General features: G+C 37.3%; 1 protein-coding gene across 3 annotated transcripts; it reads right to left on the reverse strand.

Moving 5' to 3' along the window:
- Positions 1–1,587: 1,587 nt before the first annotated feature.
- LOC306853717 (transcription factor COE3-like) lies at positions 1,588–105,624 on the reverse strand (the record flags this gene model as incomplete). Of its 3 annotated transcripts, none has more annotated exons than XM_079391342.1 (16): positions 1,588–2,652; positions 3,950–4,039; positions 5,906–6,088; positions 9,069–9,243; positions 9,730–9,795; positions 20,894–20,982; positions 32,923–33,049; positions 33,589–33,719; positions 35,339–35,456; positions 35,539–35,620; positions 80,910–80,978; positions 86,331–86,404; positions 89,015–89,070; positions 90,086–90,149; positions 92,562–92,718; positions 105,053–105,624. In XM_079391342.1, the coding sequence occupies 16 exons, from the start codon at positions 105,184–105,186 to the stop codon at positions 2,621–2,623; spliced, it is 1,647 nt and encodes a 548-aa protein (XP_079247468.1). In that variant the 3' UTR covers positions 1,588–2,620. The 3 variants fall into 3 exon arrangements, with proteins under 3 accessions (XP_079247468.1, XP_079247467.1, XP_079247469.1); XM_079391341.1 differs by having other exon boundaries at positions 33,589–33,722; positions 105,053–105,619; XM_079391343.1 differs by lacking the exon at positions 3,950–4,039 and having other exon boundaries at positions 1,589–2,652; positions 33,589–33,722; positions 105,053–105,186.
- Positions 105,625–118,600: the final 12,976 nt, after the last annotated feature.

Consider the following 118,600-nt stretch of genomic DNA (forward strand, 5'->3'; position numbering starts at 1 on the left):
AAAAAAAACAACTGAAATAAAAACAAAGGAAAAACATGCAATTATTTACAGCATGGTCAAAGAGAAAAAAGGAAAGTAGAATACATTTCCCTATCTGAATTCTAAAGACATTAATTAAACATTGTGCTTTGATATATTTTGATATAATATTTAATATTTCACAAAGATGCAGTACCTTTCTCCATTTCAACTCGAGTTTAACATTTCTAAAGAAAACAGGTTTTGAAAAAGAAAGCAGAAGCCAGCTCTCTACATCTATGACAAAAAAACCTTTCACAAGCTATTAGGAAACTGAATGCATGGGTGAAATGGATAGACGTTTGTGTGTGTGTGTGTGTGTGTGTGTGTGTGTGTGTGTGTGTGTGTTTCCAGCCAAGCTGGATCTCTGAGATGTTTTCAAGTGAACTTTGAGATTGAATTCAGCTCTTTTAATATAATAGGGCACTGTCAAATTGTATTTTCTTTACCCCATTTATGTCTAAACCCCAAAAGGACGAATGTGAAGTAATTAGGTCACCTGTGAAATTAAAAGAGGTCTTCAGAAACCACAATTTCTTTCACATTTCATCTTAGCAAACACACCTTCACTTCAAAATAGAGAAAAATCATGACTGGAATATTAAAATTACATTGTTTCCAAGTGGTCAGTCTGTGATATTTAATCACAAACAGAAATAAAACCAAACATGACTAAGAAACCTCCTTCATGAAGATGCCAACCTGCAATACGATTACCAAAGTCATATTTCCACAATAATTTTCTACCTTTTCCCTACTAAGACCTAAAACATTACCGTTTCATAAGTATTTAAATGCATCGTATCACAGGTTGTTTTTTTTATTTGTGATTGAGATACACTGTCCTGGAGCACATCCTATTTTAAGGCATCATTATATCTCCTTCCGTTAATTAATTTCACAGCTAATCCACCTAAATGTGGATTGCGAGTTGCATTTAAATACAAATTGCATAACTTGTGCATGTGTGTGCAACAGCTAACAATATCACCAGCAAGACTGACGTCGATGAATGGTTCCACGTCAAAATGTGCTCCGTTTCAACAGGTTTGGACTTCTCTGATGTGATCCTTTTCTGGACATGTGATACATTAAACACGTGGCATATTTATCAGCACATTAGATAGAAATTTTGACTTTTTACCAGTCGAATCAATGCATATCTAATGCAAAATAAACCTCAACAAAGACAGAGAAGTATTATGGAAACATTTTAGAAACATTAACAAAATCACATGATGAACGATTAGCCATTTCAGTTATCATGACCAAAGCAAAGAGTAATCGATTCAAAAAATCGTCTGAAAACATACTGGTGCATATTTGTATAGCTTTTCAATTTTTTTGTTCTTTTTTATTATTATTATTATCATCTGCTTGCTAACATACATAGCTTTTGTAAGTGCCCCAACAAAAATAGTGCATTAGGAAATAACTATGATCATACACGTTTCACGAGAACACACGAGACAAGAGGAGGGAACAAGAACACAAATGCTTTTTTGCAAAAAGAAAATATTAAATATACGATTGAAAAAATGTTTTTTTTTTTTTTTTTTTTTTTTTCTTACAAAAGTGGTGGAGCTTCGCACCCTGCTTTCAAAAAACAGGTGTCCTGGTCATGTCCAGACCTTTTTTTTTTTTTTTTTTTTTGTCATTGTCATTTTTGTTTTTACAAAAAAGTGTAATCCCTTTTATTTTTCACTCTTTTTACAATATCTAAAAGGTATTAAGACATCAAATGTGTTGACATAGATATTTGATACTATTATTCAGGCCTAACTCACCAAAGAAATCCCGAAACGAAGTTTATAAATACATACAAAAAAGCACAATAAGAAGTTCAACAATAAGTCTGGTACCTAAATGTGATTAAAACTGTAGAAAGCATTCCTGGCTTAAATCTACCTATCCACACACCTGGAACTATACTGGAACTACAGAAACAGTATGAGTAAAAATGACTGACATCCATCATCATCATCCTGATGATTACTAAATATCACGCTCTTCAGTCTGGGATCATTTTGTGTTTGTTTGTGTTCTCATTTGATGGTTTAAAACAAAAGCGAAAGGAAATAAAATCAGCTTGATGTTGAAAACCAAAGACACTGCATTTCGTAATTAGGAATGAATGGTTTCCGAGCCATGGCAGTCCCATCTGCATGAGTGGCGTCTCTCTTCTCACAGTGGAAACAGGACAGACATACAGTATGAAACGGACAGTCTACAGACAACATCAGCCATGCAAAGAAGCCCCTACGGCCGTGGACATATCAAAACCTCGGCTTCTCATTCACATTGCGATAATATCCAACTTTTATGCTTCCTGTTCGAAATGCCATCCGCTATGGCGAGTCTCCAAGGATGAAGTCATAGAGGGCAAAACAAACACATCTATTGACATTTCAGGACATGGGACATTTTCAGGCCAGGTACACTTTTCATTTTTTTTTCTTTTAGCGATCCAGGTGTAGATGTTCTTTTCGGGCAGCTCCTCGTAGGACTGGTGATGTTCGATAAAAGAGTGTCAGACAGATTTGGTGAGCCAGTGAGTTTGTTGTGGGCTCAATGAAGCCTTAGAGGAAGATCAGGTTCCTCTTCACATGGGAGGGACAATCAGACCAGCCATAGCTGCAAGAGACAATAAGAGGTCAGTCGACAATAAACGAGGAGGTTCAAATAACACATGTTCTATTTGAACCATAAAATGACTGGTTTATGGTTATTAAAGGTCAATACTGCAGCTCATTCCACAGTCGGTCTGGATGGAGGAATATTTTTAGCAAATAGCTGTTGTTAAGCAAACGCTTCTACAGTTTAATGCTTTAAAGTTTATAGAAATAAATCTGCAGTCAGAAATAAAACAGATTTTGGGTTCATAACATGCAAGTAACATGGGAAATTATCATCTTTTACGAATAAGTTTTTGACTCCATGCAAATCGGGACAATTTACTATTTTACACTAATTTGCCAGACATCACCACCTGCATGCATATCAAAAGCATTTTTATTCATTATTTATTTATTGAAATTTAATTTTCTTTGTTGTAAAAGCAACCAATTTATGGATCAAATTTATGGATCAACTTCAACCTCAAAAATGTACTATAATGGCAGTGTCACATGATCCTTCAGAAATCATTTTAATATATTGATTTGCTGTTCAATAAACATTTCTTATTACTATCGATGTTGAAAACAGCTGTGGTGCTTAGTATTTTTGGTCCCATTTTATATTAGGTGGCCTTAACTACTATGTACTTACATTTAAATTAATAATTTGGTACAGCGCACTTATTGTGTGTACATACATGCTTTTACATTGTACTTATATTTAAAAAAATACCTGTATGTAATTATATCTGTAATTAATTTCTGTAATTACATTTATAATTACACTGTTGACCCATCCCTTACACCTTAACCCACCCTTAAACCTACCCATACCACCAAACCTGTCCCTAACCTTACGCGTATCCCACCTCAATAGCAGCAAAAGTGTTTTTCAATACAGTATGAACACAACAAGTACATTGTACTTATTTTTTGATGTAAGTACATAGTAGTTAAGGCCACCTAATATAAAGTGTGACCGTATTTTTTGTTAAAACTGTCATACATCTTTTTTTTTTTTTCAAGTTTTTGACTCCATGCAAATCTGAGGTAATTCTGATACTATTTTACACTAATTTGCCCCAACAGACCACCACCAGTATGATAAAAAACAAAAACAGCATTTTCACTATTTATTTATATATATTGTATTCTATTTTTTTTTTTTGCTGTAAAAGCAACCAATCTTGTAAGTAAAAAGTTATGGATCAACTTTGTCCTCAAAAATGTAGTGCCCTTTTTTTGTGAATCGTTCTAAAATAGGGTCTTGTTTCCTGATTGTCTCAGAGGCAGGAGAGGGGTGGGGTGCTCACCCTGTAGACTGCTCCCATTGGTGCTGGTGCAGGTGGGGGGCGGGGAGGTCTGTGGCCGGACGACAGGCGCGAAGGCGCTCTTCTGTTTGACTGCAGAGATCATATGGACAGGAGAGAATGAGAAAGGGCCCGCAGACAGAGAGATGGAAGTAGGGATGCATGAAGAAGAGGAGGAAGAGGAGGCATGAGGCTCCAATAGAGGACTGGAGGGGGTGACTGAAACAGACACACACACAGAGAAACACACACCCGCACACACACAAAGATGAGAGTTATGAGGTGGGTCATGCCGATTGTTAGAGGGTTATTTGAAGGGGAAGGGCTATGGCAGAGTGAGGTATTATGGGTATGAAACCGTGTGCTACCTGCATGGCAAAGTTGATCCATAACTTAGAACTCCTGAGGTGGATTTATGTCAATATAGTCCACGTTTGACTGCCAAATCACACTTTTGTAGAAGCATCAACATAAAAACCGCTCTTGTATTGACACACGTATACGTAAAGCATGCCAGAAGATGATATTATCAGGACATCTAATATGCGGTCATCTGCATGCTTTGAGAGAAAGACAGGTAATAAAAACCACCGTACGCTAGCCAACAATCTTGGTGCTGAATCTTGAGAAGAAAGCTTGAGCTTTCTCACCAAATTGGAGCAAAACCCACAATGAATTTTCTTCAATGAAATTCCAATTGAAAACTCTTGCCAACTTGTTTCCCATTTTTATAATGAATGGAAAGCAAACCTGCCATGAAACAACTTTGCACAAAGCTCGGCCTGCCAAACAAGTGCCAATCACACAAAATACAGCTGCTATATATCGTATATATGAACAGTATTGAGTATATAAACCTCATTTGTAATTGTCAGGCCTCCAGCATTGTGATTTTTTTCCCAATAACAGAAGCAGCAGACGTATCTACAGGAAACTGCTGACAGAAAGCTCACTATCCTGACCGCAGCGAGAAAGCGAGCATGTGACGGAGTGAGATGCATGGAGGAGTTGTTAAAATGTTAGTCATGAAAGGAGATGAAAACATATATGAGTGTTTGTGGAGTTAGTTCGGATGGAGACGTTCACAGTGCATGGAACAGCAGACAGACAACAACCTTTCCCTCAAAGAACACGAACAGACAAACAAACAACCTTAATATTTCAGATTAGCATTAAGGAGACTGAGTTGCGACCAAATATGCCTGTTGTGATCACCAAAATCACAAAATGCAAGCTTTTTAGATTCACAATAGTCAAATATAGCTGGTTAAATCCAACAAATCAGAAACCAAAACATGCAGTGAAGAGTTAACAACCTTTCTGGAATGACTACCATGTAGTATCTAATATTTCCAGCCTGGTGAATCGGACTACACTCTTTAAAAGGTTCTTATTGGCATTGATGGTTCCACGAAAATGTTCTTTATAGTGGGAAAATGTTCTTCAGCTTATTCAAATGTTCTTCACACTAAGAAAATAACTGTTCAACCCAAAATAGTAGTTCTACACTCTAAAAAAAGTGATGCCATAGAAGAACCATTTTTGGTTTCCCAACAGACCTTTCAGTGAACATTTCTAAAAAGAACCATGTTTTCCTTAGTGTGAAGAACAATTTTATCTAAAGAACCCATTTGCAGCACTACAAGAAACACTATAAAGTGCAAGTTTCCATGGATGTTAAAGGTTCTTCATGGAACCATTGTCAACGAAGAACCTTTATTTCTAAGAGTACGGAGAAACCAATTCTGGTTCTCCAAAGAAACTTTCAGTGAACAGTTCTTAAAAGACCATTTCTTTAAGAGTATATATGGCATTGCTGTAAAAACTCCCTTAGCTGATAAAGGCTTGAGACTAGCTGAAAGTAAAAGGTATTGCTGGTTAAACTAGCCAAGAAGGCCAATATGCTGGTCTTTACAGCCGAAATGTCAAGATCTGTTAGCTGATCAACAGAACACTTACTTGCGTAAGGAGAGTTGGCGGCAGATCCGTTGAGGAAACTCGGGGATCCAGGCACGCCCAGGTTGGTCATCCCGGCTCCGTATCCGTTCATGGTGGAGGTGATGGTGTTGTAGTTGGACTGCTGGGGTGTGGAGCTCGGCACGTACCCGCGAGGAGACACGCTGTTCGAGTTACGAGAGTAACCTGGAATGTAAGAGATAGCGACAGGTTAAGGAGGACGCTCTTGTAGACTGAAGTTCAATATAAACCATGTCAGCGCTGGGATTTATTATGAGTTTGCTTATTAAGACGCTTGATGTGATTTGTAGATGTTGCGGTTGGACTAATGTGTGTCTGTGACATGCTGGGTTTGTGTTTCTAGTGGGTGGGATCCCTCGGTATGTGTGAGAACATTTTAAAGATGTCCGGATGCTGTTAAGAAAGCACTCAGTACAGCAGTCAAACAAAACTTTGTCTATGTTCCCATAAGCAGTGTGTGTGTGTGTATTGGGTGTTTTGGACTCTTTTCGCCTGGCAAAAGACAGACAGAACCCAAGCCATACTGAGAAACATGGATACCACAGAGACTTGAGAGTTGACTTAAGACAGTAACAACCCTAGCAACCACCAAAAACACCCCAGCAATAACCCTGCATAGTCATCACAACATACCTGCAAGCATGCTGGTAAGTTTTAAAGAGACATTTCTTAAGGAAACATATTCTTGTTTTTTCTTTCTTTTTTTCTCCTGTACAATTCACAGTCAGCCAAAACTAAACAGGAAGCGAAGAGAGAGAGCTTTGAGTACCACTTGGCATCCATCCACTCTCTGGGCCTTAAGCCTAATTCTCATATCGAACAGTTGAGAAAGAAAGGCAGAGAGAGTAATTAACTATTATTACAATTTAAAGTAATTTTAAAATAATATTTTTATGCAATTTATTCTTGTGATGGCAAAGCTTATTTTGTTTTTAAAATTTCATGACCATTTATCAGTAGAAACTTCAAAAGAACAGCAATTATTGTAATATCATATTTTTGTAACAATGCAAAGGTCTTTACTGTCATTTTTACTGTCATTCTTTTTTACTGTTTAATATTTTTTAATGTATAAAGCTCACTAGTAAAAAAAAATAAAAAAATAATCTTGTTTTAAATGTTTTACTAAGCAATTCAGACTATGGAAAAAATATATTTTTACTAACTGACAAAATCAACATCCTTTTACCATGTCAGAGTCACGTGAGCGGCAACATGACTGCCATTATAAGCTACAAATATCACTCATCAGCAGAGTCGATGCTGGTTAATCCGAGACCTTCCCTAAATAAACTGTGCTCCTATGTGGTTTGATAAGCTGCAGGAAAGAGGTACTGTTTTCTGTAAATCAGTTTGCAACTTAATTAGAACTTGAAACAATAATTAGTTTGATGGATGAATGAGTGGAGCAGCAGGCTAACCGAATTAAATCCTGCTGAAGTTTCACTGCATACAAGCATGAAGTATGAAATGCAATATTTTTATAATGGCTAACGGCCCTTTCCCATGACCTCATGGATTCCTGTAGGTGTTCCTTTCCTGCGTGAATGAGGAAAACAGACGAGAGGAAAATGGGATTAGTGCAAGCAGGAGAGAAAGCAGAGGGTGTCAAGGGAGAGAGAGTTCCTCTGTCTTCCTGTGTGTCTCACTCTCTCTCTCTCTCTCTCTCTCTCTCTCTGATATAAGGATCTGTTCATCTCACATCCATTCCCACTTCCTGTCTGTGAGTGTCAGAGTTGGTGGGTGAAGAGAAACATGGCCCGACTCTGTGATATTGAAAACACACTTGTGCATGGAAATGCTCACACACAGGGCATGAGATACATATATGCAAATCCCACAGAAATGGCATTTCTATTTCGTGACGCTAACGGTGTGGAAATTACATAAGACATTTTAAGTGCAGAGTTTAGCTGCATTTTAAGCAACTTTTAATGCATTTTAATTCAAGATGTACATTTTATCCCTCTATGTAGAATCAATCAGCTTTAGCAGTCAGCTCATGTTACAATATTATTACAATTTAAAGTAACGTTTTCAATTTGAGTATATTTTAAAATGTAAGTTATTCCTGTGATGCAAAGCTGAATTTTCAACAACATTACTCTAGTCTTCAGTGTCACGTGATACTTTTGAAATAATCCTAATATGCTGATTTGGTTCTCAATAAATATTTTTTGTTATAATCCATATTGAAAAAAGTTGTGCCACTTCATATTTTTGTGGAAAATATTTTCAGTATTCTTTGATGAATAGAAAAGAACAACATTTATTTGAGATATTTTTGTACCATTGTTGCTTAAATGCTTTATGATGTTTCTTGTATCCTGCTTTAGAAGTCAGCTAATGAATGCTAAATGTTTGCCAACTCTCAGAGTAAACCCAGAGTTTGCCAACTCTCAGAGTCTCATTGTAAACCCACGATTGCATCTTGATTTTAATACACCGATATTCCAAAATGCGTGCATGCTGTGCTCATAAACTGCGTTTGCATTTGCAAATAACGTGTTTCATTCTTGTAGCCTGAGTCTCTCAGCTCGTTCACAGCCCTGTGCCGCTCACACTTCTCTCAGGAGTGACAGGGAGTGTGTACACACAGACACACTCTGATGAACGTGTCGTTTCTATGGGCAGGTGAGTGTGAGTGGCAGTTTTGAGCGCTGTGGGTGACAGGCCTGCCAAAACACAGCCATGCGGTCGTCATGTGAAGTGCTGCTGGTCCAGGGCTGGGTGGGTGTGAAGCTCACAAACGACAGATGAACAAATCCAGACAAGGACTGACAGACCGTGGTGTGACTGAATTTAAGTGTTGAGGTTGTCGAGTAGCTTTGAGTTTCGTGAAGTCATGTCTCAATCAAACCCAGTCAAACACTTTGTATGGCTGTCAACGCAACACATTAGTCTGATTAGTTCGAAAGAAAATAGTGTGATAAAAATATTAACACAATTAATGGTGCCCCTTGATCTGTATGTAAATGAAGTACTGCTTTTAATTCGAGTCTTGATTGCAAAATTGTTTGCAGTGATAGGCTTTGTGTTCAGCGATATAAAACAAACAATATACTGACTTCAAAATATTGATATATGCAATACATTTTTTAAATTGCTTTGAATGTGTGATTTGGGATTCACAACACACACTGACCTTGGTCTCCCTGTGAGGCCTCAGAGATGTTGACGGCGAGCTGGCTGCTGAAAGAGTTAACTCCCATCATGCCCGAGTGAGCGCCGGAGCCTGTCAGCGAAGGCAACTGGTTATGGCTCCGCGGCACACTGTACAGCGCCTCCGTCAGGTCTGCTGCACGCTTTAAAATGATCTCCTGGCCAATCCAGAGAGAGAAATGTGTTAAAATGATACACAGTGCTTCTCATTGGGTTCTGCTTCAAGACATTACATTACATGAAAGAAAACAATAATGCCCTGAAATAAATTAAATGAATAATATAATTAATTATTACTTATTAATCCAAGAATATTTTAACACTGTAAGGAATTTAAGGATTATTTTTGATCATTATTATAATCTTATTTAAATTATAATAATTATAAAATTATTTTATTTATCTTATATAAATATAAAATTATTAAAAAATATAGGTTGTTAAATAAACATCATGCCCTTATTATGTTACATTATTATCATTTTATTTACATTATAATTTTTAAATATTATATTACTGACTGTGTGTGTACATATATATATATATATATATATATATATATATATATATATAAAATGAAAGAAATGTTATAAATCAGCTGGCTGCATATAAAACCATCAGCTTCATTGTAGTGATTTTCATACCTGATTGTTATGAGGCATTCCATACAGCGCCTCCACCAAGTCTGCGGCTCTTTTCAGAAGAACCTCCTAATAACACACACACACACACACACACACAGTTTAGTCCAATACTCCAGCTCTGGTACTGTAAATCAGCATGGTTTGCATCCATAAAAAGCTCAGTAAATCCATAAACAGCAAAGTGGAGCACCATAAAAAAGTATAATTATAATAAATAAATAAATAAATAATCTTTATGATATAAATTTAACTAGTTATTTACTATATATAAGCAAATTGTGTTCAAAAATGAGAAACCAAACGTGATGAGGCGGACAGAAAAAGAAGCTGTCGGAATCTCATTTACACCAACCTGTCACACACACACACACACAGACACACACACACACAAATACACACAGGACACACACTCAACCTGTGCCAAATCACACAAGCAGTGATCCAGGGCTGCGATCCTTTCAGACTGTACACATATGCTCCACTGTCATTCTTCACACGGCGTGTGTGACTGTGTGTGTTTGTGCGTGTTATCCTGTAGTGTTCCTGTGTAAGTCACACATCTCCTCTGGCCCACAGACTCATTCTGGTCTCACTAAGAGTAGCAAAACCAAGACAGGACATGAGCATCTTACAACGACTTCTTATGCATAATCATTTTCCATCTGCTACATCTGCACTGAATTAAAGTCTAATTTCATCATTTTATCTCCTGTCTTCACCTCCAGGGCATCACCTTTCCACTTCATAGGCAGAAGCATCAAATCATCACTCTTGCCCAGTACATTGTTTCTATCTATTTAACTTTTTTCGCAATAATTTTGTAAGTTTTTTTTAGCTCATCAATACACGTTATTGCAAATAAATAACTGATATATATATATATATATATATATATATATATATATATATTCCTAATCATGGGATCTTTAATACTATATGTTGTCCCGCAGAAAAATGTTTGGTGCTCAGAAATACACAACTATTAAAAAAATCTTGTTCACCGAGGCTGCATTTATTTTTATATAACATACAGTTTAAACAGTAACATGTGAATTTTATTTCAATTTAACATAGTTGTTTTCTATGAAAAATTATTTTAAAATGCTATTTATTCATATGACGACTAAGCAAAATTTTCAGCACTTCTTTTTAATCACAGCTGCTTAGTATATTTGTGAAAACGTTTTTTGGGGGGAATTTTTTGATTTATAGAAATTTTTAAATAAGATAATTATTTGAATTTATAATAAAGATAATAAATACTTATTGTTGCAAATGATGTCTGTCACTCTTGTAATCATTAAAAATAACCTTGCTGACTCTAATTCAATCAAAATAAAATAAAATTAAAATTTGAAATGAAAAGTGACCACAGCTATTAATGCAAGGTTGTTCTGTGAATAATGAGTTTATTTACAAAGTGTTTCTTTTACAAAGGAACAATTGTCCAAACTATTTTTTTTTATAAAAAACATATAGACCATGCTTTGTGTTTTTCAGCTTTTGAAGCTACTTCTACTTCTACTGAAAAGAAGAGAGCTGCTCATACATTCTGCGAAACATCTCTTTTTGTGTCCCACAGAAGAAAGTAAGCCATAAATGTTTATAATGACAAGGCTAGTATATAGATAAATTTAGATTTGAGCCTGAAGAGATAATCAGGCTTAAGAGGTGGTTCACTCTCTCTCTCTTTCTGTCATACACACAGTGTTCAGAGACAGACAGAGAGGTGTGGAGGTGATACAGAGGAAGCCAGAGCTGGTATTATGGCAACCTCTACTGGAGCTCCCTGGGGTATTACATTGAAACCTACCACACACACACACATATACACACACGCACACACTTCACATGACTGTATGAGGAGAGAACAGAAAACAAAGAGAGAGACAGATGAAAGTATAGAGTAAACACAGACAAAGAGAGAAAAGATTGACCCAAAGAACTACAGATGCCGTTCATGAAATCAGGATAAAACGGCAGAAAAAAAAACCCAGGTTGGCTACAGAGAGCAGGACAAAGAGAGGAAATGGCAGAGTAATTGTAAATCTCATGACGAGAGGTGAAAGAGAGGGATGCAGACAGAAAACAGCGCTGAAAGATGAGCAAAGGGGGAAAGGGTTGGAAGAAAACAAAGGAAAAAAGACTCGAGGGACGGAGAGAAGACAGAAGAAGACAAAGTGAGGGAAATGTGCACAAATAAAGTGGAAACGAGTGAGTGAGTATGTTAGGAGGAGAGAGAGAAAGAGGGAGAGATGAAGAGGGGAAGTTCTAGTTGTTTTTCTCCCTCAAGAGTTGCCAGGTAAGAGGCAGCTGGGGCTGCTGGCAAACGTATCATTACTGTACTGTGAGAACAACAGCCTGTGTCTGTACACACACTCACGCACACACATTGCAAATATTGCACTAATTCCACATTCTGCATGTTGAAATACAAGCTCTAATTCAGGTAAATTTGTTTGTTATATTTACAATCCTCAAGTACTGTATCAATCCCAAAGAAAACCCTGCTAATATTTATTGACAAATCAGTATATTATTTCAGTATATATTTATATAAGGTATACAATCTAGTAAAATACACTTAGCTTTACAATGCTGGTGTTCCCAGCATGCACCGGGACATGAATAATTAATGAGGTTGTGTATTTTCATTGCTTACCAGTTTTATTTACACCAGTGCTATTGTTGACGTAGTATATTTAAAAAGTCATTTTAAAATAAATAATAAACGCTTTAAATAAATTATAAATAATTTTATGAAAATAAATAAAATCTTAAAGTAAATCTCACTTTTCAGTGTATTGTTTTTAAATTAAGCTACAGACTTCCCAAAGTGTGAAAAAATTAATATTAAACTAAATACAACATACTTTAAATAATAAGTAAATCAATTTAAGTAAAAAGTAAGTAAATCTTATTTTTTGTGCACTGTTGTTATCTCTATTCATAACTTTAAAATAAATCTGAAGATGAATAAAGAACATTAGCTCTCAAATAAGTAATACGTAAATACTTTTAAGTAAAAAAAATATTTTTTATATAAATTTCAAAATAATTTTATAATATAACTACTATTTTATTAATAATATAAACTATAATTTACACTAACCTTAAAATTAAGCTTTTATTTTAGAGCTTTATTTTAAAAGTTTTTTATTTCAAAATTTTAGAACTGAATAAAGACATTATTTAATTTCTTTACAAACATTTCACCATCTGAAGATAAAAAAAAAAAAAAAAAAAAAGTTTTTTCATGGACACACACACACATGTTGGTTTTTGTGGTTTATGGGGACTCTCCATAGGCGTAATGGTTTTTATACTAAACAAGCTGTGTGTGCTATTGCCCTACACCGACCCTACACCTAAACTTAGCCCTCACAGGAGACTTTGTGCATTTTTAGATTTTCAAAAAAACACCATTTAGTATGTTTTTTAAGCCTTTTGAATTACGGTCCTCATAAACCACCTTCATATTGTAATACCTCTGTCATACCCATGTCATTATACAAATTTGTGTCCTCATAAACCACATAAACATGCACACACACACACACACATACACACACACACACACACACACACAAATGGATCTAAAATACACAAATATACCTTAATACATGCATAAATACAGAGCTCATGCTTGAACGTTAGCTCTCGGGTTGCCTACATCTATGTCATGCAAACATTAGCAGGGCCTGCATCTGTGAAGTGCAGCTCTTAGTGACTGCTTTATGCCGGGCCACGAGGCCTTGAAACTGAACACTTTCTGGCTGAGTTTCTAAACATACTGTGTGGAAACTGTTACATTTACGAGGAAGAACAACAGTGGCCTTCAGATCAGGCAGAGAGGCAGAAACAGGCTCAGGAAACCACCGAATATTGTGATATTCCTTTGGAGTTTAAGTTTAAGAGATCATCTGGGACTGTGTCTGCGTGATAGTGCACAACATGCACGCAAGAGAGGATTGGGGGGCATATGGAGATGGGGGCACTAAGCTTCCTCCTCGTCATCCTCATTTCCTTGCATTTCCCACGACAAAATATGACCTTAGAACTAACAGTCCTCCCCCAGCCAATCAACAACGAGCAGTAACGATCCTCACAGATGGCTCAAGTCAATGACAAACATGGGGCGAGAGAGAGAGAGAGAGAGAGTCCGTTACAGCTTGTGCTCTGTTGTTCTTGCATTATTTAGTCTAATGTATTTATTCAACCTTTACATTTATTACAGTGCGATGAGTAGGGACTCATTTTGTAAAAAAAAAGAAAAAAAAGAAGAAATGATTAGAATAGAACAAAAACAAGAGAGCACCTTGAAACACAAATAAAGCAAGACTCGTCATTACTGTACCATTGCCTATAATAAAAACACATCATGTGAAGCATTTACTCACTTTAATCCAGGGTTATTATTGTTAACTAAAGCAAATACAGTAAAAAAAACAAAAAAACAACAACAATAGAAAGGAAAAAAATGTTACTTGAAATAAAATAAAGGTCAACTGAAATCAAATAACATATAGAACAATACAAGAACTAAATAGATCAAACTTTAAAATTACTTGAAAATGGAAAAAAATTAAAATAAAAACTGATTAAAAATATTAATAAGCACTATAACAGTATCTCAATAACACTAAAATAACACTGCTATAATAAAATCTATTATCACACTAAATCATTAAAAAAGGAATTATTATTATTATAACAATTTCCCCAATGTTTCACCACATCTTCTTAGCTTAAATCGTAACATTTTAAAAAGTCACTTTGCATTAAAGCATCTTCCAAATTGATAAATGAAAATATTTTAATAATTAAATAATATAATAAAAATAAGAAATAATTATAAAATAAGAGCTATGTGTAATTTTTGTATAAATTATTGTTAGTTTTTTTTATTGCACTGTAAAAAACAAACAAAAAAACCCCATTAAACTAAAAAATAAGACAAAATCAACCTGTTTATATTAGGTTATAGAAAAAACAGTATTAATGCTTTTTATTATATATTAATTTTTTTGTATGACTGTTATTGCACCCAGTTTTATGCATCAATCAGTGTACAGTGTGTATTTATGAGTGCTTTGTTTTAAGTGTGTGTGTATGTGTGCACCTGTTCATAAAGTATTTCTTGTTTTACTGTACGTCTGGTCGTCTCTCTCTCTTATGGTGTTCCTGTGGGTATTTCTTTATTATACTCGCCAGTACTCCCTCCCTCTCTCTGCCCATCTGTACGTGTCTCCGTGGTTTGGTTCTCCCCTGCTCTCGTGCCTGATGCTGTCCAGGTATGGGGCTCTTGTTCCAGGCTGCCTCCCCGCTGCAGTTCCCTGTGTCCGGCCCCAGTCGCCCAACCTGTCCCTGGTTCAACAGCACTCTGCCATCCACACCCAGTGGGCAATCTGTCACCAACACAGCCTTGGCACTGGCAGCACACCACTCTCTCTCTCTCTTTCTTTTTCATACCCTCTTTCTCCTTTGCTCTCCTCTCCTGTCCTGTCTTCCCCCTGGCCACGGCTCAGTTCATTAATCTCCATTATAAAACAGAAGTTAGTTAATGTCTCTGATGCTCGCTGGCTACGACACCCTGCCACGGACCCTTTGGCACAACATGAACGCACACACAAGCACTTGCGTAAAAACACACACACATTTACTCGTGCTTAGCTATTCACATCTTCACACACGCTGACAAATACAACATAGTTGGTAGTCTGTATGTTCTGAGTTTGCAATATTGACTTCATTTTGATAAAGAAATTATTAAAGGTCACATATGATTTATTGGTTTGGTGAAAAAAATTATTTCTTATACTTCAGGTTAGAGATCTGATCAAATCACTAACCCTAAGTATAAACTTAAGTCATTTTGAGGCTTGCAAGTGACCAGATTTAACAATATTTGCCTGGTAGACAATAAAAGTAAAAAAAAAGTCCCATAGACTTGAGCAACAACCCAGAACACTCTCCATTGCACACATTTCTATGAGTATTTTTATGTAGTTTATTGTTGATTTTATTATACCGCAGCAGCTAAAATTAATATTAATTGCTTAGTATTGCTTTGAAAATGGCTTTGAAAATGTTTTTATTTGAATTAAAATCAATAAAATGAAATAATACTAATAGTAACAAAATCTATTTAATTCAGTTTCACAATCTGTGTATATTTCATTTAAAAGTCACTTTGGATAAAAATAAATAAATAAATGAATAAATATAAGTGTATAAGTGTAAAATATAAAAAGAAATGCATTATTTGAGAAATAAAGTGAGGTATGTAGAAAAACTAAAAAACGAGTGAGAGAGGTATAAAATGACTTCAAACAGCCACGAGGTAAATAAACTGCACAGTTCTGCTCAGTGGACTTAGCTTTACTTCATTATTTATGTGACGTCTACAAAACGACCTGCGGCTACTATACACACGCACCCCTCACACATCTCTACAAACTACTTCACATCACACTTTCTCGGCCCAAACAAAAAGTCCAGAACATTCCCTCTCAAATTAAGTCTGCCAGCACAAATCAGCGCTGCGTTCCCTGTAGTCAACTATAACCTCAATATCACTTCGAGGCTCAATACTCACTCTGTTGAAAGCCTAATGAAATGCAATCAATGATTGATAAGGTGGCAGTTGCCCTGAAGTAGACCCGCTGATGATTACAGCCGGTCGGCCCGAGCACCTGACCCCACTCTGGGATCCAGAGGTGTGCCACCTGGCCCTGGGAGAGACAGGCGCTGGGCCTTTTGTCTTATTAGCTGACTGTCGAGGTGCCAGGCATACAATTAGTCATCCTGTGATCTTTATTACTCTAGGGTGGCGGTCTTTCTTAGCAAAGCCCCAATTGGACACCCTCTCTTGCTCACCCAGGAGCCCCAGGCAATGCTGGGGATCAGGTGATGGGACCTTGCAGAGCGTCCCTTGCATCACAGGTTAAGGACGAGGCACCAAGAGGACCGTGAACAATCCTCTGCAGGGTCAGCGACTGGAGGAATCTGCCCACTTTGTTATCTCTGATTCCTCCATATACTCTTCTTTGCAGCTTCTCTGCCGCAAGACCCTCTTGATATGAGAAATCATTTTTCAAGGTATCTTGAGTTGTCTATTTAGCTCTTGGGACACTAAATACAGTATTAACAATTAATAAATATTATTTTAATTAATAATGTTTTTCAGATCAGGATGCAAATTTAATGACTTTCAGTGGGGTCAGCAAAATAAAATATATATATATTGGTAATTTCACATTTACACAGCAAAGGTAATTTCACATGTACACAACTTTCTTTGGTCTTGCAACTCAAATAACCTCTGGACAGTTAGTCAAACATTAACACGTAGGACATCTTGCAAAATTTTTCAATGGAAAACTTGCAATGCAAAATTCATAAACGACAGCAGAAATATGACTAAAACTTTTTTGTTAACTGAAACAAAGCTAAAATAAAATAATACTTTAAAACTAATTGAAAATTACAAATGCCTTGGAATCTAATGGAAATATGTTTATGTTGAAGCACTAAAATCAATAACTGGAAGTAAACTAAAATTAAACTAAAACGAAACTGAAATAAAAATATCCCTAGTTAGTCATATTCACAAAATAGAAATGACAAAAACAAAAAGCTAATTAAATATTTTAATAAAACTATAATAGTACATAGATAATATTAAAATAACACTGGAACAAACAGTTGGGCAAATATTGTATTACTATTGGCCATATTACCAACTGATGTGTAAAATTTGCACTAAAGTACCATAAAGTTTGTTTCGATGCATTCCTAATGTCAGATATAGATAACGAAAGATATCTCCCTCACTTTTAAAAAAAAAGGCCTTTTTTAAATCATCCTAACTATGTGCAATTATATGCGCAGTTGCATTTTATTATTTGCATTTTTTATTTGCATTATTTGCATGTTTTTAGCATTAGCATCATCTGACAACTATGAAATATAAAAAAGTTCTTTGTGGAACACCGTCCAGTAAAACTCTTCAGTTCTAATTGGAACCTTTATTTTTAAGAGACAGGCCGGAAAAGGTTTGGACTCTGCGAGAGATTCGCTCAGGGAGGCATGTGAGCGGCCCCCTCCCCTGAGAGGTGTTCTGGATGAGCTGGATTCATGTCTGCATGTTAATCTCTTCACTCTACCTGCCAAAAGGCAGAGAGCACGTGTTACGGTGCATCGAGATGCTGTGTTCCTCTCCTTTTCCTTTTCACAGACCTCCACAGCACAGCTTCACAGCATGAAACCATTTCAGCACTCCCGGCCCCCCGCTGTCTGTGTGTGTGTGAAGTGTATGTGGGTGAATGGGTCACGAGGAGTCGCTCAGACGCTCTACAGTTCATTCAGCACAGGTAACAAGGTGAGTCTGTTTAACTCTAGATTGGCCCGGCTCTCGGCTCTCTAGCCCTGAAGGCTGTCTCCCGACAAGCCTGTTTCTATCTTCCTCCTATCTTTTCTTCCTCCTGTTTTCCCCTTGCTTTCTTTCCAGGGGCTCAATTATGGGAGGATGGTTCTCAAGCGCCCGGCGAGAGCAGATCAGCTGACCCGGGAGAGCAAGCCATCCGACAGGTCCCCTAACAATGATAAATCACATACACACACTAAGCCTGGTGAACAGAGGTCCACCACACACACACATACATACATATACAACATTACAAGAGCAACCTGCCACTTGCACACACACATATAAGCTTATCGTGCTAATAAAGAGCAACTGATAAAGCAAAATGTGCCAACATGACAAGGCAGAGGAAGTCAATAATCTACTTCCTCCTTAAAGAGGGCACATAGTAGTATGAACAGGATGGGGCTAGTTGTCACAAGGATGATATCTGAATAATTTCTGTATAAGGTTTTGAGTGAAAAAAACAACTGCACAAATGTATATTTTATCAGTAGCTTTTTATGTTGGTTTCATATGTAAAACACTCTTTAATTTGAATTAGAATTAGAAGTTAGAATTTTTTTCCATAAACTAAAATGAAAATGATCAAGTCACAACATTTATTGTTGTAATTTAATGAAATGCATTCATTTAAATATCTGTTTATTAACAAAAAAACAGTGGCTTTATATTTTTGTTACATTTTTTTATTTTTGTTTCTGAATTAATTTGCTGTTTATTTTTACCTAATATAGTTTAATGGCTGTTAATCAAATTCTTTTAACTGACCCCATATAGTGTAACAATATGCCTTTCCATTGGGGCATGTTGTCACAAAATATCAGCATGTCTAAAACAGTGTGTAAAGTTTAATTTCGTTTTAGGATCAAGATTTGCATTGATAGAGAAACTGACTAAACCCACTCTGAGAAAAATTCACTCACGTACAACTAGCCCCAGTCTCCCCTATCTGCTTTGTCCAGGGCTTCTGGGAGCCGCCACATGTACATAAAGTGCATATTCTCTCTGACTGAGCAGAAAGCCCATTTATAAATATTTCAGAATGCAAACAAGACTTTTTCGGTTCATTTAATGTTAATTCATTTTTCTTGTGTTGGAAACAGTTGCTAAGAGACCCCCCCCCCCCCTTCTGAGTTTATAAAACACGCCATAATCCAGGTGTCCGTTAAGAGTGGATCTCACAGGTCGTTAACCTTACGCTAACCTGGGACTGCCTGTAAACGTGTGTCCCAAATGCCAGCGAGAAACACAGCTGCCTGCGGGACAGAGCAGCGTCCTGAATCACATCCATATTTCTGATCTATCTGGACAGAAAGGTGTGTGCTCACGGCCAAACCCGGGACTGGAAATGAAATTATAGATAAACCTGATACACGCCTGGCCCCAGCAAAGGTCGTCAGACAAACACAGCTGGGTTTCTAAATGCTGGGGCCATCACTGGCACACACACTGCAGATCTGATCAAGGATTTGGAAGGAGTCAAGTATATGCTAAAACAAAGTCAAACGCATCTGTTATGCAAAAAGAAATACGTGTGTATATATATCATAATACATTTTGCACATATCATTAATATTACATATGTACACATCTGATACACAAAGCCATAACAGTGATAAACGGACAAACGAGGTTGTTCATGCACAGCTTGGAATAGTTATTTACCAAACTTTATTTGTTTATTTATTTACTTATTTGCATGCTCAATTACTTATTCATTCACTTAGTTATTTATTTACCTACTTAGTGCTTTATGTATTTACTTGGTTATTTATTTATTTATAGGACTGTGTCAAAAAACCGAGGCACCAAGAACAGAAAAAAGACAGCGTGGAAAAAAAATCTGTCTACATTCTTATTGAGTTTTCCTCTTGAATGTATAAGTATATGAGAGGTGATAGCTGGCGGTCTCCCCTTGCCACGTATCGCAGCATCAAAGCGGCCAGACAATGTATGCTCACTATTAGTATCAATTTACAAATAAACTGCTTTTTTGGTGACTGGATCTCAGATGTCAGATTTTGATAAATGGTTTCAATTTGGCAGCTGTTTTAAAGTGTCAGTCCGCATCAGATCTGATCCCCTCCTACACCAGCGCCCTGCCCAAAAGAATCTCTCTCACTTAGCTTCCTGCCTTTTTAGGGGAAAATAATCTTTTCATACTAACCAGGCGACAAACCGCCCAGGGCACCTGACGGCACATTGAGTGTTTGCGCTTGACTCGATGTGTGTGCGCACAACACGTGTGTTTTGTATATATGTATATATACACACATTCTGCACCCGTTGCCTATCAGCTTTGTTCTTTGATTTGTTGCTTGATGCTGCCCCAAAGCTGCAATGTGCCACCAGCATGCATAACAGTGCCGATCTAACCTCCATCTTACCCTCTCAAAGCCAGAATCACACAAACAGTTGTTTTTTCATTCACAAGCCAGTACGAGCTGCTCTTCTACGCTATCAAACAGAAGACCCTCAGGCTTTCAGAATCAAGGTTTGCTTCACAGACATAAGAAAACACACGTCCTTTTCAGTAAGAACGGAGATGTAACGCCAAATCTGAGGCTGAAATATTCAACTCCCATCTAGTGAATGCTTTACACCTATTTTCAAATTTATGTCAAGCGTTGCTTTCAAATTCAGGAGAGCCTGTGTAAATCCAAAGCACGACCAGGGAAAACAAAATGGATGATTTTGAAAGCAGCGAAAGCATTTTCTGGTGACCGCACTTACCTTAGGTAACCTCTCCGGGTCTCCAGGGTGACGAGGGATGACCTTTTGTAGCCTCTGGAAGCCGTAGTCTATGGTGGGTTCGTTCAGAGCTGCGGGAGAAACCGAAAATAAGATGTTTATTTGATTTTATTGCCTGCAGTTCTCTCAGAAACAGGCCGTTATGTCATCTTGTCCATTTCCCAGAGTTCTCTGACAAGGGGTAAAATATCAGCATGTGTCTGTGTAGGTTTCTCCCTGTATATTTGTTTACGTTCGTCCTTGTGGCATCAATCCAGGCCTCCCCCTGTGTGAATTTGTTTTATGAAGTGTTTAGTGAGGCCCTATGGCCTTCCTGTCCCTCTTTACACTTCTTTATTCACAAACTCTAACCTTTCCTGCCTAATTCAATTCTTTTCTTCTCACTCAACCCTGCTCACGTTTATTTCATTCTCTCGCCGCAAACAGCACCTCCGCTTAGCCCCGCTTTCCCATCTCTGTCACGATACGACGGTAGAAAGAAACACCCGGAAAGCAGTTAGGGAGATATTTCTCCATAATCAAGCCCATTAATCATAAAAGGCTGTCAAATTTGACTTTGGGGACAATTTGTCAGCCTTCTTGCCCGGTCCGCTTTTGTCACCGTTGCCTCTTGTATTCAGTAAGGATGATTGACAGTCCAAATGCTAGCGAGTAGAATACCTAGTTTGCACTAATATGCATAAGCGGTGCTTTCATGAATAAGAATAAGGTGGCTGTGCAGGAGCAGGGGCCTCTTTTCAAAGGGCCCGGTGCCATTTGTCGTGCGCGACAAATAGATGTTATTACCATTATAACAATATTTGTTTTCTTTCCTCGGGAATGGGTCTCGGCGAGCTGCTAAATCAAATTTGTTTGAGCCGGTTTCACGGCGAGGAAGAGAAAAGAGCTTGCAGAGTGACAGCGGTAGCTGAGGAGGGGGTGTGTGGGGGTCTTTGTGACTCAATGCCCACGTGAAAGTGAGGGAACATTCTCTCTGGATGCTCTGAGAAAGGCTCTGTGGAAACGATCACGTTCCTTCTACAAGTCGGGAGAACTGCAGTTTGATCAAACGGCAGTGTGATTAGACTCAGTAAGCGATCTACGTGCCGTTGTTTTGTTGTGTCGTTTTTGGACAGTCTGCTATGCGCTAATCACCACCATCTGAATATAAGGTGTCAGGAAAAAAGAGAGTAAGACAGAAGGAGAAAGAAAGAAAGAAAGAAAGAAAGAAAGAAAGAAAGAAAGAAAGAAAGAAAGAAATGGGAGAAAAATGGAACCAAAAGAAGTAAGGAAGGAGTAAACAAACACATGAACGAATTAATGAACAAGTAAACAAAAAAAAAAACAAGCAAAACAGAAAGAAAGACAGAAAAAAATAATTGAAGGAAGGAGTGAACGAACAAATTAACAAACATGAATGAATAATAAATGATAAACGAAGACATGAACAAACAAATGAACATAAATGAATAAGCAAAAAAAAAAAAACTTGAAAAAACAAAAGATGAGGGAGGAAAGAAAGAAAAAATGTGATGAGAGAAAACGAACGAGATGCAGGAACATCGGAAGAAGAGCATCCATGAGAGCAATTTCACAAAGCAATCCCATAAAACTTGCACTTTAATGAACCGTCGGACAGGGGACATGAGAGGGAGGGCTTTGTCTCTCTATCACACCCCCAAGAAATTAAGCCCATTACTTCTCTTATTAAAATCCCCCTGACCTTTGACCCCAGCGCCCCATTGGTTGCCTGCAGGGCCTCTGTCCTCTCAGCCAATCGATACGGCTGCCTCCCGCGGAGAAGTGGGAGTAATTGGAGAGTGTGTGTGCGCGGGCCGAACCCTGACCCCGCCTGCATTACACAGCCTATATGAAGATAGATTGCCTGATTTAGTGTAAACATATGCTGCAATTCTAGCCATCAGTGCCACTTTCTCCGTCGTAATTTGTATTGATTTTTTTCTCCCTTCCTCTCAGCCATCCACGCGCCTTTGCTGTGCCTGACGTGCGATTGCGAAAAGGGAAAGATAATGCAGTTCGCTGAAGAGGTGGCGAGTGTATGTGTGTGTGTTGGAGGAGACGAATAGAGGGATGTATATTTATTATTAATTTAATCATCTCCTTATTGCAGGCGCTGTGGGGATGCACATCTTTTTCTCTCTCTCTCGTTCTCGTTTGAAGGTTATCACACTCTCCGCTGAGATCTACTGATGCTAAATAGAAGATTGCTTTAGAGTGTGAGGTAACAGCAAAAGATTAATATGATTTCCTCTTTCAGCTGTCCAGCGGGAAGGGACAACACAATGAGTCGCCATATAAGAGACACAAAAAAAAGCATTTCCTCATATGCTTGCATAACTACATCTATTACTGTCAAGATTTTGATCATCAGCACTGCAGGGTCGAGTCTGAATCGTGTCACCCATCATCATCGACACACATCAGCAAAACCGTTGAGCGTTTGACCTCTGACATGCAGTTAACCTGCACAGCACACCTGCGTTTTTCCTCACATATGAGCTCGCCGGAGCGCTATCTATCTAGCAAATTAGAGGTAGTGCGTGAAACTCTAAAATCAATCCCAGCATACCTCTCTGTTCTTATTACACGCTCTGCAGAAGTCAGAGGTCAAATAGGGCTGACTGGGAACCCACTCAACACACACCAACTCATGATAGCCAGATCTAATGAGGGCAATGCTTGCTAATAAAAGAAGGAGGGAAATAAAAGAGGAGAGGAAAAGACATACAACCAGAATGAAAGAAAAAGTAGAGAATGTAAATGAATAAATGGCTCCACACACAACACACATGGATTTGAAGTGGAGTGACAAGAAAAGGAACTGCAATTCAAAATAATTCAGCATGTAATCCCTTGTCCACAATTGTTAATTTATTCAGTTAAATTCATTGTTTATTATAAATATATTAATTTATTATGTTTGTTCCATGCATCCATCATTCTATCTACAGTATGTATCTACATATCTTCTCAGTCCATCCATCCATCCATCCATATGCTGTACTTCTTTTGGATGGATATCTATTTATGTCTATCTAGATATCTCTGTCTGTCTATTTTTGTTCCATCCATCCAGCCATTCTTTGTTCATTAATTTGTTTATCCATCCATCCATCCATCCATCCATCCATCCATCATATTTAAAGCTTCAAAAATTTTTAAACATCTTTCTAAACTGTTCATTCATTTGCTCATTCCATCCATCCATCTATGTTCTATCTTTTGTTTTGTTCCATCCATCCATCCATTGTTTGTTCATTCGTTTGTCCATCCATCTGTCCATCCATCCATCTATGTTCTATCTTTTGTTTTGTTCCATCCATCCATCCATTGTTTGTTCATTCGTTTGTCCATCCATCTGTCCATCCATCCATCTATGTTCTATCTTTTGTTTTGTTCCATCCATCCATCCATTGTTTGTTCATTCGTTTGTCCATCCATCTGTCCATCCATCCATCTATGTTCTATCTTTTGTTTTGTTCCATCCATCCATCCATTGTTTGTTCATTCGTTTGTCCATCCATCTGTCCATCCATCCATCTATGTTCTATCTTTTGTTTTGTTCCATCCATCCATCCATTGTTTGTTCATTCGTTTGTCCATCCATCTGTCCATCCATCCATCTATGTTCTATCTTTTGTTTTGTTCCATCCATCCATCCATTGTTTGTTCATTCGTTTGTCCATCCATCTGTCCATCCATCCATCCATCCATCCATCCATCCATCCATGTTCTATCTTTTGTTCCATCCATCCATTATATTTAAAGCTTCATTGCTTTTTAAACATCTTTCTAAACTTTAAAATCAGTCTTTGTCAAACAACATTTTAAAGTTAGTCTCAAGCTTTGCTTTTATACTTAAAATTTTCAGTTTTTTTTCTTTTCTTTGAATTTCCTTATTTAATTTCACTGCCTTACATTCAAATTCAAATTGCAGTGCTGTATCCTGTTTGCTACTAAAATTCAAATTCAGGAATGTAATTGGAATTTAAAAACTATTCTGAGTTCAAATTCAATTCCAATTCAGGACTGTAATTGGGACTTAAAAATTATTCTGAATGGCACACAACCCTGCTCCACAAGCTATCACAGCGCCTAATTTCCCAGCCCAGCCCCAATAACTTGTATCCTGCCAACTGTATATACGTTCAGTCTCTGCTTGTTTACATCCATGCTCTCCAATGGGCTTACATCTATTTACCCTCCTCTGTTTTTCTATTTACATTCTCTTGTTCCCACTTTCCAACCGGCCCCCGGCTGATCATGTTTCCCCTCTCCCTGATGGCGTCTGTCTTTACAACACGGGGCTTTTTAGGTGTCATATCCATTCCTGTTCTCTCCTCCTTAGCCCCTGTGATGCAGCGATCGTAAGCGTAGTCATGCCCCCCTAGGCCACAATTGCAACTGCGTGGCTATTTCAGCGGTCTCCCTCTAACGCAGACTGAACGATTTCAGATGGAGCCCTCGGCCCATCTAAAACACTTGATCAAGCCCTGCTCTGTCCGTGGGAGGCGCATTGATGGAATGGGGAATTTGATGCGGGCTCGGATTCCGACGCAACATGCCTCAATTTCTAATTTTCATGTGCTACATGATTGATATGGGAGAGAATGGCTCCGAGCGGCTCTTTCACCTGCAGATGGGTATCTCGCACTTAGATTGCCCTGCTACTCTTTAGGGGGAAGACATTTACAGACGCGCAACGGGGCGACGTGAGAGGAAGCGATTTGTTTTCTTGTTCTACTCTGTCGCCGCGAGGTCGCCATTCTGGCTTGTTGACAAACGTCTGAAGACCCCCTGTTGCGTGCCATTGATTTCAACCCATCCATCTCCTCTTTGTCCTCACGTCAAAAAGGTTGCGGCACGTGGAAGCGCATTGCTCCGCAACTGACGGAAAAATCAGAATGCGCTTCTTCGCACCACTCTGAAGGAATAAAACAAGAAGTGAGATTCAAAGTGCAAGTTCTGATCAATCATTACGGCCCGACTCCCCCATCCCTAACCCCTGCAACCCCCAAACACTCCTACCTCCTCCTCCTCCCTGGATCGATCCTCATAGAAATTTCATGAACTTTAAACTGTGATTGACAGTAGAGGCAGGGCACGCAGGCTGCTTTAAAGTGGAGAGCCACCAGGGAAGATGAAGAGAAACCCACCCCAGCCTCTTCAAACACGCAGACAACACAGACTTGCTCGCACTAAAAAAACCACACACTTTTAATTATGGCTTGAACGTGCTTTGCTGTTATGGCAGCAATTAGGAAAGCTGAGCTAACCTTGGTTTACCCCTGTGTGACACCGCACTATGAAAAAACTGTCTGGCTTTTTAGGGAAAGATAATGATCAACAAATGATTCTCACTTTTGGTCAGACGTCACATTAAGGGAGCAAGATGTTCGGAAAGCGTGCATGCTATGTCACTTCATGGGTGTCTGTCATTTTGTATGCGGGAAGTAAGATCAGTGGAATAAAAGAGGAGGTTGAGTATTTGATGAGCTGCTGTGGGCTTTTCTCCACCAGGGGAATGTGTCGTTCCTCTACAGAGCCGAGAATCATATCATTATCAAAGGAGTCACTTTTCTCTTAAAGAGGAGACCTGTGGAACCAATGTTGGATAATTAGTCGTTTCATGGGGGGACACTTTAGGCTGTGACTCCAAAATAATAACAGAATCCTCAGGTGGAGGAAGTATGGCTTTGAGGCACACTTCCTTGACGTGTCACTCAACTTAATCAAGGAACTACAGAGGCAATTACCCAGCAGATGATTAACATATCTAGCCGGTAAGGCAAACGGATGCAAGTGGTAATCAGCATGGCTGTGTCACTGCTCGGTCTCCGAGGAGAGAGAAAGAGAGAGAGAAGGAGTAACGGAAGGAGCTCTGTGTGTTAATGTCACTTCCACTTCAGTCTTTCCACACTGGAAATGTTCGCTACATTCAAGTCACTGCACACATTTCCATATATCAGAGAGTTGGTGCTGTGTAGTTATTATAGGGCTGGAATCGCCAACTACCTCACGATATAATTGGAATACATACATCATTATTCAATGCATCAATATGGTTTTAATATCTCTTGGGCCTTATAGAGCCTCATAGACAGATGAAGAAAAATTTTGGCCAGCGAAAATTCCATGAAATACCATCTTTAGTTTTTGACCAAAAGAAAAAAAGTGGACAAACAGAAGTGGAAATTTTGATCTGAAACGGTATAATTTAAAATTCAGAAAAGCATTTATAAAATAATATATATTTTACAAATAAAAACTATTATTTAAAATTATTTAAAGTATTTGAAATTATTATTATTATTATTTTTAAATAATTAAATATATATTTTTTAAGATTATTATTAAGAATTATAATTTTAAATAATAATTTTGCTGTTCTGGCCAAGAATTTTTATTTTGGTGCCAAGCCAACAAATATAGTCACCCACACACATACTGTGTATATATATATGTATTATTATGTGATTGTTTCAGCACACCCCTAAGACTTATGCAAATACAAAAACATAAATTAGTAAATACTCTTGACAAACTCTTGGCTTGCAGGAAAGAGAAAAGTTTTGATGTCTGCTTCTCTAACCTTTGAAATTTGACATTATATGAGCAGACAGGTTATGGATTCCACTAAAAAGCTGTCCTGGATCTACTGTGAAAGTATCTCACCAATATACGCCACAGACAGGATACTGCTGACAGACAACCTCCTAGTGCGAGACTCTCGAACACATCGGCGTCCAAGCTGTGAAACAACTGAACGAAATGATGACATCATGCCGGGTCCTGTTCTACGTGCTCAGCCCCACAGAGCTCATACAGTGGAATGTTCCGCTAATGTGTTCCATCTGCCTGCGCTGAGGATGAAAAGGTAACAAAGTGGCCCATTGTTCCATGGCCTGGGCAACAAGTGCACTGCTCCTGGTCCCTCTCCGAGCTCCGACTATGGGAACGGTCTTTGAGAAACATCAGCCACCGCGTCCACAGAGCCTGTGCCATTAAGCTTTAGTGCCAGTTTTAAAGAGCTTATGTAGTGGATGGTGCCAGAACCTCTGGCTGATGTGAGATCACAGCGAGCAGATTCCAAGACCAGCCCATGATTTTAAGTTGCATACCAGCTGGGTGCTCCATGGTTTTCCAATCAATTCCCCGGGCCTCAGGCTGCAGCAATTACATAGCTAGATTGAGAAAATCTTTGTTGTATGGCTTTGACATCCAATCCCACCCTAACAATGATTCCCAACATCTGTTCCAGCCCTATGTTCCCGCATTTCCAGAAGTCTCTTAGTCCCTTCCTCACATTGTTATGAGCCTAACAATATTCTGAAGAATGTTTCAACTGTTTTTGTCTGTACATGAAAATCAATGGGGTCAAAAACTACAACACTGGATACTATTGACTTGCATTGGTAGGGATAAAAAAACATGGACATGGTAGGAATGCAAAGATAAACACAAATATTAGGGATGAACCAAAATTTTGGCCACCGGAAATGACACAAAATACCATTTTCAGTTTTTTGACCAAAAGAAAAGAAATAAAATTTTATCAGAAACTGTTACTTTGAAAGTCATTAAAATCATTAATATATTATCATGTATATATTTAAGAAAAATGTTTATATATTAAATATATTTATATATAATATATAAATATATATATATATATATATATATATATATATATATATATATATATATATATATAATATAACATATAATATAAATTATATGAATACAAATATATATGGAAGCCTGTTTCCGCCAATGAATAAAAAATAAAACAAGGTAATTGCGACTTTTTATCTCACAATTCAGATATTTAAATCATATTGGGACGCAGCATTCATCTAGTTCAATATATAGTTCATCTATAGCAAATCGAACAAAACACTGCAAAGCCTTACACGGAGAGTGGTTTAATGGTGCGAGAAAGTCAGAGTTGTGAGATATAAACTCGCAATCGAGAGAAAAAAAAGTCAGAATTCTGAGAAAAAAAGTCAGAATTGCGAGTTTATATCTCAGAATTGCGAGAAAAAAAGTCTGAATTGTGAGATAAAAAGTCGTAATTACCTATTTTTTATTCATTGGCGGAAACAGGCTTCCATAAATATATACATGTAAATAAATGTAAATATTTTAAAAATATATACTCTATGTGTGTGTGTGTTCATATATACATAATAAATATACACAATACACACACATATATTATATAAACAAAAACTTTTATTTTGGATGTGATTAATCGAGATTAATCGTTTGACAGCACTAATAAAAATGTGTTTATATTATCCAAAATTCTGTTTTTGTGCCTACAGAGTTATACAGTAATATTTAAGAACATTATACAATACTTTAACTTATTATATTATTAAAAATAATAAAAAAATTCATTAAATTAGTTGTTTTGTTTTTTACAAATAATTCTAATTTAAAATAATAATTTTAATTTTCCAAGAATTCCAGTTACACAGTAAATTCGGTTCTGGCAATTGTATAATCCATATACTTGTGTGCTTAGAGCGGCCAAAAACATACACACCCTACCTTCCTAACCCTTTGGGACTGTGCCAGCCTACTCTACAACCCCATGACAGCCATTAGCATCACAAAACAACCCCTTTTCTACAATTTAAACCCAAATAAAGTACTGGAAATGGGTTGAGCAGGTGGTCAGGGAGGAAGTTCACCCTGCCCCTGCCCATTTTGTAACCCAACACCCTTTAAGCAACCCTGAGCCTTTTAAACAAAAGGTCTCACCCAGCAAAGATGCTACAGCACTTGTTTGCAATGCCAAAGGCTGTCAGCCTGAAAGGCATCAGGCATGTTCTGACAGGCACATTGGTCCCCAGGAGAACAGTGCTCTTCATATTAACAGTCCCGCACCTCCAGTATCCTCTCAGCTTCTGTTTCTAGGATATTGTGCAATTGCTTGGAATGCATGCAGCACCGCTACGGGAATATAAGCCCTCCCCTTTCAGGAAGTGAAGAGGATGTTTCAGATACAAGTTTTATTTCTGCTAGATCTTCTTGACTGAGGCAATCAAATAAAACGCTATACCCAAAAGGCCAAGTCAAATGCTGACTTTTTGATGCCCCAAATACAGCTCGAATTCTTGCAAACCAGAGGCACAGTTTGCTGTCGTTTAGCTGTATCGTACTGAATACATTACTTCTGGTCACATGTATTATTATTATGATTATAATGACAGAGGCAGTAAGTTACAGGTGATTGGGAGGGTTGTGTTAGCTTAGGCTGGATCCATGCCGCCAGTCTCAGAGCTTGTAATGTATAGATCAATGTTGCCGTAGGGGAAAGAGGATCAATGGCTGTTGAGTTATTGCAGTATTTGGCTACTGATTTTAGAGAGCTGTGTTTTCCCAGGAAAGTCAATACCCTTAGGCTCTTCACACTCATCTCGCCCTCCTTCCTCTAACCCAACACCTGGGGAGTCTAAACCCCCTGAGAGATAGAGAGAGACAAGAGCTGGTGAACTGAAGGACTTAATGATGCATGCAGGCAGAAGGGAGAACTAACAAAATAAGAGTGAAGATCTCTCCGAAGGGAGAGTGGCAGAGAACAGAGTAAATGTGAGAAAGCAACAGAGCCGTAATAGTTATCAGGTACCAGCTGCAACACTGAAAGTGAGAATGGACTTAACATTCTGCTAATCGAACAAGATGTCCTAACTAGCCCATGCCACACGTGAAATGCTTTCAGGGAATTTGGACAGAGCCAGTCTTTGACATTTCCTTGTAGTGCTATGGTAAAAGCCACAGCCAGGAAGTGCAGAGCAGACTTGTGTGATATTTAGACTTTCAATTTACAATTCAATAACAGAATTTCAGTTGAAATATGACATTATAAAGCTCTATTTTATATATATATATATATATATTTTTTTTTTTTATTTTTTTTTTTATTTTATTTTAATATAATCAATATACTGTATAAATAATAGTAAATATTTAATTTATTTTTTTCATAAAAAAATGAATGTAATTTTTTTAATTAAAATTGTATGGATTTTTTTGAATGGTCAAAAATAATGAATTTAAATAAAAATAATAATAAATAAAAAAAAAAGAATAAATCCTTCACACACTATCCGCACTTGCAAATGTATCAAAATATAAATGTATTCACTCGCAATGTTTCAATCCATGATCTTCATCAGACCTTCATGTCATGGACCAAAACGCAACTATTGATTACCTACAGGTGTGCAAGGGTAATTGTTGTTAAATAAATATTCCAACAAAATTTTTACTGAAAAATTTAATTGAATTCAGAATTTTACTAAGTCGTGGTGGAATATCTTTCTAGCCCCAGATGCTTCAGTTTGAAGACTGTGAGATTACTTCCTGTGATGGCAGTGTTAACGGCAGTGATATCGGAGAAGACATGCTTTGAACACTGCTGCTCTGGCTTTCCACTCCAGCACAGATAAGAAAGTCAACCTATAATCAGTGGAATGGGCACATTGACCGTCTTTGATGCATTTCTGGGGTCCATTACTGCTAATGAAAGGCAGATAAAAGGAATATGATAAAAATAATTTGTGTCTGCACAGAGATGCCAGTTTCCTTCGCCAATGTACATATCCCCCTCCCATTCCCTACGGCCTGAACGCTTAATTTCTGATGACCTAAATGTATCTCTTTCAAAATATTCAAACTGGCTTGTGTTCATCTGGAAGTGTCTGACGATAAGGAGTGAGCTTTTTTTTTCCGAGCTGGAATGCAGTGTAAAGTTGAGCTCACTGTGGCTTATTGGAAGTCTCTGGTGGGAAAGACATCACTGAGGTTAGATGCACTCTCATTCCACTTCAATTATGCACAGTCTGCCTATTCAGTATTTAAAAGCCCGCTTCTTTTCACATTCATGATTATCACACATCTCTGGCACAGTAAATAAGTTGCTGGATGTACGTCGGTGAATCCACAAACTAAAATATGAATGCGTGAATCTAATTTGCAGCTTACAATGAAAATGATTTTGAGAAACAAAAAGAATAGGCATACAGTCTCCAAACTGTATTCTTATAGGAACTGATATATTTTAAAAAAAATACATATATTCATTTTATATTACATATTTAATAATACAGATTAAGTAAATATATTTTATAAAATATAAACAATTTTGTACGAATATATTCTCTTTGTCCTCTATCTTCTATGACCTTACGTTCACTTTTGTCTCTGCGTTCTGATTCAGAGATATTCTACAGGTCCTGTTTCATTCATCCTTACAATTTGCAACACGCTTCCTTCGCGCTGAGAATATTCTTTTGAACTTTAAGAAAAATTCAAGCTATTCACAATGCAGGATTCATAAAAACAACGCGCCGTACAGCTGTCAGTCAAATCATCTTGTCGGTCCGAGCAGACATTAGCATTGCAAAGGAACGGTCGAAGGTAAGACAGGGCCGTCCTGTCCATTGTAAAGGTGTCTCTTTTTGCTGCTTACACGGCAAATGCATCTGAATAAGAGATGCTTTGAACAAAGAACGTGGGAAATACACTGAGATAAAGCTGATGTATAACAGAAAGCCTGAACACAGGCCTCTTTTTCTTTCTCTTTTATGACCATCACTGTGACATTTTCTTATCACACCAAACAGTCCTAGATCTGACCTTTCGCCTACTTTGACTGGCATCTGGATTATTCTGATGGAATAATGGGTGTATGAAAAGCATCGATTTGACTAAATGATACTCGTCCTGCCCGTTGGACACAAGAGAACAGACATCAGCCAAAAGTAAAGACACGACCGCTAGCGTGGAGTCAGAAATGACCCGCTAACAGTATGCCATCTTGGGAAAGCGTCTTTATGGACTGCAAATAATATTTTAAGCTAACAAAGGCAGGCACTTAAAAATGGATAAAATGGACAAAGACGACATGCAAAGATCGACCTCTGAGAAATATGACAGAAATGTATTCTGATGATGGAGATGGTGGCAAGGGCTCCAGGCAGTTGCAGAGTGTTGTATACCTGTGTAGACGAAACGTCCCGGAGCTCCTTTGCAGAACTGCTTGGATTTGTAGGAGAGTGTGACCTCCACGACCCCAGGGATGTGTCTAGGGGGCGTCTGCACCCGGATAGCGTGAGGTGTGATGAGCTAGAAGCCATCAGAGCACACGTTCAGTGGTCAGCACTCAACACACAAGCACTGTCTCCAATGTAAACACAGTTAATGCTGAAGCTAAAGAGTGATTCATTACTCAAAGGACACAGTTATAGATTTTAGCCATATATTGTAATAGGATCTGTTATGTTATAATGTCTTGTTTGTCTGATTTTTTTTTTTTTTTTTGGTAACATTAAACTTTCAAGTTATTTGAACTCATTAGATTTATCCAAAGCAAAGAGATGGCACTATATTCATTTGAAGAAATATTTTAAAATAATAAATATTTAAACAATAATTATTTGTAACAATTTTATTAGTAAAATAATTTGCCTCTTTTAAAATAAAGAAAATAAAATAAAAGTATGAAAATAATTATTTTAATATTACTACTTTAATTTATATTAGTAAAATAAATTGGCTCTTTTAAAAAATAATAATATAATAAAAATAAGATTAATAATATATAATTATATATAAAAAAAAAAATAATAATAATAATAATATCAAATATTCTTAAAAAAACCTACTTCACTCCAAACTAGCATTGTCCCGAAGACCACTTGTAAACCGTCAAAGAAGTTGTCCCCAATGATGATGACGGTGGCCCCCCCAGTCGTCCATCCTTCACTGGGACTGATGGCCTTAATGCATGGAGTGGCTGCTTCGGAAAACAAGATCACAACACAAGCACTAAGTTAGAGCGGGTCAGTGTCAACGTTCACACAACTTTTGGGAAATGTTATCATTAAACTAATTAGCATTTACCAGTGTTTTACTCTACTCTCCACATACCCCAAATGCAAATGAAAAAAACCCTGAAAAACAGGAAGTCTAATGACTGTAAAAGCGCATTTGATTTTTTTTCTTTGGTGTCTGTGCATCACTCAGCTCAATAAAACCATTAAGTTTTTTTTTTTTTTTTGGTCTTTTATCGTAAATCCGTCTTTGAGCAGGCGGTATGGAGACAGACAGGCTGACTGAAAAACTGGCCCAGTCTCCACTGGCTGTGGACGGGAATTGATTGGTCGCAGCTTGGTGAGCTAACAGGCAAACAGAGGGGCACTTGGTGCAACTTCAGACCACATTATAGTGCTGTACACCAGTGGCCACTTTCCTCCAACATCAACACGGAATGCAAAGTTCCCAAACTTTTGACTTGAAATCACTGCTGATTACTTTTGAATGTTCTCTTTGTTGCATAAATGAACATCTCTGGAAATTTTGATACCAGTGAAAATGAATAGATGAAAGTAAACAACCGTCGGGCGTGATTTGCATTCACCTGTTAGGGTGTAATGGAACAGCTGTTCTCTTTTACAATATCTGCATGGGTATTCTAGTGTGTTCAAGATGAAAGCCTGCCCATCTCCCACAATGCACTGCCATCAGTGACTTCCCCTTCATGTGTTGGTCTTTGGAGAATTACAGAAGAGTCTTACTAAAAGTAGAGCAGCGACTTTCCTTTTCCTCGATTGGGACACAGGAGTGCCGGTGATTCCACAGTGACGGTTTTCACACAAAACACAGAGCTAATCACACAATTTCCCTGTTCTGAGTTCAGCTGGGAGGTGAATCTCTACACACACTTTCGATATTTCATATCAAAGCGACATTACCCAGTGCAGCCCCTTCAGATAGTCAGATGTGAGGTTACCTGTACTCTAAGAACTAGGTGAGGAAGTAGCAAGTAGCACTTATACTCGCGTTCAAACGTCTGGGGTCGGTACAATTTTCTGATGTATTCAAAACAAGTAAGGATGCTCACCAAGATGCTTTGTATTTAATCAAAAACACACATAAAAACATTATTACAATTCAAAATAACCATTTTCTATTTTAAAATTTTTAAATGAATTTTTTTCTGTTAGCAAAGCTGAATTTTCAGCATCATTACTCCTGTCTTCAGTGTCACATGATCCTTCAAAAATCATTCTAATATGCTGATTTGCAGATCAAAAAACATCTTCCGTTAAAAAGAGCTGTGCTGCTTAATTTTTTTGGAGAAACCATTATACATTGTGGAATCTTTGATAAGCAAAGTTTAAAAGACTGGCATTTATTTGAAATAGAAATCACTATAATGTTTTTACTGTTACTTTTGATCATTTTAATGCATCCTTGCTGAATAAAAGTATTAATTTCTTTCAAAAAATCTTACTGACCCCAAACTTTTAAACAGAAGTGTATATAAGGCACAGTAATATTATTTGATGGCTTTAACATAAATAACATCACAGGAAACTAAATGTGCATATTTTGGTGAAGTTCACGTCTTACCTTCAGAAGGGTCCAGGCGTCTCGCCCTCCGCCCATGTTTGGAGTTGTTGTGGACGAACATGTTATCTGACACGGCCAGGACATGGCCGTCCACATTCACTGTGGTGGACACCACCACCTATGGAAACACCAAAGCGTCTTTACAACCTGTTTGTGTGCATGTAAAACCACATTTTTTGTCTGTTCATGTGCATTCTCACCTGAAATCGCCTCATGTCTCTGGGATTACCTGCATTTTTCAAACAGTTCTGATTACACTTGAGAAAGAATTTCAGGAAAAATCTGCAAAAGAAAGACAGAAACACTTTTAAGCGACTCGAACACAACGAAAACATTCAAGGACAACAGCGTCCATATGTAAACAGCCGCCAATGAGTGATTTAGCCCACTTTTGAAGACATTCTGTGTAGACGTATGATATGCAATTAGAGCTGAAGTTAGATTTTTCTTCCTTTATATCGAAGACCAACTCTAGCTTTGTTGATTTACTCGTATTTTTACCTCAGCCTGGCGCTATTGATCGGGAATGGATATCAATGAAGATGAGCCGTAATAGCCTCCGCTGCTGGAGGTGGGCTACAGTATGAAATGGATTGCAGTCTTAATGCATTTCCCCTGGCTGGTAATCTCTATGCATTCATCTCCAGGACCATAAGCCCCACTATTTTGATGGAGTGCTTTCCTTTTAATTGCCACATTATCACAATAATAATCCGGGCAGTTAACAACCAGCAAGGTCGCAGACAGCCATGTCACATTAACCACAGGATAACCTCCGCCGCTGCCGCCCCACGGAGCGCACGGAGAGAAGGATGCTGGGAGAAAAAGCAGCGAGAGAAGCCCTGTCTGCCATATAAATGGCCGGCATCTGCAGACGCCATTGATTTCTCCCTAATAAGACAGTAACAATATCTTTAAAAACACACGGTGCTAACTCAAGCGATTTGTTAGAACCACACTTTACCGCATGACATAATCATCATATATACTTTAACCCCATCAGCGCTCTTATGGAGAGATAGATAGGAAAGAGAGAAATCCGGCAAGAAAGACGGAGAGAAAGGGAGAAAGCCTGCTCTCTTTAGCTGGTATCGACTGATACTTGATCTGGGTTGCTCTGTTGGCTGCTAATGCCCTTTATGGCCATGGAATACAATAATATGGGGAACCCATCCCTGAGCTCCATTCATATGATATTGGAGTCCTTGGAAGGAGAGATATGGATCAATAAGGATTGAATTAAAACACAGCAGGAGACAAGGGCTGTAAGTGAAGCTCTTCTCAGATATTAGAGGAGTACTGTGTGTATACACCGCCCCAGTCACCATCTGAAAGTAGAGAATCCTGCCTGAATCGTGGGCTGAAACCCGTCCCGCTTTGGCGGTTCTGGAAAAGAGTGGCAAAACACAGAAGAGAAGAGGGGGAGAGAGAGAGATGAGGGCGTGGAGGGGGAGAGAGAAGCACGTGACTGGAGAGAGTCTCGTAGGTCTAGACTTCTCCATCTGCCACTGGGCAGGAGTTGACAGGGAATGTGAGATTCCAGGTCTCATCCTGGAAAAGCGGCAACACTTCAAAGCAGGTCGGCTCCCTTCGGATCGTGGCAGGACTAGCCCAGTGTTTGGAAGTGTGCGGGATGAGGGGGGAAGAGCTGCTTTTAGATGACAAGGCTCGGGGTGGAATGGAGATCTCAGACAGGAAAACGGGGGCGAGTGGAAAGACAAGAGCAGGGCAGATTCTGAAAGAGTCCAGTGTAACCAGCAGACTTTAAAGGAATATTCTGGGTTAAATTCAATTTAAGCTGTATCACCAGCAAGTTTGACCTGCTGTTCATAACCATATAAAATATTTAGACTAAAATCAAGAAATGCGCAGAAATCATTTTATGGGGCAATTTTTCTATGCTCACCCTGGAGATGTTGCAATTCTCAAATATATTGCAACGATAAAAATAAATGTCAATGTACTGTGTAATTAACAAAAAAGTAAATATTACAATTATATACAAAATTTCTATGGTATATTTTTGTTTATGTATATTTATAACTACATTTGAGAAATTCTATCATATATACAGGTATAAGACATATCAGCATTATAGCAGCCATTGGACTATTGAAAATAAATAATTAAAATACATTATCCTTGCTAATTAGCACAGAATGACAGAATAAAAGCAAAAAGAATCGGATATACAATAATCGCATCACTTTCAGAAATACAGAGCGTTTTCATTTCCAAGTGTGGATACATGTCATCCTGAAGTCCCCTCAAGGCCTTTGCAATGACTGATATTGTACCTGTGATACAAAGACCCCAGTATGAAATGGACAGACGGCTATAGGAAAAGACAGAATGACAGAACAGGTGAAATTGAGGTGTGGACAGAGAAAGACAGAGAGAGAAGGGAAAGACTAACTCTCATGCAGAACCTCTCCCTCCCCATCTAAAACTTATTAAAACAACATAAATAATTAATGACCTTCTAGAGGCAGCGCTCGGTTATTAGTCTCAGCGTTTCTTTTTCTCCATCCTTCTCTCTGTCTCTCTTTCTGTCTTTTGCTGTCTCTCTCTCTTTCTGCTCTTAAAAAAGTGGGTAAAGATAATGAGGGAGTTGGCGTCTCTGTTGTAAGCCGTCACCTCATTACGCTGGCCTGCAATCAATTACAGGGGGATGTGTGGCCCTGTCAGTCCCTAATGTGCCTCCAACTCCGAGTCAGGAATTACTGCTGGTCTACAGCACCCTCTCCACTTCTCTCTCTCCATCCCTCTGTCTCTAACTCGAGGGACTGGCAAGGAAGGGGCTCTGGGGCAGAAAAGAGACCAGAAGGGCTGGTCGAGTAGGCATCAGGCTGTGAAGGCCAGAGTTTCTCAGCTGTAGCTCTGAGAAAAGCCCACCCTCTAGACTTGACCTTAGCTGTATGAGAACACCTGACTCAAGTCTTCAATACATACAGAAAGGGAGTTTGGGTTGTTTTATGGGTGATGCTAGTGAGCAAATTTTGTGTTTGGTGGTATGTTTTAGTCACTCTGATGGACAAAACCTAAGAGCTTGTGAATAAAAAAGAGCAAAGTGTAAAATCTGAGCAAAATTATTATGGATTTAGGAGTCCCAGAGGAAAACTGTTACTCTTTCAAAGCTCTGGACACCTAATGGGGTTTGCATTTGTGTTTCACTGAAGTCTCAACTTTGCATCTTCTAAAACTCCATAAGAGAAATAAAAAATACAAAGAAATGAGGCACAGTATGAGTATAGCGGTATGAAAATATTGTGGGTAGTACAGCTCAGATAATTTGGTGTCTCAAGAATTTGATGAGTTCATATGGAGATTTCAAACTTTTTACTGCAGACTTTGGTGTCTTAGCAAATCTGAACACAGTTTGTAACACATGAAATTAAACATGAAATATTGAAGTAGAAAGGCTGAAATTGAGCTTTCTTGTAAAACATACTCCAATAATCAATTTTATTTATAACTTCAAAAAAAAAAAAAAACATTTTACAATGCAGAGACATTTTCCAAGAGTAAGTGACTATAATTATAGTTCAGAATACATCTTGTTGAAACAGTCTTACACACATACGCACACAAAAATCCTCACGTGATGTGTGAAAAAGAGCATCTCTGTCTGCTCACCCATCATCTCACACACACATAAGGCACATCCCTGGAGTCTCTCACTTATTACGTTAGGCAAGAAGAAGAAGAAGAAGAAAAAAAAAATCAATATTTCAGCAGAGGTATTTTTAAAAGCTGCCATGGCTCCAATTCTCGGCCACCGTTTGCTGTGAGCACTCGTTGCTTTCCATGAAAAGATGCTCTTTCTTTGGGACGCTTAAGACGGGAGGCGATCGCTCTCGTAGTCTCTGCATTTCATTAGCATTCTGCTTTTTGTCCCATTCACAATGTTCGGTTCTCACAACACACTGACTGATATCCATTTAACTCACTGTATCGGAAAAGGTGGAATCAAAGCACAACCATTTGATTGCGCTTGCTCTGTCTAGCCCTCTGAATGGCCTGGTTGTAGCTAACGGTGTGTGCAATTATTTTAAAGCCATGTAATAGAATTTCTGGCAATAATTTAGTGCAGTCCAAGAATTTATTTTGTATAATAGCAAAGAGAAAGTTCCGGAAGTGAAACAGAGCTTATAATATCATTTTACCGACTTTGTCCTGAATTCGGAATTGTTTTAGTTAATGAGGACAGGATTATATTAACAATAAAGGTGTACAAAAAAGGCAAGGTGTGGATATGTGCGTAAGAGAGAGAGAGAGTGAGAGAGACTGGGGCACTCCTTTGCTCTCCTACACATCATCAATTATTCACTAGCCAAGATGGCAATTACAGGACCGTGTACAATCAGACTAAATATTTAATAAGGCACTCAAACAGTCTCTAGAACGGATCTTTGTCTCTCTCTCCTCAGTCTCATCCTTTACACTGCATCTACCGTCCGCTCCCCTGGCCTCTTACCTTTGTTATGAGTACAAAAACAGTTTATACAGCTCACAGACTGCTGCACGTGTTAGAGATGAGCTCTGCATTTCATTTGAATTAATAGGAAATATATATATATATATATATATATTGTATGCATCTGGGGAGTTTGTAAAACATGAAGGGAACATTAGGGAATTTATGTGGATTTTTAAGAATAGGAAAATCATCTGTCTGTTAAAAGGCAGATTAAAGAGATAATTCACCTAGCATAAAAAAAAATCTGTCATCATTTACTCACTCTTATTCCATTTTTTCCCCCTGTGTAACACAAAGACATTCTGAAGAACTGGTTTTGTATATTTAATGAAGGTCAATGGGATCAGCACATTTACTTTGAACCTCACTGACTTTCATTGTATGGACAAAACCAAACAAACATCGAAAAATAAAAATAAAAATAATATTTTGTGTTCCACAGAAGAAAGTCATTTGATCACAAGTAAAAAAACAAACAAACAAAAAAACATAAAAAAAAGTTAAATAAATGCTGTTCTTTTGAACTTTGTATTCATTAAAGACTACTAAAAAAACTTGCATCACCATTTCCCTAAAAAATATTAAGTATGTAGCACAACTGTCTCATAATTGTCTCATAATCTGAATTGCTAGAGACAAGGATATGAAAATGAATCCATGATTCACCATCTGCACTCTGGGAAAATTGGAAAGAAGGAGGTACAGACAGAGAGATAAGAAATGAGAAGATCCTGCAAAAACCCTGATGGTGGGATGTTTGTTTGGATCAGTGAACAGTATCCTTGTGTCTGTTTGTACTTAACGGCAGAGACAGAAGATGAAGCAACTCAAATCACACTCACACAATTGCTCCTCCTTTGCGATCGGATTTCCTCAGTACCCTCCTAAGCATTATTTTGGCCTCTGTTGCTATGGCAAAGTACAAATTTGGACCTCCTATCGAAATCAATCCATGACATAATGCAGTAAAGAGAGAGCGCGTAAAACACGTGAGTGCAGCTGACCTCACAACGGAGGAATGGATCAGAAATTACTGCAAGCTGCACTTCCTGAACAGAGCACAGTCACTTATTACGCCCATAAACGAAACCCCAGAAACCTGCCACACTTTCACACGGCCCATTATGTGAACAGAAACCACATTTCCTTGAAGTCTGAATCATACTCAGCCCAATAAATATATATTTTATGAAACAACATACTCCTTAATTGACTGTCAAATGTCAAACGTGACTTTGTACAGACTGCAGGGAACCAGAAGATTACAGATGATTTGGTCACCATCTGATGCCCCAGTCAGCCTTGTGGGAAGGACTGGGTGAATGTGTTACAATAATATTTTGCTCTACATCAAACCGTTAGACTTGACAGTAGATCAGCAGGGGAGACGAAACAGTGTGTTGTGCTCTGAACAATGTGTCATGTGTGGGAGTGTGGGAGATTTACCCTGAGAAATCAAGTAACTAATGGGTTAAAGACATTCTCTAAGCTCTAATTTTGGGTATAATGCTTTTTACAATTTGTAAACACTTTTTAAAATAGCAATTGAAGAGGAAAAAGGAAAAATTATTGGTGAGAAAGGGGATCCAACCTGTGTTTTCCAAAAAAGCACTTATAATGAAAACTTGACCACCAGGTAAACATCATTCATCGGGTCTGATCTCCTATAAAATAATAATAATATTTTGTATATATATATATATATATATATATATATATATATATATATATATATAATATTAAATAATAATAAAAATATATATATATTTTTTCTAATTATTTAATAATAATGATATATATATATATAGTATAATGATATATAGTGCTATAGTGCTGTCAAAATATTAATCGCAATTAATCACATCCAAAATAAAAGTTTTTGTTTACATAATATATGTATGTGTACTGTGTATATTTATTATGTATATGTAAAGATACATACTTACAGTATATATTTAGAAAATATTTACATGTATATACATTTATATATTTATATTCTTATATTTTATATTATATATTAATATATATATATATTTTTTTAAATTCATTATTTATTTTTTTATGAGGAGGTTATTATTTTTATTTTTATTTTATAAATAAATGTAAACAATATAACTATATAAACATGTGATGTATAAAATATTTATATTAATATAATAATGGATTTAATACTAATGGACTTTATTAATTTATTGTATTATATAAGCATATCTTCTCATGAACGGTGTGTGTGTGTGTGTGTAATACGTGCATTATATTTATGTTTTATATGTATTTTATATTTTATATTTATATCAAAATGTAATTATTAATTAATATTAATATCTGTAACATATAATTTAAAAAAAATTAAACTTGCAAATCAGGCAAATATACTGTAAGTTAATAAGGTAAATCAGATTTCATAAATATAGTGTTTCATTCATACACACACACACACACAAACACACACACACAAACACACACACACACACACACACACACGTAAAATGACTATGAAAACAGAATCTCCTTCACTGATCCAATTGACCATCTCCTCATCCTTCTCCGGGTCAAGAACTGAAGTGGAAGGCCTGTAAGCAGTACATCTACTTCCTGAATCCCGTTACAACACTGTCTTCCATCTCAACCATCACAGTTAACAGCCTGTCCAGTCAATCAAGCCGAAGAAGGAAGAGACGATGGTGAAAAAGAAAAGAAAACAAAGAAAATCCCTCCTTGATGTGTATAGGCTGACAGCTCTATCCAAGCCCCCCAGTGTTGAAATCAAGCTGTCACTCTTCCACCATGGAAATAGAGGAATTGTGCGCTCAGATTTAAATACCGCCTATAATAGCTTCCCATCTATCAGGCCTGCTGGCCGGTTATTCTTAGACACATACATTAGCCCTTGGCCCAGATAGGAATGTCACCAGATTAAACATCCAATTTGTTAACCGGGCCAGGCCAGGGGTGCTGCTTCTTGACAGAACTTACAAACAAGCCCAAATGGCCCCATTTTTCACCCACAGGCCTGCTGGATTTTTCTACTCAGACAGAGGGAACCACTACGGATGGGGAAGGAGAGAGGGAGGAAGCGTGGAAGGATTTTTTGTGGGTGGAAAGACGAGGAGAAATGGTAGGTGTTTTCTGAGGCCACTTAATCTCAGGAAGAGCCATAAAGACTAAAAAAGAGTTTTTGTCATGCAGTATTAATTTCGGGAATATTCCCTCATTAAAGCACAGCAGAAACAGATATTCCGTGGAAGCCTACAGTAAGTCTCTCTCTCACTGCCAAAACACCAGCGTACAGCATGCTGAGCGGTTTCTTAGTGGCATTCTTTCCCATGAATCATTACAACTGAGGGAAAATAAACAGTATAATGTAAAAAGATTGTTCTAAAACATTAGCTCACCCAAAATTCTGTCATTATTTACTCACCCACGTCTTTCCATTTTTTTTTGTCAGTGGGCCATTAACCACTGTGTCTGAATCATTGAGTCAGCGAGTTGAACATGAGCACTACGTCGGATTCATGAATGAACCATTGAGAAAAGTTTTGTGAACTGGATCAAACAATTCACTGAAAGCAAGAATGATTTGTTAAGCAACTTCTTTAATGAAGGCACAAAACTTTTTTAACTTCAGAAATTGCTAGTAAATTTGATAAACTATTACAAAGGAACAGCAAATAACACATTAAATTAAACATGAAATTTTGAAGCAGTAAAACATGCTCCAGCAGTCTTTATTTACTATTTCTTTTCTTTTTTTTTTTGTAGGCCAATTTTATACAATTTTTACTGTTTGTTTTGGTCATTTTGGAGCTTCCTCATGCACCTTTATTATATTGAAAAGCATTATATTATGTTATATTATTCAAAAACATAAAGAAATTCATACAGATCATATGTAAACAATGGCAGAATTTTCATTTTGGGATAAACTACTCCTTTAAAGTCCATGGGATCCGGAACATCCCGCGCTGTCAGACAGCACTAATCCTCGGCAGCGGCCCTGTCAAAGCCTAGCGAGCGAACAGATATATTCACTGAAGATGAAGTTGTAGATTAGAGTGCGTGAAGGCCCTGTGGACAGATTGGGAGCATATTGGGGAACAGAGGGAGAAACAGTGAACCAGATGCCACCAGTTAAAACCCTCCGAATGGGAGAAAGAGTGAGAAATATGGGCGTCCAACACCGCTCGGCTGGTGGAAGCCATCCGTGGGGAAATATCTTACTCAGGGGAGGGAGTGAATGAAGCTGTGAGGTCACTGCACACTACAACGACTGTCAGTGCTTTAACTGCTAGCTGTTAGATCAAATGCTCAGTGTTTGCTGAAAAAAAATCATTAATTAAAGGCCATAAGTGATCAAATGCAGAGAGTATTGAAGTATTTCTTTATATAATTTAGATTAAATATTACTGAACAAAACAAAATCAAGGACAAAGAATATAAAAAAGTAGGAATATAAAAAAATAGAGAAACAAGAACCTTTTGCAATTTGCGGTTTTTAAAGCATAACACATTTTTTATTATTTGGGTCACACTTTATTTCAAGGTCCAATTCTCACTATTAACACTAAATTAACTACAACTCTTGCTCAATAAACTCCTAATGTGCTGCTTATTAATAGTTAGTAAAGTAGTTGTTAAAGATATAGTTCACCCAAAAATGAAAAATTGATGTTTATCAGCTTACCCCAAGTGCATCCAAGATGCAGGTGACTTTGTTTGTTCAGGAGAACACACACAAAGATTTTTAACTCAAACCGCAGTTTGCACTCTGTCAGTCATATAATGTCAGTTAATAGGACTCACGGCTTTGAGAGAAAAAAAACATACACAGACAAAACCAAATTAAACCCTGCGGCTCGTGATGATACATTGAGGTCTAAAGACACAAAATGATCGGTCTGTCCAAGAAACTGAACAGTATTTATATTGTTTTTTACCTCTGATCCGCCGCACTGTCCAACTGTCCTGAGCGGAGTCACAACAGCCGGCGCGTGACACGTCTTCTTCTTCTTCTTGCTTTACAGCGGATTTGCTTGCTTTATAAGTGCATTACCTCCACCTATCTCTCAAATGGATTATTGACACTCTATCTACAATCTCAATTAGGAGTGTCAATGGTCCATGGTAATGCACTTATAAGTCTGTGATCCGCCGTAAAGCAAGAAGAAGAAGAAGAAGATGTGTCACGCGCCGGCTGTTGTAACCGCGCTCAGGACAGTTGGACAGTGCGATATAAATACTATTCAGTTTCTTGCACAGACCGATCGTTTCATGTCTTTAGACCTCAATGTATCGTCACGAGCCGCAGGGTTTAATTTGGTTTTGTCTGTGTATGTTTTTTCTCTCTCAAAGCTGTAAGTCCCATTGACTGATATTATATTACTGACAGACGGTTTGCAACGGTTTGAGTTAAAAATCTTTGTTTGTGTTCTCCTGAACAAACAAAGTCACCTACATCTTGGATGCCCTTGGGGTAAGCAGATAAACATCAAATTTTCATTTTTGGGTGAACTACCCCTTTAAGTTTAGGTATCGGGTAGGATTAGGGATGTAGAATATGGTCATGCAGAATATATGCTTTATAAGTACTAATAAACAGCCAATATTTTAATAATAGGCATGCTACTAAGCAGCTAGTTATTAGTGACAATTTCTCCCTATACTAAAGAGTTACCATTATTTCTTAAAACAAAGTTATAGGGCACACTGCTTTGGTGCCTTTTTATCATTTTTATCTAGATTCTAGACAGCCTCTGTCTCCAGTCACTCTTTTTGAAAATAAAATAAAATAAAATAAAAAATATTTAAAAATAATAAATAAAATAAAATACTATTTATGTATTTCGTAACTGCATGCATGTTAAAAAAAGTGTATATGTCGATGTCAATAGCCTTGAGGGCAGTGCGCCGATATACAGTACTGTTGTGCTATGGGAGTTCCGAGTTGGAATCCTGACTCAAGGGCCTTTCCCAATCCTGCCCTCCTCTCTCTCCCACTTCACTTCCTGTCAGCTTTGATCATAATAAAGGCAAAAAAAATCTTAAAAAGGTTTATATGTCTATAATGCTTTTGCAGAAATCATCCATTCACATTCAAATTTGGCCAGTCCAATTCATTCCCAATATCTTTTTCTCAAAATTTTCATACAATGAGGGTAAATGATAATAATTCACTGTCAAAATTAACCACAAAAAGAAAAACAGGATTTCAAATACAGCAAGTAAATAAATAGGCTAAATTCAAAGAAGTATAAAGCCCCTACATCTCCTTATGTAATCCACAAAAGAACTAAATTCACGCGGGTTTGGACAACATGAAAAAGCCAGTGTTGACAGTATATTCACCCCGTGTAAAAATCTTAACACTCAGCAAAAACGTAAATATGCTGGATTGAAATTCAGTTCCACAGTCAGATGTTCCAGCGTTTGAAACGAAGCCAAACGCGAGGTAAATCAGAGGGCTAAGTGAGTGTACCACAATACATGTGAGAGTCCTTTAAGACCGGGAGAATAAAAGAGTCAGCCAGTGAAATAGCCTCTGCCTCTTTAAGTAGAAACTAATATAATTTCTCTCACGCCAGCAAACAGGAGTATTTTATTATTCCAAAATCGTTCTTAGGGGGAAAAGTGATTTATACCTCACTTTATCTGTCAGACAAATGTTTCTCTTTATGGCTATTACCATTCCGAACCGGCGGCAGGCAACACAAAACTAATATAGTGTGTGAAGTATTTAATTAAGTATCTGGGTAGGGATGGCTGAACGTCTTGCTTTATTGAACCAAAATTAAAAATAACTCCTCCATTTGAATAACGCCTAGGGCTTGCCTCTCATCCGCCTCATTTTAATATCACTCATGCCACTTTAACCTTTTCAGGCACAGCGTCCGTCGTTTGTTTGTCAATCGAGAAAAATCCGTACAAACACATACGCACGTGCAACTTGAGCCGTTCTCAAACAGCTTTACAAAACCGTGTGTATTCGCAACCTCGTAAAAAAGGAACACAAACACCTCCAGGTTAGTCGGGCTGTTTTTTCGACTGTGTTTTGCTTTGTTTTTGAAGTGGGGCAGAAGAAAAGCCAAAGTCAAAACAAAGATGAGCCGACGTATCAGCCCTAGATACAGTATGTTGATTTGAAATGCACACATGATGCAATACTTACATAGTAAATGTAATTTGCACGAGCTTTGAAGTGTTTAGAGAGCAGCAGCCATTTTGGGGAGCATCAGACACTGGGTTTAATTAAACACGACGGGAACACAAATAATGGAGGGAGAGAACTTATTCTGAACGCGAACACCATCGAAAACAAAATCAAATTACCACGAATGGGGCCGGGCTGCCAGAAAAGATGAAAGTTCGCTCTTCATTCAGGGTGAATAGAGAGTGAGTGAGAAAGAGATAAAGAGAGAAAAAAATCCAGATGCAGGTTTTAAAATCACAGAGCAGATATTATCCATCTGTTTGGCACACCTCATTCTCTGCTGCATTGAGGAGACGGTCATGGACAAGGTGAACCCAGCATCACCATCTGGCTGTGTGCTGGCCTGGACAGAACTGAGGATAGTTACACACTCTAGAGAAACACACACACACTCAGTCGCCAACATCTTCTCTGAATCTTTTCACAAGTCTTAAACAAGTTTCGTCTTTTCTTCCTGATGGGGCTTTGTGTGGAGGAACACATTGTACCAGGGTACGGCTTGCCAATCAGAAATAGGTTGTTGGTTCCGGTCCCCGGAGAGGGTTCGAAAGCACGTGTGCGATTGGAAAGTTGGGGTTCTTGTTCGCTCAGGCGGACTATGAGTGTACACAGCTGGGGTGAGTTTGACTTAATGAGAATCTGTTCAACAGTGCCGCTCGGAATCCAGGCCTGCAGGTGAAGACTTTATGTTTTGATTTACATTCCGCGGAAATTTGATGAATGCTGCTCTTTTTTCCCCATGTTCTCAAATCAGCATCTCGTCTGGTGAGGCTCAAAGTTGCCAGAAAAGCCCTGAGTGATGAGTGAGCTCAGACGTGAATGAGTAACAGTATGACAATGATAGAAAGCTGCCAATGCTGGGAAAGAGAGAGGTCAAGCGTTTATCCACGACTGCCTCCAGATTGCAAACCTACACCTGCTGAACACAAATGCTCTTGTTTGTTAAACAGCAGAATGGATTTACTCTATGTACTTGGCCAGGCGGTTACGCTCAGATAGCGTATTGATTTATCGGAGGCCGGTCACTTGGGATCGTAGATTTAAACTGTAGCGCGCTGTGGGGTTCGGGGTCATGTGATTTGTACGCCATTAAATCCAGCATGACTGAAGTAGACTGTTTGGTCTGTGCTGGCATACGGGTGCAGTGTGCTTATTAGTGGTTATAGAAGAAAACATGCTTTCAGTGGGTGAAGCCACTATATGTACAGTAAGAAATATCAGGAAAACTCCCCTTTTCAGGAAAATTTCTGTCAGTCTAAATTAGATGTTTATTTTAGGATATCACGCATTCACTGTGTTAATAAATCATTGTGCATATAAAAATAAAATCAGTTAAATTTAGCAAAGGACACCAAGGAGAACTGTGTTAACTCTTTAATTTGTTGTGTGATTATTGTTATTTAATAAAATGTAATTCTTTTGAAAGATCTTAACCATCATATTCTTATCAGAAGCAAAATATAATTTTTAAAAACAATAATTTGCATTTAATAAACATTATTATTATCATTATTAAATATTTAATAATATTTATATAATATTTTATCAATTAATCTACAATCCCAAGTAACCGGTCTCCAATAAATCAATGCAATCTGCAAACTAACAAGCTATGTAACTAAATAAATATAATAATAAATAAAAATAAAAAAAATCTAAATCTATATGATATAGAATAAATGAAAGAATGAATGAAACAATAATAGACAATATATGTTATTTTATAATGAAATATACTGAGAATGCATAGGATTTAAGCATGAATTGCCCTCAGATGTGTCAGGAGTACATACTCTCAACACTGTGGCACAAACAAAACTTTTTCTTTTTTCTGGTGTGATAAAAGTGGCCAGAGTAATTTAGAGAGGAAGTAGAAAATAAAAAGATCTCAGAGAATGAATTTGATCAGACCGTTATTGCCACGAGTCAACATATTGATCCTGGTGCGGCACTGGATTCAGGTTGTAGCGTATTTCATTTGTGCGGATGTGTTGATAAGTTCAGGAAGATCTGATAAGTGATGTTAGCGGTGTCCTGTGAGATTTACACTCTCTTATATAATCTATTAGACTTTCGTCCCGTCATGCATGATGTATTGCTTTATTAAGAGGACAACGGCTGGGATCTCCTTTTCAGGACTGTTCCACACAAGTTCCCATATCACAAAAGAGCAGCATGGGGACGGTGCCACTTTCCAAGGAGGACAAACAGAACAGCTCCTGTCACGTCCCGTCAGAATGTGTGAGATTAAAAAAAGCTGCCACTCAATTAATAAATCACCTCCTCCCTTACAGCTGTGGGAGCAGCTGGTCTCTCTGGCACTAATAACACAGAGTGAGGGGCTGAGGAAAATGACGAGGAGGCCTGAGGTCCTATGGTGTGACAGCACCTCCTCAGCAGTCTGAGAGGAGCTAACAGAGCCCACATGCCTGTGGAGGACTTCATCACCCAGAGGAAAAATTGTACTGCTCTGACGTTGCTCTTACAAAGCTCAAGAGACATATTGTAGATCTCATTAATGTTTCCTTAAAACTTTGTATCTCCAAAAATAAAATAATAATTAAAAGAGACAAAAAAATAAAAAATAACACAGTGGTCGACATACAAGTTAAAAAAAGCAATTAAATAACTATTTAAATGAAAGCAATTTAAATTAAATTAAATTAAATTACAAAATAATTATAGAAAGTTAAAATTAAATTGTGTATATAATCATTTTTTGATGTGACCAAGTGTTTGACACATGGTAAGAAAGCTAAAGAATAATTATAATCGTCTTAATTAAATGAAAAATATAACAAATATAAATAAAAATATATAAATGAATTAAAATTTGTATAATTTAAAATGTTTTTTTTGTGAATTAAATGTAAAGAATAATAATGATTAAAATATATACAATTGTGTCTCAAATTAAGATAATATTTAAAACCGTAAAAGACAAATGTATTCATTACATTAATTTAAAAAGTACAATTAAATGAATTTAAATTAGTTTTATTGTTTTTTAAATTAAATTAAAAATAAATAATAGTAAAAAAAAATTAATTAATTGTGAATTGCATTGCTAATTTGATGAAAAAGCTCCATACTCAAATTGATGAAAGACCTGCAACTCACTCTAGAAAAGATTTTTGTTCACAGGAGAAAAATCTGAGAAGCAGGACACTACAAAGTTTCTCTCCTGACTGTTGTCTATGAGAAACTATTGAGATATTAAGTTCTCATTTGTGATTTTCCTTTCCTAAAAGAACAGCTGAGGAGGAAAAACGCCATGCATTTCAATATTCAAATAATCAATGAAACTCTAAGGAGGGAAAAGTTCTGTGTAAGTGTAACCAAACTGCTATAAAAACAGCCGATATTTCAGCGTGGCAGCGTGCCGAGGGACAGAGAAGGATGGAGAGTGAAAAAGAACAGGAAGAAGGGGCCCAAAGAGAGCGGTGCAGGTGCGAAGCTTGGACGCGTCCCAGCCCCACACACTCCATTCGCGCATACGCACTCAATCACGCAGGTCACAAACCAACACTCCCTCCACCGCACTGATCTCGCCAAATACCTCTCATGACAAAGGAATTATCTCAGCATCAGCTGCTGGGCGTGCTCACTCGCATTCTCTCATTCTCTCATTCTCAAGATCTTCAGCCAGTCCGGTGTCATCTTAGCAACTGAGTTTGTGTATGTATAATATGGATACTGTATTGCACTGTATACAGTGCAAAACAAACAGAGCAGTAACAAATAGCAACAGGAGGCTGAGTCGAGATCAAAATGGTCAGCACAAACAAACACGCGCACGCTCGCACGCACAACACCAGAATTCCCTGGGAACGGGCTTATCGCCCCGATCTGATTGGCTGAATTTTGGATACTGGATGAATGTGATGGTTGAAAAGCAGTAGAGCGCATGAGAAATTATACATCTCAGAATTCTGGAGCCTTTCAGAGAGTAAATGTCATTTTACTGTCATGGCATTATAAAAGCGTTTTGTTTGTTTTTAATATTTCTTGGTCTTCGGAATGGAATAAGTGACTCATCAAGGACTGCTGGCTATGGAAGCTTCCGACATGGAATAAAAAAAAAAAAAAAAAAAAGGAATTGCGACTTATCTTACAATTCTGACTTTTTTCTTGCAATTCGGAGTTCTGATTTTTGAAAAAGAAAAATTGTAAATTCTAAGATATAAACTTAGAATTGTGAGACATAAACACAAATTTGCAAGATATAAAATTGTGAGGTCACAACTAACAAGCTTGTTTTTGCCAGAAAAAAAAAAAAAAAAAAGAATTGCATATTTTATCTCACAATTTCGTCTTATCTCTCGCAAATCAGAATTGTGTGATATAAGCAGATTTGTGACATATACATAAACAATTTTCAATTATATTTTAGGAACATTGTGGAATGCTTTTCAAAGTTGCGATTTGTGCTTACTGTGAATAAAAACTAAAGTAGAAAGCTAAAGTTTTAGCTGCACCCCTCATTCTGTTGTAAACACATCACCAGGCCTTTTTCAGAGCAGAGTTGCTGTTGTTCAAGTCACCTGTTTCTCCTTATCGCATCGTTTTCTGATGTCACTATGTTCTCGCAGAGAAGGGAAACATGGGAAGTGAGCAGAAAGAGAGAGAGGGAAGTGCACGCACACACTTACACAGCCCTGATTTGTAGGGGAAGCCATGGCGCAATTGAAGCAATTTGTTCTTTGCCATCTACGACACATGGCCAGACGAAACGCAGCCCTACTAATTGCTCTGCCTGTAACCCCCACCCTTTTCCAAAGCCACCTCACACACATAAACAAACACACATGCAAATGCATGCACATTCGAGTCAGGCAGCCAGGTCAGAAAGGTCACGGGGGAACTGGACCGATTCTGGATTTCTCTCTCCTCCGCTTTAGTCCGGTTTCAGTCTCCATTCAGACGGCCTGCTAAATGCCTCATCAACATGTTTAATCAAATTAGTAAGCAGCCAAAAATTGACGCTTTTCATTAATTATACAGGATAATTCTAATTGCAAATTCAAATGTATTCGCTCTGAACAGAAGGTGTTCAGTAATATTTCAGGGAATTTGCATATTAAATGGGGGTCGTTCTGCATTATGTATGATAATATATGCGCATTGTCTTTATTTTTAACTCGCGGGCCATATGTGCTGCTGCTTGCCAGAGCAGGTGAAAAAAGTCCGGAGTGTTTAATTTTGCTGAACAAACGCGTCGAGGCGGCTTGTCAAGGGCTGTATGGTCGGTGTCAATCTTTGGTTTTTTTCTGTTTTCCCGACCCTTCTTTTGATTACAGCCGGCAGCGCGGCCACCGGTAAACAAACTCCGACGTGCGCCCGTACAGGAAACAGGAAGTCCCATGCGTCCGACTCTTCTCGTGTCATTCGGCTTTTGTTGTCGCTGGATCCGATTCATCTCCTCTAGGCTGTATCAGAGCCACTCCGTCAGCAGTTCTGCCCTGCCAGGGGTGGACGTCTCCTGCCATGTGGCCATCGTGGCAGTCTGCATTATCCCAGACAGTGAGCAGCGTCCGCAAAATCTGAGCCAAACACAAACCACGCGCTCAGAGAATATTGCATTACCCACTATAACAGCTTAGAGTTCTTCAGATCATGTCTAGCCGTAATGAGCTACACTTCAAAACTAAATTCTAACAGTAACAGGCGTTACGTTCTCAAATAAATAACACTGTTTAATAAAAATACAATTGGAAACCTCATGCTGGGTCATATTTAACACTGCAACTCTATGTTATTTAATATATAACCTACATACAATAGCGTTCAAATGTTTCGGGGTTGGTACAATCCTTTTTTTAAACAAAGTCTCTTATGTTTACCAAGTCTGCATTTATTTGAGCAAAGCTACAGCAAAAAAAATAATATTATTTTTTTTTAATATTATGACAATTTAATATAAGTGACGTGACATACGGCCAAGTATGGTGACCCATACTCGGAATTCGTGCTCTGCATTTAACCCATCCAAAGTGCACACCACAGCAGTGAACACACACGCACACACACCGCGAACACACACCCGGAGCAGTGGGCAGCCATGCTGCGGCGCCCGGGGAGCAGTTGGGGGTTCGGTGCCTTGCTCAAGGGCACCTCAGTCGTGGTATTGAGGGTGGAGAGAGCGCTGGACATTCACTCCCCCCACCTACAATCCCTGCCGGACCGAGACTCAAACCCGCAACCTTTGGATTACGAGTCCAACTCTCTAACCATTATGCCACGACTTCCCCACTGTTAACTGTTTATACATAACTGTTACACATAACTGTTTTCTATTTTAACACATTAATGCAATTTTTATAATACACTGATTTTGTGCTCAAGAAACATTTCCTATTATTGTCAATGATAATAGCATTAATATGGAAACCTTGATACATTTTTATTTTTTACGTTTTTTTTATTAATAGAAAGATCAAAAGAACAGCATTTATTTCTTTATTTATTCATTCATTCATTGAGTGTAAAGGTCTTTACTATCAGTTTTGGTCAATTTAATGCACCGTTGTGGAATAAAAGTATGAATTTATTTTTTTAAAATCATAGTGACCCTAATTGTTTTCCAGTAAAAATCTATATAAAAAGGCATATAAAGACATAAAATACAATACAATACATTTACATGGGAAATATACTAACTTTACTTGAGAAGCAACATGGCATAAGATATTAAGAGTTGTTTAGATAGATTGTTTCTTGAATATATGTGTTTTGGCTTAAATTTTAATTTTTAATTTTTTTTTTTTTGTGAAAAAAGTGAAAAATCTGCCAGTGCAGTAAAAAAAATAAAATAAAATAAAAATACTGGTAATAAAAATGCATACTCTGAAATCAAGTCTTAAAATCTAATGTAGCTTCTCAAGTAAATTTTTCTTGGTGATATGGACAATACACTATTAACTCTAGCATGGTTAACAGCCTATGTTATACTCTTCCAATTTTTGAAAAAATATCACTTTCAGTGTAAAAAAATAGGCCGTGATGAGGAAGAAGTACTACTAAAGTTACTGGTATTTTAATTACAGTTATAATGGGTAATGCAACATTGTAACATGTTACTTTAAAAAAACAGCATTCCCCTCCACTGCTAACCGCAGTGTGTAACTGATTCAGGTGGGGGATCCAGGTACAGGCAGGAGTGAAAACTGATGCTCCAGTTGAACTGGAATACAAAGACTCCAGGAGCCCAGGCTGCATCTCAACTGTCATTAAATTTACAAGCTCTTTTATTGGAATCAGTTTAAAACAAGATAGACGTGTAAATGGGTATCAGTTTCTGTGTTACCGCCTGGCCGGGTCCCAAGTCAGTTTTCTGACGAAAAAAGGAGTGATTCTTCAAAAGGAGATGAAAGGAGCATTTTTCGCCATGGAGAGAGCAGAACAATGATGTGGTTCGGGAAATTGAACTTCGTTTATTTAAAATTACTCTATGCTGTTTGAACTTGACGCAACATTACCCAGTTGCACGTACAGAGTCGGCCGAATTGCATTAGTGAGAATCACAAACTGCATCCCTGTAGTTTCAGGTACAAATCTAATTTTCCTTTCACTGAGAACACACACCAACACTCACAGACAGACAAGATATAGGCTCGGACCTCATTCGAAGTGTCAGTCTGAAGTCTCTTGTATAACGCATATTGATTCTGAAGTGTTATCTTCGTCAAGCTGTTTTTTACCTTTTAAAACAGTTTGGCACAAACTGACATGTTCTTTAGAGCTGTTGCGGAGGTGTTAATGCACCTTGGACTGGCAGAGGAGGGGCTGGCAAGAACCTTTAAAGGTAAAGATTAATTACAGGCTGAGGTGAGGTGACGAACAGCGCGTGTGTGTGTCTGCGAGAGGGATGATGACAGCACTCTTAATGAGCTGAGATCACAGTTCCCAGCGTTCCATCTCCGTTATACAGGACGGCCTTTATTAAGCGCCATACACTACGCTGTCACAGGCTTTAAACATGTTCACACCAACGCATATTCACCTGTCCAACACTGTGTGCATGCTGCTTTAAGAAACCAGGCTGATCTATCAATTCAGATACACCCTCATTCTGAAGAACAGATTGCATACATAAATTAAACACGCAAACAAAAGAAGACATCAACAAATGAAGACAAGTCTTGGAAGTATGAAAGGTTAGAACAATAATGGAAGACTTCCAAGGGTGAGTTGTGTTAGAGAAAGTACTTTAAAACTGTAGCTACATAAGCTTAAAGAGATCGTTCACCCAAAAATGAAAGATATCGTTCCAAACCCGGAAGATCTTTGTTCATCTTCGGAACACAAATTAAGATATTTTTGATGAATTCTGAGAGCTCTCTGACCATCCATAGACAGCAACGCAACAGTCCAGAAACATAGCAAGAACATCGGTAAATAGTCCATGTGACATCAGTGGTTCTGTCGTAATTTTACGAAGCTATGAGAATACTTTTTGTGCGCAAAGAAAACAATAATAACATAATTTATTCAACAATTCTTGTCTCCGAGTTACCGTCCTCTGCCATTTTGGAGAGTACCCCAGAACGTAATCACATGGACTATTTTACCGATGTTCTTGCTATGTTTCTGGACCTGGGAACATTACAGTTGTGTTGCTGTCTATGGAGGGTCAGAGAGCTCTCAGAATTCATCAGAGAACACAAGAACAAACAGAATCAATTTTGTGATCCATTTGATTTACTTGAATCGTTAATCAGCTAAACAATATAACAAAAACAATGTAGCGTTTTGCTACAATGCTACTTGTTGGATAAAGTAGTTTATTGCTGGAAAAAAATACTGGTGTTGTCATTGCTACTTGGAAATGCAGCTAACTTTAAACAAAAGCATCTGCTAAATGACTAAATGTAAATGTAAACTTTTACTTAGTAAAGAGTTAGCAACACAAGGCTGAGTCTGGCTTCATTTCCTGTCTTTAAAAAAAGGTATATGCGTTGAACCTAAATCAAAGAATACAGAAATCCTCTATATTGCATTTGAAATCATCTCATCACAGGAATTATTTCTATCTCTCCTCTATTAAAGCCAGCAGTCCCTCAGGGCGCCACCGTCATGGCCGCCAGCAGCGTACTCAAGCCCAGCCATGGGTAAGTGTGAGCTGGCAGGCCCAAGAGAAGCTTTGGCTCCGCTAGTCTGCGAATACTGGAGTCCACTACCACAGCATGCCCAGGACGGGGGGTCTGTCCAAGGACACATTGCTCCTGGAGAAGGACCCTGGACAGATGGGCGGCTGGATCTCAGAAGTGTACACTAACCACTGATGTCAGGCCAGAACTGCTCACTGTTTGCCAACGGTAACATTATGCTCATTTTCTAGTCAGTTATGACTGAGGATACTTGACATATATTGCTCATTTCTAAAAAGCCCTCACATGTAGTTCATTCGACATTCAAAACAAGTAAATATTCATTCAAATGGGCACGCGGCACATAACAGCTTCGCTTCATTGCCGTTAAGCTACCGATGTTTACCCGACACCCATTTGTTTGGCTTTTTTCTGTACGTGTAGCCTGACCGGGTGATTTAGAGGCAGCTCTCAGCCTGCTTAATGACAGTTATTTCCTCCCATAAGAGCAGCTCTGAATTAGTGCTCAAATATGATCCCTTATTACAGTCAATAAAACATGCCATTCTAATTATGAGCAAGTGAAGCAGCTCAGGATGAAAAAAAATAGATGTCTCTATTAGAACGTTTGCTGCTAATGCTCGAGAATGGAAAACATCAGTATAGTACAAGCCTGTAGATTTAATCAAAATCCCTTTTGATGGTTATTTCAAATAAAGACATTCCACTTTACAGCCCATTTTCATGTTTTTCCCTCAGCTGTGTGTATGGATTTTAATAATAATCATATATCAGCACATGCAACACATAATATTCTGTTCTGGTATGATATCTAATGATGCCCAGATGGATGTTGGTGTGTGTTTGTTTTGTGGATGCACCTGAGCACTCAGTGCCAGTAAAACTCCTTTTCCTCCCTGGTGGCATTGCAACTTCACCACTGAAGGAAAACACAGAACGCTGCCAAGGCTCTTGTGCGCTGCCCAGTCGCTGCGCTGCTCTGCCAAAAGCATTTTCTCACTCGCTCACTGCCATTTCCATTTCTGCCAACTTCCAATGACAATGTTATGCTTGTTTGCACCATAAATACACTTAATAGGTATTATGACAACATTCATAAACAGACTGATCAGAATCTGATCTCCTTCACTGAATAATAAGGTTTTACATTTAATAGGCTGAATGTCTGTATCGTTTGAGACTGAAACACTTTAGGGATCTTATCCAAATGAAACGCTATTATTTTGGTGGAAAAGCTGGGTTAGAATTCAAGCTCGATTTCCTCAGCTTCCCTCTTCCCCGACTGGTCTCTTTTCACATTTTCACATTCACATTTCACTTTTGGGTCCCAACTGTACATTTGCATCATTGCATCATCAGTACCACTGACACTCACTGCTTTATTAACTATTGTTATTATTAGTATGTTGTTGTTTTTGTTATTATCTACACCCTGCATTAATTCATGTTTTTGTCAATTTAGTGTTTTTAACCCCCATTTTAAACATACAGAAAATAACAATAATTATTCATCATAATAATTCATATACATATAATAATAATAATTACCATAAACAAATATATATTCTTATTATTTTACTTCCACACACATAAAATCACATTATTATTATTAATATTATTATTATTAATAATAATAATAATAACAATAATAATACTATTTTTTAACATATAGAAAATAATAATAATGATTAATCATAATCATTAATTATTATAATAACAATGATTATATTATTATTATTATTATTATTATTATTTATAAATATTTTACTTCCACACACATAAAAGCACAATACTACTACTACTACTACTACTACTACTACTAATAATAATAATAATAATAATAACAATAATAATATATTATTATTATTATTATTATAAATATTTATCATTATAAATATTTTACTTCCACGCACATAAAAACACAATAATAATAATAATAATAATAACAACAATAATATTAATAATAATAATATATTATTATTATTATTCAAATAAAAAATAAATAAATAACCATATCATGTTGGAACTGATACATTATCAACAGAAGTTTGCCTCCATGACTTAGAACAGATTGCTTTCACATGTTCATTTGTTGTGGATGCAAAATAGTACCGGACCAGCGTTCACATATATCGAACCTCAAACTTCCTTTTCAAGTGCAACTTTCACAACATCGAAATGATTTGGGCCTGCACCAAAACTCTAGTATGAAGCACTCTTACATTTCTCAGTCAAAGTAAACACAATTTCTTTGAAATAAAAAAAGATAATCTCAAAAGCAGATCTCCGAGCTGTAAACCGATCATGGTTTTCTTTCCTTCTGAATAATGATTTGTTTTCCCCCCAGGATCTGCACACCTATTCCACACTCCCATTTCTCACACATTTGGATTATTTATGTTGGAGTTCACTCCAAGCAAAATTGTCTTTAAAGCTTTAGACAGCGTGCCGCAGATGCTGCCCTCCTCATATTTCTGCTCCTAATGTCTGTTTCATGTTGAAAAGTCTCAAAAATACACCACACTTTGCCAGAGTCTTGGTATCTGTTACTGATGACCACTCTCTGGGAATATTCTGTACGTCCAATTCACAAACTTATTATTGTACTTACGATTGAAATTTGTTCACACAACTGCTTTTAATTAAAGTTCTCGATTCGTCATGATTGCGAAACGCACGGGATTTTAAAAGTTTTGTTTGGAGGAGGAAGTTATATTGGGTTTCTCAGGGCTACTTCTTAAGAGGCGAGTGTCTGTCAGGCATGAGAGGGTTAAAGTGCACAGTGAAGGGGTCAAAGGTTACCGGGATGAAAATCACTGCTGAATCAGACAGCAGCCTTGACTCTGAGAACGTCAGGGTGTCCATGAAACTCCACTAAAACTGTCCAGTCCTTCCCTTGGGATTGAACAGCCACTTCCTTCTTCTATTTCTCTCTTTGCATTTCCTCTGGGGATGGGAGTGTGTCTCGTAAGTAACAGTTACACATTTAAACTTTTCCAGCTACATAAAACAAGGATGTTAATAGTTCTGAGAATTTCTGAAAATTTATGTTGCCCAAGTACCATAAATCTTGCCAATCTTAACAATCAAGTCAACGAAAATCACTGAAAAAAACCTCAAAATTAATAACAATATCTAATAAAGCACAAAGATTTACAGAAACGTAAAATATTATATTTTCAAAATTAGATTTTTTTGTTTGATCTGTTTGTACATTATCAAGAATAATTTATTGACTACAATTATATGCCAATCAAATAAACTAAAATTAATAAATTACAAAATATAGACAAAATAATTCTATTATATTATATTATATTATATGACATTTGAGACAGAAGACAAAAACTTTTTAAAAAAGAACACAAAGAAATACAATTAGCATTATATGTATCCTTTTTCTACATTGCAGCTTTATGACTTCCCCCAAAGGTGAAGGTGAAACACATATATAAATGCACAACACTCAGTGTTTAAATCAAAAACACAACCTACACTTTAGCACAGACCCGAGACACAAGAATAGAGCCTGAAACATCTGGACATGCAATCTTATGCAAAGATGAGCAAAACACACCCACGATTTGTACTAACAATCTACAATGGCAACATGGAAAGCATTAGGGCGGTTAACACTATCAAACTGAAATGAATTTTGAAAGCAACTCCTCTTTTTTTCAATCAAACAGGATATGGCTCACGAGTACCAAAGATTGTGGGCGGACGAACCCCTGACGCAAAACTTCCAGCTCTGGAGCCAATAGTCACAAAGGCTATCGCTTCCATTTCTTTTGGAAAAACAAAACGTACAGAGACATTAGAGAAATGTGAATAACTGTGGACTTGACAGTATTTGAATTTCAGAGAACCCAGAGGTCTGATGAAGAAGGTCTACGGTAATAACGGCCTGAGAAAGTGTCTGTTTGTCAGAGAAATCGAGCATTAATTAATGACCAGCTGCCAAACTGCAAAATCGCTAATAATACTTAAGCTTGTGCCTTGGGCCTGTCAGCCGCACACAAATCAATAGATCGACAGTTTCCACTGTACAGCATAAGTCGACGTCCATTTAAACATGCACACACACACACACACACACATGCAGCTCAGCATTAGAGAGAGTTCTGGCTGAACCGGGCTGGACGTCTACGACTGCTGCCAGTCTCTTTCTCTCCCTCCGAGTCTGTTTTCCCAGCGCGCAGCCCGAGCTAGATTAGCTAATTAAGGGGGACTGAGGCAGATCTGTAGCTGGTGTGGCAGCGTGTTTTGACAGGTGGGCTTAGCGAACTGTGATTAAGGGAGAGGCCACGGCGAAGCGGTTAAGCCCTCCGTAAGCCCCTCGCCGACACGAGGAGCGATGCAATGCATGCAGACCCCTGAAAACCCACTGCTGGTTTTGAGAAGGAGGAGGGGGTGGGCGATTCGTGATTGACACCTTGAAAAGCTTTTTTTGAGATTTTGCCCCGTCCGCAACCTGTCCCATCTGAATGTTGTCATGAGAGGTGTTAGGAAAACACCTGACTTTTGACAAAAAGCCTTCTTGGACTTTTAAAAGAATATTCTGGCCTCGGTACAAGTTAAGCTCAATAAACAGTTTTTCTGGCATTATGTTTATTACAACAACACCAAAAAATTCAAAAACTTATAATGAAGGTGAATGGGGCATGACCTTGAACAATGTAAAAACAGAAATGTGAAGCTTATGCAATCTTCTAAAAGCACTTGCATTAATTGGTATGTACTGAGTTATTTAAGCTATAAAGCTGTAATAAAAATAAAAATAATAATTTTTCTGTCAACAAAGTTGTAAAACGGAAACTTACGCCAGGAAAAAGGTTAATTGGCATTTTTTTTCCCGCACTAAAAGCATCTTAACACACATACTATTTGGCTAGCATATTCTCCAGTAGTGGCTAAACTTTTGAAACAGTGTGTGTGTGTGTATGTGTGTGTGTGTATTTGTAAAACGGGCTTAAAAATAAACTAAACAAAGTTTTTTTGAAATTGTAAAAATGCAGAAAGTCTCCTGTGAGGGCTAAGTTTAGGTGTAGGGTTGGTGTATACACCAAGGGTAATAGCACATACAGTTTGTACAGTATAAAATCCATTACGCCTATGGGATGTCCCCATTTAGATAGCTAAGTAAACAAGTTTGTGTGTGTGTGTGTGTGTGTGTGTGTGTGTGTGTGTGTGTGTGTGTATGTATATATTATCATTCACATATTGGTGCTGGCATTTATAGTTTTATATTTATATTATAAAACTATAATATTATATAATATTATATTTATATTTTTTGTTTTATTTTTAATTTTTGGTCATTTTTATTTTTACATGTATGTGTATATCATTTTTACTCATTTTTATTTCAGTTTTAGTTTGAGTTATTTTAGTACATCAAGAAATGTTGCCTTGGCCATTATAAATGTTAATTGAAATAAAATCAAATACAAAAAAAATTATTTTATTTTATTTCAGGTAACAATTTTTTATATGGTTTAAGATTGTACAATGACGCCATTTACTTCCATTGTTAGTGCCTCAAGATAATCCAGATTTGTGCTTTTTTTAAAGAAAAGGAGGGACAAGCAGAAATAATTTTTGTGGTAATCAACATTATGCCATAATAACAACTGTCAACTGAGCTTGTACTGAACCTGAACTATTTCTTAAAGGCCCTTTAATGTGACTCAATGTACCACTGAATGCTACTGAATGAAAAAAAGCTACTGACATAAAAGCCTAAAAAACAAACAAGCAAACCCAAGATGAGAAAGTATAAAAAAAAAAAAAAAAAAAAGGATAAATGAAATTAGTTAAAATAAATAATTCTTTCATTATGGCCTGTTGCTTTGTTCTCAAGCAAAGTTTGACCAGTCATTTCAAAGGCAAATATGAGTAGAATTTTCATGAAATAGCATATAAGTTGCATATAATCGCCGGAGGTAAATCTGTAGCTGACGCTTCACTCCATAGAGTTCAATGCATTGGACAACGTTGACATAGGGACTTGAAAGAGCCTTTACACTTAAAAAAGCAACAGACAGCACTTGCACAAACAGTAACTGTTGGCAAGCGGGCAGATATGTCCAGTTCAACAGTTTTAATTAACTCTCTCCCTCTTGCACCAGAAGCTCTTTGTTTTCTCTCGGGTTCACAAGTGTTTCTTTGTTTTTGCGTGTATTTGTGTGCACGCGTGCGCTCACGAGAGTGGGAGCGCTGTGTGTGTGCGTATGTTTGTGCATTCAGCTATTTGTGAGCAATTCCTCATAGAGCTTTCTCAGCAGGTAAAGATGTGCTCGTGTGGGTGATGGGAGTAGGATTAGTATTATCTAAAACTCTCCAGCCGCCCTGAGTATCATCCACCGTGCTTAAGTTAAGGTGCAAGACCGGGTGATTTGCATAAGTAATTAGCTAATGTGCTGTTCAATTTCACTCCCATCTGGCTGCCTGAGCAGGCCCTCATTTCTCAAATTGACAGGCTGGTCTCTATCACTACCCACACTGCAACAAGGCGCACACCAAATTAATTTGTCAACCTTCTCCAGTAATGGGATGTTCACCTTGAAAACTCAATTTTCTTGAGTCCGACTGAGAGAAAAGGTAGGAATTTGCTCTAAAATATATTGCAAAAAATAACAAAAGCATGGCTAGATGGTTTCTGATAGCTTTTCGGAAAGTGACAGTATAAAGCGCACAAAAGAGGCTTCACACACCAAACACGTGTACAAGAGGCCACGGAAGTATCTATTTACTAAATTGACCTAATTGGCCATTATTAGAGAGATGTAAATATTTGTTTTCTCAGAAAAATTCACAAAAATATGATTTATTGCTACAGTATATTTATTGGAATAAAAAGTGCAATAACAGAACATAAACTAAAAAAAATTCTCAAAGTGATTTAAGAAATATCCTGTTGATCAGCTGAAATAAACAAAAGTACTGTTTGCACATTTTTACATATAAAAATTAAATTACTGAAAAAATTAAAAGATAATAATTAATCAATTACAATTTGAAATAATAAAAAGAAAATGTCAAACATATTTAGAAGTATCTGAGCAAATATTAAAAGTGTAATAAATATATAAAATAACAAAAATCAGTCAATTTATACTGCTACATTTCATAATATAAAAATATATTATATAAAAGGAAATAGTCAAGTGCGCTGGAAAGTGGAATAAGACACTTTGAATTCTAAACTTAGAATTAGCCACATCATGCTGTTTATATGTAACAAATACAACACAAAGGTTGATGTTAAATTAGTATCAATAAACATTTTAAAACTTGTGTCTTGGCATCTAAGCATCAACTTTCCATCTTGTCTTTGTTTTGCACCGTGGCCCTTGTTATTCTCTTATGGGTGCTGGGCGTTGGGGGCTGGTTTGGCACAGACGCCACTGTTGCCAGGGTGTACAGCTCAGGGACCACTCAGGGAAATGAGCCAAAAAAAGAATTTAATGAAACCCCCATCCTGCCCAAAATTAATTTTCAGTCTCATCTCTGGCCGGGAGCAGTGTGAGTTCTGGGACCCCCCAGCCCATTTGTGGAGGTCTGGACGGAGGGTGAAGGGAAAACGGACTCATATAAATAAAAACAGTACTCCTCCCAATACCTTTTCTTCTCTGTATTTCATTTCTGCTTGATGGTGACTGCATAGTTATTAAATTCCTTTGTGCATTGTGCCCATTCTTGTCTCACTGCTCTTAAAATGGCTATTCATTTTGCCAGCTGCCACCCACTACAACATAAAGAGTCCCTAAGAACCTCACGGGTGACGTGGGATTTCTGGAGTGGACCCAGAACCCACTCACACATGCACAAATACCTAAATAAACACACTTACGCACACAGCCACTATATCACATTTTTATGGCAAAGACACTGACTTTCTTCAGCCTGAAATGTGCATGCTGCATTCATCAGTCAGCATATGAACTAAAAAAAAGGTTATCCACTACATATTACTAATTACTTCTTTAAAATTGTAATTTGATTACATTACTGATTACTGCATTTGAAAAGTTATCAGATTACTACTTTACTTTCAAGTTACTTTCAAGTTTACTTTACTTTTCAAGTTATCAAACCTAAGAAATACACTACAAAGTGAAACTCATAGTTCTTTCAGGAATTTAACATTGACGGAAAAATTGCATAAGAACCAAAACAGCAAATTGAACGATAACTTGCATTTTTTTCCTGATAACAGCGAAAAGAACTTAAAATGTTTCTTAATTTTTGATCATACAGATAAGAGCAATACATCATTTGAAACTGTAAAAGGTCTACTTTTATTTTTGTACACTTGCAATATCGACTAAACATTCTTTTGTAAAATAAAGAAAACAAATAGGGTGCACTTTCTGCATTTTCAGTCTCCACTAACATCTTCCTGAAATGTGTCACTAAAATGAACGAAAATTCAGCAAATACTTAACACACAGACATGAGAAATATATCTAAAGAAAGCTTGAAGTGTCTATTTTTAAACAAAGTCATGTCGAAAACAAATATTCTCTGATAAAGTAATCCGTATGAAACCAACGCGAGTTACAGTCTTTCCCGTCTGAGTTCATTATCTGTAATATGGTCACACCCACGCACATTGCGCTTTATACGATAATCATCCACGTGAAACCAGGCTTGAGACGCGCAAACATATAAACGCTTTCATTTTAGCTTGCATTCTCCGGTGATATATTAAAGGGCATACTGACGTGCAAAACATGATTTTTACTTCATATTTTTAACACTGCATTTGTATCTTAAGTAACGGAACGGACTGTGTTACTATTGAATGCGTTATACCCAAACACTTCTGTGCCTAAATTTTGTCTAATAAATGAGAAAGAACAGACATACAGAGCTTTAAAATCTTTAAGATTTTCTGACCTAAAACTTCTGTGCTGCAATAGTTCAGCGACATTTAAACAACACTTCAGAGCTTTATTTTGTCTAATAAAGCAACAGTGGCCTTGATGCTCAGTTAGGTCTGCTTCTGCGCACCGAGGCATTGAGCTTCTGTGCTGATGGATGCTGGGAGATGCATTCTGAGCCCTCAGATGCCTCGCTGTCTGTCCAGCGCACCATCAAATGCTTTCCATGCCATTTAGCGCCGTGAATCCCACGCCACAGCGCGTGCCCGACCTTGGCGTTTTCTAGTGGCTCTGCCCGTGCCATCTGCAGCCGGCAGGCTTGGGTAGTAAAGCATCTCGACCCCGCGATTCGGGCACATTACGCCCCCACAAGGGGCTCGGCCAGATGGCACTACCCACTAAGAGGGTTTTACTGCCGCTAAAGACGCCTGGGCAGCAGCGGTGCCCACTCTCTCTCTCTCTTCCTCGTTTGCCACTGCCAAATGCTCCTTCAGCAGACACGGCGGTCATGATTAGCAGGCAACAAACAATCCTTTAGCATCCACCAGGGCATGCTGAACAGCTCCATGCAGCCAGAGCCTTTAGCGTAAAGACGAAAAAGAGAGAGACAAACGGCCTGCCTTTCATTACTCGGACTCGTCTACAGAGACTGATCTCTCTGCTCCTGTCATAAAGCTGCCGTTAACTGCCTACAGACTGCGCCTGATGAGAACCAACCCCTGAATTTGCTTGATAAAGCACTGGATTTGTTTTCCCACAATGGCTTACGGTCGGTCACAGTTGGCCCACATGGTGAAGCTAAAAAGTGTTACTAGCCCTCCAACGCTAACTTATCAAAGCGATCGCATTTAAATGATTAGGTATAATGGGGTGAAGAATGAAAATAAGCAAAAACATCTGACAAAATCAAGCCACTCTCTAAAACATGAAAAATCTCTCACAGTGCATTGGTACCTAATGCTAGCTTGAATGGCTTTTAGCGGCTCGTTCTAGGGTCAAGGTTTGGCTCATTAACTTCAACGGTTAGACCCTACTGGCGGTAGACAAAAAAAACGTGTTTTCATGTACTAAAATGTTTTTTAGTCTTTTAGTTTTAAATATAGAGCAATAGATACAGTCAAACCAAAAATTATTCAGACACCAGAAATAATTAATAATATTTTTTTTTACTAGTGGGTGCAGGACACAATAGAAAAATAAAGTAAATTGTGACATATTAAACCCAAAAATTCTTCATACAGTAAAATTGATAAAAAATTTCGGACCAAAAATTATTCAGACACTTTGACCTGACCATGTTTTGATTTAACTGCTAATGCGACCTTTTTACACCACAGACTGAACAAAATTGAGCATTGCTTGGTAATTGGTTGACCTAAATTGGTATTATCTAATTGTGTACTTACATTTAACAGCTGACATCTAATCAGCCAAGTTTTCTGACATTATTAAAATGAATTTGTTCTGACACAGTTCTTGTCATATTTTATTACCATTTTCTAAACTATAGCAAATAAACTGTGATAATGTGAGAAATGTAAATTTTGGTTTGACTGTAGATAGAATGAGTAATAGCAGCAACTGCAACCTGTCTGGTGGTAGTTTCAGAGCCAGTATGTATGGTCAGCCTGGCCATTACCCCACGTCAGGGGACATATAGATCACTCAGCTCAGGTGAGGGGGAAAAATAGGAAAAATCATGCGTGTGGTCAGAAAGAAATCAATAAATTAATTTTTTGTTGGGCAGTTTGCAAGAGTAGAGTAGAGATGTATGCTGGAGATGCCATAGATGGTACCTCACAGCTCAAGCCGTGGTGTGCGAAAAACAGATGGTTTTACTTGGGCTTCTACATGAATCCGTTATCATTAAGGAACTTTGAGAAAACCTGCCCTTAAATGAGGGATACAAAACAGTAGGTACATTTACCAAGCCTGGCTTAAATGTCTCTAAGGTCTAGCTTAAGTCATGTGGAGATCTCTTAGTAAGCTTATTAGTATTGCAGCAATGTCTAAAACTCCAGTCAATCACACAGACGGTAAAGCCCTGATCGAGAAACTCTTATTCTCAGCTGACTACAGGTCTTACCGGTAGAATCCGCAGCATGGTTAAGATGCGTGAGGGGTGAGCGGTGGCCCTTATGTAAAGTGTTGACAGGATCAGAGGTGGAGGAAGGAATCTTTACTGGACTCCTGGCCCAATTAAGCGTCAGTCGCTGTGGTTGATTAAGAGATTAAAACGGGCCGGTTGATGAGCTCAGTATTGACTGCTAGAAGAGAACGAGCAAACCTAAATCCCCCCATCTCTCTGGAGCCACTAGCCCTGCAACCTGGCCTCTGGACTAGTTTGAGAGTGTATGCGTATGTGGAAGATGCATGCTTCTGAATGCGTGCAAGTGAAGATATGTAAATCTATAAGTTTTGTGTGAAAGTGCACAAGCCTTAAGCAGAAAGTTAATTGTTGAAAAATGGAAATTGAAAGCTTTATATGGGAAAAAGCATTCAATTATTGTAAAACATATATCAAAATGGTTCTATAATATATCAAAAACATTTTATTTACAGTATATGGAAAACAAAAGACCATTCCCAGTCTCAATGTGAACTATTCATTAGTGCATGTTATTTCAAAGAAAAAATAAATCATTTGACTTTGTAATTGCTAATCAAAACCTACTTGGCTTTCAATCAATTCCCATTGGACAAATTTCCAGTTTAAAAGTAAACTGGGTTGAAAACAGCACGTCACATTGCCTTAAATTTGCCTGTGCTTTATTTGTACTGTGTGTGCATGTGTGTAGTGTGGCATTGGGGTTTTATCAGGAAAGTTTATAGCTGCTGGTGGTTTTACTTGCAGAGGTAAAAACAGGTTTTTCTTTTTCTTTTCTTTTTTTGCTCCCTGTTTTATGACATGATTGATTTTCTTTCATCGGCTGAGACTCCCCAGGAGATGCGAGGTTGGGGTGGGTGGAGGGGTAGGTCAGGGAAAACCGAAGCGTATATGTGTGTGTGTGTGTGTGTGCGCATTTTCACCGGACTTAACCAACCAGCTCTTTCCGTATATGTTGGACAACTTGAGTGCTTCACACTGTGTCTGGATACAACATGCCGGGGAACACAAACAGAAGAGGGTTAGATACATCATCTTCCCCAAACACACTCACACACTCGGTCTATTCACCTCTATGGGCCTGACAGCTCCGCCAACCCCCATCACAAGCAACACCCTAAAAAGCTCTCAAAACACCCTATCAACCACATAGCAATGCCCTTGCAAATGCTTACAACACCCAAGTAGCACTGAATTTTTATGGCCAAGAATCACTAATAGTAGAAATCTGTAAAATATTAACATATTTATTTATTGATATTAAAAAGTTGTGAAATTCTGGATTTCTTTTTTTACATAACTTCATTATTTATTATAACTTCATTATGGTAACTTAACTGTGGCACAACCTCAAGTGGTTTATTGCTTTCAGATATTAACAACATGAATGAATAAAATACACAAATGTTCAATAATCGTGCACTAATATTAAAATTCAAAATAATTTTTCCACCAGTATAACTCATTAGCATAACTGTAGGCCATACATGGTTTTATTTTATTATGGTACTCCTTTACATCATCTTTGAACATGGGATGTCCAATCAGATTTTAAAGTAGAATTTTACTGTAAACATTGTTTTCATCATTACAGAATTATTATTTTTTTTTTTTAAATCCTTGTCACAATCCTTTCTAAAATTTCTAAAAAAGTTAGTTCTAAAAAACACAGTTTTCAAAGTGGTAAAAAATGTGGCACCGTAATGTTATTAAAAAATTTAAGCTTCGATTTTTCTTGTCAAATGTAATTTAATTTTAATATGTTGAATTTTTTTAAAGTAAAAAAGCTGTAAAAATAAATTACAGTTAACTGAAGTTATTAAAAACCAATCTGACTGGCCACTAACTCGTTCCCCTGGCTCCGGTCTGAATTATCAATGTATTACAAGACAATGTGTTTTTACTTAGGGCATAAATCCATGTGAAAGTGCACCCGGTTCTGGCTACCAGAGGGGACACGGCTCAGACAAATCGCCCCACTTATCCCAATCCCAGCACACGCTACATTACTCTCCGCAGATTTGGGGGGGCATCCTCTTCTGCCCACCATTAGCCACTTTATTTCATTCCTGGGATCAAATTTGTTGTCCAGTTAGGCCTCTCATCTCCAACTCAAAGGGAATAAATAAAAGCAAGCTTTATTGCTCGGCACCCTGAAACAAGAAAGGGGGCAAGGAGAGAGGGAGAGAGAAAGAAAAAAAAATCTCCAATTCATTCGGATCCAGTCAATAACACTGTAATATTTATGAAAGCTGGATGCTGGCCTGCCCTAAAACCCAAACTCCAGCAATCCTGAATTATAAATTGGTATTGATCTGTGTTGTGTTTTGTGTGAGTGAGTGTGTGTGTGTGTGTGTGTGTGTGTGTGCACGCGTGTGTTTGTTGGAGAGACTGAGAAATATAGAAACGTTGTGTGTGTGTGTGTGTGTGTGTGTGTGTGTGTGTAAGAAAGACAGACAGAGAAAGTGTGTGTGTAATTGCGTGTAGAGGCAGTATTCGTTTGGAAAGCGAGAGACGGTGTGTTTTTACGGGGCCGATAAAATTCTAACAAGAGGTGTATATAGCTTCAGGTGGGCAAACGAGTGTGTGCACAGAGTTGTGTGTGAGTATGAATAAGAATTGACATGCCTATGCAAGAATGTCTGTATATAATACTATAAACGTAAGTAGGTGCATTTGTGACTTTGCACATACATACTGTACATGTGTGTGAGGTTACTAATAACAACAAAGCATCAAATATACATGATCCTCCAGCTCTAGAGATCTATGTCAGTTGCACATAACACAACAAAGGCCAACCCAGACAAACACCAGCACAATAAACTACACCGCCACAACTCAGACACAAGCCAGGCTTCATCACAAGCAATCTCTGCACTGGGAAAAGCTCTCTATGTAATGGTGGACACTAATTAGTTGTGTTTACTAAGGCTCTTAAAGTAAACAGCACTATTACAATTGCTCATACTCAGGGTTTGTGATTTAACACACTTCTAACCAAGTATTAAATGTACTGTTTGTGTAACAAACACTTTAAATCATTTGGGAGGGGGGGGGGGCATTGAGGTTGGGTGTGCTATTACTTTTCAAAACATTTAGATTTAGGGTTTTCACATGGCAGACTAAAAAAAAAAAATTACACTGTGGAGTTTAACGACCATGAATCACTCACTGAATCACCAAATCATTAAATGTAAATTAAATGTAAATTATTGTCTATAAAATATTAAACACTACTGTTTAAAAGTTTGTTAGTATAGTTTTAATGATTATTTTATTATTAATATTTTTTTTAAATGTCATTATTTTTATTTATTAACACTTTTTATTTAGGAAAGGTGCACTACAGTGATCAAAAGTAACAGTAAAGAGTTCTGAATTGTTACAAAATATTTCTATTCCTAGTCCTACTTCTATTCTATTCTTTCTTTTTTAAATATTTATATTCATATTCCTACTTCTATTATATTCTTTCATTTGAAATTTCTATTCATGAAAAAATATTTTTTAAAAAAGTATAAAAAAAATCACAAAAATTATTAAGCAATGCTCTCAAAATTGAAAATCAGAAAAATTGATTTGTGAGCACCAAATGAGCATATGAAAATGATTTCTGAATGACCACGTGACACTGAATATTGGAGTAATAGCTGATGAATTCATTACAAATATATTTATTCACACAGGAATATATTACATTTTAAATAATATTTAAATTGTAATAATATTTCACAATATCACAGTTTTGCTGTATTTTTTCATCAAATAAATGCAGGTTTGGTGAACAAAAGAAACTTCTTTCAAAAACATACAAAATATCTTATTGGCCCCAAACGTTCGCATGGTACTGAATCTGTGTTTTTGTATAGTAATTTCATTGTTGTTGGCTGATTCGAAAGACTGTTTTGAATTACAATAGAAGTCAATCAGCAGTTCATTGAAACAATATAACATCTCAATGGAAGGATCTGTGTGTGTTTGTCTGTATGTTTGGGATTATGTAACAGTCAGTCCCTAAAGCAGTCTCCTGTGGCTGGCTACTACGCTGACACGGTCGCCCACATCAGATTTATGGATCTTTATATAGAAATCAATACCCTCTTAATCTGCTCCTCTTTCTCTCTCCAATCTCCTCTGGCCTCCATCCCTCCCCCTCTTCCATTCTCAGTCCGTTTCCATTTCTCCACCTGCCTCCATCCTGCCCCTGCCTTTCTCTCTCATTTGCCCTCCACCCCACCTCTACCCTCATCCACACCATCACTTCTGTCCTCCACACCCCTCTCCCTTGGTCTGTGCTTCTTTCTCTGTTTATATGCTGGTCTGGGCATGTCAAGGCCAGATTGCACCCTGAGACAGTGAGAGACCCAGAGGACATAGGGAGTAAAGGAAAAGGAAAGCATAGATGGAGTGGTGGAGAATAAATCGCACTCATTCAAAACCACATCAAGGACATTCTATACCGCTGTGTTTTCCTGCTGTTCAGCTGTGTGGGATTTCGGAGGTGAGGTTGACTAGATTTGGACCTGTAGAGTTCAGCTCACAAATCACTCCCTGATCCAGTTGGGAACTCTAGAGGTGGAATGACCTTTCTTCTGCTTTCGTTACTGTTTACTGTATGTTTATTGTGTTCGACAGCATAACATTGTTTCCTAATCAAAGACAAACTGACAAAACAAAAAGTGATGAATAGTGAATCCCATCGACGTTCATTGAAGTTTTTGTACTAAAAACAAGGGATTATATGTTCTGTCTCTCCATTGGTTTCTATTTGTGTCCCATTGTTCTGGTTAGGTTATAGTATATTTCTCAATGGTCTAAAATCCCACTGCACACAGTTCTATATTAGCATTAAACTAAGCTCACAAGACATTTTATTTCCACAATGTGACATTTTAGAATGAAACTGTTCATTCTATGAAAATTAGAAAACAATATTCAGATATATAATGATAGAAAATCTGATGAATAAATAATATAAAATTAAAAAATATATATAATTATATTTCCATTAAACAAAAAATAAATAAATAAAATCAACTGTTAAAATGAAGAAAATATTTCATTAAATACAAAACATAGTTAATCACTGAAAATGAAAAAAAACAAATACAAAGAAAAAATCAGATATTCAATGAGAAAAAATGCATAAATATTGAAAGATGAAAAAAAAAGAAATAAAACTGAATGCTGAATACATATTATGAACAAGTAAATGAGAAAATATTCAGATATTCAATGAAAAGATTCAATGAAATTAAAATATCCAGTTATTTAATGAGAAAAAATGCCAAAAAAGGGAAAGAGAGGGAAAGAGAGGGAAAGAAAACAAATTATCCAGTTATTTACTGGAAAAAAAATGAGGAAAAAAAACATAGATATTCAATGAGGCAAAAAGATGTAAATAATAAAAGATGAAAAAATGCAAAACAGAAATTTGTTGAGAAAAATGAAAATAGGAGAAAATAATTGAATATTACTATACTATACTATTTTACTCCAAAATGCTAATATATTCAAACATTCTACGGAAAATTAGGGGGAAATATTTAGAAAAATAAAACTACAAAAAAAAGAAACTACAATACTAGAAACTTTACATCTGGTCAGGCCATGACATATAACTAAATGCTTACTAAAATGACAAGACCCTAAGAGAAATTCAGAATATATACTATGATTTAAATTTAAGTCAGAACTAAATTTGATATGTTTAACCGCATATGCATTCTGTACTCAAAACCACTCTTATATGTGAGCACCTCTCGAGAACATCTGCAGTTTGACCGGACCATGACCTGCACAGAGCCCCACGCTGATCTGGATCTCCATGGGGCGACAGGACTGCTCTACACTTTCAGCAGCTTAAGGAGGAGCAAGCAAACCCCCTTCACATCTGCTAGCCAGAATCAGCACCATGGATAGAGCCACCTTAATGAAGCATGGAACCGTACCCACTGATGCAAAACAGCAGGGCCTCATTAGGACTGTTTTTAATTGGACAGACGTTCGTGTAACTAAGGTAAGAGGGGGGTAAAGTTATCAGAGAGTAGATAGAAAGTGGCGTGGATGTATCAGATATTAAAATGAACAAATCTGAACAACTATTTGATACTAGAGATGTTACACTGTAAAAAACAGATTTTTAACAGTAAAAGATTGTAAAAATGCTATGGCAAAAATCTGTTAATTGTTAATTAACAGATTTTTAACCAATTAACAGCAAACTGTTAATTGGTTAACAGTTTGCTTATTATATATTGTAAAAATCAGGGAGTAGATATAAAGATATAAGCAGAAAAAGCTGGACGTATTAGATATTGAAATTTACAAATTTCATTATTTTTTCAAATGTTTAAAAATATTTTAAATGAACGGATTAAATCAGTAAGGAACGCAAAAACAATAAAATACAAAATTATTTTTAAAAATCAGTGAGAAAAAAATATATGAAATATAAAAAAAAAAAAAAGAAAGAAAAGAATATATTTGGATACTAAATAAATTAATTTGGGTAAATTTATCAGACAGTACATAGAAAGCAGGCCAGACATATTGGATATTAAATCTTTCACATTTGATCAACTATTTGTTGCTAGAGATGTTATATGAGTCATTACAGTGATTTTACCACAGCAGTTTTAGGCAAAATACAAAGCATAATTATCAGATTTTAGTCTGAAATCATATACTGTACTCCTCTGGCATGAGAATATGGGTTAGTCTCTGAGTTCAGGCCCAGTTCAGCGATATCCCGGACGAGTCGACATGATCTTAGTCAATACTGGGGCGTGGCTAAGAGGGCCCCTGACTGTGTTTACTTTCCCAGATTACACAGCACCCAGCGTTCCTTCTTTGAGACCCGCAGGAGGCAGCGATATGTCGACAGAGGGATGAGGAAGAAGAGATCGATAGCTTTTCCGTCGCAGAGGGGTAGCGAGGGATAATGCTAGCATTAGTGACAGGCAGTGGAGGGGTGGATTTAGCTGCAACACTTCCACGCTTGTTGGAGGGGGCGATCAGATTCCCATGACCCCAAACACGCTCTGCCATTCACTGTAAGGAGGCGATGCTCACCTGGCTGTTTGGAGAATCTGGCTCCGAGCATCTATGCATCCCTAAAGAAGTTGCATGAAACCCCGCATAATGGTGTAAGAACTGACAGATGCGTAGTTGTTGTTTTGTTTGAGTTTTTCCTCCTTCTATTCCTGCCTTTCTGCTTCTCTCTTTCTCCATCAGAGCGGGCCCTCAGGAGTACATCCATTCCTGTAGGGCCCGGGGCCGTTCTGCAGGCTGTGACTAAGCCTGAGCCTAATGTTGTCGGCCCCACAGGTTCCCAGACACATCTCACCTCAGGCTCTGGATGCAAACACAACACTTTCCCCATAGAGAGCTGTAAACAGGCACTACAGATGCCCCTCGCTCTGCCTCACCGACTGCTTCATCTGTTTTTAAGTTGAGTAGAAGTGCAGACCTTTTGCACAAAGCTTTTTGTGTGTTATAGCAGCAACGAAGAACAGATATAGGTATGTTTCACCACAAAAAAGTACACTGAAAAATAAACACTTGTTATTTATTTCTACCTGATCTGACCATTAAAATGACTTTAGTTGGTGTAATTTAATATAGTGAATAGTTAAAATTCAGGTGAACATGGTGTAAAGAAAAAATTGTAGCTGGATATACAAAATGACAACTTTATTAGCAAGGAGGTGGAATTTTCATCAAGGCTTTTTTAGGCATTGGCTTAAGCCATGATAGCCATATTTTTAAGATGCTGTGTCAAATTAAAAGTGCTGTTAAAGGTAATATTCATGCGCCATGTATTAGCCAGCATGATATGGTTTATAATATGTTCTCCAACTTTCAGATCATTTCTACACCCCTGATTCAGTCAAATAAATTTATATACAAAACTTTATAAAATTAAAACATTTTAAAATATTTTAAATAAATGAATTGATTATATATATATATATATATATATATATATATATATATATATATATATATATATTAAATATATATATATATTATATATTTTATATATCAAATACTAAAAGATTTTAAAATCACAAGAACAAATTTGCTAAAAAAAAATCTGTGAGAAAAATCTGTGAAATATTTTATGAAAAAAACAACAAATAAAAAATATGTATATTTTTTATGCTAACTAGCTAACTAACTCAATCAATCAATGTATGTATATATTGAGTCAAATTTAAAAAAAAAAAGAGAAAACTTCAAAAAAATGAATGAAAATGAAAAATGAAAATGTAAATATATTAATTTATTAAATCGGTGAGGAATTGTTTAGACTTGTTCACAAAAGGCCCCCTTTTTGTGCAGTGACCCTGTCAGAATTTTTTGAGTCCATCCAGACACCTTCACCAGTGAAGAATTTGACCATTTTTGTTATATCGATCAACAAAGTTTCTCTCAAACCTGGAGTATATTTTCACTGCAAAGATGAAAAATCATTAGGATATTAAGTAAAGATCATGATCCATGAAGATATTTTGCAAATATCCTACTGTAGATATATTAAAACTTAATTTTTGATTTTGTAAATCAATGCTAAGGACTTAATTTGGACAGCTTTAAGGGCAATTTTCTCATTATTTAGATTTTTTTTGCAGCCCTGGATTGCAGATTTTCAAATGGTTGTATCTCTGCCAAATATTATCCTATCCTAACAAACCATACATCAATGGAAAGCTTATTTATGGTGATGTATAGATCTCAATTTTTCTCAAAATTTACCCTTATGACTGGTTTTGTGGTCCAGGGTCACATATATATTTGTTTTATATTATATGTTATATATTTGTTTTGTTTTTTTTTTAGCTTGATTTAAACCAGCTCATTTCAAGTTACCGTATTAAGCTAGAAGGGTCTTGTTTTCCCATAGAGGACATGATAAGCATGGCTCTTTATGCAGGTCATGGTCTGACCAAGCTACAGATGTTTTAAAAAGGTCCTCACACATAAGGGTGGCTATGAACATAGGATGCATTTAGAATTGAACAAACTAACAATTCTGCAGCTTTAAAGGCAAGTCTTCATATGTGCCACACATTGATGATACTGCAACAACAAGCCAGTAAACATCCAAGTCCATGAGGACGTTGGTGCTCCAGATAAGTTACAGTGAGTTAACCTTCTGTTGGCGGCTTCTGTGCAGCAGAGGGTGAGACTGTAACAACAGAACCGAGAGGGAAGGTGCTTGTGGTTGTGTGGCTTTCTATTTGCAGGCCTGGCTGTGTAGCTGGTGTAGCGAGAGTTGAAACAGATAGCCCGCATGAAAGAGGAGAGGTCTACAGCACAAACAGCGCCTGCCGTATTTCCCTTCAATCCTCTCAGTCGGCCACTCAAGGTCATCATCGCGTTACGGCTAAGATAAAAACACACGTTTGCATTAGGTTGTGGCTGCAAGACTAGTGTTGAAATTGTCAGATATGATATGTATCAGAGTCATTTCCCAAGACACACTCAGCTGTAGTGCTTCTGTGGAAGTATGGGTTTGAATCAGGCCTGCAACATGTCATTATCCCATTCTCCCTTCATCTTTCTACATTTACTATACGAAAAAACATACTATCTTTTAGAGTGTAGGCTAAAAGCGCAGGAATGATTGTGTTCAGTTGATGGGGGTGCTTTGGGTAAAAATGGCTCAATAGACTCAGGGTTAATGAGAGACGACCATTCTAGAATCGCAATGGGAACTTTACGCTCCACATCGTCATGCGACTGGCCTCATTTCACCTGCATCTGTCACTGTTTTTATCAGAGTGCCACCACCAGGGCTACAGCCGTGCCACTGCAGAATGCTCAAAAATCACTCTCGTTTAATATTCATACTCTTGTTTCTTCTCCATTCCACAGAAGTGTGTATGAGAGCGGAATGGGGAGCAAAACGGGTTCACATGTGAGGAAGAGGATATACTGAATTATTGAACCAACCAAACGGGCCACCTGCCCCTACAACACACCATGATCGTTCATATTTCACACATAAAACACACACATACACAAACAATAAAACATACCTGCATGATGGACAGACCTAGTATGAATTCAACCTAAAACAATATACAGTATGGCAAACCTCTTAAAAATTATTCAAAATGAAAATTCTGTCATCATTTACTCACCACAAAGTTGTTTCAAACCTGGATGAGTTTCTTTAGCTGTTGATAGAAATTCTTAAGAATGTTGGTGACCATGCAGCTGATGACTTACTTACTTACATAGCATGGAAAAAAAATATTATGGAAGTCCATGGCTACCGTCAGCTGAAATTCTTCAAAATATCTTCTTTTGTGTTCAGCCGAAGAAAAAACTCGTACATGTTTGGAACAAGTGGAGGGTGAGTAATCGATGACAGAATTTACATTTTTGGGTGAACTATTTCTTTAAGAAGCATTTAATGTGAAAATAAAATGATGCTTTGGGATGGCTAAAAGTGACTTCAAATTATTACTTTTAAAATTATTAATCAATAAAATAGCTGCATCACTCCTCTTGATATTCCACATTAAAGCACATTAAAGACTTGATTGTATAATGTCATACATGTACAGTATCTGGCTGTAATGTGTCTCTAACACACACGTACATAAAATCTGCCTCTTTAACACCCTTCTCTTCTGCCTCTGACTCATCTCCACTTCCAAGAGCTCATCATTTTTTTCAATTTTACCCAGGCTGCCCAGTAATGTCCTTCTTTTATTGCAAATCTATACTCTTAATCTGGCCGGCACCGATGGGCGCGCAGCTCGATCAATAGAACGCGATTGCTGGGAAGAGTCCAGAGAGGCTGATAACCAAAAACCAGCAGCCACCCCCACAGGGTTAAGCTCTGACATAGACATGCACATATATGTACAACCACACACAGCTCTAATGCATGCTAACAGTCAAACTAAGGGTTAAGATTAAGCTGCACACATGCACATGTAGACACAATCCTATACAGACATGTATACATACGTAGAGTTAAATTCTGGCATAAGCACACATACAAACAGTCAAGTAAAGGGAAGGACTCTTCTTTACACTATAAATTTAAAAAAATAAAAAATAAAAAACGTACACATACATATTAGTTTCTTTTTCATTTTTTATTTATTTATGTATTTAATATAAATGTATATTTTTAAAAAGGTGTAAATAAAATATTTATAAAAATAAATATATAACATTAATAAATATTTGTTTATTTATTATATATATATATATATATATAGACATATATATATATATATAGACATATATATTATATATACATTCATATAAATATATATATAGTTGTTGTTGTTTTTTTTTACAAATCTTATTATCAATGTAACAATTTGTGTAAAACTTTAAATTGTAAAAAAAAATATACCTGTACAAAAGAGTTAATATGGTCTATGTCAGAAATAGTTTATTATTACCCTTAAATTTAAAATCCAATACATTGTTTATTTCCTTTAAAAATTATTTTCTACTCCAAGATTTCCAGTGTTGTCCCAGACCTTTGGGCCTGACTGCATATAAAAAATATTACACTTAACATGCATGTCTCAAGAACCGTCTTTGTCTTCACTTTCACACATCTACTAATCTGTGAAATATAGGACCTTCATGAAAACATGCTTTCCTGATAAATACACAAGAGGAGAAACACTTTTTTTGAACACAGACATGGAGCAAAGGTCAGTAAGGTCACATGCAATTGAATGTTATCTATGGTCTGATTTCAATGCTTCACTTCTTGTGCATGACTCAAAATGAAAAGCGTAGAAGCGAATTATGACCATCTCAATCAAGGCTGGACGGGTGGGAGGCAAAAGGAGGTAATTAGACCAAACTCCCCCATCCTGCTCTAAGCACTGACAGCACCGCACAATTTATAGTCCAACTAAGAGAACTCTCTGGACGATCTAATTGCAATATTAGCTTGTACTAACACCTGTTTTAAAGCTTGCAGAGCAATATTTCACCCAGCCCATCACTGCTTGAGCACTTCTTGATCTGCAAATGGCATGTAATGCAAGTGCTTCTCGGTTTGTGTAAGTAAAGGGGTTATGAGATACGACCCCTGACCTTTCTGACCCATACTTAACTAAGTGGACTCGAGAATAGACTCATGAAGCTGGAACAGGACAGGAAGTGACTGTGTCACCGTAATTGCCTTATTTCCTGTGACAGCCAATAATGGGCCGAAATCAAAAAGAATCAAGTGAAGTTCTTTGTTTGTTGTTGTTTATCGCCCCCATTAGCCGTAAACATCACGATCAATGGGGCAAAATTGATGAGACCAAACTAACGGAGAGGCAGGCATGAAAAATGATTCCTTCGAACGCCACCAGGTCTGGTTGTGTTAATGCAAGCGTGCACATGCGAGGGCTCTTATTTGTGATGCATGGGGCCGCACAGCCGTGCGCAGCAGGTCTTGATTTACAGAGCAGATCTGTGCTTGAAACAAAGGTAGAGACTGTGGAGGGCAGGATGAATGGCCGTCATTAAGCCTTTTACAGTGACGGGCGCTACAGCTGATTTGCATGGTGGGCCGGCGTCCGTCCCTCGCGCTGAACTGATTTATCTGTTGGTTTAAGGAGCTCAGGGCGGCGCTCCTATAAATACTGCCCATCTTAATAGGGCGCTAAAATGCAGTCGTATGGACCGGTCTGTCTTAAATCACACGCATCCGCTGTCACCCGTAAACACTTTAGAATGGGTTTTGGGCAGCGTAATGAGGAGTTGGGATGTGGCTGGCACACACACACACACACGCTAGACATCAGCGATTCAGCCCCCACATAGTGCCATTCATTCCGACTACTCCCAGAGGAAACATTTCAGATGGCAATATCAGCCTCATTGTAGAGAGATGAAAAATTCAAAGCTCTCACGCACGCTTTTGTCGTATTTTGTCGCGCCTTTGATGGTTCTCTCGCCCCGTCGGTTGTTAGTAAATTGGCATTATTGGTAGTTTGTTTGTTGGTGCGGCCGCAATAATGGCTGCAGGATTTTGTCATTTACTGAGCGGCTAAATAATGGTACATTCCATAAACGACACCGAGAGCATGAAAGGTGACATCATCTCTGCAGGTTCGGACCTTACACCAATCAGATGCACTCCATGGCAGCTAGAGGTGAGAAGATTTTGTGTGTGGTTGTGTGTACGAGTTTTTGTAAGTGTGTGTGTGTGTGTGTTGAGAAAGAGGGAGGGTCACTGATTTCCGGCTCCCTTCACTTCTGTCCGCTGGATACGCTCCAAGGCCAGTCTAACGAGCCAACATGGATTTGGTAATGACCCCTGTGCCCTAGGAGGACACTCTCACTGCTGTCCTGTTTGGAAGTGCACACTCTCTCACACAATCGCATCCACTCCATTCCAGTCATTACAGAATCTCCCTACAGACGCTTTTAGAGGGTAGAAGTGCAGTCAACAGGGTAAAGAGTTTGAGAGAAGATATTCAGAACAGAATAAGCAGTTAGCATACATAAAACTAAAAACATTAACCCATTGGGAAGAAAAAGCTAAGTTGTTTGGAATCATATTCGATATCTCTAAATGTTTCAGAATCCCAAATGTGGTTGCTGCGAGTGCTGCGTTTGTCAAGAGGAGCATGTCTACACAAACTGTCTTTCGCTCACTTGGCGGCTGTGTCCTGCTGTGGGATGCAGGATTTGCCCCCCAAAATGCACATCAATAAAATATTCAGATGCCCGTAGATGCAGGAGTCTTTTCATTTTGGAGGGCAAGAGGTAGATAAAAAATGCTCTTACCTGTCGATGATGACAGGATCAGATGGCGTCTCATTTCGGTTCCCGCAGCTCTTCTTGTCACAACACCGGCTGAAATGGATAAAAGATATAAGTTACATGTCTATCTGATAGGGTTGGATTGATACTGGAATGTTTTAGGAATTTCTACCTCAGCACTGATATCAATACATAAAAATACCTATTTTTCTCTTTTTAATTATATAATTATATATTTATGTATATTTACTATTGTTTTAGAGAGCAACATACAACCGTGACTGTATCTTTAGTCAAGCTGCTTGATGTTCAGTTAGATTTTGTAAATGCAGTATTTGAGAGCAGTGACTTGAATTGGAACCAAAAAAAAGGACAAAAAAGTGATCAATGACCACAGAATTATGTATGAGTGTACAAAACACTTTGCTTTCATGCTTAGAAGAAGTGCTCTGCTGTGTTCTTTTAGAGATAGGGATGAAGCTATGTGGTGACCAGCAAGTCTTTCTCAAGCTGGTGGCTGCCTGACAGGTTGCCCTCTTTCTCCTCTCACCCTGTGCTCCAGCTGGGCTGGGCCCCCGCCAAGGTCACTCAGCCAGCCTCTGACAGTTTGGACAGCACCCAGAGAAGTCCTGGTGCAGCGGCTCTCTCCCAAATGCTCCTCTCCAACACTGTCATCACCTCTGCCCTTGCCCATGCCCTCGCCCCAGGCTGGCACCTCATCTGGTGGCATGTGGTTCCCCTAAATACATCCCGCCTAGCCCATTCACCCCTTGCCAACCAAACTGGTGAGACCACTGGTGCCGCCTGCTTTGTGAAAATGGTTTCAATTAAGTTTAATCTCATCAGCTTGAGATCATCAGTCAGAAGAGAAATATTTTTGCAGTAGTGTTTCCTGCAGGACCTAGTTATTACAGCAAGAGACACAGATACCCCTAAGAATTTAGGACTATCAACATAAGAAAAAAAAGTACAGTGTATTTTTTATAATATATTTGTAATTATAATAAATTTAAATAAAAAATATTTTATAGTCCTTAATATATTATAATATATAAATGTAATATTACCAAAAATACACTGTGATATTATATTATATTATATTATATTATATTATATTATATTATATTATATTATATTATATTATATTATATTATATATTAGGGATTTAAATTATAATTATTTTGTTAGAATATAAATGTAAAATTTTTTATTGAAATGTAAATATGTGACATATATACCTGTATATATATATATATATATATATATATATATATATATATATATATATATATATATATATATATGTAATATAAATGTAAAAAGAATTTCTTTAAATATATATATATATATATATATATAAAGAAAATCTTTACATTTATATTCTTAAACATATATAGTTTATGTTAATATAATACAGTATGATATAATATAATATAATATAATATAATATTTAAAGAAACAATAGGTGGTATTGGTATTTTTATGCATAATAACTAAGCATAATCAAAATTAATCCTGAAGCAGTGCTACTTCTGAATAGCAGAGAGTGAGACACTGAGTTGCAGTATCTACTCCATTTTTCTCTAAACAGTTTGATGAAATGATGAAGTAGATGCTGAAACAAAAAAATCATTACCCTCGATTAAGATTAGCTAAGCAATAACTTCAAATCATATTGTATGGATTTTTCCGACCACTAAGACTCCTAATATATTCATCCTACTTGCTTCATGCTGTCATGCATTAGATTGCCATTTGACAAATAATCCTCACTCAGAGCCACTGAATGCAAAATAATCTGACTTTATGAATCATTTATCACATTGTTTGATCTTTAAGAACCTGAAAAAACATGAACCATTCGTTGTTTTCCTGTTCTTTGTGTGTGTGACTGTTGCCATAGAGCGCGCCACCATAATTTATTCCCCCAGCTACTTGGAACCATTAGCAAACTTCCAGGAGACCAATTAGTATTGGAAACCCAATGGTGAGGCTGTGGTGACAACCTCCTCAAACTGTGAAAGAAGTGTTATAAACAAACTGGACCCCAGGAGCACAGCCAGGTCCGGAGGGAGGCCCAGGCCCCCGTTCGCAAAAACAAACCTTGGCGGAGCGTCTGTAACATGGCCTTAATGGTGTTCCCTCCAGGGTCTGAGCAGGCTAGCCCTGGCTTGGCTAATGACGAAGGGCCAGAACCACGAAAACAAACCTCAACAAACCTCCTCCAACCTCAAACCCCTAAAATGAGCACAGGACAAGTTGTGCTGCTGTAAAGAGGCACCAGCTCTGGTCGCTTCTACTGATTAGTCATAGATTGAGGGACAGATGCTTTAAGAGCTACCTACTCAGCTTGCTATCTCCACCGTGGCCCTCACTAGTCCACCAGACGGACCTCCGGTATCCTGAAGTAGATTCACTTGAAAACTAGAAAGGTGGGTTTATCAGACGAGGACGCAATATCAGAGCGGAGCTTATAAAAAAAAACAGCCTTCAAAGCTTCCCTGGGGAATCTTAAGACTAACATCAGATAGAGTGGAACATGCAGTAAGATAAGACATGAAACGATAGAGAAGGATGGAGAGAATGGATGTCAATAGAGGGCTTGTTTTCAAAGGGCAAGTGTTGTAATTACCCAGCCAGGCACAGAGAGAATGCAGCCAGGGCTAATCATATGCACCAGGCTGCCTGACTGGAGGGTGAGAGCTGGTGGCAGAGCTCTCCAACTCAGCATCCTCATCCAGACTGGCGGACAGAGACCAGTCCGTGCCCACTGTGCACCGGGCGGCATGATTTTGTAGATGCGCCATGCCAACTAACCGCTGCGATGCCTCATTTGAAGAGTCTGAAGTGCCAGTGTCAAGTCATTGGGATGAGCAGGAAGGACCTTGAATGGTTAAATGCAGACCAAGTCCTGTCCCATGACAAATGACTTCAGTACATTATAGAGAGCATGAATTATGCAGTCAAAGCTTTTTAATTCAGGGGCAAAATTTGCACCCTGATTTTAAAGAGAGTATTTTTTTTCTAAAAGAAAGAAAGAATATATTAATGAATATAGACTGTATAGATAGATGTAATAAATAATAATAATTATAAAGATTATTTTAAAAAAGTATATATACAAATATACTTAAAAATAAGCAGACACATTGGATATAACTATTATTTATCATTTATTTAATGTATCTATCTAATGTTTATTGATTTAATTTACATATGATGCCAGCTGACAAGAAAATTGTAATAAATAATAATTATAATTTTAATATAAATTCATTTAAGATTCTCTCAAAATAATCAGAAACAGGTAATATGTATGTATATATATATATATATATATATATATATATAGTGTAGTTACAATGTCTACCAGCAGGGGCAAAACAAGGCATGCTGACCAGCTACATCTGAAAACAATTCTCCTTAAAGTTTCTGGTGACTGTGAGTATGATGTTCACGTGGCAATATTGTAAGTCTGCTCACAAGAGATGCCAATTAATCTGTCACAGTCGTTTTCTAAGCTCATTTACCACACAAAGGAAATGATCTCCAAAACAAGCACTATTTATTAAAACTGAAAGGGACCATAGGACACTCATCCTCACGTCTGGGACAAGAACATCAAGTTTGCCATGAACAGCTGCTGTGCTTTCAGTCTGTTGATGGGTGTTGCAGGTGAGGCAGACTCCGTCAGGGCCCCGATAAAGAGTTCTATCACCTGGGAGTGAGAGACAGGGGAAATATCTCTCATCTCGCTCTCATTAGCGAATGGAAACACACCATTCATCAGGGGAGGCAGTTAATAATCACACTCAATCACATAATGACCGTCTCAAACTGAGCCATCATTATGGAAATGGAACCTGTATCGAAATCATCTCCGAGTAAGCCCAGTTCCTTGAGGGAGAAAATAGCACAGAATACCCAGCATCCAGTGCTGTGTGGTGTAAAACAGGTGAGATTTCTAGAAGTGATGATGTCCACTTTATAGGGTGAAGCATTTGTGAGATTTATGTAGTGCTGGTGGCAGCCAGATGGAATCACTTCTGTGATGAACATAATTAGCAAAGTCCATCTTAATGATTCGGAATGTGTTGAAATTCCCATCAACACTTTAATAACTCGACAGGCTCCCCATAATAATTGACTGTCTCTTTTCTTGGCAAATCTCTGTCAGAGCAAAGCAAAAAACATTAGCATTAAACATAAAAAAAATATTGCACGTGAAGTGCATCGGTAGTAAATTTATTTTCATTTTCACCAGATAGAGCGCTGCAGGGATGACGTATTTTTGGAAGCCACAACCGAGAAAAGACTTGCCATTTTAACACTTCCAGGTCCACTGTCCTAAAGTCAATGGGTTTTTAATGGATTTTTGGTTAAATATCTGTGGTTACCACAAGCTCAACATATTTTCACATTTTATTATACAAGGACAAAATATCTCAGTATATTACCCGTGTGATTTCACTTTTGTTGAAAAATGTGGATGCTAGCAAGCGGCTAAATGGGTTGCTGGGGACAATAAACGCCATCACACCGAACAAGAAAAAACATCTATGGACTAGCCCATTTTCAGTCTATGTTTGGCTTTTTACTTCAGACGACTGTATTTAGGCTTCAAAATTCATTAAAAGTTGTGATCATTTGTGAAGATTATAATGATGGACAAAAGATGTAAGAATCAAACTTGTGTTGGTCACGTAGAATATTTTCTACAATAATCCAAAAGCTGTAGGGTTTTTTCAAGGGAGCTGCGGTGATGCTATAATTTTAGGGTTGGCCTACAAAAATACATAATCACTGCTGCACACTGTTGGAGGATTTGTGTCTCCCACTGGCCCTCAGGTGCCCAACGAAGCCCCATCATTTCCCCTCACTACATTATTAACTCTAGGTTTGCCCCCCGTTACCCAAGACACCAGCATCTGAGCCCCTTTAACTTCGTCGACCCCCCCAGCCCTGCTTCCCTACAGATCCTTACCCCCCTTCAATGGCCATCAGGCAAAAATTCATGGACAGTACACCTCTATCTAGGCCTCCAGCCACGCGAGCCCACTGTGAACCCATAATTACACTGCATTAAGGTCAATGTAATGAGGAAAGCCCTGTAGGACTTCACAGTGGAGCGGGATGAATCGTGTAGGCCCACCTATGCAACCCTGCGGTACACCCGTGAGCTGAACTCCCAAACCATATGTTAATATTCTTCTAAAGCCTCTCTCACACAGTGATAGTGAATCATGATCAGTAATACGAGGCGTAATACATTTTTTTCATGTTAAATAATAAAAAAGGAATTAATAAGGCATTAAAAGATACTGCAAAAGCTGCATGTTATTTTGTCTTCAATATGTTAGTGCTTCTATTATGAGCAGAGCTGTGTTTGTTATAAAAGACTCAGGTTGTTCTTATATAAGAAATTAGAGGTAAATATGAACTGACCTGCACATGATCTCATGGGTGAGGAGAACGCGACACATCTCTGGGTTTTTGTCTTGGCCTTCATAAAGGATTGCCTAAGGAAGAAAGAGAGAGAAATTCCTGTTATTTCTACTGTGTGTGTGTGTGTGTGTGTTGGCTAGAACAAAACTAATGAAAACTTCCACAATTATTGTTTGGGGGACAAAAAGTAGTGCTTTAAATGTGTTTACTGGTTTACCTCAAATTCCCATTCAAGAACGTTGGGTTTGTGAGATTTTTAAATGTTTTTAAAAGAAGTTTCACCAAGACTGCATTTATTTGATTAAAATACATTAAAGAAATTAATATTTTGAAATATTATTACAATTTAAAACAACTGTTTTCTATTTTAATATATTTTTTAAATGTAATTTATTCATGTGATGGCAAAGCTGAATTTTCTTCATCATAATTGAATTTTCTTCGTCTCTAGTGTCACATGATCCTTCAGAAATCATTCTAATATTCTGATTTGGTGATCAAGAAACATATCATCAATGTTGAAAACAGCTGTGCTGCTTAATATTTTTGTGGAAATCACTTCAAGATACGGTGATGGGAAATTTAATAGTGAGAGCATTTATTTTGAAATGGAAATCATTTGTAACCTTACAAATGTCTTGTCTTGTGACTTGGCCGAACTCCTCCTTTAGCTCATTCTGAAACCAGTGATTGCTCAAGATGTTCAGGATGCTGACACCTGGTCATTAGTCATGTTTTTGGTTCGAAGCATGCTGACAACTTTAACATATGCTAAAAGCTAAATCTGCTCATCGGCGGCTGGACATATATGGCGATCCAAGGGGGATCCAGACTCTGCTGGGGCTCATGTGGAGTAACAATCTTCCCGTTCTCCCCATCAGCATCCACCCTGAGCAGCCAGATGGCCAGCCAGGCCCCGAAAGAGAGGCCTCCTCCCAGGCATCCATCATCGGGCTGTCATGCCTGGCCTGAATGACGGATGATCGTTGCATATCAAGGAAGTTAAAGGACTCACCCCCCTTCCTATCAGACCTCATCCCCATCACCAGTGAAGACGAATCCATCATAAACACACACACATCCATAAGGAACGCACAACACAATCCACCTCAAACTATCCTCCATCTTACTCGACTCTGGTCAGTCGGCCAGACAGGGTTGGCCCAACGCCCTAGGGAACAATACTTTTAGTATAACGACCACTTCTACATTATTGATCTTTCTCTTTGCTGCCTATGAAAGTCTCTTCCTCTTCATCACCATCCTCCATTTTTGTTGAAGGGGGAGGGGATTTGGAATCGGAGGGGGTCGGGAGGTGGATCGGGTCGATATTTATATATCATCGTTCTTGATTCACATCGCTGGCGCCAAAGTAGTGGCCCCACCCCAGTTCTTCAAGCACGTCTGACTCCAGTGATATGGAATAGTGTTACAAGTCTTCCATGAACTCCAAACACACTCTTTCCTGGTACCTTAATTAAGTCATCTCACCTTACAAGAAATATTTCGATTAGCAGTACATAACTATTTCACTAAATTAATTTTGGGCAAACGTTCAAATTGGAGGCGGCATAACTCAACCAAGATCCTTCTCTCTCGTATTCTCAATTAGAAGAAAAAATAGGTTGTTCTCGATCAATATTTGCAGCTTTGCTGTTGATGCACATATGTAAAGCCTGCATGCGTGGGTAGGGGGGAAGGATTTTACAGGCGTGCACAGCTACAGCTCTTTTTTGTCGTCGGGAGGATTATTGTCTCCAGCGTGTCGGCTCTGCAGCTACATTAAGGCCTATTGATTGGTCTCCGGGGTTGATGCTTTGTCGAGGAACTGGTTGCCATATTGATCTGAGACAGGCTGACACACAGTGACAGTGGGACCTGCTGGGCTGAGGAAAGGATAGGCCATACGAAAACCAGGGGGGGTTGAAATCTGGTCCATTTCATGACGGAACGAAGAACGCAGGTGCAGGACTGAGTCGAGAGTATGAGAGGCATCTCTAATGGGACTTTTATTTGCGTGCAGGGTTCATCACATGCACTTTTAGTCAAGTCCCATTTATTTATATAGCACCTTTAACAGATATAATATCTTAACATCTTCATACCTTTTAGCAGATTAGAGCTGGATGATGATATAGTTTACATTTCGAGATGATCCAAGCAATCAAGCAGTTTAGATTTGCTATATAGTATACATGAAGCTATATCCTGTAAGCATGCAGTTAAGTAGGATGTACTATATATTCACCTTACAATAAAGAGCTGGGTGATAATATAATTACATTTTGTGACAAAATAAGGAAAAACAAGCATTTGAGACTTGCTATATCTCTATTTCGTTTTATGTGAGTGTGTATGCGGATTAAGTTGCACATACTTACATTTCAAATTGATATAAATAGCAGGGCAACAGTTACATTTTGTGACAAAATAAATATATAGAAAAATTAATACATTGCTAGTCAATAATATAGTTTACATTTTTGACAATATAACAATCAAGCAGTTGAGATTTGTAATGCTGTACATAATTATGGTATAGATATACATAATATAGTAGGTGTTTAAAACTTTATTAATTAATTTGTTAATTAATTCGAGTTATACATGTTGTGTGGTGATATTTACGCTTTCTGAGTGAATGATTTTCAATGAAAAGATCAAAAAACTTAAACTGTACTCACCTGTTTAGTCATGGAGTCTATTAATCGAACATACAGATCCTGTTCTGTCCTGATACCTGGAGGTTTAAAATTAAATAAATACATATTACACACAAAAATATGCATCTCGTAAACAAAATGTTTTCTTAGGCTCTGCGTATAATAAAATCCTGCTCAGTTGCATAATAATAATTTTTTTTAAAAATCTAATGTGCCATATTTCAACACAGAATCAAGTGTGTGTTCAAATTAAAAGGCTTTTTGAGCAAACAGAACAGAAAGCTGGTCCCAAGCGCAAAGCCCAATTGTTTTGAAAAGTCTACATAAAGGGACTCATTTCTTATGGAAAGTCTTGGAAATTAATTTGTTTTATTATTCTTTTCCCTACAGTACATTTATGCGCATTCTGTTATGCTTGTCATGCTGACTGAGCTATTCCGTTAACGCTTCTTAGCAAAAACAAACTCGGCTCAGCTTCAGAGTTTTTCTAATATTTATGATTTTCCTGCCTTAAAGTGTGAGAGCTCGCTTTTCTCCTGCCGGGCTGTCTGGTGGATCACAGAGAAACCACATCTACAGACAAATCACTCACCACTAGCTGTTATCATTAGACCAGGAGAAGAGAACAATCTTGTACTGAGATTTTGGTTCCAACTCTAATTATTGTCTCTTATTAATGGCATATATTACACACACACACACACACATATATATATATATTAATAGTTTAGAAACAATTTATATATAAGCAATTTAAATCACAAATATTGACGAGTGTAGCCATTGTGTGTGTGTACTTTACTAAGAACTAAGATCTCAAATGAGGCCTTGCTTAACGTGTCTGTGTGGGTGAGTAGCGTGGAATGACATTAGACACAAGCGTAAACTGTGAAAGGGTGGCAAATGTGTTCAACAGCATGAACTCCTCTCAGGATAAACAGATGGAGCTCTCAAATACTCTCCCAGATGTGATGAGACATGTTGCATGATTGTGGTTACATATCGTTTACAGTTGGCCCCGCTCTGCCTCGCAATATGTCTTTGTTATTGATGGGATATGGAAAGGGTTTGCAGGAGCAGAATGGGTCTCACCGTTGCTGTAGAGAAGCTGTAGCCTGTAGTGGATGCCATTGTTGGTCTTCTCGCCATTGTATTCCTAAAAAAAATGCACAAGCAAGTATGACAATTCATGAGAATGAAAAAGAAATTGCCATCTATTAAAACACTGACCATCAAAACAGATAATCTCAGCATGTTGACCTTCAGATCTGAATTGTGACTCACTGCTGATAATGACTCTGCTAATTATGGAACCAGTGTCCTGTGGCAACAATGATGACAATATTAGCAAAAACTGCAACTAAAGGCTTTCACAACTATATGTTTTATTTATTCAGGTTTGACTATCCATTTTTCTATATACTTTTTCTATACGTCATCTATATACAACCGATCAACAGTTTGGGGTTGGTAATATTATTCTCTTATGCTCACCAAGACTACATTTATCAAAAATATGGTAAATTTGTAAAGTAATATTGTGAAATATTATTACAATTTAAAATAGTTGTTTTCTATCTTAAAATATTTTAAAATGTCATTTATTTCTGTGGTGGCAAAGCTGAATTTTCAGCATCATTACTCTTTAGTGTCACATGATCTTTCAGAAATCATTCTTATTTGCTGATTTAGTGCTCAAGAAACATTTCTTAGTATTATCTTTTGTGGAAACCATGTTACATTTTTAGGATTCTTTGAGAACAGCATTTATTAGAAATAAAAATATTTTATGACATTATAAATGTCTTTACTGTCAATTTGATCAATTTAATGCATCCTTGCTGAATAAAAGTATTAATTTCTTTAAAAAAAAAATTAACTTGCACCTAGCTTTTGAACAATAGTGTAAATTCATATATAGCTACCAAAGGGGTGCTTTAGAAGTAGTATTTGAATTTCTACAGATTTGAATAGTTGATTTCTGTGAGAAATTTAAAATCATTCACTTTCAAATAATCACAGCAAAATAACTGTGGTGCATCCAAATGTGAACCCAGTTTGGTTTCACTCTTTGGACTAAGTGTGAGGTTTACATTTCATCATCACATCCAGGCTTCACGTGAGTTATTTTACCCTGATGTGACATCAATCCAATGAGACGCAAGAACATGCAGAACACACCCACACATGTCGTAAGTGCCAAGTTTAGTGGTAGCGTCTTGGCAGCGACCCAGGGTGGAGTGGAAGAGTGTGTGGGGAGGTTATGGTGGAGGTGAGCGGACAGCGAGGACAGAGCGCTGACCGTGCCAGCTGGACCCCGTCCCGTATGACCGTGGGCGGAGCTGTTCTCTGTAACCTTTTACTGAGAACAACCCTCCGACACACACACCGCGGGGTGAGCAGGACTACCCTCCGACACACACCACAGGGCTAGTAGGTACAAACACATGACTACACTCCAGAATGGAGCTAGCGGTACTGTGAAAAGGCAATTTTTAGAGGAATACTTTGGGAAAGAGCGAGATTTATTCCCATGATGCTGATACTGAGAATCACACTCAAAGGATAAGCAAATAATAAAATAACGTGGGGCAAAAATAAGCCAAACAACAACCTCTGTTAGAAACGCTGGGTATTTTATAATATATTTAATAAAAAAAAAATAAAAAAAAGATATTACATATAATGTCAATGCAATTCTTATGACAAAAAGTGGTCTCATTAGTGCCCCCTAGATGTATTATTTGTCACCGCCACTACTGAGAATCACAACTCTGTGTGACAACAATGATACCCAACTAGATCTTACATACACACAATGCATCTGCATAAAGAAGGCAAAAGATATAATGCAATATATAATAGATTTAAAATATAGACTATGTTACCAATATTTCTAACCATATTTAATTTTTTTTGTTATTGATGAAATAAAACACACACACACACACACACACACACACACACACACACATTAAAAACTGTTGCAGAGGGTTTGGATCATTTATTTTAGGAAATATTTAGAATAATGAATTTGTGTATGATCAAAAAGTGATTTTTTTTTTTAACAATTTATATGAAAGAATGTAAACATGTAAACATTAAACATTGTTGCAGAGGGTTTGGAATATACACACACACACACATATGTATATATATATATAGATATATATATATATATAATTATTTAATTATTTAATATATTAAATTGTTTTACTTTTGAAACATAGAAAACTTGAATCAGATACACATTTAAAATATATGTAAAGAATGAATTTGACCTGTGCAACAATAATAAATCTAATCAAAATGTGAGGTCAAAACTTGGGAGTAAAATTATATGTCCCTCTTTTTTTTTTTTAAATGAAAGACCTATGAAAACTTTTCTGCTGCATCAGAATTATTTCTAAGCTTAAATTCTAACACAGCATGTTTTTTTTATTTACTAAACATGCATCTAAAAACCATTATTTCTTAGCATGTTCTCTAAGTTCAATATGCAACACCCCAGCATATCACAAATCCTGTTGCGTTGTGTAGTGGCGTCTATTAGTGACATAGTGCTTACTTTGTCTTTTTCCACAAAGTCCATGTAGGAGGTTCTTTCAATCTCGACAGGCTGTCCCTGCCGGTCATACAGTGCCAGAACAAAGTGAAAGAAGTTTGACTTGCGCAGGTTCGAGGGAGGCTGTTTCTCATAATGGGCTCTTGCCAAACCCACACCACTACGAGAAAGAGAGAGAGAGAGAGAGAGAGATGGAGAGATTAATGTACTGTAACCCAAATAATCATTCAAAATATGAGCTTGCAGAAAGATGAAATGGCAGTTTCACATGAACTTATCACATTGCATATAAATACATAATTGACAAGTCACCGCAGTGTCTAATTTTATACATTCGGCATGTGAATCACAACATTTTTCTACAAAGAGTGTATAATAATTCCAAATAAAATACATTAAACTATAAAGACCACAGGAAACACAAACAGGAAATTAGAGCTGTTACAAAGACTGATAACAGGAAATAACTGAGAGGTGTTAGAAAAGAGATATTTGGCTTGTTTTCTCATGCCCTGTGTGTGCCATGAACTCTGTTGTCTGCCCCTCTCTGCTCTGCCACCTCAACAATTGGAATCTGGCGCGGAGCGGGGGACCCCAGAAGGCACCGTCTGCCTTTGCGGCTGCCAATCGCTACTGGGTACGGCTCGCCTTGGCAACTGCTGCGTTCCTCTTTCCCTGACCTGTCAGTCAAACCCGCTCGGGCCTCCCCAGGGTTCAGCCGATAGAAGCCCCCATCCTGACTCTCGCACTTGAGCATCGATTAGAACGCGTGGCAAAACGATGGACTGACAGAGACCGAGGGGCTTCACGCAGCCCGAGAGGAGGAGGCCCGCACCTCCACGCCAACCCTACACATCCACCTATCAATCAAACCGTCAACCCTGGCCCACTGACGCAAACGCTTGATCATCTTTCCATACCTGGATCAGTGGACGCAGGGGCCTCAGAGAGAGATGAAGGCCTGAAGTAAAGGAAGGAAGATTAAAATGCAGGTGGTCTATTTTTAATAGGGTGGTAATTCATGCATCCCTTTCCTCGAGCAGAAACCGATGTCAAGCACTTAATCTGACACTTTATTTTAGCACATTACAATTTAATAAAGGAATACTTTTAAAAATACTATATTTATATAAAATAATAATAATATAAAATAATTTTTAATGAAACATTTATGTATTTAAAGGTGATGTTGTACAAGAATCACTAAAAATAACACTTTCAAACAGGTTTCTTGAACACATCTGCCATTGGATGCTAAACAGATAGCCCCGCCCCAAACGCACACTCGTTCGAGTCAATGTTGGTATATATATATATATTTATTTATTTTTTTATAGAAAATAAAATCAACCTACAAATGGTTCATGTGCACTACTATTCAAAAGTTTAGGGCCAGTAATATTTATTTATTTATTTATTTTTTAATTTTGCACTTTTATTCTGCATGGATGCAAATTGATCAAAAGTGACTGTAAATATATTTATAATGTTACAAAAGATTTCTTTTTCAAATAAATGCTTTTTTCACTTTTATAATACTTAAAAAAATTAACATGTTTTCCACATAAATATTAAACGGCACAACTGTATTCAACATTGATAATAATCAGAAATGTTTCTTGAGCACTAAAGACTGGAATAAAGGCTGCTGAAAATTCAGATTTGCACTCAATGGAATAATTAACATCTTAAAATATATTAATATAGCTATTTTAATTTGTAAAAATATTTCACATTTATTTGTTCAAATAAATACAGCCCTATTAAGAATAACAGACTTCTTTCAAAATCACTAAAACATCATTCCCACCCCAAACTTGACGGCGGTGGTCTGTATGTATGTTTCTTCATTCTAGGCTGGGACAGGAGAACGTTTTTTCACATAATTAATAGAAAAATAAAAATAAATGACATCACCATCTAGTCATACCAAGAGGCCCGTAATATTTATAATTCCCTAAATCATTAAATTAAAAAGTGTGTAACGTTCACATACATAAATTGCAGCTGTCATTGTTAAGTCTGTTCATTATTTACTCGTTACTCTGATGAGGTGGGCCGAAATGCATTTGAATCTCAAAAATATGCTCATACATAAATATTTGTTCATCTGCTGAGCTCGGGGTGGGGAGCCAGTGTTTTGGAAAGCGGCCTGCTCTCTGTCTCCGCTCGTTGAGATATTCCCCTGATAGGACATTAATAAAGCCTGACCCCTCCCCAGTACTATTACCAGGGCTTAATGCTTCATTTGTATCCGAGCCTGGTGAAATCGCATTCGTGAAATTGAGGTTACTACACTGAAGGCAAAAACAGCTTTCACAGAAGAGGCTGTGGGAGGGGGATTCAGGGAGGAGTACTTTTAAAGCGGATGACTTCAACATAAATGGGAAATATGATCTTCTTCATCTGTAGTAATTGATTCGCAGTGAAGATCTTTAGCAGTCTGACCAGTCAGGGTGGTGCTAAGTCTGACAGATGCCCTCTAAATGCGTTAAGAAAAAAGCATACAAAATAAGACAGTAAAACAGAGCTTTAAAGATTATAATTATATTATATATCTATATTATTTTTCCAAAAACATTTTAAATTATTTATGTTGGGTAGTCAATACATAATTTTTATTTTTTAATCAAAACATCAAGATTTTAGGGTCTATATATGTATTTATTTAATTTTAGATAATAATTTCATATTAAATATAGTATGCCACATAGCAGGATACATCAACAGTCTGGGCCCAAATCCTGTGTATGCACTGCATGAAATGCAAAAGCACATGTAAACACAAATTATCACCTTCGCTTAGGAAGACAGAATTACAAAATTAACACATTTGTGGGGGACCAAGAGGGAGGAAAAAAACACAGTATCACACTTAAACACACACGTATTGCATCATGAGCTCCTCTCCATTACCCCATCAGCTCGGTTACAAAGCCAGGCGTCATGTTTCTGATGGGGTGAGGGAGAGAGACAGCGTTCCCGCACGCTCTCGCAAAGGCACGGATCTTTACGCGCAGGAAACGATCGACTCGGAAAGCTTGTTAGTGTTATTATTTTAATTATGTTGATTGCTGCCATATCCACTCCAGCAGTTATGAGTCAGAGGCAGAGGCACGATTGGACGGTTCTCACTCGCTCTGTATTGAAATAACTGCTATCGAGGTGACAGACACACACACACACACAGACAGCAGAGCTGTGTAAATCAGTTGCTAACGGACGGCTACAGCACATGGTCTCACAACGGTCTCCGTTAAACACACTGTTTGACATGTTCTCGTCACAGAGAGGAGAGAAAATAAAGGAAAAAAGCATGCAAGCCAGAAACAACCCTAGTTCTGACACAATTCTGGACGTAAAAACACCCTCCACTTTTATTTGAATCAATAAATACAGTCTCACAGAACTGCTTTAACAATAAACCACTCATAGCAGAAGCTGAAGGGTTTGTAATGATGACATTTCCGAATACGAGAGCGCCGTCTTTCTATGCAGAGCCAGTCGGTGGCTCAGTCTGCGGCCCTTTGCACACTGCAGGCTTAATGCGATACAGCAAAGTCTAATTATGTTAAATGAAAAAAGTAACCCCAGGCTAAAATCCTCACAGCTCAAGGGCCTGAACACTTGAGGGAAATAGATACTAAGCACAGAGACTCAAACACTGAAATCATCTGCTAATGAACATGCAGAGGAGAAGAACTGCCAATACACAGGACACAGCAGGATCTGCTGAGATATTGAGGAGTTAGCTGACGTGTGTGTGAGTGAGTAAATTAATTGAGGTGAGTGATGCCTTCACATGTACATCTCAATAAAACAATCATCTCACAGTGAATAATAATGATCGAATATAATGATTGATTAAAATGTTAAATCTGGAAATTTTACAGAAAGCATTGCAAATATGTCATTTACAACACATTTAACTCCCATAACGTGAAGATACTTGAGTAAAACAGAATATTTAGTCTTCAAAAAAATTCATATCGGCTATCAGGATTTGTTTATTACTATTAGTTACAACTATTTTTCCCCACCCACCTGGCCTAGGTTACGTCAGCAAAAAGAGAAAATGTTTCAGAGATCAATGAAGTTATTAACCATCATTAAAAGATCTATATTTAACATCGAAGTATCAGGTTTATAATGCATGACTTTTGAGCTGATGCTAAATACATTTTAATAACATGCAAGTCCTACGTGAAAAATGTCATAATACTTTGAGCTCTGACGAATCCCAGCTATAAAATATAATTAATTTTCACATACATTACTAGGATTTTCCACACTCACTCTTGCAAACTGTCGATTTAAATATGTTTTATTACATTTTTCTATAATGTACTGGACAAGAATTTATCAATACGTTGTTGAAAAATATAATAATACAAATTTAATACCTGTCAAATAGATTTTGATTAGGTCAGAAGACAGTATTAAATAAATAAAAAGGATAAGATTAAGATTAATAAAATAAAGGAATTACTATTATTATTTATATTATTTAATATTGAGTCTCTTCAGCCCCTAAAATGACATCAATGAGAGTAAAGAAAATGAATAGGGTCATTCTGATTTCATAATATCTTTGAAGAACACTGGCGTTTCTAGATTTTTTTCTCAAAAGTATTTTTTCATGCAACAACAACAACAACAAAAAAATGCTGTATTTTCAGCATTAGTGCTCCAGTCTTCAGTTACACGATCCTTCAAAAATCATTTTAACATGCTGATATGGTGTTCAAGAAACATTTCTCCTTATTATCAGTGTTGAAAACAGTTGTGCTGCTTATATGTCAACCATGAAATATTTTTTTTCAGTATTCTCTGATCAACAGAAAGTTCAAAATAACAACAATTATATGAAATAGAAATCTTTTGTAGCATTATAAATGCCTTTAATGTCACTTTTGATCACTTGAATGCATCCTTGCTGAATAAAAGCATTCGAGTCTTTCAAAAACAGCAGTGTATGAATTTTGTATTAACTGTACTAACCAGTATTCTAACTAGTTTTCAATGAGGTGTCTGTTAAAATTCCTGTGAAACAAAGATATATGACACAAGCAGTGTGTGTGTGTGGCATATGGGTGGCATCACGGACCGAGCCCCACATCTCCGTGACATTAATCACGCCTGTGATGGACTGTGACAGAGGGAAGTCTTTAACTACAGCTCGTCTCTCTCTCTCACTATCGAACTAATGAGCCGTACAGCAGCGCTCTGTTTATACAAATGTGACGCGGAAAAATCATCTCTGCCCTGGCTGGGAGCCAACACGCTGATCCAACAAGTAAATGTAAATCTCGTTGTCTCTCTCTCTTACGCTCTTCCTTCCTCATTTTCACTTTTTTAAGAATTTCCTGTTCTCATTTGTTGCATCTATCCTGACGGTTTCCCTCTCAGAAAGGTCTCGTCGAAAACAAAGGTTACAAGGCTGGAATGTATCAGCTGAGATTTGGTCGATAATGCTTTCATCAAAGATCTGCAATAGGAGATCATTCTCTAAATTAACCATCATAAGGGAATCATATTTAATTTGACCTTTACTCTAATAAATGACCAAATGAGAGAAAAGGAGGGGAGAAACAGCATGCTTGCCTTCCTGTGCTCAAGTATTTTGAAGACGGCGGATACTAAGATATGCACATACTCTATGTTTACATGGGGAGTAATTTATGCAGAAAGAGACAATTACTGTGGCATACATTTGCTCATGCTTACGAGTGTGTGTGTGTGTGTGTGTGCTGTGTGGTGTTGGGGGCGGCATTGGGCAGTCAGCATGGCAGCGGTATGTTTGGTTAGCGCTTATTAGCTGTGTAATAAGATTTAATGAGTTGAGGACTAAAGCGCTGTAGGAGCACGGGCAGCATATTGGGATTAGTGGAGAGCAGAAACAGATCGAGCAAGAGAGAGAGAAAACGAGGATGTTTTGAAACCCAAATCCCACTTGTGGTCAAACCAGGTCTTTTTTTTTTTTTGGTTGACTTGGCCTGTCATCTCTGTAGCTCTAGTTCTCTCTCAACTCAAGTGTGTGGTGGATTTAATTGTTCGACACAAGCCTTGTGCATTGTAAATTGCCAAAATGGGCAGTTAGATCCCCCTAAAGTATAAAAATGTGTATTTTACATGGTTGTTATCTGAGGTAAAAGCGCTGCACCAGATGTGCTGATTGCGTTTATGGATAGTCGGCATCTTTGTTTCTTTATCGCTAATTGGATGTTACGACGAGGAATCATAGGAAAACCTTCCTGGAATGACGGAGTGCAGAGAGTAATAGAGGCATTTGTCACCACTGCACAGTAACGGGTGGCCGTAAGTCAAAGCGAACGTGTCAGAGAGGATCTTTGCATAAAGAAAGGCCTGTCATTTCTCCATGATTTCTATTGCCACACAAACACAAACGGCCTGTCTGTCACGTCTCCCAGCGATAAGCTGGCACATACATCACCAGCTGCCTGCATCACTGCCACTGCCTGCTCACCGGTTTATTCACACACACACACACACAAACATACTAACATTTTTATAGATATCCAAAAGTAGACAGTGTCTTCCCATACCTCTCTGTTCCTGACTGTGCTCCCTTAATCTTTGATGCATGAATTATTAAAGAAAAAAAATGAATTAATGTTTTTTTACTTAAAAAAAATATTTTATGTATTAATATATATAATCCCTAAATTATGTATTTTCATAGAAATATGCATATGCAATGTAATAGAAGTAAAAAAAACATAGAAGACATTTAGAATTATGAGTAAGGGTCAAAAGTTATAACCTAAGTTGGTTTGTACGTAAATTTACACTGAAAAAATCAGCTATTTGACTTCATGCATCAGGGTGTTCATTTCTAAAAGTACGATGATGTTAAGATGTTTCTTGTTGAATGGTGATAACAATTGAGTATTTATATTTTTTATTATTATATTTGAAGTGTTCATTTGCAAAAACAAATAACTCAGTTTTTAACAATTTTCAAAAATCATGTTTTTTCATTGTGCATTCCAATTAATCTCAATCAAACTGCAGTTGGGTTATTTTATTAGGTCCAAAAATAACTAAAAATACAGCCAGCTAACACAATAAAAACATAATAACCTATAATAAATAAATAAACTCTTAATTTGTTCATTATTATATTAATAAAGTAAAAAAACCATTTGACTTTTTTTTTAAACTAAAATTAAAATGTATGTAAAAGTATACAATACTTAAAAGTAAAAACTTAAAAACTACACAATTTTTTAAGATATACAATGGTTTCCTTTACTTTTTTTCTATATACCCATCACATGTTTAGTTGTACTTTTGTATAATGCTTAGTTCTCAAAAATAAATAAATAAATATATATACAAAAATACCAAATATTTGCTTGGCTTTTAAATGTCATTAATCATCCATTTAATCATTTAGATATTTTATCATTGTTCATTTGGGATAATCTCAATCGAAATGGAAATGATGGTTTAAATAACACTAATTAAAACCACTTGTTTCAGACAAACACTGAAACAAAATCTGAATTTTACCAAAAAACAGTGAGCCACAGTAAAGACATTCCCTTTAACGCACACAAAGCATTGTGTTTGCCATCAAAAGTTAGCTGAACATCTCTTTGACATTTTACTCCAAAAAGAAGGTGCTCTGCTGAATGGCCCGTGTAGTCAGGGGGGTTGATGTGCCATCATTGCTCACTGATTGAGACTCTCAGCGCAAGAGGATCTGAGTCAATAGACTCACGGCTCACTCACAGATTAGACATCTAATCAAATTCAGCCCCGTGTGTTTATCGCTCGCTGTCGTTGGTTATGTGGATGTCAGTGTGGAACGCTCCACAGCTGTGACAAAACGAGGACTCATCACATAATGCACATATGCATGAACCAAGACTTTTTTAAATGCAAAGTAATGTTCTATGTGCATCATGAGATATAGGTTTTAAAAGGTTTTAGTTGCTGTTGATAAAAAAATTATTTAGTCCCTATAACTTAGAATTTGACTTTAAGAAAATATGTGTCCTATATGCAAATAACTGCAAAGAACAACTGTTCACACAATGATTGCAATCGTAATCGTAATATAAAGCCACTTTAACTAACAATGAAGATTAACACACACACACACACACAAACTAATTCAAACAGCTGATGGCATTGTCAGACACGTCTGAAACATAATACACTTCTTCTTTAATCATAAAAGCGTATAACCAGCCAGTGCTAAACGCTTCCAGCTAATTTCTAATTTGTTCGTAATTGCACAGAGACAAGTAAACCATTGCACAGTGCAAAGTTATTTCCTGGAGCTGGACGGCTAAATTACAGGCAAATGTAATAATAATTGAACATGTGACAAAGAATAGAGCTGCCTATCTAACACAGAAGTGCATCAAGTGGACAAAACAGATATTTACATTGGTTACATGCATTCTTTATGCTTTAATCACAGTGAATTCCTTTTTGATTATTGCATCCTGCCAAATTGCTATATATTTGTTTTTCTTTCCATCATAAGAGAGTGAAAATTAGTCATGGCCTCATTGTAACTGATCTCCTTTGGACGCCTCGATCAATGCACTGGTCACATGTCTCTCCTCAGCTGAGCTCTACATAAGAGTCAGCGCTGTGTGTGTGAAGTGCTGCCCCTGCACTGTGGTGTTGGTGTGTGTTTTATTAGTATTGCACTTGTGCATGTTTGCTGTAGGTTTAGCCCTGACTGCACCTGCCAGACCTGCACACACACACTACAAATTATAGCACCCATTCCTTTCTCTCGCTCACACTCTCAACGCTCTGTCCTAAAAAAAAACTTAGTAATTTCTAAAACCATTAGTTGCCTACAGCTGAAATCATTAGCTGGTCACCTGTACATTTCTAATAGGGTCATTACCGAGGTGGCCCTGCAGCCGGCCGCTAATCGCTAGCATGTTATGGGGCAGCTGTTTCTAAAACACTTGTTTCTCTGTGTTGCATTCCGGCATGCAGGCGTCAACTGAGAAAGAACAGAGAGAGACCCTATAAATCAGGTGTGTTTTGTGATACGGTGAGTGTTTTAGTGTATTTACGAATGCGGAAATGTTTTTAACTTGCACTTTTGTTGTGGGGCCAAGTGCAATTCCTGTATCGTTCAATGTCTTCGTTGCATATTTGGTTAGATTTGCAACATATAAAAATAGAATGTATCGCGCCATTGCACGCAAGGGATTTTGGGATGGTTTGGAGAGAATTTTTGGGTTTTTTTTACCTAAAGCTTAGGGGTCTGGACTTCATTAGTCTGACCCCAACCCCCCCCAGTGGACAAAACAGAGGCGACATAATTCACTTTGCCAGGTTTTACAGTGTAGGGGTACGGAATCGGTTAAAGGGTCAATCGAAATCTGTTCCCCAGCTGTGCGGCCCTCTCACTCACCCCTAGGCCCAGAGAGAATGAAAGGGAGAGAGAGAGGGAGAGAAATGCTTGGGGGGAGATGGACCCCACAAACGTACCCCCGAGCTGCCTGAGCATCACAAACCTGTTCAGCCAACTCCATCTACATCAATCCAGTTTGTGTAGGAATGCAAACAAGTTCAAATCTAATACAAATATGCACAGTGTTTCTGAATTGTGATTAGATATTAAAATAATGTGGGTAATAAGTATGGGATCATGCACAAATCCTCATTTCTGAAGAGCTAAAATTCAATGCATGTGTCCGAATAATGATTTTCCTTCTATACACTGACAGCACTAATCCAAAAAAAACTTGCACTTTCCAGCAAGCTCAGCCCTGGACACCTACCTATCTCCACCACAGCCAACACATGGTATTATTTACAGGATCACATGAAAGTTTCAAATCAAATTAAGCTCTCACTTTTGTTTCTTTCGTATAGATTCACTCACTCTCTTAAGAGAACACACTTTACTGCACCCCTACCCATAAAACCCATATCCTGCCATCAGTGTATATTTGAGATTAAAATAGAACAAAAATGTGTTGTAAAAATGCACTAGGATGAATTCAAACGAGTGTGAAAGGGAGAGAAGGAAACTGAGGAAGAGGATATATTTAAGGTAGCAGAAGATGTGCTTGTGTTTTTGCCTGACACTTAACTAAATCAATATACGCAAAATACTAACAAATGAAAGATTATAACAACTATTTGTTAGGGAAAAAATAAGAATAATAATGATAAATAAATAAGAAAACTTTTTAATCATTTAAGTCGCCTTTTTAAATCTTTTAGTCTTAGTTTAAGATGGCATCACGCGTTTGTAAGGAGCGCGGGAGAAGTTTGTGTTGTGTATGAGGCTGATAATTGACTAGAGCAAATTATTTATTATGAGGGAAGCTGTTTTGCAAATGACTTTTTTTGCAGCGCTGCTATATGCTGAAAAGATTCTTCTTTTTATTACACTCCATTTATAGCTTTCTTCATGAGAAATGACTATGAAATGCGCGTGACCGAATTTGTATTTTTTTAGTAATTAAATAAATACACGTTTTTTTTTTCTTGTCACGTTGCTTATATGTTGGACTTTTTGTATGCACTATGCAGTGCAACTTATATGCAACGCGACTTTTTTTCTCCATCAAATAAATAATTCAGGATGTGAGTTTTTATCTCATGTAGGGTAATTAGATGCCCAAAGACTTTGCATTGTTGTCTCTAATTAATATCACAATAAAACATCAGCAGTTTGGTCTGCAAATCCTGGTGATCTACAAGGTGCTCAGTGTTAGCGATACTAAAGGTTGTGGATGGGCAGGTGATTTTGGCCACTTGCACATGGCAGCTGACCTCCGCTGTAAGTTTAAAACATCTCCTTTATCCAGCCTACACAACATGCAATATTAATATACCGAGAGGATTTATCTCCGAGCGTATTTAAGGGAATCGCGAAAACATGTAATACAGTGAACTGCTGCGTTTACATGTTTTAATGAAGAGTAAAATTATTTAAAACGCCTTGCAAGCTTATGTCCTGAAGACGTTTTGATTTCAGGATGCATCCTTTTTCACACACTAGCAGAAAATAACCCGTCTAATTAAGTGTGTTTTTGCTCACTTTAGTAGGCTATAAATATATAGGACACATATAAACATAAAATCGCAATTATTTATTAATTTATTTTAGACCACGGTTTGGTAATGCTTGTTTCAGCAAATTAAATTTATATAATAAATAAATACACAAAGTTTAAATAAAAAAAAAAAACAAAGACACTAAATTAGCAAATCCAATATTCCTCAAGTTCTCTCTGTGCGTGTATAAAGTCACAAAAAATTGGACATTTTAGCCCTAAAACACACACGTGTATTTAAAAAAATAAAAAAGTCCTTTACTTATTATTCCATTAGTATGCAATTCTTTTTAAAGAATTAGTGTGATGCTCCCTGTTCTTTTCTCTCCCATTTTCTCTGCTTCTATATAATTTTTTATAACAATTATAGCATGATATCACGGCCTATGTAATAAAATTTTGAGCTGTTTGGGGGAAATTAAATTCTCAAACAAATTTTTGTCCCTCTGCTTAAAACTTCTGCAAGCCAACTTGAGTCTAACCTACACGTATTTCTCAAAATCCCAGGTCTCTATTTGAAGGGTGAGACAGAACAGCATACATTTCCTCAGTGTTTCAGCATCATTCTAGGAAGCCAGCGGAGAGTAAATGCGGAGGAACTCACTGTCCAAAAACTTTGTTTCAAGCGCAAATGGTTTATTTTGTATGCATTACACTATAGTAAAACAGAAAGACACGCTGTGGTACGTAAGTTGGACTTTTCTCTATTTTTAAAAAAAAGTAGAGATGGCCTAATAGTTTTGTCTATGACCGCGCAATAACCTCACAAATTGCACTTTTGCACTTTGAGCATGCTTTAACATCACATAAATGAGATAAATCAAAATAAATGATTTACGATTAATTTGAATCACCTATAGGAAATTGCAAAAGCGCTCAATGTAGGCTATTGCATATTTTATTTACAAACATAAACTATAAACTCAGGCTCGTCGTTGGTTCTCACTAGACATCTCTGTCCCCTGCGATGCACGTGAATCATCATTAGATGAGTGCGATTTTGAAATATCTATATTTTCTATAAAATGGCATAAGCGGGACATTCCTACATTAAGACAATCTGAAAGATCTCCAGCTCTCTTTCAACCACAAAGAAATCATGTAGAACAATGTTTTCTCATATGTGACAGGCAGTAACCAGAATACGCCTTTCTGGAGCGGCGCGAGTGGCTTTTTCTGCAGCGCGTAACTATGCGCAATCAGTTTTCAACACATCTACAACTAACTAACAGATGACAAACTGATTTAAGAACGACCGTGTTACGTGCGACGTCCCTGTACGAGCATTTCTAGATTCAAAACAATTGATTGCGAAATACTTCTGACTGTGGCCAAGCGCTTCCTAACGCGCATCGGACGCTCCGCTTCACGCACCCAACTACTTGGAATATGAACAATTTGGAGCTTGTTGGTGGTGTTTACCTTTGCGCAGCTGTGTTGGCATCCAATATCCCCGCGCTCTGCATCCAAGAGCGCACCGGCGTCATGCCACTCGTAAGGGGCTCTTCTTTCATGGTCAAGGCTCCCCGTGGGAGACCGTCCTGGATGGAGAACATGAAAATAGCCTTCTGGGGGATGTCTCTCTACACCAGCTCGAGTGGAATAATCCTCCTGCACCACCTGGATTAACAAAAACCAACTGAAAGGGAAAAAATCTTCCCCAAAGTGCAACTAGGGGAAAGAGGTCCTTATCCAAAGACGCGCTGCCGTATCCCTTTGGGTGTTCCTCTTTCTTTTAGATTCCAAACCCAAGTTCAGTTCACTCAAGATTAACCGGTCTCTAGTTAAAAGAGGGTGGAGAGAAGGCAAGAGCTGTGAAGCATCTCAAAGGAAACGATCAGCCGGGATCAAGCAGACCTTCTCGTCGCGGGGAGAAAGAGGGGAGAACGCGAACTTGCTCTGAAGAAGAAGGCGAACAGACGCGCACGGGATTGTGAAATGAAAAGTGGGATAAAACGGGCGACTGCTTCAAAAAGGAGTAAAATGAAATGATTACCAAACAAGAGGGAGGGATGGACCAGGGAAGGCTTGCTGTCCCTGGGGAAAAGAGGGATTGGGTAGCAAGAAATCTCATTCCCTCCCTCCCCGTCTCTTTATGCCTCCTCTGTCCCAGCGGAGCGCACCTTCTCTCGGGTTCCGCGGCTCCAGCGCTCTCGGGGGGGACAAGCGTGGACTTGACGAGGGCGGAGACTTGCCCTTAAAAGGCAAAGTCATTTACATGTCAATCTCCGTTCTGAGCTCTGATTGGTCGCGGTCATCCCTTGCGTCATTTTCAAAATTCGCCGCAAAATCTCAGCTGATGTTAGAGGGACTGAGCGCTCTGGCAGTGGAAGTGGTCTCATGCTTTCCCCGATTTAACCTGAAACATGCCATTAATACCCAGGAACATTCACGATGCATTTCAGTGATTAAAGTGTAATCGACTTTAGCATGTCGTTTCCCAAAAGTCAAATCTGTCTAAAAGTTCAGCCGGGTATGATTTGAGATTCTAAACAATGACTGAACGCGAATCCAAATCATTTACAGTAAGTACTATACGTTCCCTGGTACTCAATGGTGTTTCCACAGATGACAAAGCGCAGTAATATTCCATAACACTGTCATACATCTCTTCTTTGAGTAAAACCGTGAGGAATCAGCTTGACTAGGGAATATGTTGCCTGTTATAACTGATCAACTGGAAGAAATATTAAAATTTGACAAACCACGGGGTTATTTGCAGCTGCATGAACTGATAATAATAATATATTTAAATTATAAAAAATGATTATTAATTATTATTAACAGCCTGCCTGACAAATATAAAATACCTCAAATAAATTATATTAAAAACATTTATCGAGTAATTTAGAGTTTTTGCTCATACACAATATAACCCCCAAAGAAATCTGAATTGCGCAAACTCGCATTGTATTAAGGTTTTCTAGTGTTCTTTGCCATTATTTTGAATTCCACCAAATGATGCCTGATTAAACATTTATTACAGATAGCCCTCCAGAGCTCAGAGCGGGAAAACGACCCCATGAGATAGGAAAAAAACTCAATTTCATATTAAAGTTAAAAGAGGCGTCTAAAGCCAACAGTCCTCTTATCCTAACAGCAAAGTTTTTCCCTCAGATTCTTAATTTCACATATTATTACTTTATTATTATTACTATTAATTATGTGAGCCTATGTTTGTAATTATTTTGCATTAAAGGCATTCTCACTAATCATTCTTCTTGCTTATGCAGGCTGAAAACGAAATCTTGCGTTCACACTCAAAGACAAAATTCTCGAGGCGGCACAAAAGCAGCCCGTGTTTTTGAAAGACAAGTACGATCCCCGTCTGCCCTGAACTGACACAAACGGATCATGACCCCAGTCCACTAATAAAATATTCTGTTTTATTCTGTATTTGAGAGGAGGTTGACGGTAAATATTCACAGTCATCAGAAACTTGTTACGTTGTGAAAAATGCTGAAACTAAAACATACAAGACTATTTAGGTCCATATGCCTATTAAAATATTTTCTATATGTTTTAGAGGAGGCTGAAGGGTCAACTCCCAAAGCCCACCATCTGCAACATCATGTTAACTTCCATACTAATACATTATGTTACATAAGCCCAGAATATCTAGATCCATTCAAATGTCTCATGATGCGCTTTTCGCAACTCTCCCGGACCGTGATATAATAATTCTGCGACATCTGATGTTTAAAGCCCTACATGTTTAAAACGACATACAACCGTATTTGGTCAGTTGCTTTCGAGTGTTTTGCAGTTCTCTATGTCCGTGGCGACAAGAACATGCACAAATTTGACTCTTTCAGCCCTATAATATTTTGTATTACGCGGAAAGGAACGCCGTCATATTGTAAAGCATCGTGTAAGTTATTTTAACAGCACAGGCCGGTTGTAAGACTGTATCTTGCTATTGGAGAATAATATTCATTGATCCAATATAACACTTCTAAAAACACTTGCATATACTTGCATTGTACATGCATTGTAGTTCGGAGCGCACAAATGATTCAATATTCCCGAACATATTTAGGGGGAAAAAATTGCAGTGATATTTTGGATTAGGTCTAATAACGGAATATACTACAGCTGAAATTTATCTTAAAAAAAATAAAAACGAAAATATATATATATATATATATATTGTCTTTGCACACAGTTTCAAAGTTAATTGAACTTCTAAGTATATATATCAGTCTTTCTGTCAGATTCAAGCGGATGTTTCCACCTAGTGGCCATCAATAAGTGAAATAATCTTAAATATATTACAATAAATCAAATTAAAAAGCAAGCAATATTTCTTGCCAGGAAATTCATCATATCAAATAATCATGAAATTAGTTTGAGCATTTATAACTTCCTTGATGGTGTTCTTTCTCAAGAGGAAGTCTTTTTTCTCTCATTATCTATTTCATTTTTTTATCTCACTCCCTTCAAAAGATGGTCTCCTGCAATCTTTTGGATCACAGATCCATTAAATGTGAAATTATATTAAATTATTACTGGTATTTTCTCAGATCAGAGATTAGGCGGCTTGCACAAGCACTTTATATGGGTCATACATTAAATAAATAAAGCACAACAGAAAATGTGTCTTAGAGGATCACAATACCAAATCAGCTGGTCATTCATAAAAGCACAAGACTCTGTTATGGAAAAACTAACATACAATAAAACTGACTGTTTATAAAAATGGCTAAGCAATCATAGCCTCTACTAGACATCAGAAATAAAAGTGATAATTTGAGGAAAAATAATCATTATGAGGTTTAAATGATTAAGATCAGAACTCATGACATGTGAACAGTAAATAAAATTAGTATAGAACAGCTGAAAATGATCAGGATCATGCTATTATTTGCAAGGTAAGGAGCTCCATCTAGTGGTCCAAGTCTGCAAGTCTGTCAATGACCTTAAAGAAGAGATGCTGTCAAAACTGACAACATACTATCCACCCTATCTGCCCTAAATAGTACTGAAAATTACTACTATCACATAGAATTTAGTATGGATAGTATGCACATTGGTACGCAGGCTGATCATATCTTAAACACCATAGGACTCACTTGAGAAACTTTGGTCATCTTTTCAAATAGGCCACATCCAACCATCATTTTGCTACAACTTCCAAAAAAAAAAAAAACCTTGTATAGACTTATATAGGCTACAAATATTAATTAACATATCTTAGGGGGAAAAAGATTCTGAAACTGATCTTAAACACACACACTTATTTGTTGTGCCGTTGTAGAAGCTCGCTATTCCAGGTTAAATGAAGTTCTAAGTTAATTTATCAACCCATACATCATCCTGTCAGATTCAAGTGGTCTTTCCACCTAGTGGCCATCGAGATAAAAAATAAATAAAAAATCAAGCAATATTTCTTGCCAGGAAATTCATAATTTATGCGCTTTCTTTTCATATTATCATATTACTGTCATATTATTATGCAATATACTGTATTACTGTGCTGTAACTGTTAGCTTACGAATATATTACTTTAAATATTTGAAATAATGCAATATTTTATTGTATGTTTGTAAGACCATACATGCTTTAAAAGTAGTTTTAACATGACTATTCACTCTTACAAGCAGAGGTTTGCACATACAATTATTAAAGTTTTGAAATTTCAACAGTTAAGGTCAATAAGGAGAAAATAAATGATTATTTGAATAAGAAATTAGAATGAAAACTCTTTAACCTTTTGAGGTAACAAAAGGGTATCATATTCATAATTATCTTCCTGACTGTAAATGTAAACACAGCAAGCTTTTTCTGAAACCTAAAGTAGAGATGAATTAAATATGCTAGTGTTAGTTAGTATAGTATAAGTATAGGATGTTTTTAAGTGTATGTATTAAGTAACTAATCATAGACATTTAAAAAATAATAAAGTTCTACGTATTATTAATCATTTTCTGTTTGTGCTTCACTAAACCAACCTGTTTAAAAAGAAATCTTAAAGTCTGTTTGAAATATATATTCTATAAACAAATGTAACCAAATTAAACAAATATGAAATACTATATAGAATAGTTTATTCAAAAACTGAGTTCATTCAAACCTGGAACCAATTATGAAACATCATTGGTTTTCCTGTCTCATCACCGACTGAAGGAGAAATTTGCCTGTAACCAGTAAAATATCTTGTAGGAGCATCTGAGGCAGTCTTCAGCTGCTATGAGGGTGATAAATCTAACCTGAAATACATGAAAGAAAAAGTTACACAGATGTACAATACTATGAACAATGTAAATGTGCAAGCGTCTTGCAAGCATCCGACCTTCTTTATGCAACAGACATTATGTGTAATTAGACAGAATTTAATATGCTAAATAAATAGTATATATTTAAAATAAAAAAAGTCCATGAGTGATCTATGTGTGTGTGTATAGACCAAAAATCATATTCTGTAATTTAGTCTTGCGACAGTTTAACATGATATTTTGGCTGTGTTTATGTTAATAGCTTATGCAGTATACACTAGTTAACATTTGAAGTGGATCAAAACCTTTTATCAAAGTTGTCTTAAAACCTAAAACCAAAATGCGTTCTTGTCTTAGGACAACTTTGATTAACTTTTTTGATCCACTTCAAACGTTGACTAGGCTACTATATAATATCTAATATATATGGGTTTTACGAACAGAAACATCAATCTACCTGAGCAACAGTAGAAAGTAAAAACAAAAGTTTTTACAGCTAGGGTCTCAAGGGAATCAAAACTGGTTTAGCTGGTGAACTATTTCAAGACATTAAAAGCATTACACTGTACATACAAACCAGTTTAAACGTGAGGACTGATTTACTGCTGTACATTCAGCAGCATACAATTTATTGCAATGAACTTCTATGAGATTTTAATAGGTTCTTAGCGCCATCTAGTGTTGAAATACAGATATTTTCACCTCTGAACAGCTTACTCAACTTAAAACTTAAATTATAATAGAGAATAATATTGTGATGTATAAAGTCTGCACAAACATGACTGTCTGAGACCAATGATAATGTCACTTGTTTCATCAAAATGAGTTCTGTTTTAATTGCTCTGAGCAAAGAAACAGATCTAACATCAACAACTAAAAATAGTGTCATGACAAGCAAATATGTAATTAAAAGTCAAACAATTTTATGCACAGTTTGTGAAGTTTTGTGCATTTTATATATGATAAGCATAATCAACTAACTGCAATCCATACATGATATTTTCTTAATAATGATATCAGAAATTATGATTTGAGAGATACAGAAGTGATACTAGAATAAATTTGTGTAATAACTTGATTTCTCCACTTTCTTTACTTTTTCCTATCCCAAGAGCCTTAAAACGTAACTATTCAAATTTCAATCAATTTTTAATTAAAAAATTATTAGCGAAATCATTATTTTTAGTTTAAAAAGTCTTATGAAAAAAAATTCAGTTACTTCCCAAATCTTTCTTCATTTTTTTTTTTTTGGTATATTGATATTTCTGCTTGGCCTAAGAGAAAATTAAAATTAAACAAGAAAATTTAAATGAGAAAATTTCTTTTTTTAGACTTGACTAAAAGAAAACAAACAAACAAAAAAAGTAAATATTTGAATATGTGAACACAAGCAGCAAAAAACACCTTGTTTTTCAATGAAAAATAATTTCTCTTTGATTACAAAAAAAGGACAGCTGTCTTATAGTGAAAGAAAGACAGCATTGACTGTAATTATATAATATGTAACAACCCCTACAAATTAGAAATCATTGTTTTCCTTTGTCCAAAAGAATTGAAACCAAAGTTTTTACTGTAGATTAAAACCTCTGTATAACAGGTTTGAATATAGATGTGGTCTGTCCGAAATCCTCCTTCCTCCAGCCTTTGATTTCATAATCAGCACATAAATCAGCAGGTGGTCTACAGACTGTCCCTTCAGAGGACTTTCTTTTACTGTCTAAACCGTGATGACTCAAGTTTGAGGGGGTCTGGTCTGTGTTTGAAAGGAAGTCAAAACAAAGGTTGTGAATTTTTAAAGGAGTTTAAATATTTATTTATTTTAGGCTTGTTCAACAGGGATTTCAAACGTTTCAAAAGCAGTTACACATTTAGTCATACATTGCACAGCATAAATGAGAACACCCCTCTGAATAAATACATCCCAAATTCCTGAAATGTTAGGACGTTTTTTAAATTAGAATAAAAGAAAAACTAAAAGACTTTCAAATCACATGAGCCAATATTTTATTCACAATAGAACATAGAGAACCTAACAAATGTTTAAATTGAGAAATTTTACACTTTTATCCTCTAAATGAGCTCATTTCAAATTTGACGCCTGCTACAGGGCTCAAAAAAGTTGGCACGGGGGCAACAAAGGGCTGAAAAAGCAAGAAATTTTGAAAAGATTCAGCTGGGAGAACATCTAGCAAATAATTAAGTTAACTGACATGAGGTCTAAAAGGGATGTCTTAGAGAGGCAGAGTCTCTCAGAAGTAAAGATGGGTAGAGGCTCTCCAATCTGTGAAAGAGTGTGGAAAAAGTAGTGATGGCGAAATAAAGCTTTCTGAATCAACGAAGCTTTCAAGTCAATTGTATCGGAAAAAGGTTCATTACTTGAAGAGTCTCAAATCACAGCTTGACAAGGACCTCTGCAGGTGAAAGTGCGGGAAAGCGCTGGGTTGCAAAATGTTTCACAACTGACCAACGCATTAAGGCAAAAATGAATGGATAGATGGATGCATACGTTCATTAATGAATATGTTAATGACAACAGTCTGTTTCGTTGCATACTCCTAGAAACTGAAAACAATAAAGATACAATTTTGTATTGTGGATGTGTATTTTTTTTTTCCTGTTTGTAAAAATCATGAATAGAGGAGGTAAATACACACGCACACACACACGATCATAGTAAATGTGTAGCCTACAGACCAACATTGTACCTACTGTTGCCTAGATGGGCAAGACTTATTATGGAGGCTTCGTGCTTAATGGACAATGTAAGAAGCGTTCATGAGAATTACTGGTGCTTTGGGAGAGGGTATATTGCTTAAAGTGATTTGAACTGGGACCAGTGCTTTTGAAACAGTGGGATTATGTATGTAAATGACAGTGACACTGCTTTTTCAGAAATGCAGACACAGTAGAAAGGGAATGTCTGATACTGCTAGTGCTTGTGGAAAGGTCAGGGAGAAATTTATTGTTATGATTGATGGAGTTTATGAGTAACTTATGAGGTTTGATTTTTATTTAGGAACAGGATTTTCACCACAGTGCTGGGGCTGAGCCTATTTCTCTTCTTGCTGACCACTTCGCCAGCCTTAGAAAATATCCGTTCACATAGCACAGAAGAGGCAGAGATACACAAATAGCTCACGGCCAGCATGTATAAATGTGCCTGTGCTGTGACCAAAACTGAAGTGAATTTTCAGAGCGAGGGATGTTGGGTTCACTCAGGTATCGCTGAACTTCAGTGGTGGCATTGGCAGTGACACTCTTCACCTTTCGTGTTTCCAACACCCATTGGTCAAGACGGTCCCATAGGCCTGTCCCTGAAATAGTTTAAAAATACACAATATTTCACATGTGATGTAAAATACAACATGATCATGATGAACTTAGGGAAATACCTGAGGTATCTGCAGCTGTAAAGGTTTCTGCAGGCTCTGGTATTGGGTCAGATGCTGTTGTTTCTCGAACTTTAGCTGCACATTCAGCTGTCAGCCTTTTGACAGCATTCTGGCCATTGGATGGTTTGCAAAAGCCTATAGTTTTAAAACGGGGATCCAGGATAGTGGCAAGGGTCTTTGGCTTGATGTCTCATAATGGGTTGACCTTTCAGACATAAGTCTGAGGAGGTTGTTGCAGAGCTGTGCTGCCTTCTCATCGGTCACTCCTTGCTGCTTTGTTGTTATAGTATGCCTTAACATTCGGATAAGGGGAATGACCTTGGAGCCAGAGAAAGTTTTTTCTGCTGAAAGTTCAACAGTTGCCTCTTTCAGTGGAGACGGCACACAAAGGCACTCTAACATTGAGTGGTACTCAGCTGAGGACAGAGCAGGCAAATCTGTCCCCAGTGACACCAGTGCAGCACCAACTGGTTCACGCTGTTCATATAGTTTAAACCAGTGCTTCCCAAACCTCTCCTGGAGAACTCCTAGCCTTGCACAATTTGTATATCTCCCTTATCTATGCTGGTTCTAGTAAGAACTCTAGCTGCTGCATTTTGGACCAACTGTAGTTTGTTGATCAAGCGTGCAGAACAACCATCCAGTAAAGCATTACAATAGTCTAACCTTGAGGTCATAAATGCATGAATTAGCATTTCTGCATTTGACGTTGAGAGCATAGGTAGCAATTTAGATATGTTTTTGAGATGGAAAAACGCAGTTTTACAAATGCTAGAAATGTGGCTTTCAAATGAAAGATTGCTATCGAACAGCACACCTAGGTTCCTAATTGATGAAGAAGAATTGACAGAGCAGCCGTCAAGTGTTAGATAGTGTTCTTGGTTATTATACGTGGGGTTTTTAGGTCTGATAATTAACACCTGTTTTTTCAGAATTTAGCAGTAAGAAGTTACTTGTCATCCAGTTTTTTATATCGACTATGCATTCCATTAGTTTCTCAATTTGGTGTGTTTCACCAGGCCGTGAAGAAATGTAGAGCTGAGTATCATCAACATAACAGTGCTAACACCATGTCTCCTGATAATATCTCCCAAGGGTAACATGTAAAGCGTGAAAAGTAACGGCCCTAGTACTGAGCCTTGAGGTACTCCATACTGCGCTTGTGATCGATATGATAACTATTCATTCACTGCTACAAACTGATGGCGGTCAGATAAGTACGATTTGAACCATGCTAAGGCACTTGCACTAATGCCAACAAAGTGTTCTAGTCTATTTAAAAGAATGTTGTGGTCGGTAGTGTCGAATGCAGCGCTAAGATCCAGTAGAACTAATAAAGATACAACCACGATCAGATGATAGAAGCAGGTCATTTGTAACTCTAATGAGAGCAGTCTCAGTACTATGATACGGTCTAAATCCTGACTGGAATTCCTCACAGATACCATTTTTCTCTAAGAAGGAATATAATTGTGAGGATACTACCTTTTCTAGTATCTTTGACAGTATCTTTGATCGGTCAAGTTGTGTTTTTTTAATGAGAGGCTTAATAACAGCCAATTTGAAGGTTTGAAAGTGATCCCACATTTCTGAACGCCCTCTCTTTGCAACAGGCTCCATGACCTCCTATAACCTTTGAATCAAAGTATGAAGTCACGTGTGTGTGTTTGAAACGAAGCTTCGGACGTCATCGGTCAAGTGATTTTGATAGAAGGAATCAAGCATCGATACAAAGCTTCACTGAAAATCGTTTCATTTTTTTGACACATGGCTGGAAGCTTTAGTGTCACGGCTAACATCACTAGTAAAAAGATGTTCAACGTAAACAACGTTCCTCAATGTCAAATTGCAAAGGCTTTGCAAATCGCATCATCTACAGTAGAGGCTGACATTTTTTCGGAAATCCCGCGGGATGGAAAACAAAATCGCTACGAATCACGTGATTGGGACGGGACAGAAAAAAATGCCAGCGAGAACGGGCGGGACCCGGGGCCCGTTTCAGAAAGGAGGTTAAGTGAAAACTCTGAGTATGTTAACCCTGAAATGAGGGAAACGCTGGGTTTTCCGTTTCAAAATGGGAGGTTTGTCAAACCCGAGAAAGCTGGGATCAAGCCCGTTTCTGAAAGAGAGGTAACTTATACTCCGAGTCAGTTACCGTAGTAACTTACTCTGTCAACCTAACCTGGTCGGGAGCAGGTTTTCTTTGGTAAACCCAGTTTCTTTCGGTCTCCTCCCCCTTTTTATAGTGTTAGCGAAGTTTAAATACCTTATTCATTCATTCACGATGCAAAATTTATTTTCTTACTAAGTATTTTTGCCTTATTTCAAGTACAAATATAAAAAAATTCTTAATATGCATCTTATATATGAAAAATTGTCTATATTTAGTCTTTTTTCCAGGGGGATTTTCCTTTTAAGTGCCTTTTACATAAAACAAGTAAAAGTGTCCGCCATAGGGTAAGAAAAATAATCTTAATGCAAACGGAAACAATAATACTTTTTTAATTTCTTACCCTATTGGAAGATAATTTGCAAAATAAGAAAAATGCACTTTAAAACATCGGAGATGCAGAGCACATTATAAGTCCGCTGTATGCAGATTCTAAGGAAAGTGTGCTTCCCTCTCACACCCATTTTGAGAATTTTTTCCTGGGCACAAATCCGTGAAAGAGGGGTTTCACAGGACTGTAAGTCAGTGGTATAAAAATTGGTTTAAATGAGGCTGATCTGATAAATGATGTTCACTTAATAACATCTTTCTGTGCCGTCTGGAAGTAACCCAATAATCCAAATTTCCTTCAAGACTTCCAGTGTGGAAGCTTGGATGCATTGATGACAAGCATATCCCCCCACCATCGCCCCTTCTGAAAATGAAACTGATTACTTTATGGAATGGAAGGATGCAGATGGAGGGGTAGTAGCTACGAGCCACCACTACCACAGCTGTTAAATAAACAAATTATTCACAATTGTTTTGGTCATCTTTATTTCCTAATACAAAAGCAAAAGTTATTCTTTTTCCTTTTGGATTTTTAGAAAACTTCAATACTTGACCATCTCCTCTTCATCTGTCAGTGGTGCAGGTGCAGGTTCTCCCCCCTTTTTGGGAGCCTCTGGCTTCTTGCTGTCGTCAAGTCAGTAACTTAGTTAATTTTATTACTGTAATTAAGAAATGTAACAGGTTGGATTAGAGAATATTTAAATAAGTGAAAAGAGTGTTAGACTATGTGTAAAAAGCTGCAGCGCATTGAAATAGACATTGCATGATATTTAATGTCAAATGTTTGTAAAGTCATTTAGCCCACGAACCTTTCATGTTTAAAGCTTTACCTGGATCGAATTGTGTTTTTATACTTAATTTTTAGCTGCTGCCACGTTTCTTTTTTGTCGGTTTTTTTGTGTGGCCATGGGATAGCCTACCATTAAAATAAATATTAGTTCAATAATTTACAGTTTTCACCTGATATTATAAAAGTTATTGGCAGTTATTAAGAATTAAAGATATGCATTGATGGAAGTACGCGCGCTGACGTCTTTTTGGCGGGAGCTGTTGCCATGGTGAATCGTAATTTCTGCGCTCCGCTGATCATGACTTTTCATAGTCATGGTGCACGCGCTTAACTCAGAGTCAACCTACTTAGAGTTGAGTAAACTAACTCAGTTCAGCTGTTTTGTAACCGAAAACTCAAGAGTTTCCCATCTCAGAGTAATAAGTCAACTCTGAGTTCAAGTTTAAACTCAGAGTTGGTTGAACCTCCGAAATTGAAACGAGCCCCGGGAATAGTAGCCTAATGATATACCCAACTTTATACACAAATATACCATTTATATAAATAAACTGTATATTTTAATTCTGAATTCTGAACACTTAATAAAAACACAGAAATGTCATTAATATCTGTACATTAGCCATTTTGTTTAAATGGAGGACTGCAGAAACGAGTACACTTAATTCAACAGATGTATAATATTCTAGTACTTAGTATGTCCTCCATAATTTTATGTATACTTCTCTGACCCTTCTTAGCACTGAGTGTACAAATTGTCACATCTGTCTTGTTTAACTCATGAAGGATGACCTCCTTAAATGCCCTGGTCTTTAATGGGGAGTGTTCCTCAGTTCCCCCAGAGGTGCTCAAGTGTTAAGACTGGGTGAAATACATTGTCCATACATTGGATTTTCACCTTGGGAGAATGCATATAATCATTGTCATGTTGACAAAAATGGCCAACAATGCAGGGAATGAGGAGAGGACAGCATCTTCTGTTTCAGGTTTTTGTAATACATCACACAGTGGTGTGCGAATTCATGACAGCACTGATAAAGCACAACTCCCTCACACCTTCAGCACTACATCCCAATATAAGAGCTTTACTATCATTGAACTTCACTGTGGGAACCAGACACTACTTCTCCTCTAGCAACACCATTGGATGCTTTAATGATTGACTTGGATTGTATGGATTCCCAAAAATCTACATTTTGTAAAAATGGGCCTTGGAAAAGGTTAAATGAGTTTGTGCTACAGTAGGTATAGTTCCAGTTTGGACAACAATCATGCATGTCACTTTTGCAGGCTGCATCTTACTCTGTGAGATAAACAGTCACTCTTTTAGATGTTTCCAGCTGTGAGACACTTGCTTGGTATTTTTCTTACTATTTTTCTAGCAAACAATCGCTCATCACTAAATGAAAGCTTAAAGCGAAGGTCTGATTATTTCAGGGGTCTTGTCTTGTCTTGACACTTAAAACAATGATTTGGTATTCTTCTTGTACCATTGTCCTCTTTAGTCAGTTCCAAGTGGTTCCATTGTTGTCAGCATCAAGTCTGAATGTTTCAGTAGGCTATATAACACTTTTGATTGTTGTATTTAATTGTTATATAAACTTCAGAAGTTTTGGTTCAACACTTATCTGCTGATCAAAAATGCCTTAAACTTACACCAGACTATATTTATTTATTAATTGTTTGTTTGTTTGTTATTACTATTATTATAATAGTTTTATTTTGGATGACTTTCAGGATGGTGTGGTGCACCAAATACTTTAGAAGTACCTTAAAGGGACTTTGGGTGTACTCACTTTTACAACACAACATTTTATCACTTTGACAATAATTTTTTATTTATTTTTGGGAATAATTTTGACATGCTTCTTTGGTAATTGATCAGGCAGACTTGCAGGAACATTATATCTACATACAACCTTAACATGTCTTTTAAGTAGAGAGCAATTGCTGAATTTGTTAAGTTTAAGGGGGTTCTCATTTATGCTGTGCACTGTATAGGCTATTTATAAAAAAAAAAAAAAAAGGCATAATTTGTAACACCTTTGTAATTTCTTTACCCCTAAAGGGTTCATA

This window comes from Barbus barbus, assembly GCF_936440315.1.
Source record: "Barbus barbus genome assembly, chromosome: 33".
Taxonomy (NCBI): Eukaryota; Metazoa; Chordata; class Actinopteri; order Cypriniformes; family Cyprinidae; genus Barbus; species Barbus barbus.